Source organism: Chanos chanos, chromosome 1 (genome assembly GCF_902362185.1).
Source record: "Chanos chanos chromosome 1, fChaCha1.1, whole genome shotgun sequence".
Taxonomy (NCBI): domain Eukaryota; kingdom Metazoa; phylum Chordata; class Actinopteri; order Gonorynchiformes; family Chanidae; genus Chanos; species Chanos chanos.
Window position 1 is genome coordinate 8,156,648 of NC_044495.1, and position 144,179 is coordinate 8,300,826.

General features: G+C 42.2%; 4 protein-coding genes across 4 annotated transcripts in view; 2 read left to right on the forward strand and 2 right to left on the reverse strand.

The window, feature by feature from the left end:
- Window positions 1–15,967, forward strand: part of smyd3 (SET and MYND domain containing 3) — a 133,415-nt gene extending 117,448 nt beyond the window's left edge. The window contains exons 9-12 of the mRNA XM_030787132.1: window positions 229–316; window positions 746–920; window positions 14,937–15,045; window positions 15,864–15,967. Coding sequence (XP_030642992.1) covers window positions 229–316; window positions 746–920; window positions 14,937–15,045; window positions 15,864–15,965 — 474 coding nt within the window. The 3' untranslated portion in view covers window positions 15,966–15,967. The remainder of the gene's footprint in view (window positions 1–228; window positions 317–745; window positions 921–14,936; window positions 15,046–15,863) is intronic.
- Window positions 15,968–21,831: 5,864 nt separating this feature from the next.
- On the reverse strand, window positions 21,832–101,540 carry kif26ba (kinesin family member 26Ba). Its single transcript, XM_030782301.1, has 17 exons — window positions 101,484–101,540; window positions 100,755–101,144; window positions 71,196–71,476; window positions 70,847–71,102; window positions 60,360–60,529; window positions 44,896–45,079; window positions 36,935–37,147; window positions 36,638–36,731; window positions 32,752–33,014; window positions 31,541–31,724; window positions 30,248–30,407; window positions 27,901–28,069; window positions 27,488–27,790; window positions 24,292–27,367; window positions 22,635–22,837; window positions 22,387–22,537; window positions 21,832–21,980 (listed from the first exon to the last, which is right to left on the reverse strand). The coding sequence occupies exons 1-17, from the start codon at window positions 101,538–101,540 to the stop codon at window positions 21,832–21,834; spliced, it is 6,303 nt and encodes a 2,100-aa protein (XP_030638161.1).
- A 1,949-nt stretch (window positions 101,541–103,489) lies between these two features.
- Window positions 103,490–107,886, reverse strand: drc8 (dynein regulatory complex subunit 8). Its single transcript, XM_030788034.1, has 7 exons — window positions 107,862–107,886; window positions 107,517–107,601; window positions 107,032–107,104; window positions 106,846–106,925; window positions 104,549–104,591; window positions 104,087–104,153; window positions 103,490–103,608 (listed from the first exon to the last, which is right to left on the reverse strand). The coding sequence occupies exons 1-7, from the start codon at window positions 107,884–107,886 to the stop codon at window positions 103,490–103,492; spliced, it is 492 nt and encodes a 163-aa protein (XP_030643894.1).
- A 1,079-nt stretch (window positions 107,887–108,965) lies between these two features.
- hnrnpua (heterogeneous nuclear ribonucleoprotein Ua) lies at window positions 108,966–118,376 on the forward strand. The gene is made up of 14 exons (XM_030780014.1): window positions 108,966–109,461; window positions 110,625–110,739; window positions 112,949–113,022; window positions 113,329–113,468; window positions 114,032–114,131; window positions 114,285–114,397; window positions 114,693–114,956; window positions 115,061–115,180; window positions 115,544–115,672; window positions 115,877–116,045; window positions 116,166–116,447; window positions 116,818–117,059; window positions 118,075–118,170; window positions 118,313–118,376. The coding sequence occupies exons 1-14, from the start codon at window positions 108,966–108,968 to the stop codon at window positions 118,361–118,363; spliced, it is 2,391 nt and encodes a 796-aa protein (XP_030635874.1). The 3' UTR covers window positions 118,364–118,376.
- Window positions 118,377–144,179: the final 25,803 nt, after the last annotated feature.

Genomic DNA, 144,179 nt, shown 5'->3' on the forward strand with positions numbered 1-144,179 from the left:
TGTCAGGCTTATTTTACCACCTGAAAATGATATCACCTCTTCAAACCAAAATACTGAACTGCACTGCACGACGATACTTATGTCTCGGCCTGCAATGTTCAATTTTAATTCATTTTTTTGATTTTATGAAAAGATCATTTTGTATTTGCTGGCGCTTTGTAATCCTGGTTAATCATGATCTTTCTTTGTTGTTTTATGACTTTTTTTTTTTTTTTTTTTAATGACTAGGATTCAGATATGCTGGCTGGGGAAACGGAAGCCTGGCAAACGATCCGAGATGCCATCCCTCACTTAGAGCGACTTCAGGCCGACCAGCGTATCCTTTATGCTAAGTTCATTAAAACGTAAAGGCTCTGCGTTAACTCATGTAAACCTTGACTGCGAATCAACAGTTAAATACAGAGAAGCCGTAGCCAGGGGGGCCTCAGTACCTTCATATTGAGACAGAATTACGTAAACAGCCCCCGGCTAACTCTGTCTTCTATCATTCAGTAGCTTTGTTTTTTTTGGGGGGGGGGGCGGTCGGGTTATTTTGTGAACATGTCAGACACTGATTTCATCTCCCCTGTGTTTAAAGAGTAAGGACTGGTGCAAAGATTTCTGCTTTTTTTTTTCCTCAGTTCCCATCGCTTCGCCCTTGGGCTGTTCTTGTCTGACTTTGAAAACATTTATTCTTTTTTTTTTTTTTCTTAACACCACTTATTTTTTTTTTTCAAGCATGTCCTTAACTGCACCTTAATAACAGAGTGGGAAGAACTACTGACGCAATGTCAAGTTCTACTAGACAATCACGGAGGTGTTGTCCCGGACAGGAACATCTACCTGCTCAGAGTGCTGGACATGGCTCTGGATGCGTGCATCAGCCTCGACCAATATGACAAAGCCCTGGAATATGGCTACAGGACGCAGGGACCGTATGAGTAAGTCTACACGGACATAATGTGTTACACTCAATGTAAATGCCTGCGTTTACTGTCAGGTCCCGTTTGAGGAAACAGCAACCAGATGACCGCCTAAAATGCATAAGAACTTAAAACAGTTTTGGTCCAGCTGCAAAGGTTTACTCCGTCATCTTCACCACAAAAATAAATAAATAAATAAAAGGAGGAGAAGAAGAAAACAGGCCAAAATCAGCTGAGCCTTGCACAGAGTTGACAGTGTGTTGATTTCTTCAGCTGTAGGTGTAGCTGTCTGACTGGTTTGCGCGCTCTTTAATGTAGCATTTACGCCTGCTGTGAAGTGAGGCCGCAGCTAGATGCTGTCATCAGAATATGTTTAGAGAACTTACAGCCTTCATCGCCTCATCTGTTTCTCTTTTTTTTTTTCTTTTCTTCTTCTTCTTCTTCTTCTTTTTTTTTTCTCGCTAGCTTTTATCTGAAGGCTAGCTAATCCGAACCCAAAGCGTCAGGTAATTCCAGCAGTCACAAGGTACCTTTGAACTCCGTTGTCGTTGATGAATCATTTAGTGCCACCAAAAGGATTTTTTTTTTATTTACTTGAAATATGCAAGACTTGGAAAAAATAAAATCCGCCTAAACCTAGAAGACAGATGCAGAGCAGAATTAAAAAGCTCTTGCCATATTAAGCCTACCTGTCTGTCACTCACTTTAATTCCTTCAACTACAAGAGCCGAGATAGAGAAAATGCACCTGGCCACACTCACAATTTAAATCTTTTTCTTTTTTGGAGGAGGAGCGGAGGGTATGTATTATGTATGAAGTAAGGTGTTGATAATTTATATACCACCACATGGCCCACAGAGCTGAACTTCTCCTACTGAGACTCTACGTGGGTCTAATTGATTTATTGAAAAGGTCAGACAAGTGACTCTACTCACATATGGATTCATCCTAATCTTCTGGAAAATCAATTTGCATCAATTTTGACTGCGCATTAAGTGCTATATCCTGTACAGAGGTAAGTGAACCACGCAGAGAAGCGAGGTGAGCCTTATAGAGAAGAGCCAGTCAGATAGAGAGAGAGAGAGAGAGAGAAAGTGAGATCAGGGAGCATCTCTCGGTTCTTTTTATCTGTCAGGTCTGGGTTTGTCCGGACAGATGATCAGGTAGGGAGACGGCTTGTTGTAGGGAATGTTCTGGTCCTTCCTGGAGTCTTCGCTCTCCTCTCTCTTATTCGGTGGGACTCAATTTGCGGCGGTCGGAGGAATCGTTTTTTTTTTTTTTTGAAAGGCAGTTTTCCTCGTAGTATGGGGTATGAGGAATACATACCTCCAGGCTAAACACACAGGGATTATTGACTGCAAGCTCCTGCAGATGTCAATTTGTGGTCACCGGTGAAGCTTCAGTGATTCTGAATAAATCCAGGAGTCGGGTGGGGTGGGGGAGTGGGGGGGGTTAGCAGCAGGGGGGGCGGGAGGAGGAGTGGGGCTTTCACTACAGACTCACTTCCCTTTTTTTATGGGTGGAAGTGTGGAAAATATTAAAACGCTTACTATTTTTCTATTGCTCCGGCTGTCTCCCCCCAGATGCCAAGTGTAGAAGCATAAATAGGCTTTGGGTTCTCTTGTCTTCTTGCTTGTTCCGAGAAAGCTCTCAGGCATTTTTTTTTTTTTTCAAATTCCTTTCTCTGACAGGGTAATGTTCATTCTGCCATTGGAGTGCCACCATTCTGATGAAAGAGCAAAATACCATATTTGTGTGAGGTAAAGCGTGACGTTAATATAATAGTTTGTCTTATCCCTTAGCGCTGCATTTAAAAAAAATGTTGACACCAGGCAACCCTCTAATGTGTCTGTATTAGACACACACGAATGCATGGCTTTGTATGTGTACGTATACGATGAACGGCCTTTTCTTCAAATTAATTTCATCCTTAGCGGCGAGATATCACAGCAGATAATAACTGTTTTTAAGAAAGATTCTTTTGTTCACGTCAGATGAACGGTTAAGTTTTTTTTTCTTTTTCTTTTTTTTTAACTAAATTATCCCCTGTCATTCTGAATCACCAGTCTCCCATTACACATCACACTGACCTGCGAAGTGATGGTCCAGGTGTTAACCTGAACACGCCCACCGGCCTTTTCTAAACACCCTCGCCTAGGTACCCGCAGCGGTGTTGACGGATCTGCTTCCTTCGCCTTTGGGACAAACTGGTGGTACTGTTCTCCACGCAGCGAAACTCAGCCGTTTGTTTCTCCGCGTTCCGTTGGCCTTGCATCTTTAGTCTGATCCTCACTGAGAGTATTTGATGGCTCTTTGTACGTGCGTTATAGAAAGAGCTTTTGAGTCACAAGCACCATAACTCTCATGTCCTTCAGGCTTGGATTGGGGGGGCGGGGGGGTTTGGTGGGGGGGCGGGGGGGGTTTGGTGGGGGGGGGGGGGCGCGGTTGGGTTGGTATACGTATGAAAATGATAGAAATGTGACAGAGAGGCATTTTGAGGGTCTTTGTTCTCCTAGCAGCTTAGGTCAGCTCGTGCAGCTAGCTTGATGACATTCCATTACGCTCCTATTCATTGATCTTCATGCTCCTTTAATGTGGCATCTCTGTGTGGCGAAGGTTAATGGTTGCCTTGTCTAAATTTCTCAATTATTTTTGAGATTGGCTCATGCTTTCTGTCTCTCTCACATGGTGTGGCCGCTTGCCGCTGAAGCAATTATTACAAGTGGTCCAGATTCTAACATCCCTCTGGCTCTCATCTCGTTCCTCGGTCTTCAAAAGGCAGTTTGAAAGCGATCGCAGCAGAACCACCACCCTACAAACCTGTTACAGGTCATTCATCTTATAAAGAGGGAGTGAGGCCCCTTACCTGGCACGAGCTGAGCTCATGTGATTAGATTAAATGTAGTTTTACTCTAAGTTCCACCATGCTCTATGGTAATTCAACCCCTTTCAGTTTTAAGATGGAAATAGAGCAGAAATTGAGTAGGTGTAGAGTTTGGAGGTTTTGGAATCAATTAGAATAGTTATATTGGTTGTTTGAAATCTACAACATGCACTGCTTTTTACATTTTAATTTCACTTATTTATTTTGTGTCCATGACCATTCAAAGGTAATTACACAAGTGGCATTTTAAATGTTACTTTTCAACATAAGAATTGCATGGCAGCAATTATAATAAAATAATTTAAAAAATGTTTATGATTTTTTTTTCTCCAATTTGTGCAGAAGAATTAATTACTGTGAGATGTTTTTTCCTCACAATAATTAAACAGATTATTAAATTAATATAGCAGTCTCTCATTATTCTTGTGTGGCATGTTCACAACATTAAACTTTGAACTCTTCTTTAATCCAGCAATTAAAATTTAAACCCAAGGACTCAAACTGAATTGACTAATTGCCAAGTAAGTGGTAAGATGTAATGTTAAGTTCTTTTTAGTTCCACCAATTGCCTTTGTTTTTCATGTTGTATATATTAGTTCTTAAATTATTGCCACTAGGATGAAAGCATTTTGGTTTAATTTTCTTTTGTCTTGTTTCTTTCTTTCTTTCTTTCTTTCTTTCGATCTGTCTTTTTTCCATGTTCAGTGTCTCTGGTTTTGCTGGGGGATTGCCAAAAGAGACTAATGAGCCTTTGAACATGGGTAAAAAAAAAAAAAAAAAGAACCTCATCACACTATTTTGCTAATTTTACACAAACGTTCAAAGTAGCATAAGACCTCCTGTTTTTTTTTCCCATGCCTCAATAGGAACTATCATTCAGCTTCCAGCATTGTCCGTACCCTGAAATTTGCCTTCACTTGAGAAGATTGTCTGAGAGTGTCACATTTTATAACCCATTTAAATCCTGTGCTTTCAGAGAGGGTTATTCATCTGTTCTCTAAGCGTACTCTGGTTGTTGAGCTCAAAGGTAGTGGGAGGGTGACATTAGCATTTTCCTGATCCAGGTGAGAGTGCTGTCACTACTTCAGATGCTGTGAGGTCATTAATAATGCAACGCTGAACAGGTCTGTTCCTCCTGTGCAGTCAAGCAGAGAGGAGGTAGTGTTTCTCCTCTTGTTTCTGTAGGCGGAGCCTTGTGTTGTTGGAATGAGTCTGTACAGTTGTAAATGTTTCCACATTTGTCCAAGGTTCACTTTAATTTTCGTCAGAATACTTCAACTTGAAAGCGTATAGTGGTTAGCTTGTGGTGCTTTGTTCTCTTCACAGGAAGTCACAAGGAAGTTGTTTACTCGTGGGTGAAATAGCAGCTCAAGGTTTTAGGGGTAAATTATGATGCAATACCAGTTATTTTGGTAGGACTTTTTTTTTTTTTCTTCACCGTTTGTTTTGTGGGTCGGAGTTCAGACTTAGTCAAGGTCACCCCCGCACAAATGATTTCTACTTGGATGCCGGGCCTTTCCCACTGTTCGGTTAAAATGAAACAGGCTGCCACATAATTACTATGTAAATTGGTGCCATTAAGTGGTTCATCCATTGAAGTGGAAAAAAGACACACATTCCTGTATACCCCATGCTGCCAGATGAACAGGTGATGTTTCTTTAGCCTCAGCCTCAGAGTTCACCTCCGTTCCCAAAACTTCTTCGCAGGGGCCATCCGTTGGGCAATGACCCAGTTTTTTGGCAGGAGTTCTCAGAAGTCGAAAGTAAAGCTGCGTCTAGGATAAGGCTCTTCACCTAGAATGATTTTTGAGATGGTGGATGTCTTTTAAAATGGTAGACTGTTGTTTCTTGCCAAAGAAATAGTGGAAATGTTTCATATTCTTTAACACAGATAAATGAATTCAGCTAAAACAGTTGGAGTTTGTTTGTGGCAAACATGTAAAAAAAAAAAAAAAAAAAGCATGCTGATCTTCTACCTTAGCAAATGTTTGAATTGAAATGGTACGTTGCTGTCAGATTTATTAGACGCCTGCTCAACGGTGGATGGATCGTGAATTGATGAGTAACATCATAGGTGAGAGGCAGAGATAGGGGCTACAGTAGTGATGCTGTGGAGGGGTGGTGCAGACGTGCATCGCTGACTCCGACCGATCCGTGTGAACGGTATGTCCAGGCTGGAACTACTCACCCCTGAGTCATCCCCTGTGTTTACAGTTTCGGTGCAAAATGCGTTCTCTTTCCTCATAGGGGCTTTTTCATCCAGGTGCAGAGCATTTCAGACCGAGGCTCAAGACGGGAAGGAGGGAAGCCCATGGGGTGCTTGTTCTTTCTCCTCATTTCTCTTGTCTGTGTATTTTGAAACAAAAATCGTCGCACGCATGCACGCATACAAGGCTTTACTCTCAGTTGTGGGCCTTCAGCCACGGGGCATGGCTGCCATCATTTGGTTGCTGTCCTGTCTCAGATGGAAGCCCTAATTCACCTCTGAGCGTCAGACCTGAATAGCCTCAGTCTGAGACAAACTCAGTGACTCACAGCAGAAACTCACACAGCATAGAGCTCAGTCCACGGTTTGCCTTCTCCTTCCGTGACTTCAGTCCACTGGCATTACTTGTGTAAGTGTAAATATAAACATACATATACAGACAGATATATATACATGCATGCATAAATACATTTCCATAAAGTGTTATGTTTTTTTTGTTTGTTTGTTTTTTTTTTATTATTGTTTTAGTATTTGTTACGATCATACATACCAAACACAAAACAAGCACGATCCAGCTGGAGGGAGATGTAATAACATGCTCCCTAAATCTCAAAATATACGACGTACACATTTCTCAGTGAGAATTTATCAATCATCCACCACTGCCAGTTTTGGAAAGTATCACTTCATAGACTAGATGTCAGTCAAACTGACAAAATATAGACTTGTTTCCACAGCCTCGAATGGAAACTCCAGGTGTGTGGCAGTCCTTATCAATATTGCAGAACACAACCTTAGGCTGAATGAGAAGACATTTCAATGCATCTTGACTTGACAACTGAGACATGTGAAGTGTGAAGCCTCACTAACCCCACGCATAAAAATGTTAATGCCCTACATTTTCAACACTGCATTTTTTATGAACAATGAAAAAGTGGAGTTTTACAAGGCAGTAGAATAACATATCAACTTTGAGTCTGGGTGTATATATATATAATTGGATAGACAGTAGAAATTACACGATAAGTACTTAGTAATTATACTGTAAACGTTCATGCATGGTTACACATCGCCATATTTCATGGTACGTGATAACAGAACATGGAGTGTTGCCACACAGCAATATGAGGAAAATGTAATATGAGATGAAATGCAAACATCATTTCCCATGACAAATTATTTCCCTTTTTTTTATGTATCTTAGACATTGAATAAATGGGGCTTTATCTAAACCTCTACACCTCCTATATCTACCCCTCCTTTTCTTTTGGGGGCGGGGGGAGGGGGTATTGTTCAGGAAGAAGTCACGGGTCCTTTGGCAGTTCTTTTTTGGCTGATCTGAGACGTTTTGAAACCTTCACCTCTCTGCCAAACTCTCCTCCATTCTGTCCCAAGTCTTGCTGCTGTCATTACCTCCTCGTTTGCGTGTGGAGATATCACTGTCCTGTGCAGCTGACGGTGGGCATGCCCGGGCTGTCTGTGGATCCGCGGCCAAGTGTCTAATAGGGTACGTCTGCGGAGCCTAAAAACAGACCAAGCTGACCCACCTTCTCCCGTCATAACCGCTGTATGACAACCTGTCACAGCCGTACACCCACTCTTTTCTGACGGAATGAAGACTGAAAAACATGAAATAAACATTTTGTTTGTTCTCAGAACTCTGATTTAGATTTTTTTGGGGGGGTTTTTTTGGAGGGAGGGGTCATTCCTTGAGTTCTTGTAGAGAGATTGGCACGTCCAAATCATTTGCAATTGCATGTTAATGTGTTATATTTGCATAACCATTACAAATACATCACTGTAAAATGTAGTCGCGAGAAAACGTAATAAAACCGTCACAGATACGACATATTTTTCCTGATGATTTTATTCTGTTTTCATACAGATGAGTAGAGGATACATACATCCCTTTTTAAATTCAGAGATTGCTGAGAAAAGCAATCCTGGCCCACAGTGTCACCCCTGGAAACAGCCGGTGGAAATGCGGTTGTGTACGGGAGTGAAGAGTTATTACAGCAATGTTTCATAGTTGTTGATAGCTGCAGGCCACCCTGCCAGTTTCTGTGAGGCAGCCAGAACGTGTGAGGTAGAGGCCATTACTTTGTCCTCTCCTTTGTGTTTTGACATGGAAGAAAGGTTTCAACTTCTGTTGAATCGGCGCCAGAACTTTGAGTGAACTGTAAGTTAACTATAGCGGTTGGAGTACGTTCACGACTTTGCCTCGGTGAATTTGGAGCTTTTAGAGAGAAATGTTATAGGAAATGAAGGATGGGAAGTATAGTTCAGCTACACAGTTCTGTTCATTTATTAAAGACCCTACTGTTTACGTGACCAGTACATAAATCAGCTGTCAAATGTTCAAAGGAAAAACACATAAAACGGAACAAGTGCTTTCTGTGGAGCGCTTTGTGTGGTACAAAGCCTCTATCCAAAAATACAAAAAAAAAAAAGAGGGAAAAAAAAAAGAGTTATGCAGAGTCCAAAAAAAAAAGAAAAAAAAAAGCTGTTCAGGAGTTCAGGAGTTCAGGAGGTCTTGTGGGGAATTATGGGATGCTGAGCCATCTCTGCTGGAGTCTTAACTGTGGGAGTTTGATCCGACTGCAGGATGAGTTACTGTACTGAGAAAGAGTGGAGGTAGAGGCAAGGCAGGTCCAGCTATTACTTTCAGCCAGGATGGTGTTGTAATGGAAGACTCTGTGGATGGTGTGCGGGTTCAGGGGAAACCAAACGCATATGTCATGAGGATGGTGGTGATGCTGGCGGGTGTCAGACAAGAGGGGGTTGGGGGTGAGGGCTATATATATGGAGGTAACCGGGGGGTCAGGATTTTGACGGTGTGACTAAGCCGAACGGAGCGTCTGCCCGGCACGGCTGAAGCATTCGAACGCGTTCCCATGCCCCACAGGTCAGGGCAAGCAGTCGAAACAAACCGAGAAGGTTGTTTTACACTGACATGGGAACCATTCCCATACGAACTGGCAAAATAATCACTCACAATAATCACTGTTCTCTTTGGCAACGTCAGACCGACTGGAGAGGAAAAAAAAAAAGAAAAAGTGGGGTGATTTTTCTTCTGGCAGTAGACATCTGTTCAAGAAACACTCCCGTGCGTGAGAGTGAAGTTTTGATCGTTTGATAGTTTCAAGGTTTCAGATCATTGCGGCTGAAGAACTGATTGAGGCGATTGATCGAATTGATCTGTTTGCATGACGACTCTGTGCAGGCTGGAACCAAACAAACAACCAGGACACGCATGTGACTGTATCTCTAAAAGAGCGGTTTAGCAATGATATCATAAGACAAATAGACACAAACAGATACGAGCGCCAGCTTCAGATTACAGATAGAAGCTTGTATAAATACAGTGTTATTGTCTGCCGAGGAGACGAATGATAAAAAGGCTATTGTCTTTGCCAGGCTGGTCACATCTTTGGAGCTCCTGAACAAGTTAGTGTTTGCAGAGGAGATAGAATCATAATTTAATATTCTCCTAAAGTGGTCCTGACAGAGAGGAAGGCTTTTTGTTCTTGGTAACGATCCAGCTCTGAGATTAATAGAGAGGGAGCTCTTGCACTAATGAAACCACTAACAGGTCTCTCCTTCTGCTGGCCCCTCCTCAAGCGGTTGCCACGGCAACAGAGAGTGTCATTCAAAAAAAAAAAAAAATGGTGCACGTCACCTGTCACTCTGGCATAAGAAACGCACTCTCCCTCTCTCTCTCTCTCTCTCTCGCCATCTTTCAGTGATATCCTGTGTTTGCCATGTTGCCCTGCCAATGCTAATGACAAGATGATACCACATTTGAAATCACTGTTTCTTTGAATAGGTCTTTGCGTATCATTGTAAATGATAATATTTCCATTATAAGATAGTTACTTGTATGCCCTATATGTGGTGTATTTCCCACATAGAAAGTGAACTGGATTTTAGATTCGTATCTTCAACCGCAGTTGTAGGTTTCTGTGCTGTGTTTTTTCTATGGTGATCTCATCCTGGTTCGTGTCTTTTCATTTGTGATTTGATGATCTCAGCCAGGCATGTGGATAGACTCACCATCACAATACCTCATTCCAGACAGAATGTCTGGACACATTCTCAGAGCCTTTATGGACGGAAGAACTTCAGTGTTCAAAGGAAAGCGCTGAATAAAACCACAGTCAGACTCCTCTTGATCTGGGTTGATGTCCTGCTCAGAGAGCGGGGGTCAATAAATCAATAAACCTTATGTCTTTATGCGAGTGTTTGTCCAAATACATGATGAAAGAAGGCGAGCTAGGTGATTGCATCATCCATCTACAGTACGCTGACACATCTAAACTAAGTTGTTTGCCGTTAACATAGGGCGCGAGTCCTTATGTTAACTCTGCCTTGACCTTCCCAGAAGCATCTGAATAACAAATATTTGTCGTTTTGCGTTTTTGTGAGCCTTTCTTGATTTTCCTTGGCTTGCCATCAAACTCACTACCTCATCTCACAGGATTGTGTCTAATGCTTGATGATCTTGTACAGGATCCTCAAGGTTGGTTACTCCATTTGGCAAAATGAAGCCTGTTCTTCGCCTCTTGTGCTGAATCCATGATATTTTGCCAGCGCTGCACAATTCTCACTGTTCCTTCCAGCTCATTTATGTCCTTTTCCTGTTTGTTTGTCTCATAAGGGCCAATGGTGTGTAAAAAAACGAAAAACGCCTCCTCCCACCCAGGAATGATAGAACTGGATTTTTAATTTAAAAACCCCAGTTCTTGTGTCCCAGTAAGACTATGCGGATTAAACAGTTCCGTTCTGTCAGATTTATAAGAAACAAAGCATTTTACCATGTGTGAATCTGGTTGGACGACGTACTGAAGGTTGAACGTGAATTGAATTCATTTAAAACGTTAATTGATATTTGTCCTCCTTGAGTTAATGGCTGGATATGAGGAGTGGGGAAAATTGAAAAATTGGTTTTAAAAGAGGAAAAATAGAATTTAAGAATAATTGCCTATTATCTTGACGAAGCCTTATCTCTGTTTTGGCTCAGTGAAGGATTAAGCGGTGAATCTGCACAGTTGCCATGAGCAAATTCCTTTAAATGTGCAAATTAAATTTAAAGAATGAAAAGCTGCATGACTACAGAATTCAGAAGTAAATACTCTTTTCCCTTTGGTTATTACACATTTGCCTAAGACACATCTCTAGTCTACAGTCATCCCAAAATCATGAAAGATGAGATGTTTTCAGCCATTGGATACTAAACATCAACGGACTGGACACACAAATCAGACACTAAGCTGGTAAGAGTAAAAATGTTGATAGAATTTCAGGGTTCAGTGATTTCTGGGGAGATGTTAGATTCTCAGGTGCTATATTTCTCCCCGTAGTATAAACCACACGAAATTTAAACCCTGTGAAGGATTGATTCAGAACCATCAGAACCATGTGAAGAGTGTAAGATCTCAGTTTTATAACCAATGTTACAACGTGATTGGTTGAGGGCCTAAAAGCATCAGACGCCAGTTAACAGTTGACTGCAATCAGTGCGGTCCTGAGAGAGACGGCCCTGACGATATAATGCGGTCATAAGAGAAGAAGACTCCGTTAAGAGAAATCCCCGTAGAGAAATAATTCACGACGCAATTATAACACCCCTCCCCCTGCTCAACATCTTAGCCATACAAAACCAACACCTGTCTGACCTCTTTATGTTTCTCTCTCTATCCTAACCCCAGAGAGTGAGAAAACATATAGCATCCTATTTGGTTTATGAGTCGCTCCTGGACTCCATTATTGTTTTTAGTGTCCAAGGATTTGAGCTTTAAAGTAAAAGTCAATCTTGACCGTAAGATATAAGGCAGTGGAGCTGTGTGAGTTTAAAAGATTTTGATATATAGCCTTTTGTAAAGTGAAAATCTTAAACACACAAAATGTATTCATTAAATGTGTCACGGTGGTGGTGTGGTGCAGAACCCATACGCAAGACACGATGGTTGAAGGTGGCAAACGGAAGACTTTACTGAAAATGAAGACCAAAATACAAGTGCAAACTAATAACAAAACCAATAACAAAAAGGTGCAGTGTGACTGTTGTGCAAACTAACACAAACAACGATAGACAATGGACGAGGCAAAACACTAGGACTTAAATAGAAGGAGAACTGAACAGGGCAACACAGGATTGGTTGAAACTAAACAAGGTTAATAATGAGACAAACAGGTACAGGTGAGGGGCGGAGACAGACAGAGCAGGAGCACAAAGACATGGCAAACTAAAAGTCCAAAAATGGCGGTGCAGGTTGTGACAGAGCCCCCCCCTTAAGGGGCGGCTCCCAGACGGCCCAAAAGAAAAAGTCCAGAACAGACCGGGTGGGTGGGGGGGGCGCACAGAGGGATGACCGAAGGTGCTGCAGCCGACGGGCCCCCTCTGCGTCCGAGCAGGTGAGGGGTTGGCTGGAACAGACTTTCCAAACCGGCAGAGGAACAGGAACGGAGCAGACTCTTCAAGACAGCCTCGACGTCGGCTGAGCTGGATCGGGGAAGCGGCCTCGGGAACAGGACAGGGCGTCAGCACGGGAGCTGACCAGGACAGGGCATCAGCACGGGAGCTGACCAGGACAGGGCGTCAGCACGGGAGCTGACCAGGACAGGGCGTCAGCACGGGAGCTGACCTGGGCCGGGAAAGCGGCCTCGGGAACAGGGCAGGACAGCGCACTCTCCATGGTGCGCCGGGCAGCGCATTCCTCGCGCTGGGCAGCGCATTCCTCGCGCTGGGCAGCGCACCCTCCATGGTGCGCCAGGCAGCGCATTCCTCGCGCTGGGCAGCGCATTCCTCGCGCTGGGCAGCGCACCCTCCATGGTGCGCCAGGCAGCGCATTCCTCACGCTGGGCAGCGCATTCCTCGCGCTGGGCAGCGCACCCTCCATGGTGCGCCAGGCAGCGCATTCCTCGCGCTGGGCAGCGCACCCTCCATGGTGCGCCAGGCAGCGCATTCCTCGCGCTGGGCAGCGCACCCTCCATGGAGCCTTCGGAGTCACTGCTTGAAGAGCGTGCTTGAGGGGATTCAGGGTGGCAGAGACAGGAGACCCAGGAGCGGACACAGCCCTAGCGATGGTTGGGCCCAGCACCACAGTACATGTGGTGCCTGGGTCTAGGGCTGGGAGCCCCCCCCCAAAAAATTCCCCCCCCTGGGTTAGGGGCTGGGGAACCTACCGAGAGAGGGAGCCCCGCTGCACCCAGGTCAGGAGCTGGAGCCGTCTCTGCCCGGGGGACAGAAGTGTCTGCTGGGTCCTTGTTTGGTCTATCGTTCTGTCACGGTGGTGGTGTGGTGCAGAACCCATGCGCAAGACACGATGGTTGAAGGTGGCAAACGGAAGACTTTACTGAAAATGAAGACCAAAATACAAGTGCAAACTAATAACAAAACCAATAACAAAAGGTGCAGCGTGACTGTTGTGCAAACTAACACAAACAACGATAGACAATGGACGAGGCAAACACTAGGACTTAAATAGAAGGAGAACTGAACAGGGCAACACAGGATTGGTTGAAACTAAACAAGGTTAATAATGAGACAAACAGGTACAGGTGAGGGGCGGAGACAGACAGAGCAGGAGCACAAAGACATGGCAAACTAAAAGTCCAAAAATGGCGGTGCAGGTTGTGACAAAATGCTTGTTCATGTTACAGATGACAGATGTTCCTGATCCGTGTTTCTGAGAAACAGGTTAAAGATATCCTTCCTGTATCAAAAGAAAATTTGTATTGATCTAGGAAAACCTTGAAAGAAAAATGTCCCTAGATTTATACAGATGGTCAGATAAACTCTGTCTTGTAACCTTTCAAAAAGCTGGATGAGTTAATGATGTATTCTTTTCCTAGAGGAATTCTGCACTATTGGTTATTCTAATGGATTTTTAGTGCTTAGTCATAATCCACTTTCAGCCTACTTCTCGGTTTCAGAGGAAAGCACTTGCATATCAACTAAAATGCATACAACTCACCCTAGGTCTTTTTTTTTTTTTTGCATATTGTTTTACAAAAGGAATATGGGAATAGAAGAAATTGTTAAAACTATAAAATAAACAGTAATTCAAGAGAATGCTCATAACAGATGTAACAATCTTACAGCGTTCTTCAGATTACATGGTAGAGGAATGTCTTCTTTTTTCAAATTTCTTTGTAAAACGCGGTCTTTACGTGTCAACGAATGAACCTGTCATATGAAGCCCATCTTGGCACATAAAAGCCTGCTTAAGCCTGTCTCACAACTCTGAAGTCTTTCAGAACTATCGATGAAAAAAAAGAGTGAATGAAAGGCTGTCGTTCTCTCCTCGTGTTTTTTGCGCTCCAGACGTGCAGACGCATGAGTCTTCCCCGCCAGGGTCGCTTTTATTAAACTTGTGTGTGTGCAGTCAGTCACTCCTTTCATAGATAAAATATCCATTCTGTTGAGAGATGGCACCCAGTAGATTCTAGAAGCATCTCGGTCTGTCTCTGTCTGGTGCTGACTGCATTTTGTGGCAGCATTTATTTGGCCTAGGATGGTCAGAGATGCCCCTGAGGCAGGATCACACACACACACACACACACACACACACACCATCCCGCTCAGGTCCCCGACAAACTAAAGCAAAGTTTAGACATAGGAATTTTTTTTTTATCACCCAGGAGAGTCACTCTTTCTATCTGTTGCATGGATTCACATTTTAAAATGTATGATTCACTCCATTGCAGAAGAGAGAGAGAGAGAGAGCTCTTTCCATTAGTCATGTTTATACTTTAGCAATCCCTCAGTGTAGAAGATATTGTTTCTATAATTCCTCTTTTTGTGTGAATAATGCTTTTTTTGTTGTTGTTCTTGAAAAAATTAATGATGGTGATGAATGTTCATATATTTTTCTGTACATGACTAAACACATTCAAAAGTCACATTGACTTCCCCGATTGACTTTCTGACATTCCCTTGCAGATTGTACTTCTCTGATCCACACCCGTCGAGAGCAGTGGAGCTCTTTCGCGTTGGGAAGCTCCAGCACTTTCTGTGCAGGCTGGAGGAAGCTCATTGTAGCTTCAGACAGGTCTGTTATCATCACCCTGTCTTTCTCTTCCTTTCTTCCTTCTCTCTCTCTCTCTCACATGCACCCACACACACACACACATTCACACACACACGCAGTGTCTCTCTGTTGTCTGGACCTGAGAGGCTCCATCTCACAGACGTTCGCTAAGAGAGCAGGACACGGCCATAATGAGGCTGCTCCACTGTGATGGCCTGTTACGCCTGCCTTCCAGTCCATCTGGCCTGATATCTCTTTTTCCACCTATAGGACCAGCAAATTGGTCCCACGGAAATTGCCCACTTTAGCAACTGACAGTAGAACTTCAAGCTCAAGATATGGATTGTCGTGGGTCCAATTTTTTAATAGGTGTCTAAACCATGTATTTGAACAAGCAGTACCTACGTTAGTGTGTTGGTGCATATTGAGCTGTACGTTGTATTACATGCAGTAATGGGTTACAGTTATATGTTTTGTTAAGACATTTGAGCAATTCTATTCGTACTTACGTTATAATTACAATAAACCAAGTCGAACTAAGTAAATTCATTGCTGTCAGTTGCACTTTTGCATTGTAACGTCATGATTGGAATACTGCGCAGTATGTGTAAAAATCTTGTATCTTTGCGAAATTAGAAACTGATGAAATGTTAGTGACAAAAGTCTCTGTTTCGTGTGTAAATTTGGGTGTTCTCTCTCTCTCTCTCTCTGGATACCAGACAGCTGTCTAACTAGGCCATTTCCCTCTCTCTCTCTCTCTCTCTCCCTCTCTGTCTCTCTCTCTCTCTCTCTCACTCTCCCTCTCTCTCTCTCTCTCTCTCTCTCTCACCTCTCTTCAGGCCTATGATATTATGAAGGTGACCCATGGGAGTGAACATGCTCTGACTAATCAACTGCGCAGGAAACTGGAGGAGTGCCAGGCTGAGCTGGGTCGTCTCTAGCCGTGTCATCATAACACACACACACACACACACACACACACACACACACACACACACACACACTCACAGAGACAGACACCTCACACGCAGTGTGCCCAGCTTTTTGCCTCCCTCTCCAGATTTACTCTTTGACGGTCCTGCTATCGCCTGTCAATCATAAACTGTGCCAGATTTTGCTTGCAAATGTTTTTTTTTTTCGGTGGCTGTGCTCACCACCTGTTTGGTGTTCCTCTGAGTAATAAATCTGCTGTTTAAAATTCATCAGCAAAAAAAAAAAACCCACATCTCTTTTTCTAATGCAGAAAGTTATGTCTGTTATGACTGAAAATGCATTTCTGCAGTACACCGTTTTAAAATAGGCTCATGCCTGGATTAAATTTAGATTATTAGTGCAAATTCAGATTATATAGCACATAGGTGTGATTGGAAAACAGATTTTAAAACACGTTACGTTATAGAAGAAAAAGAGGATTGAGTAAGCTACGACACTGTTTGTGTTAAAGAAACCTCAGATGTGTCCATTAACACACGCTGGAGACACAGTCACATTACTGAGTGGCAGCGTTTACTATGGATGTTTATTGAAGTATGGTAGTCAGATTCATCAAGTCGGGCTGTTTTAAACGACAATGTTAAACAAGTTTATTTTAGGAATTCTTTATTTGATTAAGGTTGTGGCTGTTAACTGTTACATTGCCATGTTGCCAACAGTAACAGAGACAGTCTAAAAACCTAAGCTTTTCTAGACTCGATTTATTTTTTCTACGTAATTGGGGTACAAATGAGGAGTGCAATTACCGCTTCATTTTGCGCTGAGCTTTCTTTTTCACGAATGCTGTTTCATTTTCCCATTGTTTTTCTCACACAGTCTCTCTGGAAAAAAGAAAAAAAAAAAAGCCCTTAAACTGCTCTTTAATAAATACATTTGCTGTCTTTGATAAAAAAAAAAAAACCCTGAGCCCTGGATATTTTATCTTTAAGTGTTTTCTCTTCCTCCCTCTCCACGGTAACAGTTGGTGTTTTCTCTGTCGCTTAGGTCAGCGTTGCCAGGCCTTTGGCCCATCCGTGAGTGGCTCCCCGTTCCTGGGTTTTTTGTTTTGTTTTTTTTTTACCCCCGGACGTATTTTCCAGGACGTGTTTTTCTAGTTAAATCTACTTATCCCTCATGAGTGGCGGGATATAGATAGACAGGGATTACATGTCTCATACCAGCACAGCTCTCCCAAACAACTCTTCGTCTACTAAAGAAAACAGCACCCGACGGTACGTGCCCCATGAGTCAGAGATAGTATCGTTTTTTTGTTTGTTTTTTTTTTTTTTTAAAAAAAGATGTCATTCAGCGAGGAAGAATGGGTTGGCTCTTTTCTAATGGTGTTCATTTAGGTTTTAGGACCAGTTATCAGCAGTGACATCTTCGCTCACTTCCACTCCCGCACTGCACAGCACTTTATGTGTGTGTGTGTGTGTGTGTGTGGGTTTTTTGTTTGTCTTTTTTTTTTTTGTCAAGCCTCTCAAACAGATGACATCATCTTTCAGCGATAGGGTATGCACACACACACACACACACACACACACACACACACACACACACACACTGGTCTTCTATCACCAGTGTTCTTCCATGTATGATCCCTTATTGCCGGCATTGATGCTTCTGACAAAGACACTTATGTGTTTTAGAAAAGGTTTACCAGTGTGACGGTTAGACCTGACTACGCATCCTAACTAGAGGTGTCTGCTGGTCAGACCAACTCATGACCATGTCTTCTGTGTACCAGCAATTGTAGTGCGCTCATGAAATTGCTTTTCGATGGTGAAGCTGTCGTGGAGATACTGAATTCATTTTTAAATGAATCTTCTCCTTCATTCAGATGCTGCCAACTACACAGACCAATTTCATCTGTCTTTTTTTTTTCTAGACAACAGAGACACTTGAACGGACAGTAGAGGAGTGGAATTCAATACATAATGCTTTCTCAGGACTTTCAGCCTGGGCTCCTTCACAGACTGAGTCCTTTCTCCATCTTTGCATTCAATATATATGTATATACTGTGTGTGTGTGTGTATATATATATATTCTGCTCCCTCTCTCTCTCCTTCTCTCTCTCTGCCTTTTTCTGTCTCGGTCTCTTTCTCTCTCTCTCTCCCTCAGGCCGTGTTTCCATCCATGGTTATACCTGAAATGCTATACCATGCTATGCCAGTGTGGGATTTCAGTGTCCCAGTATAGTTTGTTTTGAACTTTGAGATACCGATGTATAATTCAGATGTCCCACATTGCTTCCGTTCAACAGCAGAGCTTAGAAGATTTAGAAGATTTGACGCTTGTACATATGTTTTGGATTTATATTATTGTTTCCCTCTTGGTGGGTTTATATATATAATATATAATATAATATATATATATATATATATATATTTTTTTTTTTTTGCCCCACTGTGCTTAAAGAGTTACATTTTCAGCAATCAGAAAACCAGAGCCAAATATCTTCACTGTTCTTTTATATTCATGCGTATGTGTTGTTTTTTTTGGATCAGTGCCAGGGTGAAATGATTGATGCTTGTTTGGAGGTGTGTCCTGACGTGATAGCCAGTCTAAGGCATTCTCACTGGTTATACTAACACTCACCTAGGGCGATTTCGTGTTGATTGTAACTACGTGCTTGTATATGGGTCCAGTCCTTACAGAGCGTTTTCTAAAGCCTCTATGGAGAAGCCTTGTGTCTTTCGTTCTTTTAGTCTGAAAAAATAGTTTTTATTTTCGGTCTGAAATCAGTTAGTATGAGGAATGAAAAATTCGGGGGTTTTCTCTTCTACCCATACTTTCATTAAGTCTCTCTCTCTCTCCCTCTCTCTTTCCCTTTTTCCCTCTGTCCCTATTTATATAACGAAAACTGTCAGTCGTGAAGTGTCCTGTGTTCTGCTTAGCCTCTGATGTCAGAGTTCATTACCCTCTCTCTCTCTCTCTTAGTCTATGCCTGTTAATGCCAGGACTGTGATGTCAATGCACAACCTATTCATTAGTTTGCATTAAAAAAAAAATCCATTTCTCTGTTGTTTAGGGGACTGCTTAGAAACATAACGTGCTGTGGTTTTAAAGAGGTAAGCAGAACAGACATGGACATGTATTAAATCAGAGGTTTCATACAACTCTTACAAGAAGTAAAGGTAGACGCCTGTTTGAATGCGGCTTCTATTAGCTCTAAAAGAAATCCATCAACATCCACCAGTATGCAGATTGTTCTTTTAAATTAATACAGGATTGGCTGTCTGAACCAAACCGGCTTTTTTTTTTTTTTTTTTTTTTTTTAGCATCTGTAAGGACATGTAACAAATAGAGTGGAAATAAATTGTGAAAGCTTTTTTTTTTTTTTTTAAACTTTGTCTATTAATGCTAAACCAGAGGAGATTCAGACAGATGTGTATTCATTCTAGTGACAGACTGGGTGTGTGCAGCAATAAAGAGGGAAAAAATACCATTTCCAAAAACATCCTTTATTTACATCAGTCCATAACTCACTCAAGTTCTCATTCCAATTCTCAAACATATGCCCACAACACTGGAATATGGTGAAACAAATGTTTTTGTTTGTTTGTTTGTTTGTTTGTTTTGTTTTGTTTTGTTTTTTCTCTCCCTCTCTGGGCATAAAGAACATCATGTTGCTCTACACGGACAATGACATTTTCATTCAAGAGTTACCATCTTCCCAAGCATGATTATAATGATAATTCTAAATAGATCTTTTTTTTTTAATATTATGATTATTATTATTATTATTATTACAAATGAGAGAAAAGAGAGGAAAACTCACATTGACGTCAAAAATTGACACTCCTATCCTTCACAATCCTTTGTTATCATACACACAAGAGTTCAAGAAAAAGAAAAAAAAGAAAAAAAGAGCAAAACAGGAATATTATCTGCACCGTGTACAGCATTACCACACACAATGTGTTACGTGTTTATTTTTAGCAATACATGTATGCATGAGGTCATGATAAACAAATGCAAATCTCAAATCTCTTAAGCTAAAACGTGAATTCGCAAGCTGGAGTACCATCGGCGTACCATCAGAAGTCTCCCTGTCTCCTGCAATTTACTGACTGGTGCATTTGCAAAAACAATCAATATAGGCAAAACAAACAAAAAAAAAACAAAGAGGAAAAAAAACCCCAACATATATAACATTAAAAACAAAAAGTATATGTATATATGTATATATTTATATATGCAATGGATTTAGCTACTGTACAATTCTTAATGCATAGTACTTTGCAGACCAATAAAGTGTAAATAAATTATAGAATATAAGCAACTCTGTCATACAGGCCTCCTGAGTTAAAAAATAAATAATATCCTTCATTCAATACAAAGCCAAAAGGTCAAAAGACTTGGGGACATGACCTCCCAGCTCCCCATGTTTCTGAAGGGGTCAAAGGTTGATAAAGGAGTTAGGATTGAGTGGGAATGAAGAAGCAGGTGAAATTTGTAGTTAGTATCAGAAACAGGCTATATATATATATATTTATATATATATTTATATATATATAAACATTTAGAGTTGAAACTGTCTCAAGCACCATATATAGAAACAAGCTGTATTAAAGTGTATGCACCATGACACTGAGACCACACAGAATGAAAAGAAAAATGGAGAGATCTGCTCCATTTTCCAAGGAATGCAAGGCAAATAAATGAATAAGATTATCAAATGGCAGCTACTTGTCAACAAAATGAAGACAGCAAAACAAACTGTAGGATTAGCCACTTGTTGCCAATAACATCGCAAATGATCTTGAGTTATATGAATTAGAATTTCTTATTATGACGTCACCGATTAGACTGATTTTCAAACAGGCAGCTTAACCCAATGCCTGAGAGTGCTGATGTATTTCAGCAATAAGCCCTCTCTCTCTCTCTCTCTCTCTCTCTCTGTCTCCCTGGGCTTGTGTTGTGGTTCCCGTGGTGAGTTTTCTATAAGCACCCTGCTGTCTGGCTTGTAGGACTAACACTTCCTTTTACATCTCCACAGCGTTCTGAGTGACCAGGACTTGAGGCAAATCGCAGCTGAAAATGCCAGCGTAGCCACAGGAGATGTGAAAACCAATGAGGCAGTGTGAGAGGCTTTTTGTGCACAGCAATACCATTGTTAGATTATATTGTTGGGTAGTGTATACTCCATGTGGTCTCATTGTCTCTGAATAGAAAAAAAAAATAATAGTAGAAAACATACACAGAACAGTTCATATATACTGTATTTAACTAGTATATAACAATACAAGTACAAATTACTGAGACAGTAAGTCAAGGGGATAAAACACCAAGTAAAACAAGCTGTGTTATTTTCTCTATCTTTTTTTTTTTTTTTTAAGCTAGCACCATCTTTACACTCACACACACACACAAAAAAAACTGGTTTGATATTGAAGTGATGACAAGGCACTTGTTGTCCTTCAAAACTTTTTTTTTTTTAAGTTTTGTTTTCATTCTTTTTTTTCCCTCACATATGGTAGTTTCTGAAACTCTATTAGGCCTTGTTCGAAGCAAGCAAGCAAACCGTATGTACAAATGAAAGATTCCAACGTTCCTCAATAAAAAGTGCTCATCCAGTCTTGTGGGAGATTGCTCATCCTCTGACAACTCTCCAAGTCCAACTTCTCTTTGTCTCCCATTTCCCAAACCCACTTTTTTTTTTTTTTTAAAAAAATATGAAGTCTTTTATTTCCCATTCACTTCGCTCACCATTTCAATGACAAATCACATAACTCGCTCTCACACGCTCTCATTCACACCACAAAGCTGGGCCTTTTTCGACTTCCCATGGTCCCTTGCTTCTCTAGTGATGACTGACTCTACATTCAAGTCTACCGTCGCCGGCAGGTTATGTCGAAGCATGTGATCATCATCAGATGGGCTTTGCAGAAGTTGACGCGGTTCTCCAGTCTTTCAGTGACAAACTCCAGAGCCTCCAGATACTCCAGAGAGTCCACCTCAAAAGTCTGTTTAAGGTCAACTGTAACAGAACACATTTGTCTAGATTGCTGTGTGCTCTTAAGAGACAGTCATGAAACATGATACTCCACTGAGGAACCCAAAGTAATTTTTGTTATGACCAAACTGAGAACATTGTGCAAAATATGCACTGGCAGACTCATCTGTCTTACACTTAGATTACATCTATAATACTTTGTTTATCTGCTAACGGCATATATAAATTATTCTTTTTTTGTACTCTTTAAACTAAAAAGGAAGTCATTTAAGGCAAGCTGGGAACAAATTGGACATTTTTAAAGAAACTCCAGATTATCTGCAAGTACTTTGTGGATCTCCTGAGCTAATTAGGGAGTTTGCTCTGAGACTTGGAATAATATTAACACATGGCTTTTGTGTTAACAAAAAAAAGCTGCAATTTTACTTACATTCACTGGTCCATTTCTCTGGCTCCAGCATTAGATACTGTTTGGTCTGCTCCAATTCCTTTTTCAGCCAATCGTACTTGGCCCGCACCTCTGAAATCCTCTGCTGTCGATGCTCCAAGATCTTCAGTTTGGCACTGAAGTACACCACTTCCTGAGGGCAGAACCATAACGATTGAGATCGCTATCTAAACATAGTCTAGGGAACAACCCACAAAATTAGACTATTAAACTCACTCATACTCTCTCACCTTATTACCCGCAATCCTCCTCCTCTGTAGACGTTCAACGTCATCAATCTCATAGACCTTTATCTCGAAAGGCTCAGCCAATCCTCTTTGGGTAGGTCGGAGTGGACCATCCACCCAGCGTACTCCAGGGCTGATGATGGGTTTCCTCACTGGGGATGATGTATCCAGGGTGAGGTTGGGGATTAGGCGTCGTCTCTGAGTCCCTGGCAGGCAAAAGATCACGCACCATGACTACGAGTGTTTTCCAAAATGTAAATTCACATTTCTAGTGCCTCCCAAATTGCCATCCCATCAACAGATTAACTCAATTAACCTCACACCAGGGATAACAAATGGACAAGCCATATAGAGAAACGTTGTTAGGAACACACTGTAGCAAATGACTTATTCTAGGCACTGAATGCAGGGACATGATGTGCGTCTAGGCAGAGCCATGCCATGTGGTTCTGCCACCAGCCCAGTGCTTACGAGGCATTCAGCCCTGTGATGGCACGGTGCCCTGATAACAGGGCCAGGTCAGAGGCTTATCAGAGAAGTATTCAGGAATGAAGCCTATGCAGCAGGATTTACCAAAACTCAGTCCACATTTGCATAGAAATAGACAGTTCCAGCCGGGCTACCTTTTTATCTGATTTGAAATACAGAAAGGGGAGAAAAATTAATGGGTTTCTGCTTGGCCTTATGCTTTGACTAAAAGCAGCACAGAAAGGTCAGACTTCCAGACAGTTCTGATTCACTGCCATGTCACAAATTTGTGTATTATTACACTGTCTCACTCTAAGATGCATTGCCCTAACATGGGCAAATGAGATACTATTCAAATCAATAAAATGGCGGTGAGATCTTGATTTTAGATAAAAACCTGTTTCACGTGCACATTTTCTTTGCATATAAACTCCTTCTCTCTGTCACAGGTTCTACCTAATTGACTCACTTCCCAACTATGCAAATGTAGCATTCAAAACATAATCACCATAGTGGGGGGTTTTTTGTTGTTGTTTTGGGGGGGGGGGGGGGGGGGGGGGGTGGAGGGGCGTTCAGTGCAGCCCCATGCTGTGAAGTCACTAAGCTTTGGGTTCATAAGTAGACAGTCACTGTCAGTCTTGTGGCAGCGTGGGTTGAAAAGACAGGATTTAAATTTCAAGAGCTGATACGTAAGATGGTCTCCATGGCAAAGGTCTGGACAGGAGCAAAACAGAGTAAAATGCTCAGCCTTGGGGGAGAGAGGCAGGAAGTGTTTACAGGAGTCCTGAGAGAGCACTAAATATGCAGGGGCCACCCACAGTCTCGTCTCTGACATGAGCTGTGTGTTCATGTCAGGATCGCTATCAGAACACATGATTCTGGCATGGGTGCAGAGGAAAGAGGTCAGATGGGATGGAATTATTTTACAATAACATGCTGTTATTTTCCATTTTGAAAGTCATACTGAGATGATTTGTAAAATATAAAAGCAAAGGAATGTTATGCATACCTAGGCCTCTATGAATTTTGAGCATGTTGTGGTGCATTCACTTTGATTTTCCAGAATTACAATGCTTCAGTGCTCATTTGGTCAGCCACAGTCATGCTACTGCGCTGTGAACTTGATTATGTTCATATCGTCACTGGGAATGTAAAGTTTTGACATTAAAATTGATCATAAATGTCAGCTTACCTGTATTGTTTCTTTTCTTTGAGTTTTTCAGGCTCCTACGACCACTGACCGAGCTACTGTTCTCACTCATGGAGTCTTGGGCTGAGGAAGTGCTTCCTGTGGCCTCACTGTCTCGTATCATGCTCTCATAGCCACTGCTACCCCCGCTGTGATAGAATAACGTAGTCTTCCCCATGGCAGGGGGCAATTCTCCGCTTAACACACTGCTGTTATCACTGGCATGGCCGCTGCTGCAACGGTGGGGTTTGCGTGGAGCCGTGATCTTACTGTACGGCGAGGGCAAAGTTTGAACCACTGGTTTCTCCTCTCCCTGAGCAGCTGCTCCCCTTTCCTCCGTGTCAGAAGCTCCACGTCCATGGCCAGTGCGGGAGCCACCACTACCCTGGAGTAGTTCAGATATCCGTCCATTCACAGCCCTCAGTGGCAGTTTGGAAGCCAGACCCGAACCCCTGCTGCGGCTAAGGGACTGAGACGACCAGGAGCTTTGGTTCTGGCTCTTCCCATTCGGTGGGAGGCTAGAACTCCTGTTCACTGACTGTGGGAGGGATTTGGTGGAGAAGCTCAGGGTCTTGGTGCTGGAGGTTGATAGGCTGCGGGCTTTGGGGCTGGCCATGAGGAGTTTGCTGACTGCAGAGATTTTGGATTGGTTAGATTTGGGTGATTGTGGTATGTTGTTGTTGTTGCCATTTGGTCCATTGGTGGGTGACGACACAGAACCACGAGTGAGACTCCTGCCAGTCCGAGGCATAGTGCTGTCTCTGACCACACCTCCTTTAGACCCCACTGAGGTCAGGCTCTCTGCCCTTTCCAGGGAATGACAGTCATAATGACCTCCATGGGATCTCCCCAGAGAATTGGTCCGATTGGCTAATTGCTCGAGTTTGGCACTGAAGAGACGGCTACTCTCCACACTGGGTCCTCTCTGTTTCCCATTGCCGCCCAGGTCATCGGGGTTGCTTCCCAGGAAAGACAAATGCTGGTTTAATGTTTGGCTGTGCTGTGGACTGGCTCTGTTTCTCTGATCTAAGCTGGACTTCCGTACTGGTGGCAGTGGTGGAATTCCCTTCTGGCGAGCAAAGAGACCCTGTCTTCCAGATGACCCTCTCCTCTCCAGGGTTGCTCTGGGGCTGCAGGGAGTGGAGGTTGTGACACCGAGGTTTTTGTACTCTCCACTTGTGTAACGAAGTGAGGCATCATCAAGGTCATCCTGCCTGTTAAGGCGATGCCATGCTCTTGGGAGGCTGCCTGTCCTGAGGATGTCTGCTGTGTAAATAGGAGTGATGCTCTCAGAAGCATTCAGGACCATCTCACAGCCATCCACCACCCTCTTAATCAAGTCAGGGGAGCAAGCAGCCTCACCACTGCTCGAGCTATGCCTGTCCACCACAAATTTGCTCTTCACTGAATCAGACACCTTTTTTTCAGGCTTCGTTTCACTGACCAGCTCCTTAGGCTTGGTTTCCTCACTGTCTCTTTTCATCCAAGGGTCATCGAAATTGATCTCACTTGATATGGGAATGGGTGGAGATTTGTTATCTTTTAGTGATGGGTTATGAATGGGTGATGATACAGCAGGTAAGTCCTGCATTACCATTGGCTTGACAGCAACACAAGGATGAACTGAAATGCTAGTTTTAAAAGGAACAAAGCCAACTGAGGATGACAGTGTTTGTATATTGGAGATGGTAATTGTGTTCTTCCCTATAGTTGGAGACATCTTTACAATTTTCTCCTTAGTAGGTGTGCTCTTCCCATTTATGTTCTCTGTTTTAGCCAGAGCTCTCTCGCTATCTGGAGTCTTCCTCCCACTCATGCTTGAAGGCTCTTCACTCTCCCCTTCCTCTAACACCTCTTTAAGCTGGGCCTCAACTAGTGCCTCTCCTTGACCAAAGCACTGCTGTGCAACAAAACTATGACAGGACTGCTCACCCTCGCTCCCAGTGCTCACTTCACTAAGCCAGGAGCTGATCGAGGAACGTCGACTTACGTGTGGAAGTGCCTCACCCTCAGCCTTGCCAAAGGGCAGAAATTTGGTGATGTTGACCTCAGAGATGGTAGCTGTAGTGATGGAGGTGGCACTGGTATAGCAGTCCAGGTCCTCGCTAATGCTGCTAATGATGCTAACGGGGCGTGAGCCGGAGGCCAAGGCCTGAACTGAGCAGTCACTGTTAAAGCTAATGATGCTGGTGGGCCTCCCATTCTCCATGACACCGCTAATTGTTAGCTCCTCCACCATGGTGAACACCAGTTCGTCCTCCCCGTTTGGTTCCAAAGGTTGTTGCAGAGTCACTGTGGCAGTAGTGTTCTTCATATCCTTCTTGTCCAAAGGCAGCTGAGGCACATCATCACACAGTGTCTCTGCAGAGCCCAGGCTATTGGTGGATGAAGAGCGTTTTAACACCTGAGGGCTCATTCCCACAGGAGAAGTTCTAGACTCAGCCTGAAGCAAAGACTCAGTGGAGGACTTGCCAGAATCCTTGTTTAAGTTCTGAGAGGATTGAGGAGGTGTGCCAGGCATTACCCCTTTCTGTGTGTATACTTTGCAGCGCTGGGATGGAGAGGATGGTGGTTTATATTCAGAGGTTTTGGTCAAGCTCGCAATGCCCAGCCTTGGAGAGCCCATTGGACGAGGTTTGCTGTCACTGATACTTCCACCACTGATGGATTCCCTGCTGTCATGCAAGCTCTTTGCCCTTTGAAGGGCATGAAGTTGACCAGCACCACTGCCACCAGTCACACTCCTACTGGTGGAAAGAGAACAACTGCTCAGTGAGGTCTGTGTCAAGCTTTCAATGATTGACTGTGCAATTTCTGCCTCTTCGACAACCTCCCTGATCTCTTCCAGCTGCTGGTCATTGGAGATTCTTTTGGGAGAGCCAAACTGCAGGCTTCTTTTAATATCCTGACCCTGTGCTGGAAGCGGCTCAAATTTGGCAACTCTACTGGCAGGAACTTCTTCAAAGGGAAACTTGGTGATCTCCTCACTTCCATCAATGCATTCGAGCCTCTCCTGCAGCTCAGCAAAGGTGTTACATTTGAGACAGTCCTTCTCTTGTTTGCCAGACTCTGCACCTTCCTCTGGCACTGGTGGGAGCTGCTGGGGATGAAGGGTCTGCAATGGCTGTACTGTCTGGACAGGTGGTGGAGCCAAGGCCTGTTGAGAGGCTGGCTGGAGCTGCCGAGGTTGCTGAGAAACCAGAGGAGTCTTGTCTTGATCTGCTTTGTTCTTATGCAGGGATGGAATGATGGGCACAAACTCTGGTGGACCCTCATTGTCCGTTAGCTCTTTGTCTGACAGAGCAGAACCATTTGGACCCACGTAGATGACAGTGTCGCAAGACTGCTCACTGCTGGAGTAGTCATCAGGGTCACTAGAGAGGTGTAGCAAGGGCATCTCAGGGTCAACGACGTTCCGAGAATGGATGGTTCTCAGCTGGGTTGGGCGGCGCATTCTCCCCTCTTCACATGAGCTCTCTCCTCCAGAGGAACTGGAGGTATACTGCTATTGGAAAGATGAAACAAAAGTTGTAGTTATGCTATCAAGTTAACCAAGTGATAAAAATGCATAACGGTATTATGCCATTGTTTGAAAATGTCACGTCATACCACAGTGCCTTTTGTCTTTTTCTTTTTCATCCTTAGAACGCGGGAGGCAATCTGAATGGTCGAAAGCGTCTCTGAGAAGTTACTGGGTGATGAAGAGATGTGCGCTATCATGGTGGTGCGGCAATTCATGTTGCCCAGGGATTCTCGTAAAAGCATGGTTAGCTTGCTGTCCCTGTTATCAAGAAAACAAAACCAGCAGGTTAACAAAGAACTACAAAGCTTTGACCCCTTGAACACATGATTTGAAAATGTGGTTGAGCAAAGTTATAACTGCCTGATAACCAGGGCAGAACATCAGGTTGTGTGACTAAATCTTTACATTATCATTTTTCTCAGCGGAAGACATTAATACGGAAAATGATTCCAAAATAACTTCTGACTTTAATGTAATAAGCTTTCCCCAGGAGGGCACAACATATGAAAAGTTCAGTTACTGAGAGCAACCTTTTAAAAAGGAGTCCCATTAGTTCTAGAAAGTCTCTTATTTAGCTCTTGCTAGCATGCTCCTCACAGTAATGTTACTTGTCAGAAAAACCTTTTGGGCATTCGGGTATCTGGGCCATCTGCTGTTACCCCGTTTGTTCTCTAAAACCACAGTTTTCAGTATCCTTCCATATTCTTGCTTTGGCAAGGGAGAGAAAAGCATGAGCAAAGCCCAGAGCTTTTCCCATGGCAACTACCGGAAGTGACACAACTGAGTCAGATGTATTTTCAGCAATGAATCAGCAAAAAAGCATAAAGCAAAAGCATTTGCTCATAAAACCAAAACATCCTGTACTAGCACTGACAATGCCCTCACTGATTTCTGGCTGGAAAAATACATATCTGCATTACAGGACCTATGAACTCGTTAAAAGTGTTGAAAGTTATGTCAAGTAGTGATTGTACCCTGCAAGCAATAACCATTTTGTGAAAAGAACTGTTTCAAGATGAAAAGTAAAATGCAAAACAATTAGTTCTCATTTAGTGCTAAATGACCAATTCATTATTCCAAAGTAATATAACTACATGAGTAATAAGGGCAAGCTCTTTCGTCTCTATATAAATACAGTCTTCAACCAAATTACTCATTTCTTGCCACAGCAACCCTGTTGACAACACTGAGTGGTGATTACACCCCAGACCTTTTAGCCAGGGGTTAAGGCATTGTACAGTCCTCTGCGTTTATCTGGGAAACTTTTGTGACATGGTGCAGTAAATAAGGTCAGCTCATTCCCTTACAGTGACATCACGGAGTGTGAACTTATGCCGGCTCATTGCATACATCAGATTAATTATGTTGTTCTTTCCATAAGTGTCCGTAATTACTTTCAATTCCGATCAAAATGCCAGATCTGACATCACATCTGAACGCTTAAAATTACGTCATTACAGTGGAAAAAGGCTAACTGAAGCACAGCGTATTTAGCTCTAATTAAATTAAGTTCAGTGACTTTTTCAGAGGATTTATATTCATTTGTGTTACATTTATATTCATTTAAGTTATCTCCTGCAAATGTTACACTCTCACTGAATGCCCCCAAACCCTAATTACATTTCAACTCTCCAGAGTGGTTGCAATTCCAGCTTAAACCCATGTGGTGCTTTGCAATGTAAATTTACCATCATTAAATTAGAGTAGCATTGCATAAAATTGTATGAGCCCTGGAGGAGGAAAATATAGACTTGGCACCATTTTCTTTGAGAACTTTGCTCAAATTTACACAGTATCTTCTCTAAGCTGTCTGTTTAACCTAAATTAATAGTCCGTTCAGATAATCAGTACGGAACTGCCACCTGTAAAACGGTCTCTATTCAAGACACAAAATTAAAAACATGAATATGAAACAGCATCTGTTTTTGTAGCTTCATTGAGCAGGCAGCTTTAAGCTTACCCACGAGGACAAGAAAGGTTAGATCTGCACCATAACCTAACTGCTGCATTAAAATAATCAATTAACTCCTGAGATCAAAGGATTTAAATGTCAAGAGTGCATACATTATTAATATATAATGCATTTATGCACAGTTAAAGCCTTCATATACAACAGAAGTCTGATTAAACACACTGCATCATTAATGAGTTTAAATCATTAGCACATAACCTCAAATCTATCAATATTACATGACTGCTGCCATCACAGGATATGAGATGTCGGCCAGTGAACTTTTGTAAAGTACAACTCTTAGCTTAACTGTTGAGTATTTCCCTAAAATTTCCTCGAAAACATCCAAAGGTGCTGTGTAATGATCCAAGCCCCAGAAAATACGAATGAACAAATGAACAAATGACCTCACTGTGCCTCGGGATAGAGTCAAATGATTTATTTTTGTTTTCAGATTACGGGGGAGAAAAAAAAACATAGATTACTTGTAAGGGATGTGTTTGCTGCCGTTGACCAGAGCTAAGATGACATTTCCCAGGGCGGACAGCGAAAGGCAGAGTCCACCGGCGCTGTCTCTAGTTTTGCTCAGAACCTTCACACAACTTCCCAGATCAATGAGGTGAAGTCGACTCCTGCCTCCAGACACTTACAGAGAGACACACAGAAAAGATTGTGAGTTTACTGCAAAGTAATTACACTAGCAGTTACATTACATTCAAAATACATATATATATACACACACACACACACACACACACACACATATATATGTATGTATGTATGTCTTTGTTGGTCAAAAAGGGTGCCATAAAACCATCATGATTCCATACTGCTTATTTTCATGATTCCTTTCTGTTTAACTTGTGCCAGGTTCTAAAGGCCAGAGTATTCACTCATTCCTCTTCATATACTGCCTTCCTTGTGCTCAGTTTGGACAGAACTCAAGCTTGAATGCCACACGGACCTGGGCAAGCACATCTGGCTTTGCTTTGCATTTCTCTGAGCAATCTTTGTTAGCGTGAGGCACCATCGGCTCATGCCAGAGAGAGAAAGTCTCTATGATAAGGGAAATTAGCTGTGTTCTCCGGAAACAGACAGCATTAGCGAGACAGCACCTCAGATTAGAATCCAACATATCACTTTAGCAAAAAGCACTTAAAAAAAAAAAGAAGAAGAAGAAGAAGAAGAAAAAAACATTCATCACACTTGGGCTGAGACAATCACAGGCAGCCTATTTATACTCCAGACTCACAACATTTGAGAATATAATCAAAACGGAAAGTTTTACGTTCAACTTGGGTGAACAGAACAGGGAACTGGAGCCAGAACAGGGTTTCAGACTTAATGGAGGTCTTTAACGAGCTACCCATAATGAGCGAGGATGGCAATTATTTAACCATTTAAAAGCTTAAATTAATGATGTTGACCCAAGTGCATAACCAGTTGGATCATGCACTAAAGATTTATAGAGAAACAAGCTACCATTTTCTTGTTAAGCAAACATTTACAATGCAGTGTTAACATCCTGGCTACTGACAAGGGTGGATAAATTAATTCTGTGTGTGTTTAAGGCTCCCCAAAAAAATGTCAATTACGGTTTTAACACACCACTGACACTGGAATTCTAAGAGAAAACACGGATGGTTTAGTACAGTAGTACAACACAAGTATAATGCTGTATCGGAGCTGAAAAGTTACCATAAAAAGAGAAGTTAGAATTGCGACTGCTCAGGGTTTCAAACATTGCACTATGTACAGATTACAGATTATACGCTTACTGCCTCCCTTGCTGGTCTTCTCCATGCGATACTGGTAGATGTGTAGGGTGAAGAGCATGTGAGAGTTGCGATGTTCTTCCTCATCGTAGTCAGGCTTGCTGCTGTAGCGTGAGGCCAACGCTGCGTCCAGGTAGAAGGCAGCTTTCTCCGCCGTGGGGGCACGCAACTCGCTCTGGTTCTGCAGCTGTAAGAAGACAGAAGGTTAGAAACAAACCCGTCATCACTGCTTAATGAATGTAATGGCTCTTTAAGAGAGCATATTTGACTGTGTTATACTAGGTAGCAGAAAATGTCTGGGAGCACAGTTGGTGCTTTTGTCCACCAAACCAAGAATATTATTCTATAACTATTGGATAGAATTGGGGGTTTACGTAATGAATGGATGGCTTTGATTAAGAAAGTGCCAAGAAAATGTTGACACTGGACCTAACGTAAACTTTATTATTTTCATAGCTAAAAATATTTCCTTGCTAATCCCAAGCGATTAGTCTTGGGTTTCATTAACAACACTGGTTGATAAGATAGCAGCTGGAACCATTGGGAGTCTATGGAACTGAAGTATATGGAACTGAATGGCAGTGAGGTATCATTCCAAAACAAGATTAGAGAAGATTTCACAGGGATTACAGAGATATGCTTGTCTCCAGAAAGTAATCCACTCAATATGTAACTGCATGTTACTCAACAAAGACAGTTTTATTCAGATGGGATCATTGTTCTTAATTTTGTGACAAATAAACCGGAGATAATCCCCAATTGAGCATTAATAAAAAAGTTTCTTTGAAGGAAAATGAGCGTGACAACCGTATCTCACTTCTTGTTTTCAAATTACGAGGAACTTAGTAACTCACAGAAGATCCACAAACAAGAGACAGGATATCTTCCAGACAACAGGTCCTTAGGGGTTCTTTGTGTTTGTAATTTGTATTATCTTCGATCTCCATGCCTTGATTCAAAACACGAGCCTGTTGCTGTGACAACACTCTCAATCTCTTTACAGCTCTATGTGACTTAATGGCTCCTTACGCAATGTGCGCCAGGAACTGTGACAAACTGATTCAAAGCTGAAAAAAATACGATGCATCAGCCACACTGGCAGTGAGTCTTCACGACCACTTGTATTTCCTCAAAAAAAAAAAAAAAAATCAAAGCTAAGGGTAACGCCAGCAATCTGGCACTGGTACTCATGATCAGAACCGGTTTTATTGTACCTGCATTCCGCAGATGGGGTCTTCACAGAGGAAGACCCCTGGAGATTGGCCATCCTGCAGACTTCCTGTGGCCACTTCAGAGAGCAGGTCTTTCAGGTTCTCGTCTTTGCCCCAGACCTCCACAGCCGACACGCGCACCGAAAAACGCGCCCCAGTTTTCTCCTTGCGTTCGTTAATGAGCTTGAAAAGCCAAGAGATTGCACAGGGGATGATACCCAGGTTCTGCATGGAGTCATCCTTCCCGATCATGGTGTAGGACTTCCCTGTGGAGAGAGACGGAGGGATGATGTCTCTATCAGGGTAAGACAGACACAGCACACTACACTGTGATCAGCGCAAGGCAACATACCCTGCTGTCTTTGCTGATTATTTACTCATACAGATAATCAGAGGATGCTTGGGTATGCATTGATCAAGATTTGAGATTTTTAAATGGATTTCTCACACACAGAGAAAAAGAGCGACATGCACATTTGGAAACATATCTCACTATAACAGTCGATCTACGCTCTAGTTATTAAGTTTCACCATAGATATAATATGCGGGTGGACCACATTGAGACCTTTTTTTCTGCGATATTGGAGCTAAGATTCTAATCTTTGTAAGCTGAATGTTCAGAAGCATGTTGCCCTTTCATTACATCTGATTAGATTTCATGGTCTTTCTTCGGGTCATAATCAGGATTTTACTCCAAATTTATCTATACTGCAGCTGCCAATACTCTATGTCTGTTTAAAGGGGAAGTTATTTCTAATGATTAAAAAAAAAAAAAAAAAAAAAAAAAGCTCTGCGAAAACCAACTAAATGATCGCAATCACTTTTTTATACACTCTTAAGTTTTAACTGACAAATTTGAGGGCTCTTTACATATTCATTGCTTCCTCTCCAGCAAATGTTAGTCTTGACAAGATGCTGCCACCCACCATATGTTCACATAGCACTTTAGACATGTGTTTTTTTGTGTCTGTGTTTGGCATTGGACAAACACACAGACACCATGACACCTGACACCATGATGATGGCCATTTGACATTGAGAATCCCAAAGTTCAAATATAACCGCTGGGCTTATGACAGTGACACACAACAAACACCATTACTGCTGTTGAGACCAAAGACATCTAAGGCCCACTGATGCCAAATGCCAGCTTTCTCTTCAAACTGTCAAATAACTTGCTGCATGTGCATGTGTGCTAGTGTGTATGTGTGTGTGTGTGTGTGTGCGCGCGCGCGCATGCGCGCGTGTGTGAGAGAGATAGAGAAAGAGAGGGAGAGAGCGAGGGAGAGAGACAGACAGAGCGACAGACAAAGAGAGAGAGAGGCAGTGAGACAGGGAGAGAGAGAGAGAGAGTGAGAGAGAGAGCAAGGGAGAGAGACAGACAAAGAGAGAGAGAGAGAGCAAATACATAGGATTATCATTAATGTACTGCCACTCTTTATTTCCTTATTAAGATTCATTGTGTTATCAGTACCAGAGGGTAATGTCACAACTCATGTGTTGGAGATATTGATAAGACAATCAACTGAATAAAATACAAGCTATTTATTTGTTGCAATTTTAATAACTTTACATCAAAGCAGTATTTCTATGTTGTTTTATTCATTATCAAACAGCAGATAGTAATTCTGTTGTTCTTTATTGGTTCAGTCATTGGTAATCTAACTTGCCTGGGCCAGATATTCATATGTAACACTGTTGATTATTTTCAATATGTTCTCTAAATGACATCAAATTCTTCTGTTCCAAAGAGGATTATTGGTTCAATATGTTCTCAAATAAATGCATAAAAACATAGATGGACTTTTATGAATCACACCCAATCATAAGGCTCGTTGCTCAAGTGAACATATTTGTCTTTTTTCATATGTGCCTCAAAAATATACTTATGAAGAGCAGAAGAGTTCAAATGAATGACCCAAAAATGCAAGAGTAAGCCTGGTAGAGTAGGCCACCATTAAGGTTTGAGCACTGTGTTCCACTAACTCGGAACGTTTCTTTACCTCTGAATGCCCATCTTCGATTCTTCCTCTTCTTATAGCATCCATAACAAAGATTTCATTATCCCGTTTTTTTTCCCTTTCTCTCTCTCTCTCACCAGTTAAGTGTCACCCTCTTTTTTTTTTTTTTTTAACCAGGATTTTTTCATCAGTTAAGGCCAGGCTGTTTCTACTTTCATTCAGAAATTAAGATTGATGGTGTTTAATGCACTGCCAAGTGAAGAGCGAGTAATTCAATCAGCTGGACCAGGATGACGTGATGGACGGGAAGAAGACGCATAGTTCAATTACACTAACATCTCTCTTTAAAATTTTACACCCACATCCATTATATTCATCAACACGTCCTTCACTTTCAAAAGCTTTTGATCTATCTGTGTGTCGATAGGTGCAGAGTAAACCAAGGTTTTTGGGGGGTTGTTTTTGTTTTTTATTTACCAGCTCTTAAGATGTTACGGTGGCTATTAATGCAAAACATTCATCAGCTCCTCAAAACCTCTTATTTGGAGAGAGAAAGAGTGAGAGGCCTTGATATTAAGCATTGTTGTTGACAAACCTGATCCAGACAGCGTGAGGACCGGGTCCAAGAGGAGCGGGATTACCAGCCTTTGATGTATAATTCACCAATCACTTTTGAAGTCTCGCAGAATGAAAGCAAAATAGATGAATAAAAGAAAAAAAACAACTCCCTATTTGAGCCACTTGATCTCTATTGGAACCTTGATAAATACTTTTTATTTATTCCAACATTCAATAGAAACAAGGTGCCAGCCAGACTCCCAAGCAATGTGCTTAGGTTTAGGCTCAAAAACCTCATGCCTGCAGCCACAGATATACTGCTTTGATTTATGGGGGGTTTTTTTGGGTTTTTTTTTTTTAAGGCAGATATTCTCTGAATGAAAATGCACCGGATAATTACGCACACAAACCACTAACAGTGCAGTGCTTGGGTTCCTTGTTCCTACAGGCGGGTTAATTAGCAACAGTGTGCTGGCCGATGACATCACTGTTGGATACTTCACTGATGGAATATGGCACAGTCTGCGGTTTTGTGCTAATGGAGAATAGCACTGAAGCATCTAAGGAATTACACAGAGTCTGCAAACCACCGACCAGCAACCGTTATGGCATTTTCAATCGTCGGGTTTTTTGGTTTTTTTTCCCCCCACAAATGACTAGTTAATTTTTACTCATAGCTTCCTGAAACAACAATAGACGATTTCAAAATGGAACATGGATCAATTTGTGTTTCACCATGCATGTAACAAAGCTAATTCTGCCTCCAATATCTAACATGTCAGCATTTTAGATGTAAGGGCTCTGGGACAGGGTTATTTACTGAGCATAAAATACTGCTCAGACAGGCTATGATGGAAGCATTACATTGTACGGATTTAGGTCCTGACATTCATTACAAAGGCAAGAAAAATGGCTTTCTGAGAAAGGCACTTATAAGATATTAGACATGGAGAACGAAGGCGCTCTGTGACAGGCGGCCTGCTCTATGTAAGTGGCTTTGAAATGACACTAATCTGTGTGTCTCCTTCAAGCCCATTCTGATAGAAGCATTACCTCGCGGTCTATACGCTGACTCCACATTCCAACACAGCAACGCTTTGAGGTCCCAAGTACATCACAAACGCAAGTCAGTATCGACGTCAGGTCCAGCGAGAAAGCTTTATATTCGATTACATATTCAAACAAAACCAGAAATAGCAATATAATGGAGCTTTGTGTTGTTTCTGTGCTACATAGCTCCTCAGAGCAAAATCTTCTCTCATTCAGCTGCGTATATATGTGCCCCTTGTGTACCATGCGTATAGTTACACTTTGGTTATTTGTGAACGTGACGTGTTTCAGTTGTGGAGGATTCCACACTCTGACTTACCAAGCTTTGAATGCCCAAAACAGAAAACGCAGCCATCCGCCCCGTTGACCACAGACTGAATAACTTCAGCAACCGTCCCTGCGCACACCTCCGCCTGGAAAAGGACGAGAAAGGAGTGATTCACAGCAACAAGAGCTCAAAAGATTTCTCTCTCCCGCTAGGAAATAATGTGTTTCTCAGAGGATGCAATAGCAACGGATAATGTATTCCAGAATCTATGCATTACAGTGGTTATTCATTGATTGTTACGAAGAGTGATATGCATCTAAATGGAAAACAAACTCTGCCATCTTCTACCTGTGATGCATCATGGGAAAAGGCTGCATCAAAGGCAAACATTTTGGGAGGAACTTGGTTGGAGCCTCCACGTTTTTGGCTGGGGTTTTGCTGAGTGTTGGCTGCTGGATCCATGATGGTGACTTGCTTTTTGCGTGGGTCAACCTTTAAGAAAGAGCTGGACTCCGCCGTGTCCGTAGATGTCACGGGACAGACACGGAGCATCACTTTCACCTGAAGCAGAAACAGAAGGAAAAAAAAAACAACCCACTGATTATCTAGCTCATAAGAGGGAGATATTTCTCTCAAAAGAAAACCCAACCATCACTTACTCACTAGCTGGAATGCAACTACTACGCTCAAAAACACATTACGGGATGGATGTTCTTCCTTTCCTGAGAGTTCTCTTTCCCGTAGATCTCTCTTGTCACGGATCAAGAGCCGACGGTTGTTCTTGTCTGCGCTCAGACGACATGAGAGGATGTTTTTTTTGTTTGACGTGTTACCGAAAGAAAGCTACTCGCATCCTTTTTTAAGAAACTTCCTAAACTTTCCCTTCAAGTTTACCATTTTATTTATTTATATGACTTGAAAGAGATATTGTGCAGGCAGTAAGCTGAGGATTTGCTTTAAAAGAAAAAAAAAAAGTATTGGTGGATTTTGAAAGCTGCCCAACTAAATAAAAAGAGACAGTTGATGAGCAATATGCCTCAACGCTGCCATTAAATGCTGTTTGGGGATTAAGGGGAGACTATTTGAAATGCTGGGATTACAGAAAGTATGTGTACTGCTGAATAAGGTAAACACAAAAAGGAAAAGAGGATGAAAGTAAACAAATCTCTATTGTGGGACATTGTGCGATATAGCTGGGATATATATTGCATAACATACTGCAGGCACTGAAATCACAATATGGAATATGTTATAAGTCTTTTTTTTTTTCAAATAAAGAAAATGATTCACTTGTTAAACATAAAACTGCACTGAACTGAATGTAATAACTGAGACATCTAATACAGAAGCTTCACAGCATTAACACGCTAAGTGAACCCCCCAGAATCTCAGTGGAAACCTCAGACCAATAGCAGGGTACTGCGCAATACTGTTCCTAGTTAAGTACATTCAAGCAGAGCGGCGGCATGGTGACAATATCAATGTTCTTTATGCACGTATGACACAGCACATAAAATGAGATATTCTGGAGATTCCCAGGATGTATTCACTTGGGAAAATGAGTTGGAAAAGAGACTTAAGTGGAAAAAAAATAAATAAATAAAATAGCCATGCTTCACTTCCGGTTGTCAGACACGCGTCCGCCGGGACTAATGTTCTCCAGGGTTGTATGTAATTAAAGGAAAAAGTGGACCAGGGAGCATTTGGGCGAACAGAGACGGTCGTGATGCAGGAAATAGGATGAATGACTGCTTCCCAGCAAGCTCAAACGCTCTGTACCACAGAGAGCCCTCACCAGGCAACAAAGCCATATCCCTCACAGACCACTAAATCTCCAAAACTCTGGCCTCTGGTAATGCCTTCCCTACAGGGTTTCAACCACAAAGCCTGACAACAACAAAAAAAAAGAAGAAGAAAAAGAAAAAGAAACCCATCATTCTGTCAGAGGCATCACAGCTAATTGATGAAAGACTTTGAGGAGAGACTTTGGAATTGTTCCATGCTTTCTCTTGCAGGGAACTGGAGACTCTTTAAATTTTAATTATAAATTACCTTGAGTTAACAGATTTCCAATATTACGCTACTCTGCCTGTTCTATTACACCGCTCAAAATTTTTTTTTTTTGACATTGTAATTAACAGCTGTCTGTCTTCTGACGCATGTGACAGTTCTGTATATGAAGAAAATAGAAGAAGGAAAAAGAAAAAAAAAAAAAAACTGAACATTTTCACAAGAGAATTCTTAGCCTCTGCAGTGACCCCATTAAAAGACGCATCACGTCAATGAGTGCCTCTAAGAAAACACTTGTGTTCCTTGGCTCTCAGTATAGAGAAGCTCATACACTCAGTCTCGAGCATCCATTTTCTCATTCTGACATCTGTGTGTAAGCCGTGATGCATGACTACTCCCATCACGCCAGTGAGTGTATATATATATATATATATATATATATAAATGCGTTGTGAGCCCCTTCTATATCCTTTCCAACATCAGCAACAACAAAAAAAACCCTCTTGTTTTGAGCTCCAGTCCAGTGTGAGGTACATTACTCCTAACAAAGAGGGGTCAAGATAGAGGTCAGCGCTGCATGCTGAAATGAAACATACACAGAGGATCTAAAAAAAGGAACAGCAAATGCTGTGACCATATATATGACTGAACGTGATTCATCTATAATTCACATCGTTCCTGTGGTATGAATGAAATTGTAGCGATTCTATCGCCAATGTCATGATGAAATGCTAAATATTTAATTCCAATGTCATTTGGAAAGGATAGCACTATAGCTTTGGAGTTGTTTTTGGAGCAATATAGTACCCAACTGAATAATTCATCAGGTTTGTGTCCTCACAATTGAGGACACTGAAAACCTTCAGTGCTTATGGTGCCCAAATGAGATATTTGGCTGAAGTTTCAGAAGTAGGAAAAGTTGTGGAACAAGCCCCTGAGGTTAATCATGTGACACCACTTCATGCATTTCGTTCACTGTCATAACGTCAATAGCTCATCACTATAAATGTTTTTGGGGGCCAAGGAGCATGTGCAGGTATTTATAGACAAGCTGGGATATACACCATATGTCGAGCATTTAATGACTTAACTGGGAGGGCAAATGAACTCTGAAAGTAAACAGGCTCACTCAATCAGAAAAATGCGTCACTTCACCTCAAGTTGATTAGTGGTTAATAAAATTGTTGGTGGCACATATAAAACCACAAACAAAACGTTCTCTATGTCCATGTATTAGAGAGAGCAAAGCTGGGCTTCTTTTTTTTTTCTCTCTTAACTGAAATATCCTCTACACATGTTTGTTTACCTCAGATTTTAAGCTTATTAACTTTGACTCGCTTGTATTTGCGGTGTTACATACCCTTGAAAGTAACGTCGTTGGCTTAACGTCAGTTTATCGTCATGGCCCCACAATGGTGGCGTCTCATCTACCTGCTAAGCATAACCTCAGATATTGCCATGACTAGAAACCTAATTAGACAGAGGCTCCAGTGGGATGGGCGAGAGGACTGCTCTTTAATGATGCCCGAATACTCTGGGAGCTCAAAGGAGTCACAAGAGGGTCAGCTCTGTTAATTAACCAAGATGTCCAACTCTTCATTTAGCAAGGACATTGCAATTACTGGTCTCTAAGACAGGCAAGTCAAGTATCACATCCACAGTTATCAACTCTATACTTCAGACTTAACTGGAAATACAAGAGAGTGAAAAAAAAAACAAAAAAAAAACGCACACACACACACAAAAAATAGAATTTCTGGAGAACACAAGTTTGATGGTAAAGCCATGTAACGATTGAGTCTTACACATCACAACAATATGAAAAAGGCGATGACGATTATAATTATATGTAAAGCTGACTTATATAAATGGCAATGAGTGCAAGACCTCACTGACTTTCCTCACCTGAATTTAAAAGTATGAATATCAAACATAATAACAAACTCACTAAACTCACTATACAAACGGTTGCCCACAATTACGGTTGCCCATAATTAGATGGGAGGGGAAGAAGTCTGAGGGAAGTCTGGCCAAGGAGTGGTGTACGCAACCCCCCCCCCCCCTCCCCAGATTAAATTTACTTTGGTTCTACATATGCCATATCTTTCCTCAATGATATTTCCAAAAGAGCCGGGAAAAAATGTCAAGAGAAAATGTCAGTTGAACAATGCGCCAATTTTTGTGATTGATCTGATTTTAATGATGACATTTGAGGCATGGATGAGTAATGTCTCATAAAAACAAACAAATAGATGAATAAATACAAAACCTGGAAGATATTTTTTATGGCGGTATAATAGAATCTACGGAATAAGCATTATCTTCTGTTAGGAGCTGTACTCCCTCTCTCTGGAATGGTTCATCAGCAAAATCGATAAATGTCGGTATGTCCTCAGTGCCCAAAGTCAAATAGACAGTAACCAGATTAACATTTTCCATTCAAATGTGTCTTCAAGGGAGGTTTTAGAGTCCACAGGGAGAGAGACATAGAGATAGAGAGAGAGAGAGAGAGAGCGAGAAAGAGAGAGAGAGAGACAGAGTGTGTGGAGAGAGAGAGAGAGAGAGCGAGAAAGAGAGAGAGAGAGACAGAGTGTGTGGAGAGAGAGAGGGAGAGAGAGAGAGAGATTCACTAAATATTTACATTCAAATGTGTATTGTGTTCTCAGGGGAAGTTTTGTCCTCCAACGAGAGTGGGGGAGAGAGAGAGAGAGAGAGAGAGAGAGAGCAAGAGAGAGAGAAAGAGAGAGATCTCAAGCAAACGTTTACATTAAATCCACTCACACATTCACATTTGATTTTCTTACCCTTGTGTTTTACAAGACACCTTCTAAATGCTTTCTATATATAACACTAAGGAATTCTGTAGGCTTCTCAATTTAAACAACATAAATATTTCAGGGGGAACAGTGTGACAAAGTGTATATTGAATTCTCATATGACACACTTGGTCTTTGCTGCCTGGGAGGTGTGATTCCTCCACCACTGAATTTCAGAGAGAGGGAGCCATTAAAAATTGATTGGACTCTGAATGTAATTTTTCAAGGTCACTGCTAGCGCTGGCCAGGTGATTGATGGACCTGTCAAAACACCCACAATCATTCACTGCAACCAAAATGCAGTTTTGGGAAGAGGACGAAGAAAAACTTATGCAGTATCAACAGCCTCATCAATGCTGTCACAGATACTGAACTAGAAAATGGAGAATCTAAAAGAGATAAGGGCCAGTAGAAACCATCAATATAAGAGAAGGGAATTTAGAACAGAGAAGCAGATGGTAAAACTACGTGATGATTAAGCCTTTCAAACCACACCATTATGGATGAAATGGTCATTCTATGACAATCTTCAGTAAGTGATGAATATTGATGGTTCTGACAAGCTCTTGAAAGAGTAGATGCATACCATGAGTGATATCTGAGACCAAATCCCTTAAAAGGAACATCTCCACATGTCTGATCTGCATCTCCACATGTACCTATGTGCTTTATATGAGTGTCAAATCATCTCAGTCCAGATCACCAGTGGCTTTCCAGAGACCCAACTCCGTATGAGGATCTACCTTGCGGTATTTCTTTATCTCTCATTTCTTTCCTCATTTCTAAACCAAAGGCCACTGTATCAGCCCTGCCCCGCCCCGCACCCCCCCGAGAACAGTGACATTTTTCCTCCACAAATGCCACCATCTTCATTCCACACAAACCTGTGTATGCTGGGCAGAACAGACTGGCCCCTGTGTGATTAGAGGACCCTGCAGTGAGCAGTTAATGAGACGCCCCATTGGATTTCCTCAGCGGCAAACTGCCCAGGGCTATCAGCCTGTAATTTTTTTTATTTTTTTTTTTTTTGATAGAAAAATGCTATGTATACCAAGGTGAAACACAGAACCCACTATTGTAACTGTGGAGTGAGCGAGCTTTGAATAATCTTACAATGAAAAACACCTGACTCATTTTTAAGGTAAATTATTCACGTTTAGCACACGGACCCAGTAGTTGAAATTCATACGTCCACAACAGGTACATCAGCAGCTCAGGTACACTGCGGGGAGACTCCAGCAGAAGGTAAAAAGTAAAAAAAACAAAAAAAAACAGGAGAGACAAAACTGGCCAAGGTATGTTCTCTTGGTTTATCTGGACAGGTGCTGATACTGAATGGGGTTTGGTCAGTTATTTAACATGTTTACAGAACAGAATCTCTCGGCACCCTGTGATGTGCTATACTAAGAGCCCAGACAACATGCTTGAAAGGAATGTGAAACATGCTGGCTCCATGACAGCCTGCTGAAGATGAGGATCAACTATCAGCATGCAAAAAGAGGGGGAAGGGGGTAGGGGGCTCTTCTCCCTCAACACAGACCCCCAGACTCAGGCCCTGGCTGGAGGAATACACGCGTTCACTCCGGGGATTCTCCCAGTCGGAGCATTCCTCCTGGTTGTTTTAAAGAAAACCAATCTCCAAAAATTGACAGAGAGAGCAGCGATGTGCACTGAGTCCTGACTGAGCATGCAAATTGCTAAAGGAATGCAGGCGCGGAGAGAGAGACTGAAGACCGGGCAAAGCGACAGAGGCTTCACGCGGCCAAGTGGCTTTGCATTATGTTCTCTCTGAGTGGTGCTGAAAATTGCATTAGGGTTCATGATGACACTGGTTTACCACTGTACCCTTGAACGGTTTTTCTGATCCTCTGTTCATCACTAAGGTCATAAAATGGTGTAATACTCTGAAGGTCTTATATGAACGCGTACTATGAACATATACTGTGTGTCAATGGAATTAAGCACCAAATATTGCTGTTCACTGTAGCTTTAGTTGTGCTTGACCCAGTGCAACCTATTGAGCAGTACAAACTCTTTTTTTTAATATGAAATCATGACCCACCTTCAGCAGAGATATTGCAATTGGAGCATTTTCGCTAATGTTTAAGCACCCTTTCAAATCTATCTATCTATCTATCTATCTATCTATCTATCTATCTATCTATCTATCTATCTATCTATCTATCTGTCTATCTATCTATCTATCTATCTATCTATCTATCTATCTATCTGACCATCTATTTTCTTTTCTTTTCTTTTTTTTTTTTTACAAATGCTCTGTATTCACCTAAGGAGCAGTAGGAAAAAAGAAACAAACTTTTTTTTGAGCTCAGTGGCTTTTGCTGTGTTTGCTTTCATTTGATTCCTGTTTGATTTTCTTGCCCTCAGCCATTCATTAACAGTCATTGAGCCTTCCTCCAAACACTCCACGAGACCAAAAAGAAACTAAAAGTCATTACGCGTTCAATCAATGCAGTATTCAGACCACTGCCATTAGCACCTGCCTATTTCATCAGCCCTTGCTGGATAAGCTGATTGAAAACATCTCAGTGGCCATTGGCCTGTACCCCCAAGTAGTTAAGTGAAGGTCATTGGGAATGATGCAGATAAACCAGCAGTACAAGGTCAGGATTCAGTGTGGCTTTACTTTACAAAGCAAGGTCCAAGTTTGGTGTACCAGACCTCCAGCATGTCTCTCTACGCCAAACACCAAACACCAAAGTCGTCACTCTAACTCCGGGCATGTTCAGATTTGTAGCTGCTAGATAGAGACAGAGCACAAGGACAGAAGGACAGGACAGAGGAGCCAGGCAAAACAATCAGCCACTACAGCTGCTCCCCATGACCACAGCAGCCGGCTGATTTTTAACGTATTCCAAAAACTTACTGTGTCCCAGAGATCCTGCCATTCATCTTCTGCTAGTTTACGGCATGCTACAGAACGTGAAACATCTACTCATAGCTGTAAGGTCAACAAGTTTCAGATTGACATTTCATAAAAGTAGCCAGAGGGTGAAATTATACCTAGCATACTGAATTACTCCGCAACATGGAAAATTATCAGCAAGGTTACGAGTTGAGTCTTGTCGAGTTGATTTGTTGATTAATCGTATGCAGGTTGGCCTTCAAAAACAAGATCTTTGACTCTGGATAATATTGTCAGAGATGCTCTGACCTGCACTGAGACTGAGAAATTGAAGACATCAGCACGGCGCAGCAAACACACCACAATTTTCATCGAGGAATTTTAAAGTAGATCAGAGACGCCATCCCTCTCCTTGAAGGGCTATTGGGTATACAAGCACTTTTGCTCAAGCTATAATCAAACACACTTGATTGAGTTCATTTAAGTCTTGAGGGGAACATGATAGGTAGAATTAGATTAGATTAGATTAGGGCTGAAACAAAACCTTACTGAAAGGGGTTGAATCTCCATGAGAAGAGCTGCCAATCTCTAAAACGAGAAATGCACAGTAGATCTACCTTGCCCAGGCCGGGGTTGTCTTTGACCTTGTTGACCGCACGGAGCAGGCAGGGTGGGGCTGGGGGGGGAGATGTTTGAAGGATTCCGCTGAAGTTGGTTGGGAACAGGGGCGGATCGCTCGCCACAGACGGCGCTGGGCGCTGCTTCTTCTTCTTGGAGGAGAGATTCAGCTTCTGGGCAGCCCTGGGGATAAACAAAGACAATGACAAGTCAACCAGAGGCTAAAACAGAGACAAATGCTTCTCCACGCACTATCACTACATTTTGTTTTTACGGTAGCGCGTGTATATAAACAGAGCAATTATGCAGCTATTCACTTGAATTTCATGTTTCGTTTGTGCACTGAATACCTCTCAGATGTAAGTTTGAGACACTGCTCTGAAATTACAGCTTGGACAATGTGATACAAAACAGTGTAATTCTGAGTAATCAGGCTATTCTACACAAAGTCATCATTTCTGTCATTTCCTCTTGCTCGAAACGTTCTCTCCAGCAGTGCTGAAGTTCCATAGGCGTTAATTGCTCTTTCAAGTTGCTAATTGGAATGGCATTACATGCCCAGAGCAGCCAATCGGCTGAAAACACAGAAACATCTGCAAGGTTATCAGCGCGAGGGCACAGGCACTCCCAGCGCCGTTATCTCCAGTCGCTCTCTGTTAGCAGTCCGAGTCTGAGCTGGCTTAGGGTAAGAGGGAGAGAGAGAGAGAGAGAGAGAGAGAGAGAGAGATAAGAGAGAAAGAGAGGTGGAGAAGAACAGAGTGAGAGAACGAGTGAGAGAGAAAGAGAGGGAGCAAGAGAGAGAGAGAAAGAGAGTAAGAGAGAGAGAGTAAGAGAGAGAGAGTTTACTGCAGTGTTGGACTGCAACAGTGGACACAACTGGTCGTCCGTTACTATCTCTCTGGCCAGGCACATAAGTTGCACAACACAGCGACACTGCTGGGTCGTGAGTTTCGTGAGTTATGTCAGATATGTGCATCTTTTAAAACATTTTCTTGTCACCTTGATGTTTGCATTGCAGGATGCACAATATTGTACTGTCTGCCCTCAACAACATTCCTTTCCAATTGATTTTTCTGTCCCATTCGTTGTCATTCGTGAATGAACGCCCAGTTAATGACGCAAATTGACAGACGGAAGAAATGCCACTAAAGAAACAGGCATCAGAAGACCCCTGACATAGGCTTAGAACATTGGCCTTGCAAATCAGTTCTGTGTTCTATTACATACTGATGGAAAACACATTTGGGACTTGAAGACACACTGTGAATCACTTTGACAAACAAGATGAAGGTAGGAGCGAACAAGAATCAATACATTCTGACCGTGGGTTTTACAGACACTGTTAGAGTGGGTTTCGATTTGTTCTTAAAGGACTATTGATCAGTTCTGCCTGATCACCTGACCAAACGTGTCTCGGCATAGGCTCAGCTTTGGACCCATTCATGGCTCACAGACTCCCAGGCGTCTGTTCACAGGGCACAAGACTAACTGCTTTCAGTGGGGTCAATGAAGACTGAAGTCCGCAGTTTAAAAAGAAAATGATAAAATTAAAAAAAAAAAATGCATTGACCAAAATTGATTTTTAAAACAACTAATTAACTGAGTTAAAATGACTAGTAAGGAATCTGAAGGTGAGAAATGAACGTCATGAGTCATATGCTGACAGTCAGACGAGTTTAGTTCTTAAATAGTCTCTGTGCAGAAGTATGAAGGGCACCTGGGGGAATAGTTTAAGATGTCTCGGTATTTAAAATATGGCTGTTTGGTTCTAGGCCTCATCCTCGGTATCAGAACACGACCCTTCATCTCAGTATCCCTTGTTGTCTGTGTGTTAAAACAAAGCTAATGAAGTCCAAATCCTATCCATAACACAAAGACTTACAGTCACACATTTCTCAAGGTCTTTACTTGCAAGAGTTTTTTTCACTGGGGACTGAAAGGTGCTACTGCAGAAGGAATTGAATAGGATAAAGAAAAGAAACCATGACAGCTACGGCTGAATGACAAACCAAGCACGCTGCATTAATCAATGGCCGCGAGCACTCCGTTTCAACTCTAAGTAGACTTTTTCAAAGCCTCCCTCTTTCTACATCTGAATGTTCTCCCTGTGGAGTACACCCATACCTTCAGGATGAGAGATGTGTGTTTAGCAGAGCAGCCTCAGGGAAATGCTTACTCAATCTGAGCCAATCAAATATCCCTTAAGCAAGTGTGTGGGTGGAGCTCTCTCTCCTCCTCAAACTCTCCACCAAAGTTGACTTCGTTTTGTTAGAGCCGCTTTTGAACTCCTCTGTGCTGGAGACGTGGAGAAGTTAAAAAAAAAAAAAAAAAGGGAAGACAAGGGTCTTTCAAACGAGAAGAGACAATTAGTCTGCTCGCTCCGGTTCGGTTCGGAGGTTCTGAAGCTCTTTGTGACGTTTCTGACAGTGATGCCTCAATGAAGAAATGAGACGTACCACGCAGAAAGTTCTTGAAAGATCTGTCGTGGGCGTTAGGCTAGGCTTGTCACACCCCAGAGTTCCACAGACTGTTTTTCAGCTGACTCCACAGTGCAGCTCAGTCCTCAGTCACTCGATCAGAGAGAGGAAGTTGACAGTAGCCCGACCGTAGACGTAGCGTGCGTTACACGCTACTCTTTATCTTTTAAACGGAACTTCTCCGAGTCGTTCAGGAAACGTTGTGAAACGACATCATTTCTTGGGGAGTCACTCCTGCTGAAAATTCTGTGCACACCTTGTCTGGGCTTAGTCCTTTGAGGTAAAATGGACAGGGGGGGAGAGCAAGAGAGAGAGAGGGAGAGGGAGAGAATATATACGGAGAGGGAGGTTTTAGCTGGCTTTTTTACCATCAGCTCTTAGAGATAGACTAATGCTGGCAGGCAAATGCAAAGGGAGTTCAAGCTACTAAGGCACACGGCAATATGTTTTAAACGTATTCCTGAAGGCAAAGAAAATATTTTGCTTCATTTGCAGACCTATCCAATTTCTGCAGAGAGAGAGAGAGAGAGAGCGAGAGAGAGAGAGAGAGCGAGAGCGAGAGAGAAAACAAGCGTAAGAGTGAGAAACAAGTGGGGCGAAAAAAAAAACAAAAGAAAAAAAACACACTCATTGATAACATCCAAAGAAAATATGGCTTGAGGTAAAAACAATATTTTCTGTTGGTTTTGAGATTAGAGTTACGGCATAGAGCGTGAACTCATCTGTGCTCAGGTTTAAGTACGCCAGTAGTCTTTTCCTCTGGATAACTGTTTATATTGCTTAGAGATAACGTTTCACAGGTAATTCATGGGAGAAATGTTGTTTGTATGTGTGTGCGTGTATGTGTGTGTGTATGTCTATGTGTGTGTGTGTGTGTGTGTTGTGTTGTGTGTTTGTATCTGTGTCTGTGACTTTATGTCCACACACATACATACAAACACGTGTGCGGCTGTGTGTTTAGCACCACGGTCTCCGTGGATTTAAAGAAGCATACAGCACATTTTCGGGAAGCTGTGTGAAGTGCAAAGCGTGCTAATTACTATGACGCTCATTAATTTTTTTAAGGCACTGGACAGGTTGTGTTTTTTTTTCTCCCCCCTGTCATCAAGCAGAGTTCTCTTGGGCCTCAACATTGAACGGAACCGTGTTTTCTCACACTACTAATGATCCAGCACCGGAGTTCTCATATGAAAAAAAAAAAGTTTTCGAAACCATCCTGCCAGTACCACTTGCCGCTAATTTTAGATATCTTGTCCTATATAAGTACACTTTAAGGCTTGGCACGAGCTCCTTTTCATCTACAGAGGTGTAAGAACTGAGTTTCTCCGCGAGTGAATCATGCTAAACCTGTCAGAGTCAAATTGAAATGAAAAGAGGATGAGAGGTTCCACTCAGCTTAGCTGTTTCCCTAGATGTGTGGATGTGTTATTTTCCGAAGGCGTTAATGAGATTTCTTCAAATAGAGGCACAAAACACAGACACACGCATACACAAACGCACACAAATACACATACACACACACACAAAAACACATGCACACACCAACACAAGGGTTTCTGGGATGTACTGGTCTCTCTTCCCAAATCTGTACACAAATGCATATCATATACATTTTCTTACATTGGTTATTTGCTGATGCCTACAGAGGAGTATAGCTGCAACTGTCTATCTCATAAACACTGCTGGCAAAAAAAAAAAAAAACCTTGAAAGGCAAAAAAATAGATGACTCTCATCTCACCTGTCCGTCATCTTATGGAGACTATGTCCAGTGTTCAGCCCCTGGTACCAGTTGTACAACATAAAGCATTGCTATCCTCTGTTCTTTCCATGGAAGCTGGAGAATTGCTTAACAGAAGTTTTGTCCGTATAGTCATTATTAATTCCGACAAGCACCTTTCTCATTGGCTGACAGCTGTCAGGGTCCCGCCTCTTAACCCTCGTCGCAGCAGGTCTGCAGTGCAGAGCAACCACGACTCAGTGGCAAGAGCATGGCTCAATCCATACCTAACCACTCTGACTGCCAACACACTCCTCTCTCTGTCTGTCTCTCTCTCTCTCTGTCTTTCTCTGCCTCTCTCTCGCACTCTCTCACTATATCTCTTTCTCCTCCACCTTCTCTCTGTATCTCACTGTCCTGTTTCTGTGTCTGTGTATTACTGCCCAGTCTCTCTCTCTTCTCTGTCTCTCTCTCTCTCTCTCTCTCTCCCCCTCTCTCTTTCCTCACCTCCTTCTCCTCTCTCCAAGAAGATATGTTACCATTCATGGGTGAATTGCATGTTCCAGAAAAGTAGAAAAGAATACAGAAGCTGAGACTGAAGAATCTTAAAAAGAACACCGGGAAAAAAAAAAAAAAAGAGGGACAAGAGAAGAGAAGAGAAGAAAGAAGAAGAAGAGAAGGCGGAGAAAGAGGAGACAACCTGCCTAAAAACCCTGTAAACTCAGCAAACATCATCCGCTTGTCAACAGACAGCACCCGCCTCCCACTTCTCCTCCTCATCCCCTCTCCCTCTCTCTCTCCCTACCCCTATTTCTGCACAACAATTTATTTCAAGCCTTCAGGCAACACTTACCACTTCACTCACTATTCCTGTATTTCAATGGAAATCAACACAATGCAATCTCCTCCCTGTTAGACAGAGAGAGAGACCAGTGCACTGAGTGACATCAGGTTGGAGGACCAGAGATCTGTCAGAGGGGCTGTCAGATACAACAAGCTTTAGGCTGTGGCTTCACATGGGAAATCTCCTCCTTGCTTTCTCCTGAGGCGCTGCCAAGCAGATGCTAGATACAGGTGGAGCTGGACTGGAGCATATGTTACGCCAGGGTACCAAGCCCCAAGCCGACGAAGGGACCCTTCCCGCGCTAAAGGAATGCGGAACTCGGGAAATAAACGAAGAAGGAGAAGAAGAACTTGGCACACGTGCTCCTGGAGATGAACTAGGGAAACGGGCTCAGGAAAGAGAGTGAGACACAAAGGTGAAATTTAATTAATTTCTCCACTTCAGTGGTGAACACAAATTGCTGTGGAAGATTATGCATGATTTCGGTCAGATTTCTCCTGTTCTGCGGCAAGTCAGGGGTGGCATATGGCCATAAGTAAATGGCTCAAAGATGTCATTAGATCTGTGAAAACCTGGCACCGATAAAGTTCCGGCTTCAGGCGAATTTAAGGCTGGATGAAGTACACAGGCTCGGTCGAACGGTCCTCAGGCAAGTTCAGGTGTTCCAACTCGGCCCCCGAGGCTGAGGAAGATCTTGGAACAGGCGTAATATTCCTGGCCTCCGTGTCAGATGCAAATGCTGTCTAATTTTCCTGCCACTTCTAATGTGGCTCTTTTCATACAGCTGCAACTGAACTGCTGGGATTACAACCCCTACTCTGAGCATGAAAGGGGCAGGCCACAACCTTCCCTCAGCAAAAACCACACGCGCACACACACGCACACACACACACACACACACGCACACACACACACACATACACACATACACACACACACACACACACACACACACACACACACACATACACACATACACACACACACACACACACACACACACACTCCAGAGAGCTTCAGCTGAACCCTACGTGTCTCTGTGTTGTATCACTTTTAATTAGTCAGCACAGCCTCTCTCCATATGCTGTGGATTAAACAAGTACGTTTACAAAACTTCAATGGAATGAGTGAAGAGAAAACTCTTCAAGGACAAATGCTCTCCATTTTTTTCTTGTTTTTGGCATATTCGTGCTAATGACTTTCAGCAATCAAATTATGGGATATAGGGTGAATTTTATCATTTTACAATTTGTCAATATTTCCAATTTCTCTCCTGCCACTTGTCATGACTTGATGTGGTCTTCGAAACTTTGAATTTACACAATATAAGACACTGGCAATTTGTTATGTCTTAGAGCTGATAGGTCTGCTGTGCTGTATATATAGTATCATAATTTTCTTTTAAATCTTAAGTGGTCTTAGAAGAATTAATTGGTAATACATCATCAACGTGTTGCTGACGTTGACAGCTCCGCTGTTAATGGATTTGTTATTTTTAAATTAAGTATTGGTGCTAAAATTGTCTGATGTTCCATTATACCTTAATTGAGGAGGGAGGCAAGGGTTGCAGGGTCTGTAGGGTTGGCCCATACAGACTAACTGATAGGTTAATGACTGTCTGTCTCTGAATAGAGCTCCTGTTTAGTAAAGTTATGTTATCATTGTCACTACCATTTGTCTCTTGCTTATGCAAGATGCAAGAAAAAAAGAAAAAAAAAAAACTAAAGTAAAACAAAACAAAAAAAAGATTTTCTTGAAGAATAAACAAATCAAACAAGCTGTATAACTGCAAACAGGGCAATTTTGAAATTCTCTTCTAATCCGTCTTCAATAATTCATTACCCCTAGTTTGTTTTTCATTATGCATCTGTGCCAGCTCGCTCGCTCCTGGATATCCTGAGCGATTTCATCTTTTCATTCTTTTTTTTTCTCTCTCTCTCTCTCTCTCAGCCAAAGAGCTGAGTAATAAAAATGTAGGCATGGCCTGCAGTTAAGAGGCAGCGTGCAGCGCGCCTGAGGGGAAAAATGAAGATGCAGAGGCTGAGGGAGGAGGCACAGCTCTGGGTAAAATCCCTGCCGCTCTGAGCCGTGTGACTGTGACGAGCAAGGGAGACTGTTTCTCCTGATAAGGGGGTGCGTCGGTCCTGAGAGTCTGAAATGAAGGAGGTGCTGCTTCAATGGCTGGTCAAAGAAACCCCCCAAAAAACGCGGAGGCAGTTCAAGCAAAGCAGACACCCAGGGAGTGAATTCGTTAAAGTGACAGAGGGGTGAGCTAAAAACCCAGACCGGGGCTGGACGAGAGGATTCAGAAGCGTTCTCTTCGGTTGTTTTACTGAGCGACAAGAACATTTACGTATCGTAGGCAGTCGCTGCGTTGAAAACCTCATCTGCCTGGGAATGCTGATGCTGAGGTTCTGGCCCGGTTCTTCTCTTCTGAGGCTCATAAACGAAGGCCGACGGCGGTGAAATGACTCCACGTCGAGAGGAGAGCAGGCTCCTCCACATACGCCAAGCTTTGTTACGTTTAATGGGGGGGGGGGGGGGGGGGGGCTTAGGTCCGCGGAACCCATCGGCAGAGGACCCTCGGTTACCATAGAGACAGCAGTTTAATACTGACAAAGGGATTGATTGCGAGTCAGCTCGTGAATCTGAAAGTTAATGGGCAGCTGTAAGAATGTGTGCCAATGCACTACATCAAGGGTTTAGGCTCCACACCTCTGAGAACACACACCCTGACCCATTCACACCACCTAAACTTAAAACTGCTGTTAGACTTACCAAGTTCTGTATTCTCAATCATTTCTCTCTCTCTCTCTCTCTTTTTTTTTAATCTGCCATAAATGTTACATAAGACAACCATTTTAGTGGGTCAGTGGATATATGTAAGAGGAAGAAATATTCAGGTTCTTTTCAGCCAAGACACAGGAGCACATCAGAATCAATTAGAGGGGGTGATATGTAGTGATCCCATTTGCCAAAGCACTGCTGAGGGTCCACTCGCTGAGCTCGTCTCATTATAACGCAGACCCTCTCCGAAGACATCTGCTCTGGCTGCGCGGAGAAGAGACGAGGAAATAACAATGAGCCAGTCGTAATTGGACAACGTGGTCTTATTAGACCATATGTGAAATACAGTGTGCAGCCCGCAGACCGCCCACACCGCAGGAGAGAGAGGGCCTGTATGTAGCCCATGCGTCCTAAACGCTGATTGGTTCTCTGGTCCGACTCCACGGCAACAGGGAATAAGAGAGTCAGAGGCTACCGCCCTGTCAAATTCTCGTACCATTGACATTCAATTAACACAGCATATGGGAGGGGGTCGCACGGCTCGCGTTCGGTGACCCATGGACGGAACCCTCGCTGTGTCGCCATGGAGATCACCTGATTCCGCACCAGGAAGGGTGACCAAGCCGAACGCTTTGTTCCTTCTGTTCGGGCTTTCCCCCTAACACGAAGACCACTACTTAATTCTCCTGAAAGATGATACAGCATGTAATTACTATGATTAACATCAGAATAATTGTGCCTTGGGAACAAGCTTCCCTCATTGTTAGATCATTGACCTCAGAGGTGGCTGTTTCGATTTTCCACATAACTCACCAAGAGGAGAAGGTCTTAAGAGTCCTGTGTGTGTGTGTGTGTGTGTGTGTGTGTGTGTGTTTCATCAGGCTCAAACCACAGTGCCTTAATCAGCTAATACTGATGTTCTGTGACATATCCTGCACCGTGATGAAAAGCTCTCCATCCCAAAAGCCTTTTTCCATGCACCACAAAAGCCAGACGCACAAGCAACCCTGACACGAGGAACGCACAATCCAGCTGACACTTTGTTTTCACACCCATTTGAGCTGCCAGTCAAGGGCTAAATTTCAATCAAGGTCCTTGAATGGGGAGAGCTCGTTCTCGCTCCCATCCATAATGTAGCGAAAGGAATCACCGCGGGGTCAGGAATCCCACTTGTCACGGCTTTAGTGACACCCCTGAAGTCAGCACCGCCCATTTTCCCCCCTTAACGTTAAATGGATACGTTCATGAGTTAATTGCCCTGAATTTGAATTGACCTCTGCCTGTCAAACTCTGGATGGTTTGGGGGGGGTGGGGGGGTTAGTTATGCTTTGCCGCTTCAGTCCCACTGTAATGTCATCTTCAGAGCGCATCATCTCAATTTGGAAAGCAGCCTCTGAGAACATCATTTGGAGCGTCAGATAGCCGCATAATGAATGGCTGTTATTCCCGGTGTGTTTTTGGACGGCTCTTTCTCCACCACATGGCTCTGTGTCAAACACGTAGATAATGAGTTTTAAAGGAGACAAATGACATTGGGACAGGTTACAGACATGGCAGTCGACCATTGTTTGCTTGGTGCTGTGTGTTTGTGTGTGTGTGTGTGTGTATTACTGGTAGAGGACTCCTGAGGACAGAATAACACAACAAATGGAACAAAAAAAAAACCATCAACCGCTCTGTCTTCTTATCCCCACTGAAATAAATAAAGTGATAGAATAGACAACACTGTCATAGAAAAAGGAAAAAAAAAACCCCTCACATTTTCCTTTTCAGCAGGAACGTACTCATTTGGGACAGAAAAGATTTTTGTCACCAACTCACCCTCCCCACCCCCCCTTTTTTTTTCTCTTCCCTCAGAGACACCCCAGTCTTCCATGGAGTAAAATGCCTTCAGAGACTCACCAGGCTGGCCTGCTTCCCCCGGGGGAGAAATATTTGTGGAATAAATCTAGCTTTGCTCTTTTGGCAATGACATATTCTGAGGCAGAATGGCTCTAATGAAAGCTCTCGCTCTCCCTCTCGCACGGTCGTCCTGGCCGTTAGTTGACGCAATCGATCATTTCGGGAGCAGAGGGGGGTCGGCGTATGCACAGGGAGGCGTAACAGAGCAGGAGAGGGTGGAGGAGTCGTACAGTGGTATAAGGGTCAGTTTTGGTGTGAAAGCTATTGGGGGTGAGAGGCTGGTTTTAGTGGGCATGGGCGGTGTAAATGGGGGTGAATGGAAGGTTGTGGGGATGGGGGATTTTGCAGGGATTCTGCAGTGTTTGTGGAGAGAAGAGAACCTGGGTGTAATGACTGGAACTGCATGTAGTGCACGTACACACATACAGACAAGAGGCCATGCATGATTGAGCTCATCATCTCCATAGAGTACACACACACACACACACACACGTATATATATATAAAGTGACTCACCCCCACACACACACATGCACGCAAAAACACACGAACACACACACACACACACACACACAAAAACACAGACTCACACTCACGAACATACCATCTGGGAGAACGAGGGATGAGAGAGAACAGATGAAAAAGGGAAACAGTGAGAAAAAGCAAAGTCTGGTACTGATTAAGTCCACCACACCCCAGGGAAGATCTCCTGATATGGCAGAAGGAAAAGCAAAAAAAAAAAAAAAAACCCCAGAAAGAAACCAAACAGTTGGAGAAAAACACCGCTTTGTTTTCCTTCTAAACATTACATCTAAAGCTATTCTCGCCTCAGTAACAGAAAACAAATTTTGGGGAGATTTGACATCTTACACAAGCTTTCTGCATATTTTTGTCACCTTCCCTCCCTTCTGCTCCTTCTTGCACTACTTCACCTCCATTCCACTCCCTTTCCTCCCTCTGCCTCCCAAAAGACATAAACACACACACACATAAACACACACACACGTCACGTCTCCCCAGGCATATCTGGTGGCATACCCTCAGACTAATGACTTCTGGGAGGGGAGTGTAAAGCAATGCAGAACCAGCAGGTCCAGGGACGAGAGGGGGAGGTACGGGATGCTGGCAGGTGGGTGCAGCACGGACGACCCTTCCATTGTGCTTACCTAACCAACCAGGGAACAAATAATCCTACATCTGCAAGCCACAGCACCCTGGGGAGGCCTGCTACATAGAAGTGGAGGAGGGGGAGAAGGAGGGAGGGTGTAGGAATTGAGCCATGGTTGGGTTGTCAACTCGCCTGCTGTATAGAACTGTCACCATGCCAACACACCTGGGACCGACCACCTGACCACGCTCCTGTAGAGTTCGAAACAGGTCTAGTCCTCAGTGAAGGACAAGGACCTCCCATGCAGTGGCAAAGGGTAAAAATCTGACTTATCGTCTCATCTTGTTTGAGGTTTTAGGATAATCCCCCCCCCCCCCCCCCCCCCCCCCCCCCCCCCATCTTCTTTTTTTGATAAAATATTTAAAAAAATCAAAACAAAAACAAAACAAAGCTCTGCAATGTAAACACGTCATACTAAAATATTTTCTGTGGTCAAATTTAAGATGAAGTAATCGCAGTAAAGAGACAGATAAGCAGACGCAGGGAGATGGGTGACAGTAACACACACCAGACGTAGCCAAAGCTTTGTTTTAGATAAGAAACCACAGCACTGAAAGGCTTTTCATTACAATAACATGGTCAGAGAGGGACCAGGAGTGAGCGCAGAGAGCGTTTTGCAGGGTCTGGTCTCCATATGGCCGTGCTGAAGCGAGGTCTGTCGGTGTGTCCTTGGTCGAAGCATTGGATGAGACGGCGACCCGGACACAAAGGCCGGGGTGAAGCAGCAGTCACCCCACCCCACCCCCCCACCCCCCACGAGTTTACCAAGCAAGGGCGACGACAGTGTCTGTCAAGCGCTTTGCTTCCTAAAAGCATCCCAGGAATTCACACAGAGAGCAAGCGGGACAGAGTGCTGAGACTTAAAGCAAGGGCAAGAGAGGGGGTGAAACAAGGTTTGGGTGTAAACTTTGGAACATCTGTTTGCCAGTGTGTTTCTTATTGTTATACCTTTCTGAACAATCATCTTTCAGAGAGGATCCTGTATGGGTCGTGAATGAAGGTTTCAACACACACACACACACACACGCACACACACACACATACACACACATAGGCAGAGAGACACAGAAGCACCATATATATGAGAGTCACGTATAAATACTGTCTTGGATCGTTCATTAATCCTCGTTTTTGAAAGCTTTGTGGCTCATCTGTCTTCTTGAAGGTATGTACAGTGGGCTTGTCAGACGTCCCAGAGGTAAAAAAAAAAAAAAGAAAGAAAGAAAAAAAATGGAAGGGAGAGTAGAAAGAAGGGAATGTAAATTGCAGGCTTCAGAAACCCAGGCAGCCACCTTGACATCTCTGAAGCATCTTTAACCGAACACATCCGGATGTTTGCTCGTGTCATGACACCTGGACCATAAAACACACGGCTCTTTCAAAGGCGGCAAGGGGGGGGCTGGTAAATTTCCAGGTTTTTGGGGGGAGGGGGGGTATGACAAAAGTGGGGATGGAAAGACAGGGAGGAAAGGAAGGCCCTGTCCGGCCTAAAAAAAAGAAAGAAAAAAAAAGACGAGTGGAAAAATGTGAGCCAGGTGTTACACGCTACATAGAAGAGGGCACGTTGTCCCTTACTCACAGTCCCTTCAGATTTTTAAAGCTTTCTCTCCTCCTCCTCCTCCTCCTCCTCCTCCTCCTCCAGACGATGGCTGACGCCGTTTATCAAACAAGGCCATGGAGATCCTAAATCACAAATCTTCTCACTCGCTCTGACCTTTCTCTGGGGCTTCACGTGGGTAAAATACAGGGTGAGGCTAACACATGGAAAAATCTAGAATCGCCACGATCCCCTGGAGTAAGTGAGCCTGGTGAGATTTCTGTTGGAGAAATTATGTGCTGCGCCGTGCTGTGCTGTGCTGTGCTTTCGCTCACTGGGACTTCACGCTTGACTAGAACCACCCATTGTCTTGGTGATCACCAGGAAGGGTAGGTGCAGTTGTCCCCTAAATTATCTACTGGTGCAGTTAATCTCACTGCTATCTAGGCATTATGGAAATATTTACAATTTCTGTGCTGTACATTTACAGAAAGACCCTCCTTCTTTTCACTCAGAGCAAATGTAAAGGAAATATGTGTGTTCGGTCTTAATGAGAGACCTTAGTGTCATTCATCAAACGTGTTTATCGCCCATGGTAAGCAGAGAGTATCGCTAAAGAAAACAGCTGAGAAAGAGACACATTGGCAAATGGCTTCCACTATAAATGTTTAGTGCATGCTGTCATACAGTCGCAGAAGACTGCTTATAGACAGACCATAGTGGGCAAAGGGGGGACGTGAAAACAGAGGGCTTCGCACTTGCAAAGGAACTGTGAAAAACACGTATCGTCTATATTATTCTAGTACACTGTAAGAGTCTATTTTCCTGTAACGGTGAAAACAAAATACTTTTTGACATGAGAAAAGTCTTCTGTAGAACTTTAGGAAGAGATAAATTATGTTCCAATTGTTCTTGACAGCAATGTAATTGGACAGAGGAGCCTAACCGTCATCTCCAATCATCTTTTAAAGATAATAGAGGTGATTTAATATCCTCTCGAGAGACTTGTCTGGGACTGTCTGAACTCTTCACTACTCAATATGACAGTCCATTTCTGTCTGGACAACAATACTGTTCTATAAAAAAGTCCATCCTATCTCTCTGTCAATCTCTCTCTCTCTCTCTCTCTCTCTCTCTCTCTCTCTATCTCTCACTCTCTCTTAAAGCTCAGACTTCACCAAAGCTTAATTCTGTCAGGTCTAAATGACTGAGTGCAAAGAGAGATGGACCTAGAAAGATCAAAGTCTATACCTAAATCCAGAGTTTTCATAAGTTTTCGGTCCTTTTGGGAACGGATAAGTAACGATCGTGGAGCGAGTGAGGAAGTTCGGACCAGTTTGGGGATTAACACGGTGCAGTCACACAGTGTTCACTTTTTTAGAGGCTTAGAGAACTTCACCTCGACTGAGAAGTGCAGAGTCAGATGTTCACTTCCAACTGGATGGGGATGAAATGGCTTGGACTCTGACAGTGACCCTCGCTTTGACTCAAGGAGTCAGATATCCGGCGGAAATATAATTGAGCGGATCTGACCCAAACTCAGTCAATATGTTCTCCGAGCCTTTTAAGCTTAGGGTGGTAGAGTACCTCAGTCTATAGAACATTTCTGAGAATAGGGGCACGTCCCAGAGGGAGGAGGAAAACGGTGTGGGAAGATGAAGAGATCACACTGGAGCAGCTGCAAGCTTTTGTTATAAATAAAATCGTGAAATACATCTCCAGAGAAAGGTCTGATTTACGAGACCTTCTCACGAATATGCGGCACTGGAGTTTTCACATGAGCCATTCGTCTCCCGCTATCTTTTCTGCTGCTGCTGCTGCCTTTCTGCTGTGTTTCTCCTCAACTCAGATAACACTCCCATGATCTATGGTCCACTACACTCCCACGCTCCCACTGGGTGACAGGGACAGGGCACCAGGATCAATGAGGGGAGCAAGGAGAGAGGGTTAGCCTATGAGTGTGCCAAAGGAGGAGGGGGTTTGAACGGGGGGAGGGCACACGGTTCTTCTGTATGGCACAGTGACCTCTTCACCATTTCAACAGCGAGGTACAAACACACACACACACACACACACACACACACAGACACAAACACGGGCTGTAAGAGTGCTGCTTGGACCTCCGTAGGAGATAATGTATAGAATGATCTTCCAGAGGCTAAGGGAGGAAAGCAGCCACTGTCAGGTTTGTTATGAAGATCTCATATTGAAAAATGGATGGAAAAGACTAGAACCGACACCACAGCTGAAAACGTTTGACACTGTAAGAGTGGATTCCACAAGGAGCACAGAGAGTTCTTGGAGAGAGAGGGAGAGAGAGAGAGAGAGAGAGAGAGAGAGGGAGAGAGAGAGAGAGAGAGAGAAAGAGAGAGTCTGTGTCCCACAGCCTGGCCTTCATTTTCCTGATGGACAGTGTTATTAAACCGCCAGCATATGGGAACCATGTTTTTTTGATAACCACCATGAATCCGAACAAGAAAAAAAAAGACTCCTTCCATCACGGTGTGCCAAAAAGTCCATATTGTGTAATGTAGATTGTCAGAACAGTGAACAGAATCTCGAATGAACATATTTCAGTGTGGTTGCAGTGGAAATCTCATATCATCCAATCCTTGGTAAAGTTCATTGTTAAAGTAAATAGAACTAAATTAGTCAAGCTCCACTGTGAATGCCAAATCAATTATCACAAGCTCCCTCAAGCAAAGTCAAAGTTTCAAGCGTCCCAAGAAAATGGGAAAAAGATACAGAGTTCCAGTGAAAAATTGTAGAAGAAATTAAAATGTCACTAACAGATGAGTTTGTGACTCAGAATATTTAATGAAGTTCATAGACAATCACTTTACATATCACCCTACGTATCACAAACATCTTCCATGTCACTCCAGAGGAACCTGTGCTGTCAAAATCAGCAGCGGCTTTTTGGTACACCAGCTGTGGTGAGAAGTTCATTAGCTTGTCTTGACTGCAGTGTCAATTTGAATTATGACTAGGAGACGGTTTTAGGACTGTCCTGGGGACCTTGTGTCCTACCTGGCAAAGAACGAGGCGGCAGCAGAGGTGCCACTGGAGGGTGCGGAGGTGACCGGTGGTGCTGAAGACGGAGCAGGGCTGCTGTAGGGCGTAGGTCGGTCTGAGTTGTAGCGGTTTAGCGCGGCTTCGGTCAACCCCTCTCTGTTGCTCTCCGACGCCATCTGGGATATCTGTGTGCAGGAGGGACAAGGACAGGGGGGGTTGTTACCTAGACACTTGGTTCAAAAACACTGTGGTGAGGAACTTGAATATGATGTAAAACTTGCAGAGAACCCAGCTGTTATGATGCAATTTCATTAATGTTTCATTAAGAGCCTTTGTGAAAAGACTTTTGAGATTCGCTGTTCCGTGTAGTCAGGTGTGGTCTACGGTTTTCGATTTCACGCATCAGAAAACAGTGTCAAAAATTCATAAATGATCAAATATTAAAGTTTTCTTCTAATACCAAGTGCAAGGCTGAGCCTCTTTTGGATCCAGCTCATATTCGTGTATATATAATCAGACATGTGTACATCATACCTTCACATGTCACAGAGTGTAACCTTTGCACAACTATGCAATGTTAAATTATACATGCACGGTAACTGAAATACTTTCTATTCATGTTAAGGGATTAATAAGGCAAATAACAATTCATACTTAAATGGTACTTAAACAGTAGTTACAATGCACTGACGTAATTAACATGGACTTTTACAGTTACGAAGGACTTCAAGTACTAAGTAAGGCGCCTTTGTCTTTTGTAACACACAGAACCCAGTCAGTATTAAAACTCAAACAAGGCAAAAACACATCAGTCTCGCAGAGAACAAATGTAGAGCCATGCTGAGGGTACGAGAGTCCTTGGCCGGTGTCCCGGGTCAGACACTGGAGCAGCGGGTCACCCAGAGCAAGCCTCTTAACGTGGAGCCAGCTCTGCCAAGGCTCCGATAAGCAGCCGAGCGGACGTGAATCACGAGAAACACCGCAGATAATGCAATGCAAGAAAGAGAGGGGGTGGGGGTGTAGGGGGGTGGCTGCACGGGATACTGCGGCCTGGCTTTTTTAAAACAAGAATGAATCCAGACACTCTCGGGGAGCTTTAGAAATAATCTCAACACTTACTCCTGCCCCCGCTCTGTAAATAGACAGCATGTTGTTGCTGCTGCTGCTGCTGCCGCCGCTACCGCTGTGACTGCTGTTTAGCCCAAATAAGGACATGCGTCCCTGCGGAGGACGAAGAGCCAGCGAGCGGCGTTTAGATGGAGCCCTCTCTCTCCGTGTCTACTAAAAGTGCTTCAGATGAGTAGGCCAGGCGCAAGACAACAGAACTGGGACGGCTGTGAGAGAAGACAGACCCGTCTGTGTGTGTGTCTGTACGTGTGTACGTGTGTGTGTTTAAGTGTGTGCATGTGTGTCTGCATCTGTGTGTGTGTGTGTGTGTGTGTGTGTCATTTATGAATTTGAACTTGAATCCCCCCGCCCCCCCCGCCCCCACCCCCCACCCCCGTCCATTTAAATCACTAATATGAGGATTGAGAATAAAGTTTACACGAGAGAGTAAAACTTAAGGCTACAAATTACAAAGACTCACTAAAGCACTGCTTTCACCCTGGGACCAAATTTAAATCTTCTCATGAGAGTTTTGGAGAAAATTTTAGGTAATTCACAAAGTCATATAAATGGGTTATTTAAACTTCTTAAAGCAGCAATACCAACACAGGAAATGGCTGAAAAGAAATATATTCACTTTAGGGACCCTTTAAGTGGTGCATTTCATTCTGCAATTATACCGCATATTAAATGTGGAGAACCGTGTCTACTATCCTCGACCATCAGAAGTCCTTCTGGTAAGTGTGACTAGCATTCAGAAACAATAATCAGCCCACTTTGCCTTAATCTGGGCATTCATAACTGCCCTAATAATAGACAGCTACCCGCCAACACTGGCCGTATCCGACAGCAGATGTAGAGCACACAGGGAGGGTGAGCAGGGTTTTGAGGAAGCCAATCAGGCCTTGCTGCCCTCTCAGGATGTGACCAAGATCCACAAGCTTTAGGCTCCAGGGGGAAATGCTCTTCTCGCTCTCCAGAGACCTCTACGCCATCTGAGACCAATTTGACACACATGGAGACACATTTACACGCTTGTTGGAAGCATTCTCCTAACCAAACACCAACAGCGCCGCTCCACATGGGAGCTGGAGATGAGAGAAAGGCCTGAAAGGTCTGAAACAAAAGGGTTAAAGCGGGAAAATGAAAGGAACGTTCTAAGACCTCACATATACGAACAAACACCAACAGAATCCCATCAGTGGCTGGGAGAAACCAACAAATACAGCTCTTCGTAGTTTTCCGCCTTATATGTAAGTCTAGTTGCGGGTATGGCGGTAAAATCCACCGCCGGGTTTAAAATACGTTCCGACTGGGCATGGTCGACAGGTACGCGTTGGGTTGTCTCGATCTATTTCCATCTGACTGCATTACATTACCGTGGGCAGCCATCCCTACAGCCCGGTAATAAAGTGACAATATATTTTTACACACGAAATGACGCAGTGGCTCCCAGACTACAACATGTGAAATGAAACATCGCTGGCGTGACAACTCGTAAAACCCTTTGGTCAGAAATAAAGTTGATAATCTCCTGATGCTGAAACAAGGAAGGGTTTCCGTCTTCAGCCTGTCGGGAAAACAAGCGTCACGTTTTCGTTCTGTGAACAGCCTTCTTTGAACTGTAACCAATTTTAATGATAATAAGCACACTCCCGATAATCAGCAAGGCAAGTTCAGGGACATGTTTTTACGTGTCTCTTTCCTGACCACTGTCTGATGTTTCTTACATCAACCTCTTTATCTTGATTATGTTCTCATTCTAACTTCTCACCCTCCCCTTTTGCCTAATAGCCATCTCCATTTCTTCTTTTTTGTTCTCTGAGGAGATGTAATAAAGAGTTTCATCCAATTCTTCTCTCTTCTCTCTCTCTCTCTCTCTCTCTCTCTCGCTCTCTCTTTTCTTGTCTCTTTGGGAAATGTCTCTATTGTGAGAAAATAACTATCCCAACATGCTGCTTGGCAGACAAAACGATGGTTGCATTAAAGATGATGATGTAAACTAGGAGGGATCTATTCCGAATGCCAATCGACAGGGAGTGGGCCCCCGTATGCATTTTATCACATCTAACCAGCAGCAACAGAAAAGCCATAACCATATTTTTCTCTTACAGAAGGTGGGCAACCCTGTGATGGCGCAAAAAAAAAAAGAAAAAAGAAAAAAGAAATTCCCAGAAGCAACTTATATGGTGATGACGAATTTGGTTATCCACCAAAATAACAGCGGTTCAATTATGCTGTCATTGTCATAAACGTTCATTAGACTAGCAGTCAAATAGTCAGACAGCATTAAAAGCCACGGGAATCGTCATGTTATTTGTTTTCCCCTTTACTCTGTCAGAATTACAGAAAGAAATTAAAGATGACTTGATATATTGTTCCACACTAGGACAAAACCATGTTGGGAAACAAAACTGTTCAGAGAAAAACCCCACGCGTGTGTGTGTGAATGTTTATTTTTGTGATGATGATGATAATGACAGGCCGTTCTTGCTGTGCTTTATGAGGAAAAAAAAAAAAGGAAAGAGAAAAAAAAAGGCCCACTCTTGCCACAGAGCCAATTAGATCATCGGGGAGCGTGTGGCTCGTTTGCCATCTGTTGTGGAGGAATGAGGAGAAGGGGAGCATTAAATACCGTCTCCTGCCAATGGCACAGATTGCGCCCCTCTTTCTCTCTTGCTGCCACTCCTCCTCTATCCCTCAATCCCTCCTTCCCTCCACCTTTCCACCCCTCGTCCTCATCTCTCCTTCCCCCCTCTTATTCCCAACTCCCTTCTACCTCCCTGCCTCGATACTCTCTCTCTCTCCATCCAGGTCTTCCTTTCCGTTAAACCCTCTCTCCCTCTCTCTCTCTCTCTCTCCCTCCCTCCCTCCCTCTCTTTCTCTTTCAATGCCCTTCCCTCTCCCCTCCTCTCTAAACAGGTGTGACAGAAAGGTCCGATTGTTTGTCTTGATTACAGGGGTCAGTCAGGTTTCAGATGTTCACCTGCTCTTAAGGGAGTCACCTTGACTTTGACCTTCATACACCTCCAGCTCAGCCAGATGGTCCTCTCTCAAAAAGAGATTAAAAGTCTTGACTTTATCAAAATCTTACCCAGATAAGGCTTATTCAAAGATGCTGAGATAACTGGTGACAACACAGGAGCCTGCTTTTAATCCAGGTCTTTAAATGGGGAAGATGGAATGAGTGGGACCCCCCCCCCCCCCTCTTGTTCATGGATAGTAGAAAAACCTATCCATTCTGGGGTTTTTTTTGGGGGGGGGGGGGGGGGGGGGGGTTTGCGGTTGGGGAAGAGCTGGGGGGGGGCGCATCTAAATACTATTGCACATAATTGAAATGACCTCATTTATCCATCTCAATTTACCATTTGGCTAAAGTATACATCATTAACACTGCATTAAAATGTTAATACAAGAGCCATCTGTGAATTTTTCAGATACATTTTGTGTGGTCCCGGCACTTGCCAAAGCCATTAAGATCTTCACGACCAAAAATCTCATTTCAGATTTTCCATTTCAAGAGAGCATAAACCAACGTAGTAAACGCACGGTAAATGCCCCGGGAGCTAGCTTTGGTCGGCTTAGAGCCACTTGGCCAGCAGAGTGTAATGATTGTTCCAGTGCTTCAACTTAGTAAGACTGGAAAAGCGATGCATTAAAAAGCCAAAACTCTCACGCAAAGAGAGCTGATTCCCAGTGCACGCATTTCACTGCCACCTTTATTTACTGCTAGCTAATGTCCGGCTATGAATACGCCACCTAAAACCAAGAAATACATAGATTATTGATTCGGTGGCTTTACGATCTGTCTGTAGTGCAGAGCAAACTAAATCATAACCTCCCCTCTATTTCAAGTCTTGGCTTTACTATTTCATGTTCAAGGTCTACATAGCTACTTTCAGCTAGTGGAGGGAGACAAATGTGCAGAACTGCTTGGATCTGTTTTTTTTTGGGGGGGGGGGGGGGGGGGGGTTTAGCTTCAAGAGTAGCCATCTGAGAGGCCAAATAGCACAAATCCCTGGTTGCAGTGCATGAAAATTTTCCGGAGAGAGATCACAAATAATGGAGAGGTAACTGTAGCCTGTTGTGCTTGTGGTTAATATAAACATATTAGAGTACACCACGGTCAATTACAGCTACTTCATTCTGGATGATGGATCGCCAGGAACGAGCCCATGTTTATGAGATCGATACCTCTGTTTGTAATTTTATGGATATCTCATTTCAAGCATCTGTACAGCAACTTTACCTCTCCATCCCCAAGCATCCAGCTTGGTTTCAGAGCTGCCAGCGGGACTGGGCAGGTAACAGGCTGATGGATGAGTACGGCCAGAATGTTTCTGAGATAGCAGTCTCTTGATGATACGGAATTACCCACAAGAGAAAGGGGGAAAAAATGTAAAATTAAGCGCTGAGTGAGGATTTCTCTCTCTCTCTGTCTGCCTCTCTCTCTCTCCCCCCAACTCTGCCACCAACCCTCTTGTATACCAGCTCAGAGAGTATCATCCATCATAATTAAAACGGGAACACGCTTCCTGGCGTAAATCCTTCCCCTAAAAAAATCACACCTCTGAAAAACGCGTAGCCCACTCATCCAGTCCCATCCCTCCATCATATCCTTCCTTCCATTCATTATTACTGTGTCCCTGCTGAGAGAACTTTTGAAAAAGAAGGAGAAAAACCACATTGCCCGCGGGCTGACAGCACAGCTCGGGCTCAGGTTTGTGTATAAACAAAGGCACATCGTGCTGAAAAGCCCTCGAATCATCTGCCGGTTCAGGTGCGGAACTCTGAACGGATCAGACATTTACAATGCATTGTGGGTGCGCTCATGTAAATTTCATTATTTCAGCTAAACTCGGCTATACAAAACTAGCCAATGTCATTTGCATCCTTTGTGTTTATGCATAAGTTCTAAAACAAACAGACCCTTTGAATATCTCTCCCTTAATGACCATTGACAGAGCAAAGAAGACTCTAATGATCACGCACACATGTTCTGCCCAAAGCATAAACTTTAAAAGATCTTCAATGAGCCCGTGTGGTGTGCGCAAATGACAACATGGATCTGTGAGGTTTACGAGGACAGTCATGTTTTGTAACAGTTACAGTACTGTCTCATTATAGCTGTAAAGCGTTTCTATGGCTAGAGGTTCCAAGCATTTGTGGGACAAGCTAATGTTTTATGAGACGAAAGATGAACAAAGGGCAAATGGAAAATAATCTTACCCTAACCTTTAACCTACCCTTTCAACCCCCTTTCCCTGACCTCAACTTTCCACAGAGATCCATCTGCCCTCAGGGTCTATCAGTCAAAATATCAACTTTCATGTCACACACACACACACACACACACACACGCGCACCCACGCAAAATCCTGTCAAAAGTGAGGTGTTTCTGGGGCTGACGGGGGCAGGTTCCTCTTCTCCATTCTGGTTTACAAGAAAAGCTTATCCTCTGGTATTTTAAAAGAGACATTGCAAAGTCTGCAAGTGACATCAGAGCTCTGTGTGTGGCATTTTCGCTGTTTTTACAACGAGGTCCTGGACCGAGGATAATTGTCACTATCTGAGAAGCTCCCTGTCGCAACGTTTGACAGTTTCCTGTGTTCTGAGACCAAGCCCTCAGGCAGGACAGCACAGAAAGGAGGAGAGGAGGCCGGGAGAGAGGGGGGGGGGGTGCAGAGCGGAGCCAAAGTAAACAACATTCATCAAGATGTTGAAGAAGATAGGGGGAGCATCACTTTATGAGAGAGAGAAGAGCAGAAAGAGAGAGGAGAAAGTGTTCACTCGATAAGGGAGAGAAGGAGGAAAAAAAGAAGAAGAAGAAGACCAAAGAGTATCTGAGAGGTAGGTGAAACTGCGAGATGGAATCTATGGAGACTAAATATGAAAGAAGATACAATCTCAGTGTTCTGGTGGGCGTGCCCCACACCAGGACCTTAAAAACATCCTGTTCAGCTCCTGCAGTGTTTGCTGGTCAGTAAAACTATGATAAAGGCTGCAACAACAACTCCAGATTTGCTTTTTTTTTTTTTTTCCTCTCTAAAAGACCACATCATCACAAATTAAATACAAGAGCTGCTTGTTTTACTTGACTTTGCTCAAAAAGTAACGGAGAATTCCAAATTTCAGTGTTCATTCCGAGAGATTGGAAGGTCTCTGAACTTCATATTCCGTATGATAAAATATTCTCAATGCAGTAAACTCTACGGCGAAATTAGTTGTTAGCCTGACGCGAACAACACGAAATGATTTATTCATGATTACCGCACAAGGCTGAGCTTGGAATAAAGCTTTCATTGTGTGAAAGTTTTGACTTGAAACCACAACCTGCATTTGATTTCTTTTTCTCCCTTCAGGAGACATGTAAAGCACATCAACATAATACAAGAGTCTGTGTATCCAAGACAAAAGGTCGTTGTTCACCAAATGCCGTCGTTGGCACAAAGAACAATAAAGTTGCCTGCAGGTGAATGACAAGTATGAAAAACACTTTTGGTACGCATGTCAGGCAAGGTTTAAATCAAAAGCATAACAAGATCAAATTTACTTGGACCTTTGAATAACTGACAATGCTCATCCACTGTGAGAATGCAAAATTTTTATTTTATGTAGAAGGCAGGAAACATTGATTCTCTTTTTCAGTAGACCAGAGTCTTGATGTATGGATGCAGAAGTGAAAAAAAAACAGTATTTTAGGGGTTTAAGGTAACAATGAGTTTTTATACTATAAACTGTCTAAAAGTAATTATAATAACCATAAGAGAAAATGAACTCAAGTTCAAGAGTTCATATGGAAGCAACACAGAATGAACTGTTCCACTGGTTAACAGCTCCTCTGTATGTCACATTGTCACATTGTCTCTGTGAGTGTGTGTGTGTGTGTGTGGGAGAGAGAGAGAGTGTGTGTGTGCGTAGGTGTGTGTGTGTGTGTGTGTGTGTGTGTGTGTGTGTGCGTGCGAGGTTACACACTAGGTGATTTATATAACACCATGAGTCTCTCCCTCATGAAATGTAATTAGTGTTAAAGTCACACTGTGTTGCAATGTGAGCAGTTCTATTCTGGATCACTTTCCACTGTTTTCCCAATTAAAATGTGTTAGTGGTGCACTTGCATCACTTTCTCACTGTGAAACCCGATTTAGACACAACAGCACTAGAGACATCACTCACAGGCCCTGAGGACAATGTGTGTGTGTGTGTGTGTGTGTGTGTGTGTGTGTGTGTATGTGTGTGTGTGTGTGTGTGTGTGTGTGTGTGTGTGTGTGTGTGTGTGTGTGTGTGTGTGCGCGCGCGCCCCTGCATATGTGTGTGTGTATGTGTGTATGTGTGCACACGTGTGTGTGCATGTGTGTGTGTGTTTGTGTGTATGTGTGCACACGTTTGTGTGCATGTGTGGGTGTGTGTGTTTATTTGTGTGCTCCCTCTCTATTTGTAAACTCTGTTACCAGTAATCGTGTCTCAGGCAGGACTTTCAGCAGCACTGTCTACATTACAGTGTGAAACAGTGAACAACATAATGAAGTTAAACCATTAGTGCATTGCTGTGTGTAATAGCTGGAGGAAACACTAATAAGACAGCTACATAAGCACATTTAAAGTGTTAGTGCTGGGGGGATAGGAGCTAAGGAACATCCACGTACCAAACTTGGCGTAACCTGCGTAGACTTTTAGAAATGCTTTGTGTGCCTTTGACCAATCGATACAATTTGTCAATCAAATTTTTCTTCTTAGTTTGCTAATTCATTCACTTCCTCCTTTCAAGATGCCATGTGGAAGCGGTTGTCCATTACCAGGGATGTTATTCTAACTGGTTACCAAGATAAGACCACAAATGTCCCTCTGTGTTTCTTTGGGGAGCAAGTTCAATTGAAGGACAATTTTCTCCATTACTTCCAGTAATCTAAATGCAATCTTAAAGATTTTATTCTTTAAATTCAATGAAAGAACCATAAAGTGCGCATTGTGAAAACGCTTAAGGCGAAAGAAAGTGAACGTTCTAAATTTCCTTTTTAGAATGGTGAGTAGTATTTAAAAATATCTTTTTACTTCAAAGAGACCACACACCATATAGGATAAAGGGGGGAAAAAAACAGAAAAGTTTTACACTGCTGGCAAATCATGTGTGAAAAGGGTATTCCTCTGACATCCCTGAGGTACATAGAACAGAGGACAAATGACTGACCTTGTACGAGCAGTGAAGCAAACATCAGCACTGACTTGTGAGGACAAAAGGCATCCCTGGAGTCTTCATTACCTCACTTTGAATTACCGCCCAGCTAATGCACTACTGAGAGTGAAGTTCTACCACTGGTCGCCTTAATGCATTTTCATTCTTTAGCCTTTTTATTCACTTCTGGCACCTCATTGCATTGGCAAGAGAATGTTCTGGTTTAACGGCCAAACACCACCGCGTTACTACCCTGAGCCTGCCCCAATTCACTGCTGGTGACCACTGTTTCACCAATGGAAGGCCGCCATTGGCAACAGTCGTGCCGGGTCTCCGGGAGAGGTAGGTAACACTGAGGTAATCTAATTGACTTGTTGTGACTTGCCTCAGGGTGTAATGTAGTTTGGTCAAGCTGAAGAAGACCCTCGAGCAGCTCGATTAAATTTGCTGTAAATTCTTCAATTACCCAAATGACAGACTAAAAAATGAATAAATCTTGTTCCCTTCAATTAAAATCTTGATGTTGGATAGAGCACGTGTTCGGTCCCAACTGTGAACCTTCTGGATTCCCTGAGTGCTGCAGTTTCTTTAAGATTTCATGCAGCTGAAGGGGTTGCCTATCTGACAGTCATTGACATAGGCTCAAGTGTTCTGTTTACAACTTCATTTGCTGAGCAAATTCTGTTTGTTTTGTATAAATAAGACTCTTGTACTGCAAATACTCCGTGAATTTGATGCAGAAAACAACATAACTTGCAGGATGGAAAAACAATGTGTACTTGCCTAAAGAGGTACTTGTGTTACCAGCTCATCATTGAAAGAATGCATGTTATCTGATCATACAAAGCTAATCCAATTTTTCCTTCAACGTTGTCACAAAGAAATCCAAGCTTCACATCATATTACACATAGCATTTTTCACTTTTAAAAATATGCATTAGCTTCAGCAAAAAAAATATATATACATACTTAAACGTCAGAGCTACCAGAACAACATCTTACAACATTCATTGTAATGTAATGTGATCGTAATGTTCCAGTAACCAAGAGACACTTCTAGAAAGACAAAAAGAGTAAAGGACTATTGCAAATGATAAGCTCATTCAAAACTCAAAGGGCTCTGATGGAAAGCGATCGCCTCTTATTTTCGCCTCTTAACTGAGTAGTTCTCTTGCATTGTCATAATTCTCATAGCATTTCAAAGATGGCAAAGATGACATACCTGATAGGGGTAAAGTGTGACCCCATTGGCGCGGGGCATGGACCAGTTGCCCTCCAAGTACTGGTGTGCCTGCAGAGCCACGGAGCTCAGGATGGTGCTGTTTCCGTTGTTGGGGCTGCCAGGCAGGTGAGGCTGGGCTTGGGCACTTGGCTTTCCTGCATGGCTGGGAGAACCATTCTTCTTCTCCGAGCCACCGTTCACACCCAGGCTGTTGGGCTTAGGCCCGTGTTTGGGATAGCCAGGGTGGTAGGCGCTGCTACTGCCAGTGCTGCTGCTGGTGGTGCTGGTGGTGGTGGTGGTGGTACTGGTATTGGCAGAGGTGGAGTTGGATGCTGGGACTGGAGCAGACGTGGAGGAGCCTGAGGAGTGGCAGGAGGCGGGCGGATGAGACCAGTCTCGCGTTGGGCCCTGGACAACGCCGCGGGAGCCCACCAGGCTGGCCAGGGATGGAGGCGAGCCGGGGGACATGTCACACTGCTCCAGCGTGAGGACCATGTGCACCGCCTCCTGTTTCAGCTGGTTCAGATGAGTGGCGCACACATCACAGCGGCTGTCCCTCTCATTCCAGGCCTTCCGAGTGCTGTTGGGTACTTGGAGCTTGTCGTGAAGCAGGAGGGAGAAGGAAGGATCCTATGTACAGCAAAAAGAAGAAAAAAAAGTTGAGTATTCCTGCCCCCAAAAATCTGACAAAGGCTGGACAGAGCGTTGAACAGTAAAATATCATGGCAGCGAAACATTCGTGAGGCGTCAAGCATAGATATAGCTCCATTAAACAATAATAGTCAATAATTGACACCACTTCTTAGTGTTATAGCTTTTGATTGTGGCTCAAATATATTTGTGCTCATAATATGAATTAGTCATATGGTGGTTGTGTATTAAAATGTGATTTTCTTATGCATCAAGAGAAAAGAAAATGTACAGCTGTTTATCGCTAATATGAAACGTCACGTGTCGTGGACTAACTGCTGATGCAACACGTTCTCTGTTTATTAGGAATCTCTTGAGTAAACCTCTCAAGCAAATGCTTCAAATGAAGAAAGCCCAAAGATCTAGACTCATTTCTGAATGACACAGGCATATATCTTATATGTATGGAACGGTTGGTAAGTTCATATCTGATTTGTGACACTGAAAAAAAAAAAGAAAAAAGGCAGTGATTGCTTAATTAAAGTTTTCGATAATTACCACCGATGTCAGCATGCAATGTTGCTTTGTTTTGGCTGGCACTTTATTTTTTAATGAAGTGTCTCTGATTTCCCCATTAATGCAAAATTGCCAATTATCAAGGTTACATGCATCATCCCACTCTGCGGTTAAGAATTTCATGAACTGTGGCCTAGCTCTTAATTAAGTCATGAAAAATGCTATTAAAGCACCGTGCAGCAGATGTAGAAAAAACGTGTAGAAAGATCCACTTAGGTAGTAGGGCGTCTCAATTCACCAAGATCTATTCCAGAATGAGATTTTGTTCAATGTTGGTTTTAGCTACAGCAACCTTATGTAGTAGTTTAGGTTATTCTAACTAACACATCATGATCAGATATACCTGGTCTTTCCATCATTTTCATTGTTTCACGGAGATGCTATAGACCTGAGACAGGGTTCAGATATCTGCAGGACAGAGAGGGGTAGTGAGACATATCAAACAGTCTTGGCTAATGGTGAACCTTAAGTCCAGGGATCAAAGAGTGCACCTATGGAGCTTTGCCGATGTACCTCCGCTGGCTTTAGCGCTACACCTAATGACAGTGTGAGGCTTATGCCTTCATCCGCACACACATCCCTGGGAGATACAACTGACTGTCAGCCTGTTCCACATTACAGAGAAGAACCTGTGAGACAAATCATTCCTGAATGTTCCCCAACACAGGAAATCCTGATGTCACGCTGTATAATAAACACAAAACTGGCAAATGGCTCTGTATGGTCTCCTAAACTATTGCAGGTTTGATAGTTTACAACAGAAACAAGTCAATGAGCTCTTCATGAAAGAATTCTGTTGGTGCTGCTTGACTATGATGGACCTAATACCGGCATTTGAATGTTTGATTGCACCATGGCTGAGGGTTTGGGTTTCCTGGGGGGGGGGGGGGGGGGGGGGGGGGGGTGGTTTTGATTTTTTTTTTTTTTTTTAGCTTTTTGTGTACATTTTTCTTTCAGATCTTTTTCTTCTGGTGGATAGACAGTTGAGACATACTGATGATCAAAAGGTATTTCTCCGACCAACCAAAACAGCACATCAAACATTTGGCAAAACATCAGCAATGGCCAGTCCAAAGCGCAGACTAAACTATAGCTACAATCTGTTTAGAGAAACCCTGCCAGTTAGCATGAATGCAATCAAAAGAAAATCCTTAAGTCAGGAGATGCCAAAACAATCTCTGAACTGCAGAGAGTTAACTAAGAAATCAACCTCTGTGCGTGGGCATCAAGTGATTATATGTACTTTTTTTCTAAATTCCATTTTGGACTTATTCCTCCAAACTTTCTCTTGTTCCACGTTGAATCATTAAATAAACACAGGAAGGAGAGACTTAATTGGAAAATGACATTAGTACAAAATTTACCAAAAAAAAAAAAAAAAAGATAATTGTATCATTCTGAAGGGGGGGAAAAAAGGTAGAAAGCCCTGGATACATCAGGAGCCAGGTGGTGCTGAGCACTGGATTGTGATTGGTCACGGAGTCAGGACTATCCAGCTGGAGTGAGATTACACAAAGTGTCCCGTGCTCCTTTGTGTCCTTACAACACCCCGTACTCTCTGCTCTAACTTCCCGACGGCAAACGGGGCAAGAATCCGGATAATCAAGGTCCTGTGTACAGGCCTACATGCTGTTGGAACGAAGAGTTTGAGCGAAAGAGGAACAGAGAGAGAGAAGGTCTGTTCTGATTAAAACCACGCATTCCGGCTGTCGGTGTAAATCTAGAGGTCCTTGGCCCTGCCTCACACGGGCAGCTTTGTGTACCTTGCCTCTGCGTCCCGTCAACCTGACGTACTGTACGCTGTGACCCCGGGAGACCGTCGCAAGGGCTAGCGGCCTGACTGTGGCTGACGGAGAGGCTGCTCCGCCCGTCATCCGGTTTCTCCGCCCGGGTGGATGCTTTTCAAAGCTGAACTCCTTCGCTGTAACACCCAAGGGCGAACGCAGGTGTGTGACCTGAACCTTCTCTGTCATGTCGCGACTGAGTGTGAGTGATGGCTGAGTGCTGTCTGTGACACTATGACAGAAAGTGAGGTGGTGATGGGTAAGCCACACTGGTGACACAGCGACAGAGTTTATGGGGGTTGACATTTCATATATCTCATGCTTGACAGAATGGAGATTCCGCTCCCGGTGCCACCAACAATACATGCTCAGAAATGCTTTTTGGTTTGGGCGTATCAGTTTTTTTTCCCCGAACTTGTTCTTGTGTTTTAGCTTCTCCAGATTGATCTGTTAAACTGATGGATTCTATTCTAGTCACAGAGGTGTTGGTCATGTCTTTTTAATGAATCACTTTTTCTCATTTCTACGCTATGGGAATCAATAAGAAATGGACAGTAGAACGTTGAGTGGGTTGTTGGTCAGGGAATTGTAATAACTACAGCACTTTATCCATCATATTTAAAAATAAAACCTCTCCAATTAACTTTCATATGCCTAGAAATTTACCTCTCAGGGTGATTAAGGAAAAATGAGATTAAAAATAGCATGTTCCCACTGACTCAAAAAAAAAAAGAAAGAAAAAAGTGGAGTCGGATTTATCCCTGAGACAGGCTCCGCAGTGAAACGTCAATATAAATATTTAAAGAAAAACCCCCCATGAAGTCGGTCTGTTCTGTAAAGCAGCACCGTTGGGGAGCCAGGTGTCCTGGAATATATCTCAGTAAGCAGAGTGACAAACCAGCCCCTTCTTTCCCATCCACCTCCCCTTACCCCCTTCACCCAAACAGGAAAAGAATCGCTCACTATCTGGTGACTGGTTGCTACGGACATGCCTCTCATCCCAACATATGGACATGTTGGTCGTCTTTGACCGAATTAAGTCATTGCGTCCATGTGAATGTACATTGTGGGTAGACATGCATACGGTACAGCCTTGCCCACGCTGAAAGAGAACTGAAGTAAAACTTTTCAAGGTTAGTACAGGACAAGGAGGCTGGATGTTGTGTATGGCTTTAATTCATGTTGTGTTGTTAACAACTCGTTTTCTGGTTGGCAAGCCGAAATGTCAAGGGGTCTCTGCTGTAGCACTTTAATGAGAGTTTTTCAAGATCCAACACGAGCAAACCTATTGAAAGCTTATCCCTACAAAGGACAAGAAATCCCTCTTTAATGCAAAACAACTTTTACTGCTGCAGTTCAAAGCTGTTCGTCTCAGATTTACAGACAATTACTACAAATATAACATGCCTCCCTCTGCGAGGAAACAGTCATATGTTTTATCTTGAGAAAAGTCATTGACAAAACTGTTTCAGATGAGTATTTTAAGCAAATATTGGGGAAGTATTAAGCAATGTTCATTCTTTTTTTTTTCTTGTTTTTTTTTCATGTGTGTACGTGGATAAAAAAAAAATAATAGTGCAGCTGGCAGAAGTTTCATTTGTTAAAACACATCTTTGATTAATCACATTCCCTCACGCAGGCAGCATCTGAGCCTGTAAATAGGGTTGTTAAACGTCTGAGAAAAGTATTATATCTGTGTACACTAGTCACTTACAGACCGGCTTTGAATGTTGCACTGCAGTACTTTAAGCAATGCACTGCCTTTTGTGTTCCTAATGGATTAGTGCTATTCAGTTCAGTGAAATGATTAACACGTAGAAAACGATGGCAATTATGGGCAATTCCTCTAATGGTTTAGGGATGAACTTCCCATGTACATGGGAGTTTCAGTTCTTTTCCACATCTCACTGGCCTCTCTTCACTCTTCTGCTATGTACATCTCTCTCTCTCTCTTTCTCACACTAGTCAGTTTCAGACAGCTAATCTGAATGAGATTTAAAATACATTTAGCTGAACTGGTATTGAATTAGTATGGTCTAATACCACCTGCATTCATTTTTTGCATTAACTGCTATCCAAAATGACCATTATGTCTTGAGTTTTTCTCCGTGGTCTCATGCTGACAAACATGCTGCTTTTTCGACATAGGACAAGATGCCAAATTCGCATTGCTATAAAAATGAGCTTGAGTAAAAGGTGCTATTTGTTATTTGACCTCTCCCAAATGTCAGACAACATGCTATAGCATCAGAAAGGCACTGTAAATCTCCACACTCATAAAATGCACCAGTAAAAAGCCTCACACTTCAGTGGGACTCTCAACCTCTACCATTATAAAAAGGGCTGATTTCCATTCCTCTACTTATAGAGGGTGGTTTATAAATTTATTATATCTTTAAAATGGACTGTAGATTTCTACCCAACTAGACATCTCTTAAGAGCAGCAAATCTTTAAAGGCATCAGTTCTATGTGTGTGTGTGGTAGCCTGAAAAAAGGGCTAATTCCGACATGATGCATATTCAAAAACAAAAACTATATGGTCTGTTCTCCTCACAACTCGATGCAGTGACCCCCCCCCCCCCCCAACAATTCCCCTGTTCCCTGTTCTCTGTGGGGTAAATCTAGACTGTGGGACAAGTTCTGTTTTTTGTGGGGTAAATCTGCACTGTGTAGCCATAAAGATGAACAGATGAATACTGAATGGACCGATGAGCAGTCAAAGCCTGTTAATAGTGAGTGGGGGTCCATTTTGTTGGCAGAAGCGAAGAGGATCAGAAGGAAGAGCAAAGACCCTCTCTGGATCCCCTGTAGTGACTGGAGTCCTGCTGCTTGGAACCGCGCTTAAAACCCCCTGATGAGAATGAATTGCAAACGGCAGGCTGATCATATCACAGTTTGTCTTAAATGAAAGCGGAATATATCCAGAGATGTCCTTGTAATTTCTGCTCCCCGTTTGCGTCGTGTTTCGTTTCTTGTATGTTAATGAGTCGAGGACAGGACGGTTCTTCAACATTAATTGGGGAGAGTTGGCATACAAGGTTGCTTCAAATCTCCTCGGACACGCTCACCAGCTCTCCAAGCAAAGTAAATAAACAAAGCTAACTGTGTCTGAAACGGCCATGTACTCCCCTTCCACCGAAAGTCAATTCCGTCTTTATTACCATTAGTCCAGGGGGATGGTTGGCTATTATTGAGCCGGTTATGAAAACGCTCGGGTTATTAATACTCCATGCAGCTGCCTTAGCTGAATCAATTATCAGCCTACTGCACAGGGTGTCCCATTGGGCTGAATACGGAGGAAGGGGGTCAGAGGGTATGTATGACAAAGCAGCAACTGAATAACAGCTTGTCCTGACAAGTTCCAGAGGTTTTTATTCAAATGCTACCTAGGACGAAAAAAAATAAGACGAAAACTGAAAACATTCTAATTTTGGTACTTAATTATTTCCATTTGGAAGAGCTTACTGACTGAAAGTATGACTGACACATTGTTAGAGTCAGTGAAAAAACTTGGTTATTACACGATGAGTTCTGTGCCAAACTACCTCCTTTCTGGAGAAGGACTGAACACTTTGGTAAAAGATTAGTGTGAGCAGGGGGAAAAAAAAGACATAATAGCAATTTTAATAACACTGTTATTGAAGGCCCAAAGTAAAACAGGAAACATTGCGCAAACGGGGCCAGACGTACTCGCAGTGTAACAAATATCATCACTCTCGAAATGAATATAAGCATACGCAAAAGTGGTTTATGTTCTGGCCCCATCATAACCTCAAAAAGCTCTGTTTAGCCACTCCTCTGGATTAGAGTTTGGATGTCATTAGTTTTATTGACCATGTAACAGAGCTGAGATTGTGTATGTTGTATTAGGGATAGCTTTCAGCTGTTGGCTCTCTTACACTATACCTCTGACCGTGCCAGTATCTCCTTATAACAGACAGATAGTGTATTTGTGTGAGGTAAGGGATAAAATCTCTACATCTGGCAAATTTCACACCATTAACACAATAAACGCCCATTTATTCTTCATAAAAGCCAAGAGATCGTCCAAAGGTTGTGTACGCATAAATCTTTATGAAGGCAAGAGTTTCTTAAGTTTTTGTTTTTGCATTTTAAGTACCCCCACTTGTCTGCCTCGGTGTTAAAGGGAACTGTGTGCCTGCATTGTGAGAGGTCTAGGGGAAATGTTTTTAGATCTCTGGCCATGTTTCCTTCCTACAGGAGCCGCGTGACCCTTTTAGCCTTGCTGTTAATGAAAAGTGAGGACCTCCCTATTAGAAACCGTGCCCGTGAAGTCCAAAACAAATTAAAAGTTGGAGGCTTATTTAACATTTTAAACAGTTTCCCCTTAAGGGAAGTGAAAGGTGATACAAGTGCAGACATTTTGGTACTAAAGCTAAAACGAACTTCTGTCTCAAAATGCTAATGAACATCCATTCGTACCTGGGAACGAGTGCTGGACAAGACGTGTTCTGAGAGGGTTGTTACGTGATTGTACACTTGAAACACAGTGTGTATTTCTTTAAACTGCTTTCTCAGAACAGTGAGTGTTGCCTAGATGAAAGGTGTGCTGGTTTATCAGTCGAAGTATTTCTTGCCAGTAAACCTCCTAGCTGCAATTTTGAACCCTAACCTTCCCAGGAAGGCTTTAATAGGAATGGTCCGTTTTAAATACGAATGACTAATTGGGATTTCTCTTCTTTTAAATTGAGCAGGTCTTCACTTTCCTTAGGTCCCAGACACTAGATAAAGGAGAGGCTCCAGCAGTCATCTTTGCTATCTCCACAACTGATAGACTGGTGCCTCTTTGGATGATTGAATTGTGCAGTAACCTAATTTCAGAGATAGGGTATATGATTTGCACACTGTCATACCTGCTTTGACTATCATTATTGGTAAATAAGCACCATTTTCCCTGAGAACCACAAACACAAAATGACAAGACAGTATTTTAAACTTTATAAAACATTACAGGATGGTTCGGACAACAGACACAATTGTTCCTCAGCCTTTTCATTTGAAATACATTCTGTATGTTACTCAAGGGAAATGCATAGTATATGTATCATAGAGTGGGATTGTTCGAAGTTCATTAGGCTGTTTTCATGTCCAAGCCAATAAGTCCGCGCCAAGGCACCATAATTAGAGACATGCGCTTAAAAATCCGATTTGCAAACTGAAAACACATAAAACCCTAGAAATCTCATCTCAAATTCCATGTCCAAGTGATACCAGAATCTTACCCAATATTTCTGTTGGGTCAAGTTAACCTCACTCTGTGAGAGGCCTCTTTCAATGCTGGGCTTCATTCACTGTTGATTCCATATTAGCCCTCTTTTCCTCTGAGTACCAGCACGCACCACTCCTATCCACAAACCCACAAAGAGGCTGTTTAGACTTAGAGCCGGACCCGCCTCTTTTGCTTTGACAATTATCCTACATCAACAAACCAGCAGTGCACCTCGGCCGAGACCACCTCGTTCTACCTTCGTCCCCTCCCCTTTCGCCTCGACTCTATCTCCCACCATCAAGCCCAACCCCGGCGCTAGCCCGGCTGTGTGCCATATGGAGCAGGAACAAGGACAGACACCCATTGATGAGGCTACACAGTACCCCTACAGTGTAACCCTAAACCCCAGAAAATTTATTTGACTTTAGGATGCCAAACCCCAGAGTATGGCAGGTAGGCATGCGGACTGCCAATCATTCCCAGTGCCTACACTTGGCTGAACCGGACAAACTCAAAGAAACTCTTTTTAAAAGCACCGCAGTGAAGAGTGTAGCTCCACTCACAGAGCTCACTCCGGGGGGCCCCTTTTCCGTGTTCTCGCCCTACAATTAGAGACACACAGAGGTAAATATCGATCCAGAGATACATCTCTCAAAGAGAAGTAATGTCTTTCTTCAGCGCTATTACGTTCAGTATGTTTAATATCAGTCAGAGGTATGTTAGACTTGTTTTGCATGTTTATCTCTGTCGAGATCTATCGAGTGAGACATTTAGCCCAGGGGCTGTTTTGGTTGCTCTTCACCTCTTGAGTTGTTTGATCGTTATAAAATGAGAAACGGGGAGAAAAAAAAAAAAGGTCTGCCCTGCTCGCCTTGCCTTCTGGCTGGGATCCATATGAACATGGGGGCAGAGAAAAAAAACCCCAAATGATACTACATAAAGCCAACCTTGTTGCACAGAAAATGAGCACTAACAAGCGTGACGAATAGCGCAAGGGGGCTTGGCCTAAAGACAAGGCAGCAAGGACAAGGACATGTTCCAAACTGACATGACTTGCTGGGCAAATATTCACTTACAAACATAAGCAGGTCACCTTTCACGAGCACATTTGCCTTTTTTTGTTTTGTTTTGTTTTGTTTTGTTTTTAATTTGAAACAGAAACAGAAATATTAGAGAAGAGCAAATAAGCTTCTACTGACAAATAACTTACATATTGGCACAAAGACGTCCCATTTCTAAGAAAGAGAGAGAGCAAGAAAAAGTAGGAGAGGGTGTGTGTGGGGGGGAGGGGTCAAAAGCTGCCTTTGATAAGGTCCAAAGGCTTATTACAGATGCTGTGTCACCAATCCAAGTTGTAATAAAACATGTCTGTTCTGGCTGAATTTTGATCCAGCCAAGAGAATAATAAAATCAACATGGAGCCTGAATTTTGAATCGAAGAGCCCGATGCTCAACATTAGCTAAGGTGGGACAGCAGCCAAGAAAGCAAAAAAACAACAGAAAACAGAAAGGAGAGAAAAAGATGTGTTTTCAAATCTGAATGACCGTGGATGATCAGAACGGACATAAACTGGAGTAGCCCAGCACACTTACTACTATACTTATGGAAAAATACATACAGATAGACTCAGATAAAACAGAATACATCTTTCTGATATTAAATAGCTGTCGCTTAAAATCCAAGCAAAGCGGAGGAAAAAAAGCTTTGGACACTGAAACCACAGCCCACACAAGCTGTCCTCAGTTCATAACAGCTTTGCTTTCATTTAATATTAGATGCTGTTCTAAGGCTTGTTGTAATTGGCTTTGCGTTTCGGCACTCCAGTTTAAAGAAGCCATGTCCCCTGTCTCTCTTCACATCCAGGTAAAAGCCATTAAAACGCTCTGGTTTATGTATACCTCCCTCAACCTTCCCACCGCGTTTACGAACTTTAAGCCCTATAAACCGAACGTGGGGGTAGACTTTTAGCAGCTGCTTCAGAATTGCACATATCCGTGCACGAGTGCAGAACTTAAAGGATGCAACTGTGTGTGTGTGTGTGTGTGCGTGTGTGTGTGTGAGTGTGTGTGTGTGTGTATGTAAGGGTCGCTATGTTTAATGCAACAAGTCACATTAAAGGAAGGAAAACCCTTCAATATTCTGGTCCTTACCAATAAAAAAAAAAACAAAAAACAAAGGGATCATACCTTAGCAAGAACCTCTGCAGTCACCCATTTTCAACTGACATAGATCATTAAGTCTTATGCGAAAATCATAGCCATTGTGGCTAATTTTTAAACCAAAGCCTATGATGAGTTCTGGCCACATTTTTTACAAAAGGTGATGACTTGTATTTTGAGTCACAACCTACTAAGTATTCTCAATGGACAGCATGTGAGAAGAATCACATGGGAGGTGTTAGACAGGATTGAATTTTCCCATTAGGTACAGTAATTACGATAATGTCAGCGAATGGCTCTACAATTAAGTTAGCATAAAGCAGGCGAAAGATTACCCTTTTTGATCAAGGGCATCAAAAGGCACCTAAACAACGGACAGGCGGAGAAGTTGTCGTGCCTTTCCCAAAGCAACTCGCGCAATGCGAGGTTTGTCCTTAAATCAACCTCATAAACACTACCTCCATCTCAGGCCAGAGATCTTCTAATACTATGTGACAAGAACGTATTGGCGAGTAAACATCTCATGGATGGCAGCCAACAAGGCAGAGGCAGATTACAGGACTGCTCTGATGTGTAAAAGTAGACCTAAGACATGCAATACCCTAAATTAACATCTGGGCATAATACATTGTGTTTTTTTTTGGCAAAGACTGCTGTCCCATAATTCAGCTGTATCTGTTTATGTTCCCAAGGAAGCCACAGCAAGGCTCTTCGACTTTATACCCGCAAAAAAAATTCTGTCACTTCGGTTTTGGTCGCGAACCTACATCAGTATTCAGTGATACATCCTCGCCCGAAAGTTCTTAGTGACTGGGGGGACGACTCCAAGGCTGCTCGGAGAACCTGCTTTTTTTTTTCTTTTTTCTTTTTTTTTTTTCTTTTTTTTTTTTTTTAGCAAGGACATACTGTGCAAGGTCTCTGCATAAGCCTAGCCATTAATTTCCTCTATCAACTCACAGTATGGAGACAGCTGCACATTCAGAAACTAAACTGGTCTGATAAAGTGAGGGGACAGAGAGTGAGAGAGAGAGAGAGAGAGAGAGAGAGACGGACAGACAGAGAGAGAGGGGGAGAAAGACAAGGAGAGAGAGAGAGAGAGAGAGAGAGAGAGATGTGGGGACTGTGCAGGAAATGGAATTCTCCACTAAGGACATTTGATGGGGAAGAAAAAATTCTGTGGATTCCTGTTGTAATAAATGAAATCCTAAATTACTTTTGAGGATGCTCATCTCACATTCAGATGAATGGTCTGTGGGTGTGCGTGTGTGTGTGTGTGTGTGCGCGCTTGTCCATGTCTGTAGATATTCCGACGTCGGAATAATTTATGACAGTCCCATCGGAGAACGAAGAACCGATTTCTCCCTTAACGCTGCATCCCATGGGAGCAATTCATTAAAAAAAATAAAAAAGAATCCTCCTTTGTCTGCTCCACACAGACGCATATAATCCCCAGCTAAATGCGTCTAGTATGTCTCTCAGACAGGAAAGCTAGCATATATCCTAATAAAGAAATAACACAGACAAGCAATAACAGCTTAATAATGAATAAATGATGTCATGTTGGTGAGTTAGGAAATATCACAAAGTGTTACATTCTTTATTGTTTGTCATACAGAAGAGTAATGTCATATAGAAGTGCAAATGAGCACTTCAGAACAATAATGCTATACTCCTGATATCTGAATTAGCAATCTAATCAATCATATCTCAGTTTCTTAGCTAATATTTTAAACGCATGCACACTTAGTGGGTTACGCAGTAGATGAAAAATAGTATAGTATATAGTTTTATAAAAACTTTTTTGGTATTATAATGCTAGAAAGACTACATTACAATACAGAAAACATCAAAACGCAACCTCGCCGAACTGGGGGGGGGGGTCTCACTGACCTTGCTTTGGACATAGTGTTTTCAGCAAGTTCAGTCAAATGCTGACACGCCTTATAGCTACAGAGTGAATCCAAACCCTGGAGCATATGGGAACACTCTGAGGTCTCCGTAAAGCCATCGGCCTCAGAGCACATGTAAAGACTTCTTAGAAGGAGTCATTTTCACAAAGCCTTTCCAGAGAGGATAGAGGCCATGATCGCTTTTTTTTTTTCTTTTTTTTTTTCGCCCCGAGTGGGGAGAAAAGGAGTACAATCGAGAGGTAAAAATACAGTATCTGTTCTGTTTATACAGTTGGCTCACTTAAACTTGACCGTTTAAAACGACCAATTTAAAAGCACTTCAGCTGCTCAGACTTACTTAGAGTCCCTTTAAGTCTTTCGCCCCCTGGCCAGTTTCCTGAGTCTCTCTCTTCTGTAATTTCCATATAAGTTCAGGTCCCATTACGGCTGTGGTGATATCGTACCGTGAGTCTGCTTTGACTGCAAGGCATCGCTGTAGTCCTGCAGACCAGTTTCAATCAAACCCTATCAGAGAGCATGTATTCAAGATGCACACTGATGTATGCAGAAGTGCAGATCATGTGACAGCCACATAAACTGAAATACATTCATCTTAGGACCCAGATATGGTATTCTGCTGTCCCAACGGGGAGAGAATCTAACAAGGAAGTGGAGAGAGTGTGTGTGTGGGGGTGTGTGTGTCAGAGAGAGAGAGAGAGAGCGAGAGAGAGAAAGAGAGATAAAATGTGTGTGAGGCAGAGAGAGTGTGTGTATATGGCGTGTATATGGTGTGGGTATGTGTGTGTGTCTGTGTGTGAGTCTCTGTGTGATTCATGTGCTACAGGGGGGGTTTGTAACCCAGGGATGCCATTAGAATGACATGATGAGAAAGGACAGGACTCGGCTGTTTCTCTGTCAGGTAAACGGCCAGGGCTCCTTATTACAGAGAAATCAAAAAGCCTTGTTTCATACGAAAACCTGCGTTGGGCCCCTGATGTCTGTTTGCTTTGAAAAATCCAGAGCACTGAAAAGAAAAAAAAAAAAAAGAAAGAGAAGAAAAGAAAAGAAAACGAGAGATCACAATCGCTTTGCTCTCCTTTCCGCCAAATGCTATCTGGCCTGCATCTCATTGCCAGAAAACTGCCATAAATCCATGGTTGGCCAGCAGCGCTATTTGCCCCCCACCCCAACACCCCCCCCCCCCACCTCTCCACCCCTAAGAGGTGGGGTGGGGGGAAGAATAGGAAATTAGAGCTCAGAGCAGCAAAGGGATCTGACACAGGAAATGGAGCTAGTCTCACAGAATGCGGAGAGTTCTGCTTTTATCGTCCTGTAATAAGTTCCAGCTGGCTGAACATGGAAGGTGCGCTCAAACTGAGCAGCATACAGAAAGACCCAAAGCCGAGATTCTGCCTCTCTCGTCTCCTTCGCTCTCTCTCTCTCCACATAAACCTTATCGTATACATCTGACATAAGATCGCTGCCGTTGACAATGGCTTTCGATAAAAAATTATTTGCATACGCTTAAAAAAATTCAACGGTTGGGGGCGTGATAGACGGTAATCGTGTTCGCCGTACACTTCCTCATTCATAAACCACGAACCGTCCACAACCCGTGTTATTCCCACCTCGGTCTCAGTTTACCACGAACACACTCATTTAATCTCGCTCTATGCATATTTTATTTTACTTTTACTCAGTACACACAGCGACGTTCATGCGAGAAAGATGGGGTTTAGGACCAGGAACAAAGCGAGTCTGGCTCTGTTTTCATGCACAGGTGCCGCACAGCTAGGGCTAGCATGCAGATGAGATCAAGACAGCCATGCGAAAGGGAAGTGACAACAGAGATCCTCCACACACCTGATCTGTGCCACCTGTTCATGAGTGAGTCAGACGTTTCTTACTGTTATACCGGCAGCCTTTCAGATCCTCCGAAAAATCCTGTCAAATGCTTTAAACTTAAGACCTCGACTGTTTCTGGCCCAGTTTTAACCAATCGTACGAGAGGAAGGACTAAAAACAGCCAAAGCTAACCCAGGCTGAAAAGCAGGACAAGAATTTTAGGACTGAGTAGAAACTGATCTAATGATATATCCCATGTACAAAACATGGGAACATGGGTCTCCCAGCACCGTGTCAGTGATGGAGGAAGCTAACAGCAGGGTCAGCTTACAGCCAACAGTGTTCCAGACATTCATCAACGCTCAGCTATAGGTCTCTCATCTCAGATATAGACCTCAAGTCTATCAGTATAGAATCTTCCTGAATCTGAAAGGAAATAAGATCTTCTGACTACTTTTCTGTAATATAATTTGTTGGTGTTTGTTTGTTTGTTTACTTGTTTTAATTTCAGTCCACACTATATGATCTAGATGCTTGCACTTCAGTTAAAACCCTTGTAGGCATGTCCAATAGTTTAGTGAAATGCAGGTATAGCAAATAATAACTTTAAAATGTAATTTAATCTAAATGTCAGATCTGCACAGCAAAACTTCACAGTGATTCCTCCCACCTCACATATTATTACCTCAGCAATCCAAAGACCAAGCCTACTGTCTCTCTCTGACTGCACAGGTGAAGAACCATCTCTTTCGTAACCCACTTCATAGTAAGTGATTAATGACTCTCAGCTGATGTCCGTACATCCCAGTGTGAGAAGGCACGAGAGCAGTCATCAGTAAAGAATGATGATATTGCTGAACATCTGAGGTAAAAAAAAGGAAAAAAAAAAAACCCACCACAAATAGCATTGCTGTGTAGAGGTCAGGGCCGGGGGAATGCCAAAGAGTGACGACATGGTGATTTAGGTAATGACAGTTGCAAACTCCAAGATCTCTATGAAAGATGCTCTCTCTCATCTATCGGGCAGAAATCGATCAAAAAAAAAAAGGCAAAGGTCGACGACGCCTGAGGAAAGTGCTGATGAACGGTATTGCCTTAAAGAAGACTTGCATTTGATCGTTATTTTTCTTATTCTTGTTTATACTGGGGAGAGATGAAAGAGCTGGCTAGACACCAGTGCCGACGGAATACGACAATTTAAATACAATGGGGTGCGCAGACAAGGGCATGAAATATCATCTGATGGTGATGACAAATTCTTCTTTAGTAGAATACGATCTCTCCATCTATCTCTGCCAATCCTCAGTCAGCGGCACCAACATAAAGTTGTTGTTTTTTTTTTTAAACGATGGAATGATGGTAATGTTACACACACACACACACACTCATATACATGCAAAATCCCCCCTCTTGTGCCCTAAAAAGCAATGAATAAATAGTGTGATAGGCACTTGTGCTCTAATGGAGAAGAGAGCACTCTCAGTGACTTCCTGTCCAGTATACAACTAATTAAGGGCCATGACTCACCTTTATTACCTCTTAGTGGTTACTGCTCTACCTCCAACGTTTTTAGTAAATGGATTATCGCATTCATTGTTTTTTTGTTTTTTTTTTGTAATGGTTACACATAAAGTAATATGGATTTGTGTGGACCTTAAAACCAATTAGAGACAATCTCTTCTGTTAATTGCACAACCCCCCCATCCCACCCTGCTGTTTCCTCTTAATGAAGAGGGAATAGAGTCGACCATGCTGTCAGTTCCTTAAATATAAAAGACCTCCTCATGAAACATGTAATCTGGCTAACGGAACTGATATCACTATTTATTGTCTTAGAATATGTAACACACCATTCGAGAGGAGGGGGGTAGCGTAGTTTGACCCCCGTCCTCCACCAGCACCATCACACAGAAGACCAAAGGTCGGGGGCATTACATGAGCATTACACCCCAGTGGGTATTTATTTATCTTAGTCTGTTACTTTGGTTTGTTGGATAGCTAGTTGATATTTAAATGTGTGTTTATTCATTTATGTGTTAGTCAGTCAGTGAGATAGCTGGTTGGTTAATTAGTTAGCTGGTTAGTTAGTTACTTAATATTTTAGATAGATAGATAGAGAGATAGAGAGAGAGAGAGAGAGAGAGAGCACAGAGAAAGAGAGAGAAAGCACAGAGAAAGAGAGAGACTTAGCTAGCTTGTTAGTTCGATATTTAATTACTTAGGTAGGTAGGTAGGTAGGTAGGTAGGTAGGTAGTTACAGTCCTGTCAGATTGGCCTGTTTACCCCTCCACCACACGGCTGCCATAATCAAAGGTCTGTGTGTGACTGGGAGACTGTGGGCTGTTGGGGAGAGGGGGAGTAGGATGGCCTGCTTGTCACCTCTGAGATTGATGGACCAGACTCTTGGGCTTCATTACGGCTCCAACCACAAGCTCTGACCCACAGGGGTACAAACGTAGGCAGAAGGGGAGGAGAGGACGGGGGGCGGGGGGGTGGGGCGGAGAAGAAGGCTCCATTCCTTCAGTGTCTGTCTTAACAACCACAGACACTGTGTGAGTAAGGGATACAGAGGCTATTGAGGGAAGGTTCACAAACTCTGCTGTCCACAAATCAAGATCTTGTGTTTTAGGGAGGCAGGAAACTCCCAACAGTAGGGTTCTGTTTAAATGTATAGCCCTGGACTAAACTCCCCACTCTCTCCTGTCTAAAATCCTGCTTGCCTAACATGGCCCGTGATAAAAGAGCACTCTTGTTTTACAGCTTTCTCTCTCTCTCTCTCTCTCTCTCTCTCTCTTTCTTCCCTACTGTGTGTGTTGCTCATTCTCCTCTAGTTTGTTCAGTCATTTCACTGCAATCTTACAAATTAACCACAAGTATACTCAGAGAGGTTTCTACTAACTACTAAGCAGCAACACTACACAATGCTCAGATGTAGAATCTAACCAAGACAAATAAAAAGATCCTTTCATTAAAGCACATGTGTAAATCATTGGATTTGAAACAGGCCAGTAGCTCTTAAGTGCTCCATGTTTATGAGCTTCTTGGGTTTTCAGTATGAGAGCTGTGTTTTGAGCTGTCTGGATTTCCAGACCTGGTTGAAAAGAAATGGATAAATCTGGCGGTTGGAGATTACACAGCAGAGGTGAGAATATCTCTCTCTCTCTCTCTCTCTCTCTCTCTCTCTCTCTCTCTGTCTCACTCTCTCTCTCTCTCTTCGTTGGCTCTGCTCTGGCTCAACACCTGACAAGCTGCTCTGTCAGAGATAACATGCAGCTTTTCACAGAACCCACACACTGTCATTCGTGCGTTTTCGAAAAAAAAAATCCTGCTTTTGCAGGGACCTTCTCAACCTCCGCAGGACCTGACCCCAGCCTGCTGAGCCGTGACTGAATAAAAGTTAGGAGGGTTAAAAAAAAAAAGAAAAAAAGCTTCGTTTAGAATACGGCCAACTACCGAATACGGCTCCAAAAAATAAAAAAAAAGCCACAAAAGTTAAACGCCAACAGTTTATGTACAGACCAACAAACGACCACGAGAAACATGCGTGGAAGCGAGGACAATAACTGTCAGCAAGACCAAGCAAATCCCTCTTCACTGCGCCGACTCTTCCATCCACTTAGAGTCCCGCTGCTAATTAACGTTCTGCAGTTGCTATGGCGATGCGGCTTTTTTGTAATGTGTTTTTTATTAATCTACTGTCAACATCATGGGGGGAAGACGGCGAAAATTAAAACGCAACCCGTCCCTTTTTCTATGGACACGACCCCCTGTGTTTATCAGTGTTCTGTTACAAAATTAGGGCTTGAACCAATTAGCTGTTGCCTAATGTAAAAATGCTGGGGAACAGCATTATAACAAGGATAATGGTTATTCTTTGTGTGTGTGTTTGTGTGTGTGTGTGTGCATGCATGTGTGTGTGTGTTTGCGTGTGTGGATTTACAAGTCTTGTGGGAATTCAGATATGTAGAGAGACAGGACATAACATGCTTTTACTCCCTGTCTTTCTATTTTTCTATTGTCGTTCTGAGAAACTTATTTAATGTGGCTCTGAACCAAAAATACATTTTCTATAAATTACTGACTGGCAGGCAGCGAACAACCACAGATTTATCCACTGGATAAAATAGAAAAGCCATTAAAATCACAATAACTGTGGCATGTAAGCCGAAGCATTTGTTTCAGCCCATTGGCTGTCGTGGATGATGTCAGGGCCACATTGTCTTAAAATAAGCCTGCATTCCTCTGGATAAACAAAGGGTAGGGTATTTTAAGGGCCTGGACTCTAAAGGACTGAGCTTAGCTGAGCCGCTAGGTCATCTACTGCTGCTCACTCAGCTATGAAACCAAATCAAACTGAAAAACTGGAGTAAGGCACATAAGAAGTGCGAATAGATTACGCTTTAACAGTTTCACTTAACCATCACGTTGCCGAGCGATTGAACGCAGTGGTTTTTTCCCTGCACGTCTCAGATCCCCTTAGACTTCACCCAAATGGTTTAATGTCAGACCATTTAGGACATTTTAAAATCTTGCAGTGCAGTGCATCCATAATGAAAAACTTGATGAACAATTGGCCAAATACACTGTCAAATCTAAGAATGTCTTTGTGCTAATGTTTTCAATGAGCAATTATAACTGCCTCACATATTCTGCTCAGTATTTTTAAACCCAGGTCAACCTTGAAGCGATCTGAACAACCAAGCAACTGTGCTACTTCACATATTATAGGGTTAAAACAGATCACTGCTGTAGCTTCTGTTTATTTCTGTTGGCTGCAGAGATAGTGTCAGTTGGACAGGCGATGACAGAAGGTTCTGGAATGACAAACTTCATTCCTCGAACTGTATTTGTCTCCCAAGGAGAGCCTTCCCAAACCCCCCACCCCTGTCTGGTGAGCAATATAGGTCTGTGTGTAAGTCTGAAAACGGGAAGAGATTACCAGCTATGGAAAGGATCTTATTTACTGAATGCTAAGGATACATTTCTACCTGAATTTAGGCTGTGCAGTTGACTCTGTCAGCACTGACAGGTTTATATCTCTGAGGGCAGTGGTAGCAACGGCCTGTTCCATTAATAGCTCTCGAGAACCGGAGTTATAATTTGCATATTTTGCTTTCTGAAGAAAAATAGGTTTGAATAATTCTGTCACTGCAGACTTTTCTTTTTTCTCTTTTCTTTTTTCTTTTTTTTTTTTTTGGAGTCTTGATTACTTGAAGAAATACTTTTTTTTTTTTTTTGATCTCTCCCTCACTGATCCTGTATCCAACACATCCTATATCTTTCAATGTCCTTAAACATAACAACAAATGACAAGGATGTCCTCAGGAGAACATTTCCAGACAGACTGAATCCAGCATGTTAAAATGTATGTAACTGAAAGGGGAACACGAGAATATGTGTAAGCTTGTTAATTCTCCTGCTTGTCGGTAACATTTTGCTCAGCTAACATGTGGTAAGAATAAGGTTACATCCTGTAATAAGATTTATTTTTGTCTGACTCTGGATCTTTGTCTGACCCTCGTTATCCGAGCTAGTAAGAGACTCATTAGTCAAGACGTGGTATGGAACTACACAGAGCCAAGAATGTCAACCACAGACCGTGCTTAGGTGGACTTGAAAAAGCTTGAACGACAACTGATTATCAGCTATATGTTTTCGACTTTGGCCTCGTTCCCTGGTCCTCTTGCTTTCTGACCCAGCGTTCGCCGCCGTTTCTAACAACCTATCTGAAGCAAAAATCATACCATCTTTCCCATGAGGCTTTGTGCTCCCATTCACACTTTTTAAATCTCCCTCCCTCCTTCTCTCTCTCTCTCTCTCTCTCTCTCTCTCTCTCTCTGACAGTGATAAATTACCTCTTGCTTGGAAAGTAATCCATCTTCTCAGACCCCAGGCCCAAATCCCGAGGTCTGAAAATGTTCACTCCCTATAATTTCCCTCTTCCCTTTCTCCCCGTTTCCTAAGATTCTGACCATCTCAAGGTTACTGTGGTCCATGGTGCAGCCCCATCACCCCCTGGCTAATTACTACAACCTGGAGGGTAAGAGATAGGCAAAGAAAAAAGATACAGGATCTAACGGGGGAGAGCAAAGGCACACCTCCAAAAAGATCAACCATGTCAAAGTCAAAGTCACAATTACCTTTACAATCAAGCACAAAGCTAATCCGAAACTCTTTGATGAAAAAAAATGTCAGGCTGATACGATTTTTGCGTCCTTTTTAAGTTTCAAATTTCCATACAAGTCATAAGTCGCTATGAGATTGCAGAACTTGTCATGAAATGGTAAGTTGGATCTTAAGCAAAGTCTGGACATATTTCAAATAGAAAAAAAAACCCCTCAATTTTCCAGATTTAAATGCAAATGTCACCTTGGCGCTTGCAAAGCCCCTTGTTTCAGGTGAAAATTATAATATTTTATCCTCTCCAGTGCAAAATCACTATTATATTTTTCTTAGTTAGTTAGTTAGCTAGATAGGTAGACAGACAGACAGACAGACAGACAGACAGATAGATAGATAGACAGACAGACAGATAGATAGATAGACAGACAGACAGATAGATAGATAGATAGGTAGACAGATAGATAGATAGATAGATAGATAGATAGATAGATAGATAGATAGATAGATAGATAGATAGATAGATAGATAGACAGACAGACAGATAGATAGATAGATAGATAGACAGACAGACAGATAGATAGATAGATAGATAGGTAGACAGATAGATAGATAGATAGATAGATAGATAGATAGATAGATAGATAGATAGATAGATAGATAGATAGATAGATAGATAGATAGATCTGAAGTAATTTCATATGCATGATAATGATGGGTAGTGTTTTAGTGTTTTCATTTATGGATTGTCTCACACATCATCATAATCATAATGGAACACCATAGCTTTATATATATTGTGTGTGTGTGTGTGTGTCTGTGTGTGTCTATCAGCTCGTGTCTCCATTTGTGTGCACATGCATGGCTGATTACTGCATGCTCTGAATGTGTTCAGGACATGGAGACACTGGCAAGTGCTGACACATCACCATAATGCTCAGCGTTATTATGTTTGCTCTCAGTGCGATGCAAATTGGGGTGACACAAACTATGTACAAAAACAGCGTCATTTTTTTTTCTTGTTGCACTCTCTTACCTGTTCCCATAGGTGTCCAAGCCATCGCAGGAGTGAGTATGTCCATGGGGAGAGAGAGAGACATAGAGAGAGACAGAGACAGAGAGAGAGAGAGAGAGAGACAGAGAGACAGAGAGGTGAGATTGATTATTGTGTTCCAATGAGTCTGAAACAAAAAGACCATTATTCTCTCTGTACAGAAAAGTAGAGCTGTGTGGAAAGATCTTTATAAATCATTCTTTGACACTGTAATCCTGTACCTTTCTTTATCCACGAGACGGTCAACAAAAGAAAAGAAAACACCATGGTAACTTCAGAGGCTCACTGAATAGCTCGGTTCTTTCTATTTTCTCAGTGTAATTGAACTTTTTAATAAGTAGCAAGTCCCACTAGAGCACAGAGAAAAGCAATGTCTGAAGTTCTTGCAGTGAAATTGAAATGGCAAAAAACAGGGGCTGACTGCACTTCTTTATGGAGAATGAATGGCTCACGTCTGTTAGGAACCCACTCTCCCTAAACGAGCACCCACGTACATGTACAATAAAAAAAAAAACACTGGTATAAACAGACATATCTAAAGTGAACTTCGGAACACAGCATCAACATCAATCAGAAATCAGTAAACATCTAGAACCCAATGGGACTAACACACTGTGTTCACAATTACAATTTACAGTTACAATGACACTTCTTACTTACAAATCTAAGGAATCTTATCAAGCTTTTTTTTTTTCTTTTAAATCCTACAACTGGCGACTCACTTGAATCGGTGCCAGAGAAGTTTCTCCCCTGCCACGTTAAGAGGGCTCTTGCTCGTATATATGTAGTGTCCTTCTCCCACTGAAGACAAGACAAAACCTGACTAACCACATTTTCCCTCACCATCACTCTCTATTACTGACTGAGTCCTGTAAAACATACGTGGCCACGCTGGGACGGATCCACTGTTTAAGAAATGTCAGAGACAAAGGACATGCCTGTAAATGTCATTTCTTGCTGATCTAACACCCTCCTAATGCCCTTGGTCGTTTCCTGTCATCCCCCCCCACCACGGCCTTAACGATGGTCTCCTCCTTCACGGCGTCGTTAACCTGCCCTTTCTCTCGGCTTGCGCTGCGCTGGTCTCGCTCACCCTCTTAACCCTGTTGATTTTGCAGAGGAATGCACTTAAACGACTCGTAAAACATGGCATTTGAGAATGAATGACTCCGTCTGTTTTTTTTTTTTGTTTTTTTTGTTAGTTAGTTTTTTTTTGGGGGGGGGGGGGGGGGGGGGGGGGGGGGGGGGGGGGGGGGGGGGGGTTTGGGCTTTTCCCTTAAAAGGTATATGTTTTTCTCCCCCCCTCTCCTAACTTAAAGTGCTAGACCCCACTTTCCTCCACGCATGGTTGGTGACTCACTACATTGATCAAAAGAGATCTCTGGCCAGATTACATACCTTTCAGAATGGGCCCACACGGTGGAAGGGACGGCTTGCTTATTTATGATACTTTTTTTTCATGTCAAAGCTGATGTCCAACGCATTTAAGGTATAAAGGTACACGCAGTCATTCTGGGCTGTTCTCTGGAATTACTCCCAACTGGTTTCATGACACACAAAATGTCACTGTACCTGGTTAATTTTACCATAAAGAAGTGGGTGGAGAAGCAGATGAAGAAGGTACAACAGCAACCCAACACCATTCAACAAGAATATCTGTTTACCTTCCTTCCCTCCATACCAGGGCCCAACGTACACAAACACCTTCCCTCAAAGGACTGAGAATAAAGGGCGTAAACTGACAGTTCTGTTTGTGTGCTTTTTAGCTCAGTGCCTTCTCTACTGGAGAATGTTGTCCTAAGTGTGGTGCAGATGTGTGGAGAGAGGTAGGTTTTTTTTTTCTTCCCCCAAACATCAAAGCCTGAGGGTCTGAAAAAAAAAAAAAAAACATCAACTACCCACCGAGGGGGAAACAATCCAGCAGAGCAGTTAGGCAATTAAGCAAACAAGTTAGCAGGCCACAGGAAGAGCGGAGCAGAATCACTACAAAAGGTCAAAGGCAGATGAACTGGAGCCGCAGCAAACCAACGGAAAGAGAAAGAGAGATTCCAGAGTCATACGCAGGGAAACTCTCGACCAAGAACCGTAGCAATGCTTTACGTCTTCCATATTAATCCACTCTCCTAGTATTATTTATACTTTAATTGACATGAAAAACAGATCCCAGAGGTCATGTTTCTTAAAACTGAAGACTGCTCACTGGATATATATACGCATTCTTAATCAGTGTTTAAGATGGCTATGAGGTCCTTGTCCCAATTTGAACTTAAACATATAGTTGAAACCCCTTTGCTTGTGGCTATGCAAGATACATAAATTCCTCATGCAACCTATTCTCCCCCTTCAACACTGAGCTATCCTGAATCTAGGTAGAGTATAGAGCGAGGCTCCTGTCACATCCAGTCTGTGGTGAAGCAGATGGCTCTGTCCTCGGTAAGAATAAATAAACAAAGCGAAAAAGTGAGCGCACTGCAGAGCCAGAAAAAGAAAAAAAAAAGCCCAAAATGTTCAGACATTCAGTATTTTATTCAACTGTAAACACATGACAGTTGAATGGAAAACTGTTGAAAAACTCACAACAGACCCCCCCCCCCCCCTCCAAAAAAAGAAGAAAAAAATTTGTACATTTTGTGTTTTAACCCTACATTTCAAAAAAAGCTCCCTACACGAATTGTGCTGAGACAAGAACCGTTTTTTGTCCCGGGGACTGTAAACAAGAAGTTTGTGACAAAAAAAAACAACAACAAAAAAACGGTACATTCCTCTGATCTGATTTCAAAACACATAATCTTCCCATCACTGTTTCAAACTGAGGATTGGACCCAGTCCTTAAATTACCCAATTTAATGTCCAGTTGTGTTTTTTTTTTTTTTGTTTTGGAGGGGTTTTTTGTTTGTTTGTTTGTTTGTTTTTCTTAACGTGTCTGCTCTGAGTCTTCATTTTAGAAAACGTTTGAACGACGGTCAAGGCACGCGTAAGGAATGCCAACCGTCCAGTTGACCTCCTCTGTGATACTGTGAGGCTGTGACTTTAATGCAGTATCCCAGAAAGACTCCGCTCTTTGATCATAAGGGCTTCGATCTGCTTTTCAGTCCAAGGCCCCTGCAGCTAATCCCCTGTGGGATCGATTCCGTGTGTTCCCGGGGAAAAAAAAAAAAAAAAAAGACCCGATATTTCCTCTTAGATGGTTCTGAGGCAGGATTACAAACCCTTCATGCTCCAGAGGTCTGCAACACAAAACACAAAACCTGGCAGTGATTACCGCAAAAGGTTCTGCGCTGGGCGCGAATCTAACCAGACTTTTTGGAGACAGTACGTCTTAGTCCCAGCCGGACGCTGTTCCAAGCATCGCTCATCTCGTATGGGAAACGGTACGCGTGTGTACAGCTTGAGTTACAGCTCCAGCTGGTTTTATGCTCGTATCACAGACTAAACACACAAATCAGATCATATGGTGGAAAAAAAACAAAAAAAAAAAACAACAACCATATGGGGTAAATTCTGTGAAGTGTGACAATGGTTAAAATGTACAAGTCACCTCATTATGCTGAGCGAGTCCAGCTTCCAATACCAGGGAGCGAACAGTGTGACACAGAACCATCAGTCAAGAGCTGTATTAGAGACAGGTGTGTAGAATAACAGGCCACAGCACTGGTCTATTTGTGCATCAGTCAATGCCATGATGAATGTTTCATCAAGGCGGTGATGCCAGCATGTGGAAATTAGGGATGCCAGCTGAAAGAGAGATGGACAGTCTTTGCACTACCTTATGGACACTGAGATGTGCTGATTTACGGCTGTTTGCTGTGCTCTTTTCAACGTCACTTTGGACAAAGTGATATGACAAAGTGATATGACTAAATGTAATGTATGTTAGAGAGCCTCAGATACACTGAATGTCTTTTGCAAATGATAAAACCGATCTGAATGCTTCCAGTTTTTAGGTTATCATATAATTGCACGATGAAATTTAAGAAGTTTGAAATCAAGTTATGAGAAGCAGCACATTTGGAAACATATGTATCAAACAGTTAACACCTTGGGGGACTAGGTTAGAAACCTTGTGGCTATTTTCACTTGTTCTGCTGAGAAATCTTGAAGTTGGAGTTTGCAAAAGCAATACTGGCTTATGACAGTACCCTAAAAATGGTAGAGTCCTGTTCTAATTTATATCATGAAACATTAACTTCTTGAGTTTGAGTGATCCCAGCAAGTAGGGCAGAGAGTTACTGAACCAAATACGGATCATTATGATTCAGTCATAATCTCTGCCATAAGTGAGAGAGAAGTTAAGCCAGAATGGGCAAGAAAAGCACCCTTTAATTCAGGACATATGGTCAAAAAGCACATAACCTGGTTTTCCGTACATCTTTGTTTATACGAGTCTAATGATGCAACTGACCAGATATTCTGGTTTATAGCTAATCATACGGTGGTCTGTTTTACTGTCAGTTTTATTGAACAAATGGTAACCAAATGCTCTGTCCTGACGGTACTGTGATAGCTAGGCAATGGCTAGTGATATTGTAATAACTACGTAACAGCTAATGATCTAGGTAACAGCTTCATGTATCATATACTGAAACAGAAAGGTCAAAGCGAAGCGTCCTATATAAGGTCACCTTCCATTATCGTACCGCTTTTCATAAAGCAGTCTGTTCTGCTGAATAAATAATTAACGTGAATAATGAATGTGCGTCAGTAATAGAGGAACATGCAACAGGATAAATTAAACAAAAGCACAGATTGATTAACTTGAAGTTATAACCATCAGAGGCACCATCAGTTAATTACTGTGAGTTAATGGATCAGTATCTCAGAAAACACTAATTGCATTGTTGTTGTCATTCCATTACGTTGTCTACCAACACATAAATAAAGGCATAGCTCATAAGCAGTCTATGTATTTAGAAAAGCATGTCTGGTTTATGGGTTTGATTCGTAGATACACACTGAAAAACACAGAGAGAGTTTGTTTCTCAGCAAAGCACCAACTCTATACTGAAGTGCTACTTACGCACACTAAACATAGCACAAACAAACAAACTGCCCTACTGCCTCGTCATATAGTTTTTAAATCTGTTGTGAGTGAGGCACTCATTATCCCCAACCAGAGTTGTACGAGGTTTTTACAAGACTCCTGGGATATGACAGAAATCAATCACGTAATGTATTCCCTCTATCATATCTCTGTGAACTTCAGCCAGAGCTGGAGCACTGTCCCAGTGACACCATTTTGCCAAAACCAGAGACAAAGCCTCTCTCAGGGCAGGCAAAGGACGCCATTTATAGCGCGGAGCGGCCGCGAATAAAGCCAACGTCAGCATCCCCTTTCTCCCCATCCATTCCTTTCCCTCCGTATTGATGAAACGACCTCTTTATATGATAATGCCTTTTCCACCTGAGAGGCATAAAGAGCGCATTAAATGTGAAATATGTATGAAGCTCACACCCGTTGCGTGCTGGTGCCGTGGCAACAACAGACCATGGAAACGGGAGTCCCGCCTGCGACGAGAATGAAATTAACATTCCCGATGTTCAGCGTGTGTAGTCCAAAGCGAAAACCCCAGGGATATACCAAACCACTGTGAATCTCAAAACATGTGTAATATGAGTGTGGATCGTTTCTTTATGGTTCAGATGCCAACTCAGTGATTCTTCTGGGAATGTTCGCTTGTTGGGACTCAATATGATCCATAAAATATCAGGTTTTAGTGTTGTTGTTGGGTTTTTTTGTTTTTTTATTTTTAGTCTTCAAGTGAACTCTGTATTGTTCTCTATGACCTTGAATGATCCACAGTTGGAATTCCTATAGCCTGTCGCTGTTAATTCACTCTGTGTCTCTCCTCACGGATCGCAGTGTGGGCGACCAGTCACGTACAAATGCTCCTGTCCAAGGCTGAAAGGAAATCTGACCCTTTGAACATTTCGACTTTGCTAAATGTCCATCTATAAAAGCTACTCACGGTCATCTTGCTCTATGTTCACCATCTAACCTTTCAAATAACCCCACCTCTCCTTGCTCTCCTCTTAATTGGCGGCTCCCACACTGTTGCAGCTGGTGTGGTTGGTAATAAAACGTGTACACTTACTCATGGGCTTGAAACATGAGCCGTGAAGGTATAGACTCAATGTTCTTCTTCAAAGAAAGAGAGAAAGAAAGAAAGGAGAAAAAGAAACAGCATGATTTTGGTCACCTAATAAAGGAGGCAGGAAGAGAGAAATAGGAGACGGGAGGAGACCAGAAGAAACGCACATCTGCTGGTCCTTGAGATCTAAGCTCCAATGTGTCCTTCATTCTGTTTACCTAACGTTACCTCTGCAGCCAATTATCCCACTGCAGCGACAATGCTGACTATTTACCGCCTTTGTTTTCAGAGACAGCTTAAAACACCCATGCACACTGTTTGTAGTTGCAATATTTTTCATGCCGTTAATGGTCTGGCTTTCTGTATGAGAAAAGTTGTGTCATTTCTAAGCGCAGACGTTTACGTCACTTATGGTCGATTGATTAATCCAATATGTCAACCTAGATCTCTCTACATGCATTTCAAATCACAAGTTTCTTTATGCTCCACAAAAAGTGCACTCTAACCCACATAAAGCCCAACCTAACACTGCAAAGTCTGCACTGAACTAGCAAAGTGTTTTGTGTAGCCCTTAATCCGCAAAGGCAAAAGAGTCTTTTTATCATAGAAACAAATATCTTCTCTGATCTCTTTACCATGCACTGAGTGAAGCTAAGGTCAGGATCTGTCAACTTTACAATAAGAGCTCTCTGAATCACCTCCTCTTTAATCAGACCCAAAAGATTGCACAGTTGCATGTGCACACTAAATTCATACTCTTCAGAAGTATGATATGATAATGGATATATTTAGGAGTTCTAAGGTATGCATGTTTAATTCTTTATTTTCTGTAAACATCATATAACACAAGTTCTCTAAACAGTTATTAGGGATAGTGACGGTGTCTACAGCTGTAGAGCGCCTCCCTTCTTTAGAATGTGGAACTTTTCGACTCCACAGCGTGTCCCGCTGTTACCAAGACGCGCACTCAAAATCTGCTGACAAACAGTACCCGAACGACGCCAGGCCCTTTATTTGACCCACTTCCCTTTGACACAGCTTGAGCGGTAGACCTTTATCACATTTTCCGATTTTAATAAATGTGGCAAACTTCTTTTTCGGTGAACACACACAATGCCCTTCACCCTGTCTGCGCACGTTCTTGACCAATGTTAAAATTCTAGCGTTCTAACAACACACAAAAGCTTTAAAAAAAAAAAAAAGACAAAGAAAAAAAAGAAGGAACAAGAGGAAACGCGTTCCGTGAAACGCAGGTGAAAATTACAATTCAAGTATGCATTCGACGTGTAAAACGGATTGACGCTATGTTAATTAATACTTCCAAACGCGTTTCGTGGTAATGGCTCCACTATATCAATTTATTTTACGGCGCCTTGCTTTATGTATCACTATATGACGCGTTTTCCCATTAAAGACTGACTCGCAGTACAGTAACTATGCTGCACGGAGAACTGTTATTTGTTACCAATTAACACTGCGCCCCTCGGCTATCTTCGTCATCAGGTTCGACTCCTAGCAACAGAGTTGAGAGGCGACATAAAATGTGCAGCAAAATCCTCTGCTTCACACCCAAGCTTAAATTGCAATGAATCTGCGCTTAATTCAAGCACCACATGTCACGTTTAACGTACATTTGATGGATGGACTGACATTATTTCTCTTACGATGAGTATACACTGTGCAACGAACAGTAAAATACGCTACTTATTCAGTTGGAATATTTCAGAGCAAGGCTGCGGGGAAGTGCGGCCGTGTGCAGCAGTAAACCGTGCAACAGAAAAATAAAGAATTAAAGGATCTCTATACAACACTAAGACAACTTTTGAGACAAAGTCGGTACAACATATGGAGAGAATACCATAAAAAAGCTGGGGTCGAAAAAGTTATAACTAAATAATGGATAACAGATAGTAATTACAGCATTTAGCGCTAAATAATTACCGCATTTAAACAGTGCAAGGGGGGGGGGGTGCGCTTCATTTGCAGTTCTCTACGTGTCTACATGCAGAACAAACCATTTACAGCACTAACTGATTGTATCACTGAAAAAAACGGGCAGTGTTAACGAAATGGTAGGATCACATCTGGGTCTGGGGTAGTCTAGAAAAGGCTGACTGCGCAAGGAATACTTGTCTCAGCTGAATGAGGAAAGACCGTTAGCATTTTGAGATGTTTTCTAGACCAACCTATTTAACATAATTTCACAGTGCAATTACTATTTCATCAAATCTATTATCATGCCAAACCTCGACAAAAGAAATAGTAACTTAAGACACCAAGACGTTAAGTTTGTTCATATCAAATATAACTCATCAAGTTAAGTTTATTTGGAAAAGGGGATTGTGTGAGCTATGAGTCTTTTCCTGCCCGTCTCTTCGTTAATATGCACTTTATAAGTTACTTAGAAAACGCCAATTGAGAGGATTCTAATAAATAAACAGAGGAAACGTTCATTTCCACAACGCATATCTCCCATAGAGGCATCACATACATTCAGTATTTACTATGACATGCACGCATACACGCCTACCTTGCTGGAGTAGGGACCGGGGATGAGCAGTTTCAGTGCCTGTCTCTTCAGCTCCACCAGCCGAGCGTTGCAGTTTTCGCACCATATTCCCCGATCAGAACTAGGTGAGCTCCCACTTCCTGAGCCAGGGGATCCGGTGCCGAATCCAGGTGATCCACCGAGAGAACCAGGGGAGCCCGTGCCAATCCCTGGAGATGTGGTGCCAGGAGAGCCCGAAAATGAACCGGGGGATGATGTGCACGATCCAGGTGACGGTGTTCCAGAGGACCCGGGCATGGACCCGGCACCCTCGGGGGGTAGTCGGTTGCCCGTCCGAGACTCCTCATACGCCTTGCGGTACCAAGTCTCCGGGGAGAAAGAGGCCGATTTAGTAGGAGAGGAATCCGTCATCTGTTAAAAATCACGGACACTTCAATATTCTATATGTTGCAACATCAATATTCCGTTTAATGCAAGTCTAACTGATGACTCGTCAAGTTTAAACTTGGGTGGATTTTTAAAAATCATACATTAACTGATAGTTTTGGGAAAACGCATGGGATACATGGCGAAAGCGCAGTGAAAAGACTTGCGCCCTGTCCGTTTCTCTAGCTGCAGTAATTAATATGAGCGAAACCTGTAGGCTATGCAACAGCACAACAATGCATGGCAACTAGTCCTCTCTTGTCTTTGACTGACTCTGCTCACAGTACAGTTTACCTAAGCATGTATTTAGAAAAGGAAACATACCCCATATTTTCGGCTTCTGGTCCCAGACCTCTCTTTATTCCCCGTAAGAGAAGTCATTTTGCAGGTTAGGGGAAAGGGAGTGGGGAAAATCTCTGTATTGTATTACATCCAAAAGGACAAAACAGATAGAAAGTAAATGCAGTAACGCTGCCTTTTGCCTGTTTAGTCCAGTCTCAAAGGCAAAACCTGTGCAGAAATCTATCCATATGAAATCCTCAAAATTATGAAGGGCAACAGTAAAAATTAAACTCCACTTGCACCGTTTTCCAGATCTTCCGTGGAGAGAAGTGGTTTATGAATTCTCATATGCAAAATCCAAGCGTGCAGCTTCGGTTTTCTGTTTACGTGAGGGCATCATCCCAGTTCGAGCGCTATTCCAAAAACTCAAGGGGTCGCAAGGCTTTTCCAACCAGCTCCAGGGAGGCAGGGTGAGCAGTGTGTCAGTCAGGCTGTCGGCAACGCGGACCTTGTTGGAGAACTGCCCTGACGTCGGTCTCCGTGTGCCTGCTACCCCTATGTAGCGTCCATAAGTCATTTAAAACCAGAGGCGCACATCTGTCTCTGGGTGGATTCTGACTGTGCCCTCCCCATCAGCTGGCCAATGGCATATCGATATCGGAATGAGTGACAGGTGAGAGCATATTCTATTCAAAACCTCGGTAAAATGGGAAGGGGGGGGGGGGGGGGGGGCGCTATAGCTGCCCAGTAGCATACATGAATACATTAAGAAATATTCAATGAAGAAAAGAGACAGCTCTCTGAACTTTATAGTTTTTAAAACATCAGATTTAAGCCCCGATCCTGAGGAAAAGCATAAAAGTTATGTATATTCTGCACGAGTATATATATGAATATGAATACCCTTGCGGAAACCGAGGTTCGGAGTAAAATCTTGAGTAATAATGAAATATTAGGTAGTCGTCAACGAATTAAACTTGATGGTTTTATCACTCATAATATTTTTTATAATAGTTTTTTTAAAGTAGTGGTAAACAGTGCCCTGACAAGTCTCTCGAAAATTGCTGTATTACCAAGTCGGACATTTCGATTTTCAAAAGTTCACCGTTCTCGATTCTTATATGTTTTTACGAGACCAAGTTTCACTTGCGCAGGTAAGCAGTGCCCCCTACTGATAGAAATATTACTGAATTCTTATCAGACTACTCGCGTGAAACTGAACGCTGCAAGTAATGAAGACCACAAGAACAGATTACAAGAAAAAAAAACAAAAAAACAAAGAAAGTCATATCATACATATTTTGCACATTTAAACTGCTTTTTAGATCTAGCAAACATAACTTCGAATATTTTATTAACTGCAATAATCCAAACGTTGTACAGAAAGTGGGCTAATTCCCACCCAATTAACATGAAGTATTTTATCCGTTCTGTTCGTAATGTCATGCTCGCATTCTTTTCTTTTTCTTCTTTTTTTTTGGCATAGGCGATAAGGGTGCAGCTAGATTGGGGTTATTTTAAAAGAAAAAGAGTCAAAGAGACTTTCACCCCTTTACAAGAGTGTGACCTTCAGGGGTGCTAACAAGTGTCAACAAGACACACTGCTTTTGTGAAGGTTCGGTATTAATAATGAGGATGAATTACTAATTTCAACTCTAAATCTTTGTCTCCCACATCTGGTAAATACCATGATTGTATATTCAACCAAATGATATTAGTATAACAACAACAACAAAAATAGCAGTAGAAGTTGTTGTTGGCGGTGGTTTGTTTTTTTATTTGGTCTATTATGTCTTATTTATTTTGTCTGTTATGTCTATTATGTTTGTCTGTTTCTTTGTTTGTTTGTTGTTTATTATAAGCTCCTAACAATCAAATATTGGATATAATTTACACTTTAGTAATTGAGATCTTAGCTGATTACACTGAATGAACAAGCAAAGTGAACATTTTTATTTAAATGTTTTCCTGTTTATTATAAATTAATAACAGATTAAACAAAATTGTGGGGGGGAAAATCAGTGAAGCATCTTAGCAGCCCTCTGTGGCTAGTGACTATCATCATAGCTCAACATGCTAACATAGTCCTTATAGAAAATGACATTTTTCTCCGGATCAACAGCTGCAGACAGCATTTCATCCATTTCCTCCTGGGTGAAGGGTTCTCCTGTGCAGCGTATAGTAACAACAGTTTAAAGTTCATGTAAACTGAAAAAAGCAACTAGCATTCCAAGCTATTAGAAAATTGAGCGTCTATCGTTATTTTCTGTATCTTCTACCATAATGCCACAGGGGGGCGGCAGAACACAGTTTAGCTGCTATTGCTTCCGTTCAGTTCTTTTGTGTATATTGGCAGTAATATTACAAGTGTGCTTCCTGTTGCAGAGTTTTAGCACACACAAAAAAATCAGTCATATCATGAGCTACCAAATTACTGTTGTCATACAGTGACCTTCTTATTCTAACCTTTCTACTCTTCAACAAGACCTGCCCTCAGTATGACTTCCAACTTGAACGACAATGTGTACACCATTTCTTATTTACAACAAAATGTGCTGTATCACACATGCTTTGTGTGCCAAATATTTCTTAATTCCATTTTTGATAAATGTTTGAGTAAAATCATTGTGTCATATTCACTTTACCTTCTTGTGTCATATATTTGGTCAGTTCCTCGGGTTCTAGATAGCCTTTATTGTCCTGATCTAAATTCTGCGATAGTAGGAGAAAATTGATTGTTACAGTTGTTTTTTTCCCCTGCTGTTTCCTCTTGGAAAATTACAGTATTTCCCAAGTACAGTACAGTGCATTAAGTGAGAGAGATTCATTCAAACAAGGAACAATTTGTACATTTTAACATACTCCGTGACAGTTCTAAAGAAGAGACACGCGTACGCTTACAATGGATCAATAATGGGCGTAACAGTGCTACGTTCTGTCTCTATGAGAGAGGAACCATCTTTACAATACAGGTAGCTTTTACATACAATACTGGGCAAAAGCCACTGCATTGATAGTGAATTGTACACAAACCATGTTTTTGGTTTTTTTCCTCTCACAAAATGAATTCACTGTAAAAATATTTGGCATGACAGTTCACCATGTACCTCGAAGGCCTGAAGCAGCTCTTCCTCAGGAATGGGGCGGAACCTGTACACGGGGGAATGGACAGTGAACACATTGGTTTTATGTATTTTTCCACTTGTTCACAACCTACAGAATATTCATTTATGTCTCATTTCCCCCAAAAAATATGTTAACAAATGCTCTCTATGAAAGTGCCTTGTTACATGTGAGGGTAGATCCAGTGTACATTGCCTGGATTTAATGTACCATGCATCTCAAAGTTAAATCTTTGTGTTATCTTCATCGGGCTTAATTTTGTTAGCAGCAGGTAAAACAAAGTAATCCAGGAGTATAAACCAGTAAGTAATGAAATGGGGAAACATTGTTGCATCAGCTAACTTTGTTTCTCCACGCTGGTGTTGGACAGTTTGAAGAGCACACCTTTCTAAAAACTTTGGCTATGCTCGCATCGACAAGCTGTGGGTCATGTGACACAACACAACACTAATTCGGGCAGCATTCCTTCAAATGGAATTTTACTGGGACAACTTTCATCCATGTCTTTCTTTCCTCCTGAAACTCCCACGTACGCGATTGCGTGCAACAAGCTGTGCTTTGTGTTCTGTCACAGTCATGCTTGTCATTATCAGAGATTAAAAAAATTTCAAAATTTATAGGATTTATAAAGTGTAACGACTAATCACACATAGCATATCACTACAAAGTTGAGTTCTCTTTTCTCTCTCTCTCTGTGTGCATGCGTGCGTGCGTGTGTGTGTGTGTGTGTGTGTGTGTGTGTGTGTGAGTGTGTGTGCGTGTGTGTGTGTGTATTTGTTGTTCTCTCTAATTTACCATATCATATGCACAGTAGAACACACCAAACAGAAGAACTGCCTATGAAAGGTTATTTGCATAAAAAAAGGCAGAGATACTGAGACCAGTGGTTCCTGGAAAACCTACCATACCTGTTTTGAGGATTCCTAGAAGCTACCAAAGAGACAGTCATGTACAGGCAAATCTCTTTCTCTCTCTCACAATTCTCATGGCTGTGAAACTGGAGACATATCAAAGTGTAATCTAGTACAGCAGTGCAGATATCAAAGCGTGCACTCTATACTTAGTGTAGGGTGAGATTCCTCGCTGCTTTCTTCGAATAGAAAACAAATCGTCCTCTTCTTTTTTTTTTTTTAACTTCAACTAAATTTCAAGTCTCAGCTTAAATACTTACTTTTCCGCTTGTACACCCGCACGCGCATACGCACGTATGCACACACACACACACACACACAAACACACACACACACATGCACTATCAAATTTCAATTATCTATGTCATCTTGTACACTGCTGTCTCTTGAACCTAACTTTTTCACCGTTTGTATTGAATCACTGAGTATCTGCTGAGCAGCTGAGCAACAGGCATTAATGTTAATGTACAAATATGAATTACCATTGACTACAACAACACTGGTAGAGCTAATAATACTTGGTGACAAAAATACAACAAGTAAACGGGAGAGTAAAAGCAGAAAACCAGCAATGCTGTATGAAGTACTGCTGTGCATTAATGTGTAGCATATCCATCTGGACATTAGAACAAAGCTACAAAGATATTATATTTCAAAACCAAGAGGAATTTTTGCTATTCAAGCTCACAGTCGACAACTTTTCAATCCAATATTTAAAGCAACATTTTCAAATGACAATTGTCTAACACCTGAGAGGCACACAAGAAAAAAGTTTAAAAAAAAAAAAAAAGTTTAAAAATTGTCTCTAAAAATTAAGTTTTAAAAAATTAAAATTAAATGTTAATATTTTAAATTAAATTTTAAAAACTTAAAATTAAGTTTTCTAAAAAAAATTAAGTGAAGCAATAAAATCAATAAATATGTAATTAACCAATTAATTAAACAAATACATGTTCAATCAACTCATTTAATTGCTTAAATTGTTCCAGAAATTGCAATTAATTTATATTGAGAGTCTTTTCTTGTCTTGTCTTTGTCTTCATGAAGTGGAATTTTTGAAAACAAACTCATCACAGATTAATTAAATACAGCCTTGATCATTTTAAAATGCAACCTCAACAATGCATAATGTCTTGAAGCAGCTGATAAAATAATGGTCAAAGCAATAATTTCCCTCAAACGTGGACACAGAAATGGCGCAGTCAGCAAAGCTTTGGCCATAAATTGAACAACCTCTTGCTAATTGAAGAGCCCCGCTGATATTCAGTTAGACCAGTGTAACAACCCTCATGTGCGTTTTCAGGGAAGTGGAGGGCCAAACCCACAGCATCGTCAGTTTTACATCCTTATTACCGCAGACACTGGTTTACCTGCGCTCCATCAGAACTTTTGTCATAACTGGAAGAAATTTCTCAAAGTGGATGTACCCTGTGGGTTCCTCATCCTCAATCTAAAAAAAAAAAAAAACCCACAAAACATGATTTTGTAAAAATAATATACAGATCACAGCATCACTGAATCATACTATAAAAAGCTGAGGAGAATTAACTTTTCACCTTGTCAATTAGTTCACGCAATTCCGCTTCGGATGGAAAACAGCCCAGAGATCGGATTATGGTACCTATCTCCCTTTGACAATAAATATTATCCATATTAATCAACTGCGACTAAATGTCAAAAATTCTCAGTACGACACAGTAGTGCAAAATCAATACTGTGAAATGAACAACTGAATTAGTATAGGCTAACCATTTGTTATTTCACTGTAAATGCAGCGCATGGAACACTGCACTGCCGTTCTCCTTGGTCATTCAGCTCATATGAACGTGAATATTACATGTGAGGGTGGACGACAAATGTATGCGCAATAAAATAACAAGCTTCATCACTCGTCCGTCTCATATGTAAGGATAGGACTTACTTACTTACACATTTGTTTGTTTGTTTGTTTGTTAACACCGTCACATAATTCTCTCCGTCACCGTCAGCTCTCTCTCTCTCTCTCTCTCTCTCTCTCTCACTCCATCTCTCTAATGCTTACCTAACATCCACCGTTTGATTGGACTCGTGGTCAAATACGTCGAAAGCATCTTTTATCTTCCTCCGGATCTCAGACACGATGGCCTCTTTCGAAGGTCATAAAGTGATAGTTGCCAGTTTGCAATATAGTAAACAAACCAATAAGTAATCGTAAAGTTGTAGGTTTAATTTTATGCACTCGTGATGAAGAATTTGAACTACTGACTAATTTAACTATTAGCTATAAACAACTTAGTTACTTCATTTGAACTACCCGTTACTGACCCTATGCACATTTAAATATTACCATTTTATATGTGTGGACGTGTAAGTTTAACAGTTAGAAACATTTGAAGAATAGATTTACCTGCACGATCTCTGTCCACTGCCATGTTTAGCTCCTGTTACTAAGCAACGGCGACAACCGCCTGCACTACGCTGGTTCAGTCTGTCCAGTTTAAATGGTTAAAGGAGAAGTTCATGATTTGTTCTATGTGCTCATCTTAGCAGTGGCTATTAGAACGCCTCCTTTGTCAGCAGCGCGGAAAATAATTTTGTAAAGCAAAACTACATAGTCTAAATGCGTTTTAAATACATTCTTTTTAAAGTTAGTTTAAAAAGTGAGTTAAAAGGGGTGCACATTTCTTTTCGGTGTAGGTTTTATAGTCTTGTTGATGCGTTTTTCAATCGTTCTCACAGAAAGTTTAACAGCCCAGTGACTCGTGCTATTGGCCCTGTAAGACAGGGTCGTGGTCAACCGGCAAAGTTGCACCATGCTCTGCTTACTGGGATTTAACATGGAAACGAAATCATTTATATACAAAGTTTCCTACTGAAATAAGAAATACGATGAACATGAAGGTAACTACAAAATTACTTCAATATCTCAGTAAGGGTGAACTTAAACGTGTATCTTAACTGTTCGGCGGACAAGAAATCTGTGATAATGTTGAAGGCAGCTCTAATGGCGTACGTGAAGTGCCTTATCTGATTATGTAAATCAATGAAGATTTTAAGATCGGCGTGGCGCCCTCAACACAAAGTCGATTACTACAGTCCCGCATACTATCTCATTAATATCTGTGCAAGATGTCTATATTAACCGTTCAATCATTTTATTTATATCTTACAGTATTAATGAAAAAGGGGTGATGTTAGTAAACTGCCGAACAAGTCCTCTATTTGCATGTTTACGGTAAATACCACCCCTTATTCTCATCTCTTCGAGTTAGTACGGTACGTCTATAAAAGCTTCATTCGGCAGTGTAGAGTAGCACTGCTGCCAGTTGTAGTGGGATAGCTTCATAAGAAAGAGCCAGAGAATTGGCGCAGTGAAAATTCCAGACGGCTCAGCTGTCAGTTGTAAATCGGCAGAAATTTAACGCTCCTCTGTGTCGTGTTTTTAAAACTGGGATATATCAGGGGGATTCTTAAAAATCTTTATTGTAAGCTTATACATAAAGAATAGAAAATGAGTTCCATTAACGTAAAGAAGCTGAAAGTAAACGAGCTGAAGGACGAGCTGAAAAAGCGGCAGCTGTCCGACAAGGGACTGAAGGCCGAATTAATGGACAGACTACAGGCCGCGCTGGATCAGGAGGCCCAATCTGCAGGCGATTTCTCTTCCCATGAACCAGAAGCGAATGGCGCCGAAGGCAGTTACGATGATGGAAATGGCCTAAATTATATGGGAGACGAAGACCTCGACGATGATCTGGTAGGGGAGAGCATGGAAGCCGATGAGGAGGATGGAGATGCGGGCGAGGATGCCGGTGAGGACGAACGCGCAGTCGTTGAACAGCAAGACGATGACATGGGGGAGGAAGAGGAAGAGGATGCCGGCGTTGAAATGGATAAATTGGATGAGGACGAGGATGCTCTCCTGAAGGAAGATGATGAGGAGATGGATAAGTTCGATGAGGAGGATGAGGATGACGATGTAGCGCTCGATAACATTCCTGGAGAGGGTAAGCCTGCGTTCTTTTTCTAAACATTTTTGCTTGGTTGCTAGTGTAGCTAGCAGGACATTAAATGAGCCGGCTAATTCTTGGCCATGGCATCTTGTCAGCAAGTCTAGATTGCAGCCAGACAATCACACCGTCTGACATTATCATTATGGGATAATTCATTGCTACAGATGAAGCAGTGAAGCATTGCGCGTTGATGTGCTAGGCGGTGGTTCTGACGCACTGACCTGTACTCTGATAAATAAGATGGATGGAGTAGCGGTATGGGATAGCGCTATAGAAGACAAAGAAAGCCTCATGGTATTTAAGCATTGGCTAGTTAGCAAGTCAGCTAACGATTACAGTAGAATTGTGGCTCCTCGCAGTGGTGACATTGAGAGCGGCATGTCAACATAATCTTGATTTATATTAATTGTTCTAGGTTACAGTTTTATAGTGGATTGGAGACCATGTACAAGATGTTTGGCAAGCTTCGCTTTTAGTTATTATTCGTACAGAATTCTCCTCTGTCTAAAGCAGTCTCTCGTTGGTGAACTAGATGCTCTTCGGGTATCCAATGCGTTCTTTAAGATCACTACAACTGTAACGCACAGCTGCCTCAGGCTTCACGCAGTTTCAGTGGATTTAGGAGCTAGCATTAGTTTCCAGCACAAGTTGCTCTTCTGGTGAATCGGGGTGGCCCTTGCTTGCACACAAATGAGGCGCGCGCTCTTGTCATTTACCAATGGTTGCATGTGAGTATGAATATTGATCTAGATATCGTATGCATTTAAACATTCACATAATATGACATGCAGCCACGTTGCATGCATTGTGAACTTGAAAAATGTGTGTTACTTAGCTCAAGGTTAAAAAAAAATCTGCCTTCCCTGCAGCTGACTGGCTCGGACCAACTGTACTCTTTCACGAAAGTTTACATTTTGACACCAATTTATCAACTGTCCCGAGTGGCTCTACTCTGGATGTACTGTATATCAGCCTTCATACAATCCTTAAATGAGAATTGTTTTATTTACTGAGTTTGTGCATTGTAACTCATTCATAGTTGATACCACCAATTTTAAGTCACTTTTAGAAAACAAGTAGGTGTGGACCATCATGTTACAACTGGGTCCCACACGGAGGTGCGCCTCCTTACTTGTGTCGTTGTTTTATTCCCAAAGGAGATGCGGACAAAGACAAGAGTGATGAACAGAAGAATAAGAAGGGTGTTAAGAGACGCCGGGAGGAACATGGAAGGGGCTACTTTGAATTTATTGAAGAAAGCAAATACAGCCGGTAAGGATTATGCAGTCTGGACCGCTGGTATTCCGGAGGTACCACTGCACCCTTCAAGGTTCATGACAGAGCAGCGTTGGTATTAAAGAACCAATGCTGGCATCACTTTGTTCCTCACCAGTGCAAAGAAACACACATTTTTATTGTTGCCCACTTTTAACCTGCTCTTAGTTCATAATTGGGTGCCAGTCACCAAGGTGCAAGCTTGAAGCCGCTTTGTCATTAGACAATCCAGGGGAGCACATTGTTTGTCCGTGGTCTCTGAAGAAATATGATCATGATGTGTGGCATGTTCTCTTTATTTGTGTGTGTGTGTGTGTAAGCATGCTTTTCCACAAGCACTTTAACTTTACGGGGTAAATATCTGTTGTTTCTATTTTGCAGTTATATGTCTGTGGGTCTTTTGTGTATAAAATGATGGTGCATTATTCTTCCAGGTGCAAAAGACGAACATTAAGTTTTGAAATTCTTTTATTTTATCTGCTTCAAATAATGCATGGTTTGTTCTGATACTCAGTTTGTTTCACACGTCAAATCAGGAAGCATTTTTTTTTCCCAGGGAATTATACGTTTTGACACGCACCCTCTCACAGCTACCGTTCCCGCTTGGTCTCATTTGCCTGTTTGTTACTTTTTAACTTGTATCCAATGCGGAGAACTTGTGAAAATTCAAAAACATTTATGAAACTGTTTTAAGGTGAAGACCACTCTGTGTTTTCTTTCACGTTGATATGTAGTGTTGCAAGGTCCCTGTGTTTTGCTTTTTTGAGAGGCGCTTACGATGATTCAGAGAGACTGTTCATCGTTGGATTGCTGGTTTAAATCCAGGGAGAGTGACTTTGGAAAAGTGAACTAATAGATTAAGAAGTATAGAATGCCATTACTCCTCCCCCAGATTAAACCTCTCAACTCTGACCTCTAATTTAGTATTTATGTGGATTCGTTATCTTTGTATTTATTGATCATACTCTTTTCTTCTACTGTCTCGCTATCTGTACAATTTGGTATATTTTGCGAGGGGTCGAAGTTGTTATAAGTAATTTCAGATTTCAACACACAGAATGAATGCACACTCTAACAGAGATTTTGGGGTTCATGTGAGGTGAAGTGGTCATAGTACAGCTCATGGTTGTCAGTTAATTTTAAGGTTTAACAAGGTTCATTTAAGGTCATGGAAGTATGTCAGTAACTTTCTACAAATACCGGATTCCAGGAATACCGCAATGTATTTAAAGATGTTTATTTTATGACAAAAGTAAAACTGCCTCCGGATGAATGTGAATGTGTATCTCGTGAGTCCTCTTCCAAAAACTTGTTGTGACTCCAGATCCTTATTATCAAACATGTTGATACACATAGGTTTTACTTTTTTTTTTTTTTTTTTTTCAACAGATGCGTTGGCACAAAGCTGCACTCTATGAATATTTCTGACTGGGCCAGATTTACACAGTGTTTTTTTGCCAGGAGGATAAAAACAAAATACCTCAATATTAAAACTAAACGTATCATTAATGTTCATCATCCTCTTTAAGACGGTTCGTAAAACTACAGGATTTAACTCAGGTTAAAGTGAAAGCAGTAGAGACAAAACTGCATGTGCTTGTGACTGATCTGGAGTGAATAAGTTGAGATTCACATTGATTTTTTTAAAACTATGACAAATGTGGAAGGAACTGAACTATGATGGGGTACTTTTGTAGACATGCGCGGCAAAAAGAGCTGCAATGTAGAAACAGTCATCGCCAACGGGAGAATTCAAATGAATCTGTGCTGGGTTCCCAACGATTCACAGCCCATCCCAGTACACTTACTTTGTTCCCCCCAACCCCCCGCACCCCCCACCCCCCACCCCCCCCCCGCTCTCCCCGCGTCTCTTGATATGACTTTTGTTATAACAAAGCCCCCTGTTTCTCAATTGTTCTTTCACAAATCACTGAGCTCATATCTGGAGTACCCGTCCTTTGTCTGAGCAGAGGATTGACAAATAAGGAACCGTGTCCTTACATTCCCCTTTGCACTGAAAGAAAAACAGGACCATTAGCGACACCTAGTGTATGTTTTTATTATTACCATGGACGTCTGAGTGTGAAGTGAAATACTGAGCCTGATACCAGGATACATAACTTAAAGCTTAGAGTATATCCATGGACGTTTAATGGGCTGGATGATGTTTTAATTTAGTATTTTCTCCGTAACTCCTCTCTTTCAGGGCTAAATCACCTCAGCCCCCCCTTGAGGAGGAGGATGAAGAGTTTGATGACACAACCGTCTGTCTGGATACTTGTAAGGACATGTTATATGGACCTCTGTTATATATATATATATATGTGTGTGTGTGTGTGTGTGTGTGTGTGTGTGTGTATACGGTGATATATATTTATGATACGAGAGTATGTTGTTATTCCATAAAACCATACTGTTATGGAGTTTTGTAACAGTGCTGTTATGGAGCGTCATTCTACAAGGTTTTGCGTAAAGTGGAAGTGGATGCACATGTATTGTAGAGCTAAAATTCATGATATTTTCATATTTAACTAGATCCACTGAAATTAGGAAAGAGTGTGACTATGTGTATGTGTGTGTCACCAGACAACAGCGATCTACACTTCAAGGTGTCACGGGACAGATACAGCGCCTCCTCTCTCACCATGGAAAGTTTTGCGTACCTGTGGGCCGGGGGCCGGGCCTCGTACGGTGTGGCACAGGGCCGGGCCGCTTTTGAGATGAAGGTGAGAGTTGTGTGTAACTCCGTTCCTCTGTCTGGTCCAACTGAAGTTGCACCAATGCTTGTCCCTACAGCTTTTGTAATGGTTCTTGTATCAGCAGGGTTCCCGTTGCACTTTTTAGAGCAGTTTGTGGCTGGGTCAAGGTCAGCTTCAATTAACCTGCTTGCTTAAGTAGGTCACATGGCATTTGTTTTGGAAGAGGAATGGCTGCTTTTGTTTTGATAATTTGAGGTTTATGCCAACAAGTTTCTCAGTTGTGATACCGATTGTTACAAATGCTTAGTCTCATCGACACATGCCACGCCACACAAAGGGTCAAGAAATACGAAGCAAAACAAAGAAGACATTTTTTTACATGTATTTTTCTATAAGTTGTGTCGTCCAGTTTGCTGCTGAGTTCTCAAGAAATAGCTGATTTAAATAGTTTGGATGTAGTGACTAAATATTTATTTTTAACTATGAATATGGAATAGGAAATTGCAGTTAGAATGGGAGCTCCGCAAGGTAGACTACTGTCCTTCATCATTTGATTAATCTCATTATTTTTTTTCCAACCTTTCTACCAGATTACCGAGAAGATTCCAGTCAAACACATATCAAGCAAAGGAATTGAGATCCACGAGGTGCGAGTGGGGTGGTCATTGGCTAATGGAACCCTTCTCCTTGGTAAGATGTCAAACACTGAAACAGTTAGAAAACATTTGGTGTTGAAATATCTTCTGGCACGACCATGTTTCTTGGGGCAAAATTTAGATTTCCTCGTTCAGGTTTTGTATTTCTCTCAGAGTGAAATCATACTTAAAACACTCATTTCTTTAGGGGAAGAAAAGCATTCCTATGCCTTCTCTACCAAGGCAAAGAAAACTACCAACTGTGTGACAGAGGATTTTGGAGAGACATTTGATGAAAATGATGTCGTTGGCTGCTACATTGTAAGTATCTTTGAAATTCCAAAAAAAAAAAAAAAATTACAGAACAAAAATATGCAATGATTTGGACCAGACTTCATGGCTTATCATTTCTTTCGCCGCCTCAACATAAATGTATTAACTGATTTGGTTTTAATACTGTTAAGTTTAAAATAGTGCATGTATGACTCAGGTTCACAGAGGTGTTCATCCAGCCTTTTGTGTTGTGTTGAGATTTTACCCATATTAGGACCATTTGCTATTTGTAGGCTTTGTATTACATCGCTGTTTACAAGCTGTACTGTTGACTCTGCAATAGAACTTTGGAGACGCAGAGGTGGAGCTCTCCTTCTCCAAAAATGGGCAAGATCTGGGCGTGGCTTTCAGGGTCAGTAAGGAGGAGCTTGGAGGACAGCCTCTCTTCCCTCACGTACTCTGCCACAACTGCGCTGTAGAGTTCAACTTCGGCCAACGGGAAACACCGTTTTTCACCCAACTAGAGGGCTTCACCTTCCTTCAGCAGATTCCTGTGAATGAGCGAGTCAGGGGGCCAAAAGGCCCAGAGACCAAGGAGGACTGCGAGGTTAGTTTGACGTCATAAAAATCAGAGTTGGATTCTTTATTTGTCACCCCCCCCCCCCCCCCCCTTATTTGTGTTTTGAAAATACGTTTGTCTGTTTTGTACAGGTTATTGTCATGGTGGGACTCCCTGGAGCTGGAAAAACAATGTGGGTCACAAAGCACACACAGGAGAACCCTGGGAAATACAACGTCCTGGGCACCAATACAATTCTAGAGAAAATGATGGTAGGTTAAAAACATTTGCCAAAAGATTCCAGGGCCATCAAAACTGTGAACTGAGGTCTAATGTTATTAACTGTTACTACCAAATTATTACTCATTGTTTGTTTGGGATGAGAGACATTTCATTTGTTGAATTAAACCAATGCCAACATCATTGTATTCTGAATAATCAGCAGTATCTTGTACAGGGAGATCCAAATTAGAGCATAGCTTTGAACAGTACTAGTATACGGAGTTCTGTAGCGACAAATCACAAGACATTTGGCAGACACGGAAGACAGAGGTCTCATACACATTACAGTGGCCTTTTGTTTATCTGTATTTTAAGAGAGAAGTCTGAAGTCTTTTTCTCTTTTTATAATCCAGATTGCTAGTTTGAAACGGCAGATGAAGGACGTCACCAAGCTTACAGCAATCTCACAGCGTGCCCCTCTCTTCCTGGGAAAGTTTATCGAGATCGCAGCCCGCAAAAAACGCAACTACATTCTGGACCAGGTAAGCTATTTTTTTTTTCCTCTTTACCTTATCTGTAAGACATGTTTTTCTAATGGGTGTTTAGGTTGGATGTTCACTTAAGATCATTCACATGTTTAAAATAGGACAGGTTCTCCTCAGAGTTTTACTGCCCTTGCTACACACATACACAACAAAAATAAGTGTTATACTTTTGTAATCGATGTATGTCTGTTGTGTGTCTAGACCAACGTTTCAGCTCCTGCCCAAAGGAGGAAAATGTGTCTGTTCGCTGGCTTTCAGAGGAAGGCTGTAGTAGTCTGCCCCACCGATGAGGATTACAAACAGAGAACACAGAAAAAAGCAGAAACTGACGGCAAGGACGTGCCTGAACACGCTGTACTAAAAATGAAAGGTGAACACCCTTCCTCAGCACCTCACCCCTGTTTGTGCAGCTTCATAATCACATTCATAATAAAAGGACACAGGTGGCTTATTTTGGTTCAGGATTAAACGTCCTCTGTGCCTTTTTCAGGGATATACACATTGCCAGAAGTGGGCGAGTGCTTCAGTGAAGTGATCTACGTGGAGCTTCAGAAGGAGGAGGCCACAAAGTTGCTGGAACAGTACAAGGAGGAAAGCAAGACCTCCCTTCCCCCCGAGAAGAAGGCCAACCAGGGCGGCGCTCCCCCCAAGAGAGGAGGCAACAGGGGCCGGGGAGGCAAGAACCAGTTTAGCCGTGGTGGTGGTGGTGGTGGTGGACAGGGCCAGAGGGGTGGCCGTGGAGGCTTCCAGAACAGAGGCAACTTCCGTGGAGGTAAGGCGTCATTGAGCAGGCCTGCCATGACACAAAAAAAAGAGTTGTGTGTATGTATGTATGTATGTATGTATGTGTGTGTATGTATATGTGTGTGTGTGTGTATATATATGTATATATATATATATATATATATATATATATATATATATATATATATATATAGGTCATTTATATCACGTTTTCACTTGTTTGAATGCTCTATGGGTCTTGGAGGTCAAGTGGTTGAACACTGAAATTTCATTTTAATACTTTGTTGTCTGAGTTACAGAAATGTAACACGAGGTGCCTGCACTTCCTTTATCCCACATAACTTGATGAGCACCTTTGTAATTAAACATTGCCTTTTTGGATTTTGTGACACCCGTAGTGCCAGGCCCCCGCGGTGGCTTTGCTAGGCCCCCCAGAGGTTTTCTTCCCCCGCCCGCCTTCCGAGGAGGGTTCAACCGTGGCAGTTTCAACCGAGGAGGTGGCATGCCAAACCGTGGAGGTGCTCCACGGGGAGGACCTATCAGAGGAAACATGGGGCATATGGGCAACAGAGGAGGAGCTATGCACAGGGGTAACATGAACCGTGGAGGAGGAGGTGCTAACAGAGGCAACTTCAACCAGGTGGGTGTTCAGTGGTGTAGCAAATCACATGTTTTCATTGAATTACAGTTACAATTACAATTCAGTTTAGAAGAAGTAGTACTTTGTCTCACACACACACTGAGCAGTGAGCAGACAAACATGTTATGGGCTAGGAGCACTGGGCAGCCTCTGCCTGGGGACCAACTCCAGGTCTTTTTGCCAGTGCCTTGGTCAAGGTCAACGACAGGAATACTAATCCTACCACATATGTCTTTGTGGTGGGTGGAAACCAGAGCACCCGGAAGAAATCCACACAAACACGGGGAGGACATGCAAACTCCACACAGAAAGGACCTGGGATTCAAACCCAGGGCCTTCTTGCTGTAAGGCAACAGTGCTAACCACTGAGCCTCTGTTTAATTAGTAGCAGCAACTTTATCTCAAACATCTCCTTTAGTGCTATTTTAGAAATACTGATTTAGGTGGCCAACACAGTTCTTAGATAGTTGTTGGTTTTGATAATATAACAATTTGTAGAGTTCTTGTACATTACACAAAATTGTCCTTGCAATGAGATTTGTGTGGAATGGCCCTGAGTTCTTAGTCATCCCATCCTTCTAATGGTTCACAGCAGCTTCCTAAACTTTCACCCAAGTACTAATGTATTTGGTTTTAATGGCCAAATTACTTCATCATTTGTTCAGGATATGAGATATTTTATCTGTTAAATGAATCCCCAAATCAATAGTTTTCTTTGACGCGATGACAGGAGAACATTTTATAACATTATCGTTTTGTCTCCAACAATAATAAACATTATTTTTTACAAGAAGGATGAAGTTTGAAATTTTTAAAGAGTAATTAGTGTCTGTCTGATTGTACTAGTCCATGATTTATACACATGCTTATTGAATTGCATGTATGGGTAACTAGCTATTTTCCTTTTTATCATTCTTTATCAATATTTTAATAAATAAATAAAAACTTGAATTGTGCTGACTTCCTTGACCACTTAGTGTGCTATAACAAAACTAACTGACCTGTTGTCTCACAGAAATTTCGAGGCCGAGGTGGCAATAACCGTGGTTTCAAGAACGGAAACTTTGGCATGAACAAGGCACAAGCTTTCAATCAGAGCTGGCAGCAAGGGGTAGGTTTCACTCACCCGGGGCACAACCATGTATTTGCTGACATATTTACTTGTGAGAAAAATAAAATAACCGGATTAGGACATTAGCAAGCCATTTAAAGCTAGGACCATAGATGATTTCATCTCTTTCTGTTTTGTACAGTTCTGGAATCAGAAGCCATGGAGTCAACAGTACCATCCAGGTTATTACTAAGTGTTGATCTCTGCAAGAGACTTCACGGCACAGCAGCACACTAAATGCAGTTACCCAGTGTGGCATCTACTTTTTTTTTTTTTTTAATTTCTATATTCATTTGTACAGATTATAAGAATGAAACATTCCACAGCTGAAGGGAGATGACTGAGTGTTCCTTTAGAAACTCTATAGGCTTCCTTTTACTTTTTTTTGTTTGTTTGTTTGTTTGTTTGTTTTGTTTTTAATTTCATGTCCAGTCTTTAAATGGTTACAAATAAGGAGCCTCAGCATTTGTTCAGGGTGGAATGTTTTGGAAAACTTTCAGGGTTCTGTATTTCACATGTAAATGTACTTTTTACTAAAAGGTCTGGTTTGTTTGTTTACCCATTTGTATAGCACATTTTACTCTGCTCCTTAATGTTGGTGGGGAGGGAGGTATTCTTTGTAGAAGCATGCCACAGTTCTAAGCACAGGTCCCCATATTCCCACTGCAGAAAGATCTGATTCTAGTTGGTTCTAGTTGATTTTTTCTGTAAAATACGTAGATGTTGTTTGTTTTTTTAACTTTATTTGAAAAAACTAGTAGGACCACCACTAGGACCTTTTTTCATTTACATACAGCTGTAAAATTTATTTTCATGTTGAATATCAATACTTAAAGGTTTTAAGTAAACTTTACATGTCCTGTAGAACACGACCTTGCCAAAAAATATTTAGCAGCGTGTGGACACGTTTCTAAATCTCATCCAGAAGAGTATTACCACCGTCCTCAGCATAAGAGGCTAATTCCATTAAACTGGCGCTACATTGCATTGACAGATAAATATTTGGTCCATGGTTATTGTACAGAATAGCTCCTACACAATTCACTCCATATTATAATATTACCTAACACAGACAGAAATCAGTTCTGTCTTTCATAATAATCAAAGTTTTTAATGAGATAGCGGCAGCATTTATTTAATTCTAGGCACAAATGAGTTCAAAAACATTATTTGAGCTGGAGCCAGTACAAAGAACTAAAACATTACAGAACATTACAGAACAATATTAAATTGTCCAGTTGTATAAGCAGTATGGGTACTGTAGCTGTTTTTGAAAGTTAACCTTTTATTCTCGTATTACTGGTGATGCTGCAGCTCTGGCAAGAATGAAAAGATAGTGATCAATTATGGTTGACGCTGGGGCAGATTAGCAGGGCTACTTTTAAATGACCAATTGTCCGCTTACAGTGTTACATAACGGTTCATATCGTTTGGTCTTGCAACAGTACTTCTAGTGGAATATGGTTTGGTTTTACATGTTTATGTATGGTGTGAACATTTTTTTGTAAACCTTCTTTAAGATTTACATAGTTTACATCCAAATTGTGTTTGAGAGTCATGTGAATATACCTAATTTATCCTCTTAGACTTCTGAGTAAGATGTTTGTTTAAATCAACCATGGTGAAATGGCCTCCTTTAACAGTGTAAGGAAAAGTGAAAAACAGAATTTTTACCCTGTCAGAAATGGCCAAGTCAACAAAATACAAAGCATACTGATTTCTTATTTATGCGCTTTCTTAATTGGTATTACAGTTTCTCTCATCCAATCAGGATGTGTGAGGAACAGATTGAATTGTTGCACTCTGTGTTTTTTTGGTTTTTTATTTGTTTGTTTTTTTCAAATGCAGTCTTAAAAAAAACCCGTAAGAACTAAAGTATTTGTTTTATTTTTGTTTTTGAGGACTTGAGAGTTAGTCGAAAACAGCACTTGTGGCTACTTTACCTTTTTTTTTACCATGTAAATAGCTGTTTGTCTCTTATTTCTTATAAAAATGTACTATCAAGTTCAGCGATACTGCCACTGCATCTTTAAACATTAATTTTTCTTTTTTTTTGCCTCAGTACTGCTAACAAGGCCCAAGTTCAGCATAGTCTATTATAAAATGGTTGCTGTTTTCAATAAATGGTTAGATTCAAGGACAGCAGTCCTTTTTATAGTTTGAAATGTTGTGGATTTTAAAACAAATTTTATTGCTGATACCCAGTAGACTTTTGAGTAAGGAATATTTTTTGTACAAAATCATTTTAGAAGTGAAATAATAATGAGAGCATGTACACTATGAAATAGAAAAAAAAATCATATTGCTTGTCTTGATGTTTGTGGTTGTATACATTTAAGGTATTTGGTCAGATAATACGTATTGTTCTGAAATAATGTTACAATTTTGTAAGATAGATTTTTTTGTTTGTTTTTTCTTTTTATACCTTGCTATGTTTTGTATTTTACTATTTTGAAACTGAAATAAGGAAAAAGATATGACCAAATGCTTAATTTATTCCATTTCCGCACATTCTATGACAAATAAACATGTCCTTTTTAAAAAGTGAAATCCAAATATTTCTGTTCATCATTAACATAACTGGTACACTGAGCAACGCTATCATGCCGTATAGCTCTTTATATATTTTGAACCTGGTCTCTGGGAAAATGCGTGTCACAAGGGGGCAGTGTAAATCATCATAAACACAAAGCAGCTGGAGCAGCGCCAGACTCGTATCATGTGGAAGACAGACGATACACACGTTACGTGTTTATCTATAGCTCTGCAGACATGTTAACCTCATATCACTGTCTCACCGTAACCTGAGATTTTGCTACACTTGTTCCCTGCCCACCTGTCAAAGTCAGGTCCGCTTATTTTAAAAATGAGCGAATCCATTACACTGCTGACATTCGCTCAGCCCAGTGCACCTCTGTGTAATGCTCCCAGGGACATTTTGCCAGTATAACCAGTGACTTTAAGAACACAGCGGCATGCTGGTTTACGGGAGTCACAATGAAGAAGTGGAGTGTACCCACATAAACAGCTGGAGATAATGAGGATACATTTATTTAATTAATTAATTTATTTATTTTTATCATAGTCGTAACAAGATCATTAATATTATTAATACTTATGATGCCTATTGGTGTATTTTAAATGTAAAGAGTTAAAACAACTCAGCCCTGACAGCAATGTGAGGGCTGATTATTTTTTGTAAAAAAAAAAAAGCATGCAGCTGCGCACTCACACACACAAAGTTTGTTGTTGTTGTTTTTTAGATATTCAGAGGTAACCCCACAGCAAAATGTCATGTGTTATAAAAGAATACACAAAAACAGCAAAGCTGACCATTCTTAACTATTCTGAATAGGACATGTAACTCCAACTAGAACAGGGTGTTAAAAACATGGACCAGTCATAGAGGGCTATCTATACTGTGTTTTACTGATGTCCTCTGGCCATTATGGGCAAATTGAGAGTTATGTAGATTTTTGTTTTAACCATTTTCAAATCAATGGTCATGGAAACATTTTGTTTAAGGGGTCTTGGTGCCCCAAGGCCCTGAGGTCTTTCACCTCAGTCTTGAGAGGGTGTAGGGAAAGAACACTGGTTTTAGCAGACTCCAGCAGCCCTTTGGATTTTGGGGCTACAAGGGTTCCTCACCATTGCTCTGAAGAGGCCTTCTGCTGTCTGACTTAAGCACTGGCAGATACTTAACGCAATCGTGTTTGGGAGACTGGTGGCACTCCATATGGGGATGTTTCAGAACCCAGAGGCTTGGCAAGTCACCATTCTTATCTCAAACCACTACGGTACCTGGCATGGATACCCACCCTCTTGATTGGGGGGTTAAAAAAAAAGGGGATAAGACTGCCTGTCTCCAGCAGAGTTTCACATGCAGACAAGTCAGAACCATCCTACCATCACTGTGTAATGGAAAATAAAAAGTAAGAGCCAATCATGTTTCAGCTTTGTCAGAAAGCGTTCCAGTCACTGCCCGAAGTAGCGCAGAATGCTTAGTTAGGTGTGAAATGAGAGGCAGAGAATACACTCACCAGCTCAGACTGTGTAGTCACAATTCACAGTGAGGTGAATTTAAGGTCGACCGTACCAAACTTTTAATAACAAATGTGGTAGTCTCATCTTTAACTTACCCCTAATAATATTTGTTTATCAAATTATGTGCAAATGGAGCTAGGTGGTTCAGTATGTGCATGGTGAAATGTTTGCCTGTGGTGTGGTGATTAAACTCATTTCTGTAGCCCTACCTAAGCTAGCAAAGTAAATTCAGAGTACTAAGCAGAGCAATTCATAATAAATATTGTAATCCTACCTTAAGGGCAGCAGTCATAACAGCAGTGCCAGAGCCCAGAACAGCAGCATGGGATACAGCAACAGCACAAGTTATATCTCCAACGCCACAGAGAGTAATTTGCCTACTTGTTAAAGTGTTTCTCAGTATGACAATTCGGAGAAAACACTTCCATGTATGTATATAACAAAGGAAACCATGTAGCAAGGTGGCTGTAAAAAGTATCTCTGAGAGATAACAAAAAGTATGCTGTGTGTGTTATCAGTACTGCAGAATATCAAAAATAAATTAATGAATAGATGAATAAATAAATAAATAAATAAATTCTAAAAATAAAAATCTTGAAACGTGTAACCCTTGTGATCCCCTCACATTGAGGCGGTACAACCAGCCCATGTTTCCAAGACCTCAACCCTCCACCACATCACAATGCACCTCTGATGTTAAGACAGCTCCCACAACACCTACAGTGGAAGAGTATGGCCTCCATCAACCATCTATAGGCTCTCAGGAAATTCAGATGGACAGCGAAAAGGACAGTTCAGGAAGCAGTTCTGACTCGGTTTACTATGACTGTTGAGATTACTTCAGCCCTCTGTCCTCTGACGATGACAAAAATAATGACCTGACTGACTCTGCATTGTGTGCTCTTAAAGAAACTAAAGAAGCAAAGGGAGACTTGACGCTCTCATCATTTTTGAAGGATCATGATTACACATCAGTCTTTCAGCGCCAAGAGGAAGAAGAAGCCTTTGTTCGTGATCCTCAGATTGTGGAAGTTATTTCTACAGAACTAAGTTCCACAGAGAAGGCTCCAGCATCTGTGTCCACCTCCATCATCCTTTGCCCACCACCAAAGGAAAATGCTGATTGGAATGGCTGTGAAAATCACTTATTACGCAGTGATGGCAATTATGAATATGACGCTGATGACGATGATGAGGAAGATGATGCGAGACCCATGCCTGTCTGCTGTCCAATGTGACGGAATAGCATGTTCTTCTTTCCCCGCAGTTCCGGCAGAGGCTTGAGGTCTGAATGGGAAAATAAGCTGAGAGAACTGGATATAGGTCAAGTAAGGACTGCAAGGACCCAAAGACCTGGGGACTTCAATCCAACTGTTGTCTCCTGTGGTGATGATGGGCCTTCACACTTGTCTCAGTTAATGGCTACCCCTCCTTCACGCCCAGTCCAGAGAGTTAGTCTTACTGAAGGGACCACCAGAAACTTAAACCACCAGGTCTCATCAGAGATGACCTCTGGACAAGAAAGTTTTAAACCAATTATAACTAGGTCCCCCATTATCCATCGCCCATGCCTGCAGAGAGAACATTCAGGAACACTGGATAGGAGTGGCCATCAGAATCCTATTTTGTGTGAAAAGAAGGATTCTGAAGATGATGGCAGTGATGAGGAAGGAAGTGTTCGACCCATGCCCATCCACTGTCCCAGACGGAGAAGCAGCGTGTTTTTCTTTCCGCGAACAGTGGAGCTCAGAAACCCACGGACACTGGAAAAAGCGAGAGTGTAGGGAGCCAGAGATCTGATGGGTTCAACCCCGTCGTTCTTTACTTTGGAGATGACGTACCTGCGCATCTGCCACAGAGTTGGACAAAGGGCTTCCTGCAGGAATGTGGTGGCTGTGCTGAGCCTGAATGCTCCAAAGTCTGGTTCTGACACAACCAAGAAGGGGGAGCCGAGTGCACTCATAGAGGCTGAACCAAAGGTTGAGTCTCAGGATGCTCCAGAGGTACTGAGAAAACGGCTTTTCAAATCTCCACGGAAACGTGACAACGATGACAGTGACGACGAAAGCATTTTAAGCATGGAATCACCAAACACCGTTCCTTCGAAGACCATAAGGGAGGGTATGGGACATAGTGAGTGACCCATTTTATGAAGACACAGTTCCACTGGTTGATCTGAGAGCCTGCTTCAGGGACTTACATTTAATGTGGGCAGGTACATGGAGCCAGTGGAGGCAGATGAAGAAGGGTCTGACATAGGGCTGCCTTGGTTAACTGAAGACCAGACATGCAGCGGCATTTTGAATCATCTGGAGGGGTTTATTAGCGGACAGATATAGTATGATTTCTCTGATGTTGTATGGAGTTAATCTGCAGGACTGAGAAGTTGCTGTGATGTGGTCATTTAGGGTCAGCTTGTCATCTACCATCACTCCGAGGTCTCTGGCAGACTTTGAGAGTGGTAATGAAGAGGAGCTGAGCTGAACGGGGATGCTATTATTAATCGAAGGACTGGCTGGGATGACCAGGAGTTCTGTTTTAGACAGGTTCAGTTGGAGGTGGCATGCCTTCGTCCAGGCTGTTCAGTGGAAAGTTATCTCTTCTTATTTTCGTTCTGGCTATCTGAAACACAAAAAAATTGGTTGACAGCATGGAATAACTCACTACTATGCGACACAAGGCTTCAATTTCACATGAGCAACAAAGAAAATTCAAACAGTAAAGTTAACAAGACATCCATGGGATAGCTTAAGTGTGGTGGTCATTATTGCTTTTTCTCCAATATTCCTCTTTTAAATTTCAAATAAGTTCATGTTTCACTTTTTTTTCTTGTAGCATACCCTCATCAACCTGTTTTCTTTGGAACAAATAAACAAAATTCAGAGCTCTAGCACTGTCAGTATGATCTCACATTCTCTCCCTATGTACTTTTCTGTATTTTGTGCATTTCACAATTAATAAACATATCACTTCAATAACGCATAGTGTTTGCTTTACAGTTAACCGAAAATAGACAAGTTGCTGCCGCTGCCTCTGCTATGGAAATCAGAGTTAGAAAATAATAAAAGCTGTCAGAAGCAGGCATTAAGTCAGGCCCATTTCTGAAACATGTCTATATGAGCAGAAACTCTCTTTAGTAATAGCAGTCTTTATTACAATTTTCACTGAAATTTCCTACCCAAAGTCTCACAGTTTTTCATCTTCAAATAAAACTCGCAAAGCTCTCACCCTCAACAACCTTGGGTTGGTATTAAATTTCTTACCATCTCATTTCTACAGCTTTCAAAATACAACTCAGAAATACAAATATTACACAAGGCAGTATTACTTTCAACCACACACACACACATATGTATCTATGTATGTTTGTATGTATGTAACACTCTAGGTTAAGTACATGAGAAACATGGCGAACACCAGTGTTTAAAATGAAAAGGATGTTTAATTGACTAAATAATGATTGAGGATTTTGGTGAGAAAACAAAATAACTAAACAAATGAAATGGATAAACAGTGAATATGATTACATGAGTATCTTGTAAACATGATTATAACAGAAAAGGGGATTACATCACAATCAATGTTTAAACATTTTTCAGATATAAATATCAATGAGCAGCTGATATGTTGAGTGCACCCTTACCAAACGTTAGTGGGAAGTCCCCACTAGGACATGAGCACAAACTGTAGCAAAGGTAGCAATACAGACATTACAGTCCATTCTAATGAATATCATCAATGTCAGTCTAATCACTCGTTAACACCTTTTAGATAAATATTTTGAAATGCAATTTTTTTTAATTGCGCTGCAAATAATCAACATTAAATCATAAAATAAGCAGAATTATGAATTGCTAACGCTGCGTAAATATTGTGAATAGCTCTGAGAGCTTGCGACTTCCACTGTTAGTAAGAACATACTGGAAGTTATGATACCGCTAGCAAAACCAACTAGCTTAGCTTCTATCAAAGTTGGAATACATTCACACAGAACGATAAAAACGTGAAGTAACAATAAGCATCTGTTTAACAATCAATCGGCATCGATGAAACACTTAATAGTTGAGTGTATATAAATCGCTGGTCAAAAAAAAAAACCAACAACCCAAAAGAACATAGCCTAACGGAATTGGAATAATGACGGTTAATTGACTCGATTCAAAATGAAATAAAATTAACTAACCAAGAAAAGACCGACTGTAATATCGTTACCAAATGGTTCAAACTTCAAATCCGAGAATACTTCAAATAACTAAATGTGAATTAATTGTTCTTTAATCTCTATTTTGTGCGAATTCTTCTGTCCGTACCCTCACCTAACCGTTTTTCTTCAAAGCTTTATTGAGTGTGCTCACCTGCTGTGTCAATAAAGGCGGGACTTAATAGTCACAGCCGATGTCGGCCAATAGTATGAATTAAATGAATAATCATTATACTTCCCAGTGCTTCTTAAGTAAATTAGTGAAGTGCGTCCTATGCGCCCTGTGAGTCTATCACAAATTACAGCCCCACGCTCCCTACAACAAATTAATCGGAAATTATTCACATTTTTCAAAAACCAAATACATTGTACCCCAAATCAATGTGCAATGAACGTTTTGAAGAAGGTCAACAAGAAGAAATATATACGTTTATAAATACATACTTATGGAATAATAAATAACCCTGCTATACAGACACTGCGGTGTCTTCTTTAACTGTCTTAAATGGTAGGCTCTTGGACGGAGTTGGAGGTGTGACGATTGATTGACGAAAATCTCTTAGGCACCCATTTGGGCGGATGAGAAGGGTCCGGTAATTGCACTGAACAGTAGCTCTACGGTACTTTCTATGCTCATGTATTGTGACATTTCACGGCATGTTCAGCATGTTTGCTCATTGGAGTAAGCCACGACGAATTTTGCAGACGTAATGCACCACTACATATATGAATATAGTTTGTGACAGGACAAATTCGGTAGATATATACTTAAATCCCAAATCACCCGCCGTTTTCTTAGCGTCCGCGTAACGTAGCAACGGCTAAGAAGAAGAGAAAGTTGTCTCACAAAGGAAACAAAACCAATCTTTGCGAGAGCGAGAGAGCGCTTTTTGTTTTTGATGCATATCTTTCTCTCGATTTGTCTTCCATTTCCATGTGTTTCATGTCGAGACTTGAACGAAACTGAGTAATATTTTCTTCTTTTCATAAAACATATGAAAAAGTATATACTTGTATGGATTTAATACAGATTGTAACATTGTTCTCCACATAACGGAACGATTCCCTGTAATAAAGAACGGTTGATATCCCTAATGTAGGCTATACAGTTATTTTCTACAACTTCTCAAACTTGCCCTACTTAGCACTTGCTCTGCCGCCATTTCAGTCCTCCGACAAAAAGCTCCTGACCTTCCTACCTGTGGTGACGCCACGTACAACTGTGACGTAAGCTCACCAAATCGTATATAACCGGCAACGCGGTCACTAATGAGACACATTTGAGAAATTCTTTTGTTGCGATCTGACTGAAGACGCATTGACTACTTTCAGAAAATGCTACGCGTCCCTCAACTGCACCAGGACTGTCCAGGTAAGAGCACTGCAATATTATTCCTCTATACATATTTCAGTTATGGTTAATAGGCCTATGTTGTCAATAGCCATCAAATATTGGGAAGAGTAAAATAAAGTAATAACGACTTATTTTGAAATAATATGCGAAGATAATTCAATAGAATTATTTGTCTTACGCTTCATAAAAGATATAATGAGAGACAGACTGATCACAGCAATGTTTCAGTGTATTTGTTCTCAACAGTGCATTTTACTCCAACAAGCCAGGACTTAAAATATGAGACTCCACAGAAATAACAGGTGTCAGAGTCTGTGTGCCCTTTAAATCTGTTCATTAATCCACATAACTTGACTTCATATTTCTCAGAGCTGCACTCTTGAATACTGGAACAGATTTGAATTATTCAGAGTGAAATGTCTGGTCTCACCAAAATATCTGACAATTCACAATATTTGTAGTTATAAGTAGTGTAGGATTGTACCCACTGGTTGCATCTGACTTCTGAGTGAATTCTTAAATGTAAGAACTCCCATGTCCAGTGGAAAATTCAACCTATTTCAAAACATTTAAAAGCAGAGAAGGAGCGTAACATGACCCCACCCCTTCTTTTTCCAGTGTGCAAACGTGAAATTAAGAAGGACAGCATTATGGAACCCGGCCATGGTACATTTTGCACTTGTCCAAGAAATCAGCTTTCCATCACATCGGAATGCACCTCAGGCCCCTCAGATGTTCAGACAGCTCCCACAGCATCTTTGGTGGAAGAGCATGGCCTCCATCAACCACTTGTTGACTCTCAGGAAATTCAACAGGATAACAGAGAGGATAGTTCGGGAAGCAGTTCTGACTCGGTTTACTATGACTGCCGAGATTACTTCAGCCCTCTTTCCTCTGACGATGACCAGAATAATGACCTGACTGACTCTGCATTGTGTGATCTTAAAGAAACCGAAGAAGGAAATGAAGATTTTGCGCTCTCATCATTTATGAAGGATCATGATTACACATCAGTCCTTCAGTGCCACGAGGAAGAAGGAGCCTTAGTGTGTAATCCTCAGATTGTGGAAGTTGTTTCTACAGAGAAGGCTCCAGCATCTGTGTCCACCTCCATCATCCTTTGCCCACCCCAAAGGAAATGTGATGAAAGCTCAGATGAGAGAGCCAATCAGAACTGCTTATTACACAATGAGGACCATTGCGAATATGACGCTGATGACAGTGATGAGGAAGACGATGTAAGACCCATGCCTGTCCGCTGTCCAATGCGACGGAACAGCACGTTTTTCTTTCCTCGCAGCTCTGGCCGAGGCTTGAGGTCTGAATGGGAAAATAAGCTGAGAGAACTGGATATTGGTAAAATCAGGACTACAGGTAGCCAAAGACCCAGGGACTTCAATCTGACTGTTGTCTCCCGTGGTGATGCTGGGCCTTCGCGCTTGTCTCAGTTAACTCCTCCCCCTCCTTCACGCCCGGTCCAGAGATTTAGTCATATTGATGGGACCACCAGAGGCCTAAGTCATCAGGTCTCCTCACCACCACTACCTATGACTACATCTTTCATAATCAATCGCCAGTGCCTGCAGAGAGAACATTCAGGAACACTGGATAGAAGTGGCCATCAGAATCCTGTTTTATATGAAAAGAAGGATTCTGAAGATGATGACAGTGATGAGGAAAGCAGTGACCGACCCATGCCCATCCGCTGTCCCAGACGGACAAGCAGCGTCTTTTACTTTCCTAAGAACTTGGCCACAAACAGTAGGACTCAGAAACCCACAAACATGGGGAAAAGCGAGACTGCAAGGAGTCAGAGATCTGATGGGTTCAACCCCGTCGTTCTTTACTTTGGAGATGATGTACCTGCGCATCTGCCTCTCCTGATGCCACCACCTCCCCCGCCTCCACCCCGCAGAGTTGGACAAAGGGCTCCCTGCAGGAGGGTGGTGTCTGTGCCAAGCCTGGATTCTCCAAAACCTGGCTCTGACACAATCAAGAAGGTGGAGAAGAGTGCACCCATAGAGGCTGAACCGAAGGTTGAGTCTCAGGATGCTCCAGAGGTACCGAGGAAACGGCTCTTCAAATCTCCGCGGAAACACGACAATGATGACAGTGACGACGATGCCTGCAGAAAGCGTTTTAAAGGTCAGGGGTCTTGTGTGCAGCAGCTTGCTTCTGAAGCCAGCCAGGCTGTTGCAGTGTCAAGTGCAAGTGCACCAGAGGCTGCTCGTCGCGTGAAAGCCTTGAGAAAAACCAAAAAAGCTGAAACTTCTACCCAGCATAGCTCAATGGTTTTGCGCAGTGCGGTCAAAAGGTCCCGGTCTTCCTCTGGGGAACAGGAAGCAGAGAAGGGAGACAAAGACATTGCCGCTTCTCCCAGAAGCTCAAAAAGGAGGAGAGTTGCTCAGAAGTGTCCTCCCGCTTGTACTGGCTTGAAGACAAGGGCTGGTGCCACAAGCACACTGAGCACAATGACAACTGTTGAAGAAAGGACCTCTAGTTGCACTACAAGAGAGGAGGCCTCTTCATGCGCAAGACCTCGCAAAAGAAAACACAATGCAGAGTCAGACCCCGAGGAGCCCCCATGCAAAAGACGAAAGTTTTAAAGGGGGGAGGCAACACAAGTGAATATACAGCAGGGCGGCCGAATTTTCCCATGTATTACCAAGGGCTTCATTATACTGCAGGCACATTTCCTGAGACATACGGAGATAAAGGATGAGGTTTTGCAAGGTTTCTTTGAAAATCTTAATTTATTCGAAAAGAGTAAGTACATTTTCCGTACAGTACATTTGATAAGTGAGACAAATCTTCATTACAAGTCTCTGACACTGCTTTACTTTTACAGAGGTATGGAAGGCATACTGTTTTAGTTACATAATGAACATTATCACAGCCTTTCTCCCTCTCACAGCTGGCAGTAATACATCAGCCATTAGAAGTACATACCAGTAGAGAAAACAGATATAAAACAGTCACCGAATTCCAAGACACCTACATTTTATTTAAAGTGAAATGTCAAGCACAAAAACTTGGTCATTGGAAATGTTTTACCTACTTTACATACTCACGTTCACTCTTTCTTGCACTGACCCATACACTCACCTATAACAATGTTTATAATCATATCTTTGTTCCTAATTTCAGATACCACAGGAGGCTCCTTCAAGACCCTTGGCTTGAACTATCACATGGGATCTCTCTATGGCCCTTGAATCTCCCATATTTTATGACGGACTTATTCTGCAGGCATACAAAAAAAAGAATAATAACTGAAAAAAAGAAAAATAAAGAAATTGCATTCTGAATTTCTTGTGATGTTTGGCATTTGTGGAGGTTGTGATCTCAAGAAAGTGTTTTTTTTGTGTGTGTGTGTGTGTGTGTGTGTGTGTGTATGTGTTTAACTACAACTCATGCATTCATATATTTCTCATGCATTCTGTCTGTACGTGCATACATGCGTGTGTGTGTGTGTGTGCACGCACCTGTCCTGTGTGTGGGCCACACAGGCATACAACACAACATAGTTCAAGGTTGGATCCAGTGGTCGCTCAGCTGAAGCTTCCCACTCTGTAAGGTTCCCCTCTAGTGTGGGTGGCTCGCCATCTCCACAGAAAAATCAATCACGTAAAAGAAACTTGGCCTGTGTCGTAGAACAAGGCTTACAGTAATCCACTCGTAACTACTGTACCTCCACCACTTCAAGATCATCAAAGTCAATGAAACTGTATATGTACAATTACAATCTGCTCCAATGAATATCATCAGTATCAGTCTCCTTACTCATTAAACACTTTTAGTGAGAGGTATTGTCAATAAACATTTTGAAATGTATAGTTATAGCTGTGGTGCAAATAATCAAGATAAAATAACCAGAATTATGAACTACTACCTCTGTGTAGATATTCTGAATAGCTTGTGATGCTTTCGATTTCGACCGGTAGGCCTTCACCAACTTTACAGGAGGGCCAAAACAAAAAATTACCATAGTTTGATCTGAGTTTGTGTACTGATTTCAATCTTTAATAGTAAGATTTTATACACACATGGATGACAGTATACTTAATAAACAATATTTTATCATTTAATCAAAAAAATATTTTTGCTACATTTTTAAATTTGAAAAAAAAAAAAACCCACCATGTACACCTTTTTGCCACCAATGTTTCATTCCATTTCGAATATAAAACATGGGTGCATCTGGTGACAGTATGAACAAAGCATTACACTAATGAGTTTAAAAGACACAACAATCCATTGTGATAAAATAGAACATCTCAGTCGCCTTGTATGGCATGCTCTTCCTCTTTATCCTTACGAGAGTGTACTACCCCTCCGGACTGTACACAGGCACATTCTTTCTGGCAGTCTCAATAGCTACATGGACACTGTTGCATTCCATCTGGCTGTGACCAGACTCCATGTATTTATGGTCAATAATGGAAACTGGCAAGTTTTGTACTGCATAGAGACACATGGCACTAAAACCAGCATTCCTGTTCTACCCTCCACATGAAATTCCTATTATTGGTAATGGATGCAAACATTTTTGGTGTGTTATCGGATCATGGACTGACTAAGGCTTAATCTCTTCATGACCATCAATATTGGACATCTCAGCAAGGAATAAAACACCTGTATGCTTGCTCAGGAGACAAATGGGAGAAGTACTTGGGTCCTCCTCAGGATAAACTGGCAAGTGACATATTCAACTGATCATAATCATATTAATGATTGGCTAAAGCCAACTCATTGTGCATTTAGGATGAGAGGGAGTTACTCAGGGGTTTGGATAACTCATATCATAATACTGAGTTGCATTTTAGCTGCAATACGTCCTGGACACCAGTCATCCCACAGGAGAATTAATAATCAAAAGATGGAGATTTTTGCCTCACCCGTGAAGAATTCTGGATTTTGGATTTAAATCGGTGCATGGACTCCAATGTGAGGATATTCATGTTGCAGTACCTTCACTCACTTAGGTTTAAACTCAGAGGAAAATCAGACTGAAGTTGGGTTGCTCATGTAACTAATTAATTGTTTCATTTAATTAGTTTTAGATTGGAAATGCCAGTCTGAAGATTGTGAGGGAGGCTGCCCACAACAAAGTTTCTGTTACAACAAAGTTATATGCCTCATGTGTTGGCAGTGAGGTCATATAGAAATGTGCCTGTTACAGGTGTTATTGGCAGCAAAAAGGGAGATTTTTTTTATTCTCCAATCCCTGGTGGTTCTAGAGATGAGGCATAACTATATGTAGGTCCAAAAATAAGAAAAATAGTTGGCTCTGTTCAGTGGACATTTTTGGAGTTGTTTAGAATGTTGCTGTTCATGTTTAATAATCGCATGTTTTATGAGGGGCCTTATTCTGTGGCTTCAGGTTTCGATATAAGCCTTGCTCTATGGCAACAGGTTTCAATATAAGCTTTGTTGTATGGCTACAGGTTTCAATATAAGCCTCGTTCTGTGGCTGCAGGTTTCGATATAAGCCTTGTTCTATGGCTACAGGGTTCAGTACAACCCCAGTTAAAGTTTGGCCTAGGGACAGGGATGCACTTATTACAAAAATCTTAATTGCAGATTCCAATTGCCAGTTTCATACATTGTGTTCTGTATGTACAACCAGAATGAATTAAGCCGATGGTGATTTCAGTGCCTTCGACTGGTGGGTGCATCTGCGTGCTTAATAGATATATCAGTTATTGGTTACAACACTAATTAGCTGTTTAGAGCAGCTTGTAACTAGAAAAGGTTCATTTTGACTCAATGGGGAGAGCCTACTCAATGGAATGCAGAAATCATGATGTTTCACAGTTAACACCTCGTGACAGTCATTATGGTAATCTCAATTAATGTATGACTAGTTGTGCAGCTCTACCTTGGGTTATGATGATTTATCCACAGCACAGATGTAACTTTTTGCTTTCATTTGATTTTCAGACAAATTGCATGTCACACTGACCCAGGACCTTGGACCGAGAAAACAGGCAGTGATTTTGATGTAAATGATTTAAAAGCGTTATGTTGACTGAGTGTCATACTAACATACATATTAGCAGTTTCCATCATGATCACTTTCTCAATCACATTTATAGACCACCACAGACATGGACATGTAACATATAATTGTATTCCTAACACACTGATTCAGAGTATGAGATTCAGTGTTGTGTTTTTCAGGGCTTTCCTCGACAAACTGACAACCACTGTGGTGTCCTCAGGATCATGGTAAATGTCTGCTTCTCTGAAACTTTTCATCTTCAGAATCACAGGATGTGACGGATTTCAGAGTCAAACGATGTAACCAAAAATTTCACAGTATGCCCTCAGTCTCTGTACACGTGGACGATTTACATTCAATGAGGTAAGTATTGTTTCTTACCCTAAATGAAAGCCTTACTTTCACCGTCCACTAAAAGTCTTCTTACTTCCAATTGCACTATTTTTCATATACACTGTTCACAGAAAGGCAATGTTTGCCACCCTATTGATGGTCTGTTCCAGTCTATACTGTTTTTGTTAAACCTGCTACACTATTTGTGTGATTTCATTTTAAAACTTTCTATTCTTACTATTATTATATATATTGTGTTCTAGGTATATTGTTATATTGTATATTTTTCATACTGTTTACAGACAAGTGAATGTTTGCCATCCTTTGTGGCAGCTTATTTTGTATTCAAAATTTGTCTTTGACACCAAATCCAAACAATCATGGCGAATTCATTGGGAAATAAAAAACACATCTCAAGGAAATGTCTCTCTCTCAGCTACGCACGTGCCAGTGCTGATTTCAAGAACGCCATCGTGGGTGATGGGGTTTTGTTTCCCAGCCCATACACAGCCTCCTGAACTCCCATGCTGAGGCACAAGGTTTTGGTAAATTTGTGTCAAAAACATCAAATGCCTTAAAACACACATATACTGCCCCTAGTAGGGAGTTCTCCTCCAGTACTTGGCCCACTAAGATAACAAAAGGCCTGTGAGCAGAAATGTTCCTCTCCCAGGGCAAGGACATATGGGTATGGCCTGCTGACCTCTGCCTGTTTCAGGTACTCCACCATACTGGTTCCAGCCAGCAACACAAGCACAACCAAAATAAAGAATAAGGATACATTCAAAGTTAAAACAATTATTTCTTAAAGAGATGTTACTTTCTAAATGTTACTTACAGGCTGGAGGTCAATGAAGGCCTTCCTTGCCTCTGGGAGAGTTGGGTGCACAGTTTTTTTCCCGACTTTATACACTGGGGGTGGCGAGAGGCTGGGAAGTAGCCTTGGTGCCATATCTGTAAGAAGGAGAAAGCAGCAGGAAAATGGGGCAACTTACTAAAGGGAAGACTAATCTTATGAAGAGCTGATTGCTCAAAACATCTATTTTGGTGTTGATTAAAAGCTCTGGGGGAGACTGTTAACAGAGTGTTGAGTGACTATTTCTTTTTCTGAATGTTGTCTCAGTCTGCTTTTAAGCTAGTATTTTTTTCTCTGGAAAACCTGAAAGAGTAAAAACAATAATACCTGGTGTTACTGTGTCTGACTGAAAAGTTTCCCCTCCCGCCTTGCCAGGTGGAGGACTTTATCAGCAAATGTTGGAAGTCACAGCTCAAACAGCCTTGGTGCAACCTCTCCATGCAGGATTTGGAAGTCCTGACCAATTTAACAGAGAGAGACATCAGAATTATTGTTATTACTTAGAAATGTAATAATAATTGTTATCACATAGAAATGTTATTACACTGAAAAGTATATTGATAGAATGACAGAATTTATGTAGTATGAAGAGAAGTCAGTATGGATGCTCTTAGCATATTCTTTAACAATAGCCACTTTTTCCTGCCAATCCGGAAAAGTTGTATTTTATGCCCTGGACCAATCTCTGGAATATGGGATAGGACAGAGTTTGACATGAAATTAAAGCACTGCAGAATTTGATGACAAAATGCCATGGTTTGCATATATTTTTAAAGTTGCATGACTTGTTTAAAGAAACTGTGCTTGGCCTCAAATCTCATTGCCCAAAAGTGTCTTAACAGTCCCAGCTTTTTAATAGCCTCTGGGTAGAATGTAAATGTGGGAATAACTCCAGGAAGAGGCTGTGATGCTCCTGTAGAATTTTGCTAAGGTAGAATGTCCCTGCAACTGTTATGGATGGAGAGAAAATATACCCCATACACAGTAGTAAGATCAGGACAAGTTCCCATTCTTTGTTGTCTGGTATTAAGTCACCTATCATTATTGGCAGTAACCTCAGTAAACACCACATTTGTGCAGCTGACTGCCGCATGGCTCCATCCACATTTTTCAGGTCAACTTTGCTGATCAGGGATTGCTTGTTCGACTTGTCACTGAATCCATAATCAAAGCTTGTTATTCTGTAATTGAGCTTGTTGAGACTGAGGTGTTTTTGCTCAATCAGTGCACTCAAAACGAGCTTGACCTCATATGGTCCCACCCCTTCTAAAATGTCGTGCATGATGTCCGGTGCAACGTTGTGTGTTACACGGTAAAAGGACAGGGAATTTAACGCACTGTCCCTTTTCAGATCCTGTCATGGATGGATTGGCAAGCTCTAAATCTGCTCGGTGGGTATCGATACTGCGGATAAGCTCAGGTTGCTCTTCAGTTTGCATTCGCAGGACCTCCTTATGTGCTTTGCACCACCGGCACACGTGGCTCCCCGTGAAGCTCTCGCTGTACCACAGAATGCCATTTAGGCCCAAGCTGTCTCCTAACAGTTGCACAACTGTGAATTTTATCACCCCTTTAAAATGTGCAGTGTCAAATACAATGCTTTCTTGTCCCAGGCATTTGACCTCCTCAACTATGGGGCGCAATACAACATCAATGCCATATGTTTTGGCATCATCGGATTTGTATACAGCCAAAAGAAACAGCGACCGCAAGCTCGAGAGCAGGTAAGTTGGGAGACTCTTTATGGTGAAGTATGAAAACCCCAATTTATGTATAGCTGTCTTTGAACCCAATGGGTTTACAGTTTCGCAGTCATCTGCATAGAGCATCAGAGGGATGGAGAACTCTTTTGAGAGTAGAGGATGAGATTTACAAAAGCCTCCACCATGTATGTCCTGGAGGACATCACTTGGTCTGTGTTGCCAAGCAATGACAGACTCTAAAATACCAGGTACACTAAGAATCTTGGAATCTCAGGAGCTTTAATGGGACACGTTGGTAAGTGTCTTGGACAGCCACCTGTCTGACGACACCAGTGGCAGAGTCCCTTTGTTGTACATATGATGTCCCTGGAAATACTTCCTCAACTGGCTGAATGAAATGCCCCGATTGTGCAAAATACTGCATTTGCTTGAACTCAGTCTTCAGAACCCTAAAAGGCTGAGCTGAGTCCACAAAGACCTGCCTGTGCTCTTCCACTTCAGGGCTTTGGCCATGGCCAAACATGCCATAGTCCGGGGGGGGGGGGGGGGGGGGGGGGGGGGGGTAAGGGAATGTAACAATAAACTAAATACTTAAATGAAATAGGTGAAGGTGAAAATAAATGTATAAATAAACAAATTCCATTTCCATTACACCTGCTATACAACAAAGATAAGTTTAAGGGATAATAGTTCAACTTATTTATTAAACTGAAATGAAACCCAGGAGGCATCAACCAAAACTTCAGGAGGTGGTAAAGCCAAAACAATAAACAAACTGAATCTAGCTCTTAGGAGCGGAATCTACCTTCCCTAAAATAGAAAAAAAACAAACAAAATTAACAACAGAAACTGACCTCACTCCCTAATTAACCAAAAACCAGGAGAAAACAGTTCATAACAAAAAGGCACCCAACTTCCCTATGAAACTTTCCAGACTATTTACAGGATTATTCACAACACAGGAAAAGAAAGAAACACATACCCAACAACAAGGCAAACAAAGAGTACAAGTTATCAACAACATCCAACAGCAACAACAGTTTGAGGTAGGAGAGAAAAAAGAATCTCTTGTGAAGAGGGCGTGTTGGCTTATATCCCCTGGCCTTGTTTTCTCTCAGCCAATAAGAGCAAGGTTTCACAACAAGCCCTCCCCCGTTTCCGTGGAGCTTAATTAGGGGAGAGGAAGGAGCAGAGAGAGAGAGAGAGAGAGAGAGAACACAGCACAACACAGTACAACTGCAAACAAACAATATACAACTTCTGGACAACAGCAAATGCACAACACCCACAGACGTAATGCGTGACACCAGCAACCAAACAAAACAAACACTAAATAAATAAACAAATAAATAAATACATCTTAGGACGTAACAGTTTGTAGCCTGCCCACAATGTCCTCAATTAAATCAGATATGTGGTGCATAACATGATTTATGGAAGATAATGTACAGGCAGATTTGGACCTCAGACTGGCTAAAAACATGGCTACCCTGTTTGTGATACCCTCACTGTCCAAGTCATCCCAAGTCATCTTCTCCCTCCTGTGCAGGCTCCCCTTCAGCATCATGGGACGGAGAAGGCTGTACTGTACCATTCGATATCCCACTAAGACACTGTTCTGTTTGAGGACTATGCGTGAGAAGGTGTCTTCTGAATGACCTAATATATGAAAAAGTTCTGGCACAGCCATTTTCACAACACTGGAAATATTCAGATGAATAATTGACACTGTGTGCTGCACGTAAATGTGTAAACAGACCTTTGGCGCAACCTTGTTTTTTGCAGCGAAAACAAACATATGCCATTTTGCCCACCTATTTAGTTGTTAGTGATACAACTACTTGCTGTGGTGACATTGGTTACTTACTCATTCTCTGTAGTATTTCAGAAATTTTAACCGGAGGCCAACTTTCGGAATCAGATTCGTAATGCTACTCTCATCTAAAAGAAGAAAACTTTCCTCATCTATTGCCTCATCTGAAACACAGAAAACAAACAGAAAACAAATAGCATTATATAAAAATATGATATTAAAATAGGCATTTTAAAGCCCACGTGGGACCTGTGGTCACGGGTTGCCTGGTAACCTCACTCAGCACATGTAAATGGAGTGGACTGGCTGACAGTGATGTGTAATCACGTCACGTGTTCGAAATGTGTCTTCACCCACTACATAGTGCCATTCCTTGTTTTTAAACATAAATACATCTCATGTTTCTGAATATAAAAACAGAAATTCACTACATAAAGCACAGAAATGCACTAAATTAGTGAATCTGCCATTTTGTAGTGCTGTTCCAAATCTTAACTAAAATTACGACACTGTGTAGTGAGTGACTGAGTGGACAAGTGGATATTTTGAACACAGCGATGGAGGTTAGGACACCTTACACAGCTAAACAAGAACAGATCAGCCGTTTCCTAAAGCCAGTGTCAGACTACACCATTTTATCTCTGATTTCCCAGTCGAAGACAAATTTTTGAGATCAGAGACAAAAAAAACCAGTCCGAGCCAAGTTGCTGCTCATGCTGCTCACAGACGGTGCTGCTCACAGACGGTCGTTAAGTCCGAGCAGTTCAGAGACGCATTCTGACTAGGGTTGCCACCCGTCCCTCGCGATACAGGACCGTCCTGTATTGGAAAATAAAATTCTGCGCCCCATATTGAATCAATAAAGGACGCGATTTCTCCTGTATTTTCGTGCACGTTGTTTCATATCTACACTAGGTCTTCAAAGTGCTGAGAATAACATTACATCAAGTAGAATCAATCGGGGGGGGGGGGTCGTTCCTTATTTCTCCACATAAAAGGTGGCAACCCTAGTTCTGACCCAGTCTCTGAGCCATCGCAGATGCCCAGGTATTTTCGCCAGTTTGTCGTCCCCAACGTTCATATTCGGGACTGACACAGGAAGGTTGTCCGCGATGACAAAATCGTGTCAAAACTGGGCTGCATTTGTGTAGTCTGAACCTGGCATTAGCCTGTAATGCTACCTAGCTAGATTGTTCGATTGTTCAGTATGTTTGGACAATGTTTGGGGTGAAAACTGGCAGTTAACTGGGAATCAGTTATGAGCATGTCATTTTGCTGCCCTTTTTAATAGTAGGGGAAGTTTGTATAAACACAATATAATAATACAAACCTCAATCTTTGTAATGAAGGTCTGCCCCCTTGCCAGTTGTCGCGAATTCCCGGGCAAAAAGGCTATCAGCTGGAAAAAACGGTGCTTTCACATTCAATATGACCCAAAAGATGGGTAGCTACAACCCAGCAGCTGGGTAAGATTATGTCACCTCAATTTACAATTTACAATTTAGCATTTAGCAGACGCTTTTAGCCAAAGCGACTTACAATCAGTGCATCAGTCGGATTCCTAATACCTCATAAGCATACATCGCTAAAAAGACTGAGCGTCAATTTATTCCTTCGTATTGCGCCCTGGAATTCTTAGACAAACATAGATACAAGACAAGGTTTTTTTTTTGTTTTGTTTTTTTTAAGGAAGGGGGTTAGGCTTAGGGGGATAGGTATGTTCTGAAGAGGTGGGTTTTCAGTTTCTTGCGGAAGATGGTGAGGGATTCCGCAGTCCTAACTGTATGAGGGAGGTCGTTCCACCACCAAGGGACAATGGCGGAGAAGAGGCATGGTCGGGAGGAGCGGCTGCCGGGTTCCCGAAGTGAGGGGACCGTCAGCTGACCAGAGGTCATAGAGCGGAGGGTTCTCGTAGTGGTATACGGAGTTATTAGGGACTGAAGGTATGATGGGGCGGAGCCTCTTGTTGCCTGGTAGGCCAGTACCAGTGTCTTGAATTGGATGCGGGCAGCTACCGGAAGCCAGTGGAGCGCAGTAAGCAGTGGAATGACATGAGAGTGCTTAGGGAGGTTGAAGACCAGGCGTGCAGCGGCGTTCTGCACGAGCTGGAGCGGCCTGATGGCGCAGGTCGGTAAGCCAGCCAGTAGGACGTTGCAGTAGTCCAGGCGGGAGATGACAAGCGCTTGGACCAGGAGCTGGGTCGCCTGTTGTGTGAGAAATGGGCGGATTCTCCTGATATTGTATAGGGAGAATCTGCAGGATCGAGTGACTGCCGCAATGTGACCGGAGTAGGTTAGCTAGTTGTCGAGGGTTACGCCTAGGTTTCTGGCTGCTGTGGCGGGGAACACCACAGATCCCTCGATGGTGATTGCAGTGTCGATCTTAGGGGAGTTCTTAGCAGGAAAGAACAGAAACTCAGTTTTCTCCAGGTTGAGTTTGAGGTGGTTAGCAGACATCCAGGAGGCAATGTCAGCTAAGCAGGCTGCGATGCGAGGCTGAACCTGAGAGTCAGAGGGGGGGGAGGAGAAGAACAGTTGTGTATCATCAGCGTAGCAGTGGTAAGAGAGACCATGGGCGGAGATAACTTGACCGAGTGATCTGGTGTAGAGAGAGAAGAGGAGTGGACCAATTACCGAACCTTGTGGGACTCCCGTGTGGAAAGGGCGGGGGGAGGAGACCGATTCCCTCCAAGAGACCTGGTAGGAACGGTCAGACAGATAGGACTTGAACCATGCGAGTGCAGAACCCGCGATGCCCAGCCCAGCAAGGGATGAGAGGAGTATCTGGCGGTTGACCGTTTCAAATGCTGCGGAGAGGTCTAGGAATATGAGGACAGAGCTGAGAGACTTTGCTCTGGCCAAGTGGAGCTCCTCCGAGACAGCAAGGAGGGCCATCTCGGTGGAGTGGCCGGCTTTGAATCCAGATTGGTTCTGATCCATGAGATTGTTCAGGAGGAGGAGGGGAGGGGTACTGTCTTCGACCACTAACCCAGCAGCTGGGTTACAGAAAACAACCCAGAATGAGTTAAAACAACCCAACAAAGTGATCAAACGGCCTCGACCCAGCATTTGGGTTGCATTTTTTTGAGTGTAGGAGTTTCTGTTAAGTGTATGTGTTTTTCGTTACCAAAACCAGCCTGTTAGCTAATGTTGCAGTAGCTGTTGTCATGGCAACAAAAGATGCTCTCAACTGCTTCTTGGCACAAGTGCTGCCAGTGTTTGTTTTTTCTACCCGAAAAATGCTCTGGCCAGCGCTTTTCATTAAAAAAAGACACTATGTGTGAACACAGCCTTATGTCACAACATTGTGATAAACGTGTTAAACGGTAAAAAGTGTAGAAAACAAAACACCGACAAAGCACAGTGCAATGCAAGTGGGAAGCTAATTAGCTGCAAGTCAGGCTGCACATCAAATCTCACCAAACATTTAAGGCAGCACGGCGTCGAAAGACTGTACAATGCTTGATGTCTCGCGGTCTCCGAACGCAAGCGTGTCACCAGCCAGCAGTAGTAACACCTCGCTAGCAGCATTTACAGTTGAGCTGGGGACAACTAGCCGCGACACACCGTTCGCGTTGGCAATAAAGTGCAAGCTGACCAAGGAGAAAACAGCATGTGTTGTGAAAGGGCTACATCCCTTCTCGGCTGTCGAATCTCCATCATTCAGGAAGGCAAGGTTAAAAAAAAAGTTCGACAAAAAAAAGTTTGATGATGGAAGGGTATTTGTACAGTAACAGTTACTTTTAGGTTGGCTCTTTATTTGCAGGGAGATGACCAAGGCCCTACATCCAAGGCCCAACACACCTCCCTCCAGAGATAGTTTGACCAGTCAACTGATTCCTGCCTGGTAAAAGGTGGAAAAGTCAAACATCTGAGCTCAGCGATGTTAGCAAATTTGCCTTAACAAGCAACAGCTGGACAAGCATTTCCCAAGACCATTATCTTATAGTGACAGCACACTATGTCATTAGACCTTTATCACATCAGAGTCGATTACCGGAAGTGTTTATCGTAGCAGTGTATCACCCCTTCTGGTTTTAGCTAGCGGCATGGCAACGTGGCATCGCTTCTCAAGTTCACATTTGACTTTGCCAAAATTTGGCCAAGACGATGTGGTACGATTAGTGAAGGAGCATTCACAAGTCAAGGGTGCCAAGCTGGGCAAAGGCTACAAGTTGTTCTTTGAGCAGTTTATTTGTAAGTATAGAGGTAAGTGAATTGCATACTTAACATAGTCTGATAGCTAGTTTGCTTGTTACAAATCTTGTTACAAATTGCTAATGTTAATTATAGCCAGTAACTATGGACTACTTAACTGGTATTAATGTTGCTGACATAAATACAGTATAATAGGAGGCTGTTTTTGAGTTTTAAATAGAATAGAATAGAATAGAATAGAATAGAATAGAATAGAATATGCCGATTTGCAGTATTTGGGTAGATAAATGAGTTAATGTTATGTCTGCAGCAAGTCGCTTCCATTCAGTGTGCGCAATGTTAGACACTCATTTCATGTTATCAGCTGTCAGTGACTAAGACTAACTTTTTTGCTTTCAGCAGGGTAAATTGTCAGTTGTCAGTAAGCTGTGAAATCCAAGTAGTATATTGGAAAAGAACATTAAGTAAACATTCTTAATCAGAAATATGTCTATTTAATTTGTTTGACAGATTGTCCATCCAGTGTTGCAGTGTTTCACACAGTTAAATCACCTTTCACATCCAGCGGGCCTTGGAAGTTGGACATTAAGCAGCATGTTGTCCATAGCTGATTGACTGAGCCTGAAAGGGTCAGAGGAATGGTTCTGGCCCAAATGTGGTATTCCTTTATTCCCCTCATGGCTCTCTTAACCAGGATTCTGAGACAAGCGATGGTTTGTGTTTTTTCTGTGTTCTCTTTGCTGAAGCAGGTACCTCTCTTGAATGGAGTGATAATGAGGCTTGCACCAACATAAGATAGCATCTGGTCAATGACAAAGCCTTTATCGGTCATGCATGCATCTCCAGGCTCTAGTAATCTGAGAATTCCAGACTGCCTTGTTATTTCTTGGTCAGATATTGATCCTGTGAAGAGGTTTGAAACAAAAGTGATTACACCACACAGGGCAATACCTATCAGAGCTTTGAAAGTGATATGATTTTTATATGTTGAAAAGGTTTCAGACTGATTTGCATCTAATTTCCGTACAATCCAGAATCACTCTCACATTTGAACAGTGCTGTGTAAACCTTGCCGCCATTGTTGCTTGGACCTATTCCCTTGACATCTAGGCTGGCACTGACCCCAAGACAAAGTATAAATGGTTGGCCCATGTGATAATGGCTCTGCTTACAGTTGTGGTACTAATGCCAAAGATCTTTGCTATGACCTAGTAGCAGTACATGAACAGCTCATCCACAAGTGCCAGTCTACGGTTTAGACTTGGTTTCTAAATTTCCATTGCATCGTCCATCCTCTGTGCTCTACTCCAGTACACTAACTTGGATGCTGAGGGGCACCTGACTCCCAAAATGACCAAAATACTTTCACCTATGGAAAACAAGTGTAGAATCTAAACTCTTCATCAGTTGCACAGTATCTGCTGATTTGTAGTTTTTTGGTAGATAGGTCCCTGAGCTGAGATTCTAATTCTCTAACCTTGGCCTCCAGTTTCCTGATTCTTTCAGCAGCAGCATCCAGTTCACCTAAAGTATGGATAAAAGCA

Excerpts from the sequence above, each read along its gene's own strand:
- drc8 (XM_030788034.1), bottom strand. The coding sequence starts at position 107,886 with ATGGCAGTGGACAGAGATCGTGCAG. Across the intron at positions 107,602-107,861 it reads AGTGGACAGAGATCGTGCAG|AGGCCATCGTGTCTGAGATC; the intron begins GTAAATCTATTC and ends GACCTTCGAAAG. Across the intron at positions 103,609-104,086 it reads CAAATATATGACACAAGAAG|GAGAACCCTTCACCCAGGAG; the intron begins GTAAAGTGAATA and ends TACGCTGCACAG.
- hnrnpua (XM_030780014.1), top strand. The coding sequence starts at position 108,966 with ATGAGTTCCATTAACGTAAAGAAGCTGAAAGTAAACGAGCTGAAGGAC. Across the intron at positions 110,740-112,948 it reads GAAGAAAGCAAATACAGCCG|GGCTAAATCACCTCAGCCCC; the intron begins GTAAGGATTATG and ends CCTCTCTTTCAG. Across the intron at positions 115,181-115,543 it reads CAATTCTAGAGAAAATGATG|ATTGCTAGTTTGAAACGGCA; the intron begins GTAGGTTAAAAA and ends TTTATAATCCAG.
- kif26ba (XM_030782301.1), bottom strand. The coding sequence starts at position 101,540 with ATGACTTCTCTTACGGGGAATAAAGAGAGGTCTGGGACCAGAAGCCGA. Across the intron at positions 33,015-36,637 it reads TTTTGGGCATTCAAAGCTTG|GGAAGTCCTACACCATGATC; the intron begins GTAAGTCAGAGT and ends CTCTCTCCACAG. Across the intron at positions 30,408-31,540 it reads GAAGACCAGCAAGGGAGGCA|TGTCTGGAGGCAGGAGTCGA; the intron begins GTAAGCGTATAA and ends TCTCTCTGTAAG.